Source organism: Lepisosteus platostomus, chromosome 17 (assembly GCF_059453375.1).
Source record: "Lepisosteus platostomus isolate fLepPlt1 chromosome 17, fLepPlt1.hap1, whole genome shotgun sequence".
Lineage (NCBI taxonomy): Eukaryota > Metazoa > Chordata > Actinopteri > Semionotiformes > Lepisosteidae > Lepisosteus > Lepisosteus platostomus.
The window spans coordinates 20,327,000-20,471,178 of record NC_142627.1 but is presented as its reverse complement, the minus strand read 5'-3'; the positions used below and the strand labels follow the sequence as shown (position 1 = coordinate 20,471,178).

The following is a 144,179-nucleotide window of genomic DNA, read 5'->3' as shown; positions in this document are numbered from 1 at the left end:
TATTTGCACTTGCAAGACTGAGTCACATTTCCCCTCGCAGAAAGAATTTGCGTCAAGTCATGGTTCTCTATATTGTTTGACTTTATCTGTTACAAAGAGCACCTAACATTTATTAAAGCATAAATTTTCCTTTGCCCAAAGTGTTAAACAAATGGCCAACAGCTGTTACATCCTATGATTCAGTTAACAGTCAAAAGAAATTTGTTTGAAATTTCTTGCAGATGTGATTGTGCAACACGATGACAGCTTATAAAAGAAGTGAGGGACATGAAGAGCCTTGTGGAGTTTGGGAAGAGGAAGGCCTACAGTACCTTAAAAGGCTGGAACAAAAGACAGTTTTACCATAATTGCAAAAATGCACTTGGCTCAATTGTGCACTGACTACAGAGGTAGAAATAAGAAAGGGACAAGTCAGAAATGATTTACTGTTCTCAGGAAAAATCTGTCAGCAGACAAAATCATTAAAGGAGGCAGAAGACAGCGAGACTGAAAGTAATGCTTGTTTTACAGAAGGGAGCAGGAGAGGCAGAGCCCTGCAGACTGCTCAGCTGAAAAGTACTCCCAGAGCTCCACAGCATTTATGATAGCACAGTTCTTGCGAGGAGTTACATAAAGTTTCTAAAACAGGAAAGTGAACTATGTATTTAAAAAATTGTCAATTCCCTGGTTATGGCAATATACTATTTGATTTATGACAGATCAGTAACACGAGGCTCAGAAACAAGTGTTGCAATAGCTATTCACGAAACGTTCAAATACATTTCATCCCTTTTTCTTACTGAAATAAGTAAGCTTGTGTTGACTTCTTATATTTTTCCTCATCCATCTTTGCTTATGGCAGCTATGGAATTTGAGGAAGGACACATCTAGGTCAGAAATGTCACCCATACTGTGTTTGGCTCATGTATTTCTGTAGATATGTATTCTATTGTGTGGTCAGTGAACCTCAACTCATTTTTCCATAGTTAGAATTCAATCTCGGGCTTTGTCAGAGGGCAGGACATTAATAAATCATTGACCAATATCATCACACAAAAAGAATACCTTAGAAAAGGATCACAATACTAAAAGTAAAGTGGCAAATATTATTTATTTATCTCCTTCTATTTTTAAGCTTTTTAAATTACAGGCAGAAAAGCCCACTTGACATATTTTAAATTTGTGAACACTCCTTTTAGTTTATATTTTAAAGTGACCTTTAGTTTATATTTGAGATGCCCTGTGTTTATAATATTTCTGTACCCTCAGTAAAAATAAGAATGTTTAGCTACAAAGGTAAGGTTTTTGATTCATAATAATTACATTGTTCCAGAAAAGTTCTTTGAATGATTGATTACCACTAGGGCTTGATATGATAAGAAATTCATTCTTTCTAAAATTGAAAAATGAAGCCTTTCATCACAAGAACATTACATTAAAACATTTTAATAATTGGGGCCCAAATCCTGCAGCCAATCATCATTTATTTTTTAAACTTGACATGGTTCATGAAGCAGACCCACAGCCAGATTTGTAATCAAATAATTACATGGTGCACTGTTGCTTTCCAGATATAGTTGTGGTCTCTATGGCAACAAAAGTCAATAGCAATCAACAGATCTGTCTCAGGTATGCGCTGTAGCCAGCCAACCCACCACTCTGCTTATTGTCTTACACTGTCCTCCCAGTGATAAAGTCAGAAGCTTGCTATTAATAAATGTTTCCTTATGACACCAAATTGTACAAATACTTAGTCAGCATGTATATCAACACTGGACATGGAGACGCTTACACTATACATTAAAATAGCACTAATAATAGCATACATTTACACTTCTAATCAGTGAGACAATTTTAAACATCCGTATTGTAGAGTCTAAGATTTGGCAGTGCATCGAAGCTACGGTACAGTATGTTAGTTTAAAGGTAACACAAGCTATTTCTCCAAAGTTTCTGTATTTTATACAGTCAGTTGATTTATTTTAGTACTTTCAACAGAAATCATAAACAACAGCTCTTTAAAAAAATGGCCAAAGTGCATATCTTACATGAAGGGTCAAATGTACTGTAGCAGTTGGTAGTACGCAGCCAAACAAAACAAGAAAAATGGGAAATTAGTTGATTAACAAAAGCCTATATTCATCTAATCATTTTTGTTTGAATATATAATTTGTAGTCAACATACAGATACAGAATTCATGTTATGTGCAAAACTATTTACAGTATATGTCAATACTGGTAGTGTTTGATGAATGCAAGAACTGAACATTTTTGTACTGTATCCTACAAATTAAACCCTCTTGGTTTACTGTGTGTATTTAATATATATCAGTATGTGAATTAGGCACGCTTAATCTCATTAGTCTTCTTTCATTTTGAGGATAATAGTATTCATGTAACAAAAGCTATCCATTCCATATGATTTCCTTCTCACATACAGAAGAATGTTTCCACTCAGCCGTGTAAAGGACAGCGAATGGTTTGAGTTGCACCTTCAGGAGGCACACAACAAAAGAAACTTTTATCATCTGAAAGATGTTTGCATGCCTTTTCGTCGGCCAGCCACAAAGTAGAAACAGAGGTACATGAAAATATTTGATTAATTTTACTGGTTCTAACATAACCTTATACAAACTATGAACTGCGAGTTTAGTATGTTATACCTTAAGCGCAAGACACAGTTTTTATTATTCTTCACCTTTTTTCAGCCCTGGTGGAAAAATTCCACAGTGTGAGTTGTGCTTTCTTTGGCACTAAAGACCTTTTAGGCTGTGCTTATTCATCAAAAACCTGACAGTTTTGCGTTATCCCAGGAAACAGAATCATAGTTCCTTTTACTTTACTGTCCCCATTAGAAACTTTGGGATCCTACGTACTGTAGCAGACACCAGATACAAAGCACACATGACAAGAACTAATTTTTGTACTTTAACAAATCCTTCATAAAATCAATACACTAAATAGTCTTAGAAGAGATCAAAATAGAGCTGTCGCCCTCTGACGCCCACAGTCTTTTCGGTAGTCCAAGAAAATCTAGGATATCTTTAAAATGTTAAAAATATTACATATATAAAATAATTCTGTTTTCAAATTATCATCATAGAAGAATAGTGTGTTTTATGTCTGACTCATTATATGATTTCAGATATATGTGTGTATTTTAATGGTCATTTTCTTCTTGTAGATCTGATTTGAACAAGGACAATATGTCTGCATTCAGTGGGAGACAATAGTACTGTATTTTTTCTTTCCTGATCCTTAATCATTAGAACCCTGGTTTCTTGCATGAAAAGGAAATACCAGCGATGTTTTACTTTGCCGTCTGTTGGTTACATATGTTACACAGATGACAGACACTGCAATTACACATCAGTCTAAATTGAAAAGTTATACATTAAGTTATCATTTTTAGCAAATGAAATGTTAATAGAAAATAAAAAAAAATCATAGCCAAAGAGCAACCAATTGATATTTTTCATGGGGGCAAAGTGACCTTTAAGGTGTTTTTTTTTAAATAATGCCTGTGATATGTGATATCTCACAGCACATTTCACCAATATAATTGTGTCTTTTGAGTCGCAGTAAGAGTGCTGCAGTGGTTGGCATGGCTGCCCGGCAGTGCTGGGACCCTGGGTTCAGTTCTGGACCCAGAGCACTGTCTGCGTGGAGTTTGTATGTTCTCCCATGTTCCTATAGGTCTCCTCAGGCAGTTCTGGCTCTGGCCCCAGTGTGAGTGTGGATGTGTGGCGGTGTCTGGGTGCGCCCTGTGATGGACTGGCTTGCCGGCCAGGATGTAGCCTGCCTTGCGCCTGTTGCTTGCTAGGATAAGGCTCCAGCTCCCCCTCAACCCAGACCTGGAGACAGTGGTTGGAATACGGATGGATGAAATAATAGAGTGATTTGTGTTTACATTGTGAAGGCCTTCAATTCTTCTAACTATTAAATAGTGGAAAATGTTCATCCACTAAAAAAGCTCCAGTAAACTGAACATTAGCACTGTCCCTGTTCTGTCAACTGAAAGAAATTATGATAATTGATGTTACAGCTATTTAGTGAGTCTGGAAAATTGAAGAACCCATGGCAGTAACTGACGCCAATTGCAATGCTGAACATGTATTATTTATCAGGCTTAATCTCACAGGACCTTTTCACTCTAATTTTGACATATAACTGCTTTCTTCACCAGCTAAGAAATATGTTAAAAGGAGAGAGTAGCCCAGTCTTCTGTTACATTAGAAAAAGCATTTAGATTATTAGGCTTTAAAAATCTTTATTTCTGTTATTATTTGTATTGTTATTACTACCATTACTACTAATATTATATGTTTTTGGCAAAGACATTGCAGATATTGAATAATACGCTGACCCCAAAATTTGTCCTTGACAAATATGGTGAATTCATAAAATGTTTAATCAATTAAACTGTGATTCATTGACTTCATGTAATACAACTAAATGTCTCCTTCTCACAAAAAACTGGTAACAAAGGAAAGCATTCGAGACATATCAGCTCCTTCAATTGCATTTTTTTTCTTTTTACAACATGTGAAATCTGCAGAATTTAACAAGAAATGGTGACCATTAATTAAGAAAGTTTATGTCCCATACAGAGAAACACCTAACAAGTTGTTGCAAACAGCTGTGACAGAAATGTCTATAGCATCTGAGATCATAGATTGTCAAATGTAGTGTAAAAGGCTGGGCCTGTACAGGACATCCGTTGGCAGTAACACATGCACAACACAATCAGGTCCACACACCTCTGTGCCTTCAGAAGACAACAACAGGAACATAGGCTACCAGCTAAATCTCTCCAAGACAGATTTACTGTATGTAGAACCTGAAGCCAAGATGATTTTGTATACAAAGGTTTAGAAATGTTTTATATCATTCATCATACATTAAGTTATTTTGGTGTACATCTTATACCTCAACACACTACTTTGCCATTCCATGCAATTTTGTGTGTTATAGGAATAGACCCTAACTTTATCAATAAAAGATTTATCTTTCTGCTCCATCTATAGATATTTTACAACGTGTAGCCTTCAGGGTTACAGTGGCTTTTAAGACTCATGTGCTCACTGTATACATACAGTACTGTACTGTATATGGTATTTTAGTATTACACATAAACACATAAAATATACACAAACTCTACACATAAAGACATAGGTATATATGTGTCTGGTTAATAAGTGGCTATATCATGCTGAGCCATAATAAGGGAGAAACAGCTGTCTGTGGCTGCTGACAGCATATAAGCAATGGGTGGAATTAGCAATGGTAAGATTGTAATGACAATGAAACACTGTGATATGGCAAGAGTTGATTAAGATCCGTAGCTGTAAATGACAGAGAGCGCAATATGGAAGTACACTGTTTTAAACGTGGGTACATTTGTTTGTTTTTTTCCCAATGAGGTGCTACTCTATAGATAAGATCACTTTATTAACCATACACAGTTTCTTGCATTAGGAATTCATCTTTTCACATACCCCAGCTTGCTCTCCATGAGACACAGACACACAGACAGGGAGAGAGGCCTGGGCTCAGAGCACAGTGTCAGCCATTGTACAGCACCCCTGGAGCAGTGGGGGTTAAGGGCCTTACTCAAGGGCCCAATGGAGTAGGATTCCTCTGCCAGCTGCAGAATTTGAACTGGCAATCTTCCAGCCACAACTGCAGATCCTTAGCCACAGAGCCACCACACCGCCCCATATCAAATAGATATTATACGATATGATAGCTGAAATTGTGGTGTCAGTTGACCTTATTGTTTATGCACAAATGCGTTGCTTGATGTGTTTTATGCTCAAAGTATAATTGTGCTATTTTAAGTGTTCACATCTGGGTATGGGGCATGGAAGCCGAAACATCTTGAGCTGAGGTTGCTCCAGGTCGAAAGGCCAGCCTGTTCCCTGCAAGGATCGTAAAATAAAAGTGTTATTTTCTAAAGAGCTATTAAAAGAACTGCTAAAGAAGTTCTTTTTCTTCCTCCAGGCATCTGGGATGAGTCTGTTAGTTTAAACAACATCAACAAAACCTGTAATTATCGGCATTGCAGTCAGAAATGACCATCTCAAATATTTTTTTTAAGCTTTCGATGCTGGAAATATGGCTAAATAACTGAAAAGGGGTCTGGTTGAATTTATTTTCATGATTTGTTTATCTTAAGAATTTAAAGTTAATTTAACAAAACTGGGAAGAATCTAATTCCCCTGTTCTGTGTCTTATAGTTTGTTTTTATATCCCCATGTACAGTGTTGTACAGTATGTGTTGTGAAACATTCCTTCTTATTAACTAAATATGGTATGAATGTTTTCTAAACACTATAATTGATTTATTGTTTTAGTTTAAAAAGTCAGTTCTAATGCATTCCATCAGCAGTTTAATCCTATTTACATAAACTATTAAATCATGAGGCAATTAGATTCCCATATGGCAGCATTTTGCCTCTGATGCTCTTACCAACTGTGAAATAGTTTATTTATTGCTTCATTGACTGCTGAAGTTAGAAATCCATCCCATCTGTTCACTATCAATGTTTCAGACATCTTCCTTTTTTGCACTGACAATCGATTTTAACAGAATCGGTCAGAGAAAATATTTCAATGTGTTTTTACTACAAAAAACTTTCCGTTCTTTTTCTTAACATAAGCCAGCCTTTTGTAAAACTTTCAGTTAATTATAGAACAGGAAAGTTAAGGCTTTGACATTCTTGTTTCAGAAGAGAAAAATCATTCTTGAAAATTAGACTTGAGTTGATAACATTTATTGCACTTACATAGACTTCCACATACAGTATTTGGCTAAGTCCACTGTTGAGTCTTTCACCATGCTGTTGAAACCTGTATTTGTCTGTTTTTGAAAGCCTACAACAAAATCACAGACCTTCAAATCCACCAGATACACAAGTTCTTGTTTTCTTCAATACTTTCGTTGCTCTTCAAAAAGGAGTCATATAAAATGCTGTCGCCTCTGTCTCACAAAAACTTTCATAAAATAAATTTTCTTTTTAATGAATATCACTTCTAGTGAAGTTTGAAATTTTAAACCAGCAAATGGAAGGTTTACATCTTGATTGACAATGTTTTGTGTTCTCAAAGTTGAGAAAGTGACTGTTAACTGTATACTGCTATTTTTAGGTGTTATTTTTCAATAATTTTTCAATAACACCCAAAGTTAACATCTAAGGTGGCTTGCATGCATAACATTCATCACTGTCACCATCACCCACGACTTTAATTCAAGGTAAAGGATCCAAAGAAAGCAAAGCAAGTGCATTCAGTGAAAGAGACTTGTGGAATGTAACTTTCAGGCTACCTGCCAAAAAACATACTGAGTTCCACAGTAAACACTAAGGGAAATAAAAAGAAGATACATACTGTACATGTACCTATCCAAGAAACCAAACATGGGCAGAAGGTAAATTATGTGCTTTGTCGTTTTCATGTGTTATGCCAACAAGCATAATCTAGAAAAAGCTGGTTAACCAGACAGTTAACGTCCGCTTCAATAAAATTGAAAAGATAATCCTGAGGAACTATCCTTAAATGCTCCAGGCGAAGGAGATTATAGGGCAGTATCTGACGAAAGTCCACTTGGATCCAATGAACCACAAAACTTGAGTCCACAGCCTAATTGCAACACCCTGCTCCCAGACTGCATGTTCACATTTTTTGAACCCTTAAAAAAGCCAGTTTCTGTGTTCAGCCACTTCATTCTCATCCTGAGGCTTCTCAGGCTGATAGGCACTGCTGCTGGAAATACATCATGCTATACATCAATCAAAACATTTAGGAATATAGAACATTTAGATCTACGAACAGCAGTAATGTACTATTAACAATGAAAAAAATCCATATTCTTAACTGAAATCAGGGTGAAATCCACTTTTTCATGCCAGCTTTCTTAATACTGTACATCTGTTGTATAAATAGAATACGAACTTTTGACAAACAATAATTGATTAAAATAAAATAATAAAATATGAATAAATATTAAAAATCTATAATTTTGCAAAAAGAGAATATAAGCAGCCAAAACTGTCTGAAAAAAAATTGAAGAAATTACCACTTGTCCTAAAGTTCACATGGGCCCCACAATCCAACACCGAACATCAAAAATGTCTGCGTAGCATGGACATTCTAACCCTACCCCTAGCTGGGGATTCAAATGAGCAATTCTACAATCTGTCTCTCAAGCCCTCGAATCGGCAGATTTGAAAATGTTCCTCAAACCAATAAATATGAGTCTGAAATAATCAAAACCAATGACAAAGCCTCTTAGAAAGTGATTTTCTTCAATAATGTATCTTCTTTAAGCAAATTTTCAATTAGCTGAAATCATTGTAAAAATGGTATTTAAATGATGGTGCATTTCAGGTTAGAGTATGGTTAGGGTTACGAGAAGCATTAAATGTTGACTGCAGTTATACTTCTAGTTGCACTTTAAATCAGAGTAAAGAAAGTTGACACTTGTGCAATATACAGTACAATAAAAGCAGCCAAAAGTCTTAGAAAAAAAATTCAAGATAGGAGCAAATTATCACTCGTCCCAATGTTGACTTGGGCCCCAGAATCCAGAATTGAGCGTAAAAAATGACTAGGTAGTGTGGGAATGTTAACCCTAACCCTAGCTGGGGTTTCAAATGAGCAATTCTGCAATCAGTCTCTGAAGCCCTCAAAACGTGATTTGAAAACATTCCTCAAACCAAAAGATTTGAATCTAAAATAATCAAAACCTTTGAAAAAAACTCTTAGAAATTTATCTTCTTCAATAATGTATCTTCTTAAGGCATTTTAAGATAATGTATCTTCTTAAGGAGAATGACACAGTCACCTTATCAAAAACTGAGTCACTCCGAGTGTTAAATTTATCATGACAATGACTTCAGCTGGAAGACATGGGACATACATATATAGTATATGGGCATATATATAAGACATACATGATGTCTTAAAATTGAGTGGTGGCTCTGTGGCTAAGGATCTGTGCCTGTGGTCGGAAGGTTGCTGGTTCAAATCCCACAGCTGCTAGAGGAATCCTACTCTGTTGGGCTCCTGAGCAAGGCCCTTAACCCCAACTGCTCCAGGGGTGTTGTACAATGGCTGACCTTGTGCTCTGACCCCAGGCTTCTCTCTCTCTCCCTGTCTGTGTATCTCATGGAGAGCAAGCTGGGGTATGTGAAAAAATGAATTCCTAATGCAAGAAATTGTAGAGGGTTAATAAAGTGGTTATTATGTGGAATGCATATGCAAATACTGTACAAAACCATTATTAATTGGATTATTATCATATAATAATTATACATACATATTGAACCCATAACTAGTATATGAGCAATGAGATGGGAACTTCTTCAACCTCCTGCCCTACCTTCAACATGCCCCAGCCCTTCAGCTGATTTATGACCTTACCACTTGAATTTCCAACCCGTCATGTGGGGAAATTGAAGGGCTTCTCCAGTAGGTCTCATGTCAGTGCTACAGGCAAACAAACAGTGACCTGCCTGTTTGAAATAGAAGCTGCATCCCAAACAAGTTCCTGCTGTTGACAGCTGCAGACGGGAATGCAAAGAATGCTGAAGGAGGGAAAAACAGTCTCTGAAAGCAAAGGAATTTGCCCTGTCTTCAGAATCCTTACAGAGAGCAAGGATGCCTTGGTCTTTTTTGTTCATTACTTAGCCATTCTCCAGCTTTTGAAACAGAATCTGGTATTTAATTTTTCTTTGTAGTTATAATTTTCTCAGTGTTACTAGAAGATGACTATAAACTATATAAAAACATCAGATATAATAATATTCAATATCTATATTATAATATATACACAGTATGTCAATATTTTTTCTGCTCAGGATGGTGGTTTGTTTATTAATAGATTAAATACAATTTTGAAATGTTGTGTAAAAACCTAAAAAAAATTAAGAATGTATTAGGCAGGACAGTCAACACCCCAGGAACGCAATGTATTTGACCAATACTTTGGAAAGAAAATGTTTCTACCTGTCCTCACCTGTTTCTGTGGTACAGTAGATCACAGTCCAGTAGATCACTAAATGAGAATACATTTAGTAAGCATACATTTATACGGTATACACTGTACGGCAATATTATACATGTACAGTATATGCAGTAGATGAACATTTGTTTGGTTTTGCTGATGTATCTGCAATACTGTGTACCCTAAATATCTCTGGATATGAACATTATTTCATTGATTCATACTTGCTTGAGGTTTATTGTTTCACTTTTACATCCTCTTAAACCGTTTTGCAAATGAAACAACATTCTGAAAGGGTCAACACTTAACAATCAAAATTAAAGAAGTTAATCAAAGCTGACGGCATGCCTCTTGTGCTGTTGATATATGGCTATTGTCAGAAATGTCCTACATAAAACAATAAATGCATGACTTTTTCACCAATAATGTCTCAGATACAGCACATATTTTGAATTTCCATTGATAATGACACTGTCCTGATAAATAGAAACATGTGTGAGAGTGCTTATTGTAACACATTTTATTTTAAGGGAGAGACAAAAGTAAATAGTCCCTTATAAAAACAATTATTGAGGAGAAAAGTGAATGAGGCTGAAGAACAATCATTACAAAACAACAGTACAACAACAGAGTGGAAGCTAACAGTATGCCCAACTTCAGCACAAAGTGTAGTACAATAGTACAGCAATAGTACAGCATTAGATATACATCTATCACTGGCATAGGCATTGGCACAGGCAATTACACAGAAAACGGAAATGGATAATTTCACCTGCTAAAAATAAAAGGCACTTGTCAAACTGAAAGAAAAAAGTCCACATTATAGTTTTTTGTAAAACGTTTTTGTCAGTTTTTTCAGAATTGGGTGAGGGTGTTGAAAAGCATTTTTTTTTGCAAGCTACGCAAAAAAAGGTACAAAAGACAGACAATAAGGTAAATGTAAAAAAATGTAAATAAATAGTCTTGCCACTCCTGTATTTTTTCAGTCCACATCTCAAGCAGGTGGTGATATGCCTAAGTCTTTGTGCCCATTGCTTTGTTTGTTTTCCTATACTGCAATTAAATCACTGATTGCCTGTCGTCTTTGTTTTATCCATAACATTAAGAACTTCATCCAAAATAGAAGGTCCCAAATCCAGTTCAAGTGACAGGAGGGAGCCGGTGATCTTTGAAATGGAGTCTCCAGAACCACTTTTCCCTTTTGTTAGTTTAAACTCAGAGTCGCACCGGCGACTGTCCTCTGCAGTGCTGTCTTTCAACCAATCGGCATAATATCCAGAAATATCTGAAGAATGAAGAATTGTGCCATTGCCATTAGTGTAACTGCGTGCAGTGTTTTTAAATCCATTATCTCTCAGATGTAATTTATCATTTTCAAGTGGATTTGTTTTTTCCTTTGGCATGTAGGACGAAAGGTTTGGTTTCAGTGCCTTTTCCGTCAAGGGAGTTTGGGTTGAATTAAGAACTTCCATGGAAAGGCGGAGCTCGTTCTCTTCTAATTTCCCCAGTTCTGTTTTGGCTTCGGCTGTGACTGGGAGTCTCTGTACTGGGTCTAAGTGTTCGGGGGTTGAGGTGAATGCCACTGTGGAAAGCAAGGGCAGAGTAAGAGCTTGTGAACCACCAATCGCGGGAAGGGAAATGGCATTTTTTAATACAGGAGAAGGAGTCTCTGCCAATGTGGCATCAGAGGTGCTGTTTGCTCTGAAGAACTCACTGCATGCAACATGCTGTTGAGTAACCGGCTCTTCTTTACCTGGGAGAAGGTCATATTTCCCTTGAAGAAAAGACATGTCTCCAAAGGCGTCCTGCTCCCCTCCTTTCCCAATGTGAATGGTGTGTCGGAAGTCTCCAAGTGGAGGACTAATCATATCAGGAGACAAGATATCCCTCAACCTGTATTTCTTTCCCTTCTTGCTGTTGGCTGCCTTGAGATAAATGGGCGTCTTGGCCGGCATCCTTAATATGAAGACGTTTTTAATAAGAAACAAGTTTGAAATCTTCCCGTGACAGTGCCCTGTGGGTAGATCCTCACATGAAGGTCCTAACTGGCAGCCATGCTGTCACATTCTTATCACACAAGGCCTCTGAAGTCTTGTCAAACCTTTTTGCTGGCCAGTTAATCACTCGCTTAAGGGAATTCAGTGCTACGAATAGCCACTCCTTCCTGGTTCAGTCCCATCCGGCATGGAGCTCAAACACATAGGGCAGGCTGCTAGGAAAAGATAGAAATGTTTCATTAATCACTTTTTGTGATTTGTGCAATCATGCTCAAAAAGAAATTAAACAAAGATGGCATGGTATTGACAGCTCTAGGTTTAGGTTTGAGAAGTTCGTCATTTGTCTACTCCAGGATCTAGAAAACTTTCCAATGCATTAAACCTTAAGCAAAATCTAAACTTTCCTTTTACATCAATACTTTCAATGGGGTGTAGCAAGAGCCACAAAGCATAAGCAACCTAGTGTCTTTTTTTTGTGTTTGCATGTCATGACTTTCGTTACAAGACTTTTGTCCAAAAAAGAGTACTGGTGGTTAGTAAGGAAAGTTAGCGAAAAGTTAAACACTAAGCTCTTCAATGTATCCTAACGTAGAAAAAGCTGCTCTACAGACTGAACTACATTTTTTCAAAGACTGGGCAAGAATCCTTTAAATGTCCTGTTTGAGCAAGAGCATGACCACGAGTTGGAGCAAGACTCCCTCTATTCCTCTATACTACACATTCAGAATAATATTGCATGAACTGAATAAACACGAAGGACCCAACGTTACCAAGTCTTGACTTTCAGCTCCTATTATGGTAAAGGTAAACTTGTTACAGAATTGTTTATTACTGATTTATAACAACCAATTAGAAACTCAAATTTAGTCAATTAAGTTGGTATTGGTTTTCAACATGAATGCACTGTCTTTATGATATGATACTTCTATATACAGTATATAATGAAAATTGCATATATGCTTTTTGGGTTCACATCTAAAAGATAGCAGATTGTGACCTGTTTTATCACTATGGTGCTTCTAATCTCTTTTCGTATATTGCATCAGCTGTGTTATGAAAACTGCACTTCAGTAAACATACAGGGCTAAAACATCCCCATGCAGTTCTCTGATTGCCATGTTTGTGCTCACTTATAGTTGTGTAAAAATGGCTTCTGATTTAAAACTAAATGTTTTATAATTTCTCATCAAACTTGTTCAATATATTGGTGTGAGTTTTAAAGACCGCTATCATGTTTATGACATAAAATAGAACTATGTTTACAGCACTAGCATCTAGAAACCTCAGCTGCTCTTCAGGGCTTTATTGGAGAAAGTCTATAAATTGTCTATGAGGCTCAAACTGCTGTTTTATAAGTTATAATACAAAACAGCTGAATTTAAGATTGGTTGGACCTGGGTGTGTGGCTTATTTGGATAAGTACAATTTCCATGAAATAGGCTGCTGCTCACATCCCAGACACAGAGAAAAGTGGAAGGAGTGCATTGCCCTTATATAGGCATATTTACTTTCAAAGGTCTGTAACCAGTGACCCACAGAGATGAAGCATTGCGCTTTCTGAGGTGACCTGGTGCGGAAATGTATGTGAGGCTAACTCTACCAAATATGTATGACTGTGAAAACATTAACATTCTTTTATTGCTAGGCGAAGAAAATCTGAGGTCTCTGTGTTCACCGTGACAGTCTGAAGTAGTTCAAACTCCACAGCTCTCCCTGAAGAATTCAGCTGGGTTTTGAATGTGCTGGATCATGTTGTAAGGATTATATGTTTCTGGGTTTCATTAACAAGGTTGAACTGGACCTTACAATGAGTAGAAAGTTTCATACTTAGAACACAATGTATTGTAGAAAACAAATGTCTTAAGAAAATGTATTTAATTTTGAAATGTATATAAAAAGTGTAATTACAATGTAGTGGTCAATGTGGTCAAGAATATGGATTGCAACACTCCTACTAGACTGGGTGTTTTCAGGTCAAATGGAGGCAACTGAGATTAAATGCTGAGGTTTGAAGACATTTTTTTTAAAGAAAAGCACCAATGAATACAGTGCAAACATGCATCAGAAACCACTTTTCCCAGTGGAAAAAAGCTATGGAATTCATAAACATCTGACCTTACTTTCACTGTATCCAGTTTATGCAAATGAAAATAGGTGCATATGTGCTGAATTAAATTTGCCTTGAGAAATCATATATATTTATAACAGAGTACATACTTGCAGCTGTAAAAATCTTTCAAAATGCACTAATTTAATTGCCTTGATAAGCCCTTTATAAGCCCTAGGGAAACTGCAAAAGAACTACAAGTGAAATAATAGTCTTGACTGGAATGCTGTATAGAGTTATACCCTAGATCAGAACACACTCTAAAAACAATACCAGAAAGCACATGAGAACATGCGAATGTCCTGAGCTGCTGCTTATAAGAGGTAAATGCAATGTGTTCTTTTAATTTCTTTTTTACCAGTGCTGCAAATATTGTGCTTCTTGTCTCATTAATATAAATGGTACAATAAATATAAAAAATCGCAGAACTACAGTATATTTCACATTATCCATGATACATTTGCAATCCATTGTGTAATGCAGTAAACTCTTATGCTCTGTGTTGTTAGAAAGCAAACTGTGGAACAAAGAGAAAATGCTTTTTACAACGTCTTTTGTTTTGTGTTTCAAAATATTTTTTTTTTTTACTTTTTAATCTGCGGAGTAAAGTTCACCACTGAAAAGGGCTTCATTTTAGACTCCCTGTTCAAATATAACAGCACTCCCACACAATTTGTCTGGGTACCAAGCAACTTGTTTCATCACAATTGTAAAATATTGAGGTCTAGCCATGCAGTTTTCAAGGCTCCAGGGAAGGTTTATTATCTGAACAGACATCAGTGAACTAAAGGCTACAAGGCATCAACAACTCCCTCAACCAAGAAAGAGGGAGAAACAGCATTTGCTGAGAGATACACTCTAGTAAGTTTAGTGACTTTCTAAGACCTTTTTATTGAATTGGACATCTATTTTTGAGGAGGTTAAAAGAAAAAGAAAGCAGCCTATTTAAAAAATATCCTTACACCTAGAACATCCTTTTATTTATTTAGATTTTATTTTTCACAGATGATGCACATTATCATTATCTTTTTTAAATGTGGTTGAGCTACACTCACTATAATAAAGCTGAGTGATGAACCACTTCTGTGTAACATTTTAATTTCTTTTCTCTCCTTTTCTTTGATATTATGGCAGCACATTTCAGACAATGGGTGGTAGGTGTAGGTGGTGTTCAAACAGAACACACTCAATTTTGTATGTTTGCCTTTAAAATTATATTTCATTGCAATAGTGCTGTATTAATAAAATACAGTATTTAAATTCCTGCAGGACATACTGTATAAGTGCAATACATTCTATGTTAAATTTTCTATTAGTTCTATCCTTGAGTGCTCCTTGATTTCAAGGGTGTGGTATCTAGCAGCTTAGCATATTTAAGTCAGCACCTCAGTGTTGAATACACATATTAAATACTTAATTTGTTTAATACTTAAACAGATTTAAACAATTGGCCACAAAAGGGTCCTTTTGTTTTGAATGATGATATGGAAAACAGAACAGAAAACAGGCTCTGGAGATGTAAAACGAGCACCCTGAGACGTCAGTTATAAATAATCATCATCATCTCCATCATAGAAACTCGGGTTTGAATCTGAGCATTGGGTAGAGAGACCTTAGAGCCACTGTTAAAGAGGATGATTAACGAGCTGGGCTGCCCAGAGGTTATGCCAGGTAGCTGTGCTTTTGCAGATCATAGCTCCCCCTTTCTGCTTTTCATTTCCTTTCTCATTTATTTTTTAATGTGGCAGCTGTGATCACCTTGATGTTCCTCAAGCAGAGGGTCACCTTACTGGATGTGTATATATGACACCGAAGGTGCTTTTTGTCTGTCAGCAGAGACATGTGCTGTGGTTTCTGGTGACTGTGATTTTAAAACAGAAACACAATTCCATATCATCATGCCATCCATTCCATGCATTTTTGCTTTTTTTAATTTTAGCTCAAAAGTCGATGCTTAGTGTAAAGAGACGATGCAGTGGCATATTCAGATATGATTATTTTTATGATTCTTTTCATGTTCAGTCCAGGGTAGTCTTTGAAGTACAGCTGCGATATGCAGATGCCAGATAAGCAGAATTGATCAGACATTGAGCAGGGAAACAAGGGAAAAACATGATAGTTGCATACCTTGGAGGCTAAAGTCCAGAACTTAAGTTTTTCTCATCATTACTCACCATCAGAGACATTATCCTGCATGACTGCTACACAGCTTCACTTTCTGAGGGCTTTAGATTCAGTTTTCCTCAGGAACTTAGTGATATTGAAGACTTGTTTTTCTTAGGTGATGGTAGCACATAACAGTATACATTGTGTATGTCTTTAATTTATGTACCTTAAGTTTTTGAATTACAGTCATTGGATGACATAAAGCTTAGAATGTTCTGGAATATGCACTCATTATATGGGGATACTTTAATACTTAATATGATTTTTAAACCAGTGCTGGATTCCTTCAACCTCAAACCTCTTTCAAGCTTTTGCACAGTATTGAACTGTATATGGTTCTCTGCAATTCAGAAATAATGTTAAGGATTACACATTTTTTAGTGTGGACCCAAAATATGCGCCTGTCCACTCCTAGTAAACTATGAGACTTCTGAAGCTAGTACATGCTTGGCCAAGATTAAGGAATTCTGAAATTCACTGAAATGGAAACGTACTCCTGAAGAGGCTGAGCTTTCAGATACTCCCATAACTTTGCAGGAGTTAACAGCCTACAAAATCTATGGCACATCTAACATTTCTTTAGTTGATGTTAGCGTTGTGGGCTCACTTTGACCCTTTAATACTAAATTCAGCAAATCCTTTGCTGCAGATTGGTTATAGTAAAAGGAACCAAAATTAATCTTAAATTGTATTATAAAGAGCAATACCCATTGAAGTGGTCTAACTATGGATATTATCAGTGTTAAAAATAAGCAACTTATTTTCTATTGTCTGTCTCTCCATCTGCCTATGCCCATTGCTTGCTGGAATAGGCCCTAGATCCCCCTCAGCCCTGCATCGGAAGAAGGGCTTAGAGATGGATAGTTAGCAAAGATTCTGTCTAAGCGGTAGGAGCCATGCATATACCATTTAATACATTATAACTAAATGGGCTTTTTGAAATACTGATTTGATCTTCCATATTCCAGAACAAGCCCCTCATCGGCTAGACTGTAGTGCAGTTTTATTTAGATGCTGTAAGGGCATTGGAATGCCTGGAATGAAACTTTGGCTTGTCTATCAATATGAACTGCACCTTCTATAGCAATCCGACTGCTTCTGTTCATACTGGGCCAGTGATATCCCCGGGCAGAATTACTCAACAGGGCAGTGTGTTATCAGTGTTATTGGGTGTTCTTTTGCCAGAATCACTGGCACAATCTGTAGACAGAGTATCAGCATCATTCATTGATCAAATGCCATTTTTATGTGATGATAATATTCTACTGTTTCTGTAAAAAAGGTTACCTTTAGTAAAGTCTCACAAAGTTTAAACTACCTTGATAGTTTTGGAAAACACCCCAGATGGAAAACAAATGGGTCAAAGGCATGCCTTCTGCCTTTGATTTACATTGCTGTGACAACTTCTTTTCCATAAAATATTCTTTTTCAAGTCACAGCTTCTAATTTTCAGGAGATTTGTAAAGAGAGTATGCTTGATGTCCTGGATTATGTTAAAAAAGAGAAATCTGTCTATCTGTCTGTTTTCTTTATATACCCATGAGAACTGTTCACAGAAGTGCTCCTGCTTTTGTGTTGAGCCTTGATGAGTCTCCAAACAGTGCCAGATCTTCTCATTTTAAAGGAAAGTGCATGCCTCTCACACACCACCAGGATGGTGCTCATTAATTGGATTACTCAGATGACTTTGAGCCTCTGTGTGTGCATTCTTCACAGTTAAACGCCAGATTGAGGGTAATTGCCTGTTACTCAATGTGATTTCTTTCCCCTGTGTCCTGTGATGGCCATTTCCATGCAGGTGCACCTCACCATTCAACCACAGTCATATTTGTCTGCTTCACTATGTACACGTATCTTGGGTGTCCTGCAGTAGAGCTCTTTTTGGAACTCTGTGCTCAGTGCAGAGGTATTGACTTCTAAGTAAACATTGTGTAACACATTGCGTTTATGTGGGCTGCACAGTTGTGTAGTGGTGAGCATTACTGCCTCACAGCACTGGGACCCTGGATTCAGTTCCAGACCTGAGGTGCTATCTGTATGGGGTTTGCATGCCCTCCTGTGTTCATGTTTCCTCAGGGTGCACCGGTTTCCTCCCACAGTCTAAAAAAACACATTGGTAGGTAATTTGGCTTCTGCAAAAGTTGGCCCTGGTGTTTGTCTGTGTGTGCCTTGTACTTACTGTTTGCTGGGATTGGCTCTGACTCCCCCACAACTTGTGTTCATCTTTTGAATTTCCTCCCATGCTCAATATATTTTGGAAGCATGTCCTCCTGTTGTGGTTTAATTAAAATAGAGCTAGAATTTATTGTTGAAGTGTAATGTGAACATTTGAAGTGAACTTCAGCATGGTCACATTTCCAAGCTTACATATGTTTCTAAAATATATCATATATTAATCGATGCTATTAAGGTTTTGCTAGATTAATTTTTGATTCACAAATATGTTCATTTAAAAATCTGTCTACCATCATTAATGTCTATATTTGTAACAACATGCATTAAAATCATAATAATTTTTCCTAATTACCAACTATCTTAAGGGAGCTGAATACTATTTACCATATCTAGATATTTAACTCTACAACTAACTACAACAATGTAATCTAGGTAATAATAGGTAAGCATAGGAGCTACTGTATAATGTACAGTAAAAGCAACATTTGGATCTTTTTTAATGAAAATCTTGTCATTGAAGGCTCAGATGTCAACTTTTAAAACTATTTTACCAAAATTATTTTTAATTATAGGATACGTATTATCTAAGTTTGCATGTGAACAAAAACAGCCTCCATACCAGCAGATGACACAGTATTCCTTTTAACAGGGATTTGCTTGACATTGATCTGCCCCTCAATCATTCACCCTTGAGTTTGTTGTCAATACGGAACTTGTTTCAGTCTTATTTTTCAAATGCTATGAACTGGAGTTGAAAATACCATTCTACTGTGTCTTCATTAAAACCGTGCATTCGTACCACTGGGGCAATAGGAAACAGATACTGTTTGTCATTTTCTAACAGCCTTTAAGAAAGACATTAGCCAACCATCCAAGGTCTGGCATGACACAGGAAATTCTTCCAGCAGTGAGGTCATTCTGGCTTCAGTAAAAGTCTCAACTGCTGCAACCATGCAACTGCTTCAAGTGGCCCATGACATTAGGAGCATGTGGCACACACACCCAAAGTGATTTTTAGCTTGGCTAAATGTGAGGAATAGTGATTAGCCAGCTTCCCTCTGATGGACAATAAACTGATCTGACATAAATCGTTTGGGTGTCCTGTGTATTTGAGTGGGGGTGACATGGGTAGGGTGCGTGGTGTGTAGTTGGTCAGCCTTTGCACTCCTGACTGACAGGTTGTGGCTGTTAGTTTGAGAGTCCCGACTGTAGACTATGCCATTGCACCTGTAAACGAGGTACTGTACTCCAGTTGCTCCACTTCACCAAGCTGTACATTGCTAGGGAGTCATGTGCACTCTAGTCTGTTTAACACTACAAAACCCAAGGTGAGCTCTGGTCCTTGTACGAACTTTATTTATTGCATATGTCATTTTTCAATGGATTTAATGTTAGTCTCTCAAAATAATTTACCTGATCCAAAAGATGCAATGGTAGCAGTATAGATGATACAATATGATTAGCCGTGTAACAACAATATTGTGCATCTGAGCAATTATCTACAAATCCTTTTATTACAGAGGAACCCTACAGGGAATAAATTTATGAGCATATCCATGTACAATTCCAGCTCATGTACAGTATTGTAACAACTTTATTTTTGCAGATTCTGTGATCTTATTTTATGTTTCAAAGTACAAGATAGTCATATCCTAATTGTTTTGTCTACTAGGATATATTAAATAGGATGATGTGCTACTTTATCTTTAAATTCATCACAGGATACAGGATGCCTCAAAACCTAGAAATCCTTTTTTCAGCTTTTTGTTAAAGATTAGTCTTTTAACAACATATCTCAGGCACATGCAGCCAAAATAATCTCAGCAGTATGCAGTATGTGTGGATGATTTCCAGACATGGCAGTTGTAAAGACAGTCATGACTCAACCTTTGCCAGTCTTTTGAAACCATTTGTTTCATGCCTGAAATTATTTAGGCGGAGAACACTCTTTGTATGGGGTGTCTGTCAGATAAGCATGCCTCACATATCAACAGAACCAGCTGCTTAAAAATTCAGAATTGAATCATGAGCAGAATATCTGGGTCACAGTATTAATAGGCCTGTTAAAAAATATTCGTTCTCTGTTTCTTACTAACCTCAGATATGCCATTTTTTTGTATTGTATTTATGCAGAACAAAACAAAAACAAATAAACTTTTAAAATTACTTTGTTCTTAAGATTTTGATGTATTTCTTGTCTTATTGTGCAGATAGACAGATCATTTCACTCCCCTGTATTAGCTGTTTATATACTAAATACTCCAGGCTCAAATGCACAGGTTATTTCACAGATGCACAGAAGTCTTTAAATAATTGCAGAACCTTACCGTTTCTCATTGCCTCTGATGTCTGCAGTCTTGTTAAAAAGCAGTATACAAGCCTAGTGGTTCTCCGTCAAGGATTTTGTACTTGTTTCTCCCTAGAGCACAGCATACCTTTTAGTCTGAACCCTTCTCAGGATGATTCAAATATGGTTACAAGACAGCTGGTTTAGGCGTTTTCAGACTCACCCATAAACAGAAGAATTCAACACCTGTGCAAGTCTGTCACCCACTTCCTTCCAAATTCAGCAGGCAGAACAGAGGATTTCAGATTGTCCCCCACTTCAACTTTTCTTCTACTTCATGAGATACTGATCCAGTTTGTTCAAGAGCTCTTCATTCTAATAGAGCAGGGAGGGTGAATTTGTACAGAACTGAAGAATACAGTAATATTTCTCTGTGCACCACAAAGCGCTTCTCTACACCAATGGTGTGGTCCACAAACTGCTTGCATATGCTAGCTGGATTTAATAAAAATGAGCTCTGTAAAGCTAGAGGGCAGACAGCAAACACATCTCAGGCTGTGTGGGGCTGTGGGCTGGCCTCTCTCCCCTCCCCTCCCTCTCTCTCTGCTGTCTCTCTATTTCCCTCCAAGATGGAAAAGAAATAAAGCCGGAAAAAAAACTCCCTGCAGACAGGAGCTGTATTAAACAAGATGTGTGTTCTTATGTGTCTTTTAGTAATTCATCAGGTTCTGTACTTCTTTGTCATATGCAAAAAAGGTAGATGTGAGAAAATAAAAGTCTTGAAAAAGCACCTACTGTGCATGCAGAAAGCTTTTCTGAGAGATTTATTTGAATGATGACAATGTTAATAATGACTATTTTCAAGGTGACAAAACTATCAAGGTTCTCTACCATATTTTCTTCTGGACTCACAAATCTGCAGATATATTACATGTTTGACACATATAAGAATAGTCCCCATGCATACTTCCTACTGCTTTGAAAATGTCTGCCTATGACCTACAAGGTGCTGCAGTTTGAAAAAGAACCATATCCGCTCTTTAACTGTTCATCCTGCTCTGGAAGGGCAGACATACAGTATCAGATCTGAGAAGATTTATACATTACAGGTTCAACAGGGAGGAAAAGCATGGCATTTTCAAAGCAACACGTTTTATTCTATAGAACTTTTATTGAATATATTCTAACACTCACTGCAGTAGCCTGGTTTGGTAGCCCTAATACATGCAATAAAAACAGACTGAGTAGGACAGTGAAGATAGATAGCAAAATCATTGGTGTACAAGAGGTACAGACATTTGTCAGAGATCTACATCAAATAAATAGTGCAGAAGGCCAGTAATCATTGACTGTCATGTTCCCCTCTTGCATAGCAAATACAAGCTCCTGCAGCATGGTGTTGATTTACACTAACCAGATTTAAGTGCAATAGGAATAAGTTATTCTTTATTCCCTTATTAATACAGCTATTAATCTGCTTAATTTTAATAATTGATTGTATATTTTACCATTAGTTGTATATTGTTCGTTATTTATACATTTATTTTTTCATCGTGCATGTTTCTTATTTGTTTATGGGTTCATGTTGTGATACATGTATTGTATTATGTCTTTTACCTGCCTGCAAAGTAAATTTCCCCTCTGGAACAATTAAGGAAGTAAGTGAGAGTTGTTACCTGACAGATGGCTGGTGATTTTCCTGATAAGGAATAAGTAGTGATTATTTCCTATTGAAAGGCAGAAATGCAAGCACGTTTGGCCCGATGAGCCTTCTTGAGGTGTGAGGGAGAGAGAGGATGGTGGTAGGGATGTGAAGCACAGGAGAACAAAGAACAGAGCAGGTGAGAATAGGGACAACGCAGGTGAGAAAGAGTAAAGATCTGAAGGGTGATTTGGGAAAGAGGTGTGAAACACTAAAATCTGTACATGAATTGAGTGATTTTACAAAAGAAATTAGTCTGTTAGTGAGGGAAGCAGGGAGGTGAGATCCAAGGTTATTTATTATTTTGATTTTTATGTTCTTCCCCGAAATCCCTAAAAAAGCACAAAACCATAAACCGTGGCTGCGGGAGGGAACTTTCGGCTTGATGTTTTCTTGATGCTTCATTATAGTTTGGATTCTACACTAGAACGCATATTTCTTCTTGATAACAAATTGCAATTTGTAAAGAATCAGTTTGATTTTTTTTAATTATAGTTTTTATATTTATCATGTTGTAATTTAAAAAAAACTAATAAATAACAACACGCTCAGCATCTGAAGAAAATAGAAGGATTGTCGAAAATAGATAAATAAAGATCTTTGGAAACTATAGGATGCAGAATTTCTGCAGAAGAGGTTTAACTCATTGGTTATTGATTGCTGTATTTTATTTAATTGTACATCAAATAAATCCAGATGTTTGGAGGGGCTATAAGGATGTACAAATGTTTATTTTTGACGGATTTTAAACAATAAAACCCAATTTTTAGAAAAACATTCTTTAAATAGCTTTTGGGTTACCATATATTTCTGCCAGAAAAGCTTAATTAGATCTGTTTTCAGAGTTTAAATATAAGCCCTTTCATGGAAAATTGACTTTCCTACAGAGGTTGTGAGCAAGAAAATGTGGGGAAAAAATACCATTCAGGAAAGAACTTTAGGGTGGAACTGTAGCTATAATTATATATCTGATTCAGGTATTGTTAATCCTTCCCTGTCAGTCAAGATTTACTTGGAAAGTACTCTAACTGGTGTAAAAAAGCTTTAGGGTAGGTGGGTATGCTCCCTCAGGGTGAATTTTTAAGACAAAATTAATTCATAGCTGAGACTATATTCCAAGCACTTTGGCTGGAAAGACACAATTTCAATATTTGGCTGCAATCAAACAGGCCTCTGCATATATTTCACCTAAATGAAAATAGCCCTTACAGGGCAGCAGGAAAATACCTCATCACAGTAAGAGGTACGCAACTTTATCATAAAAGGTCTGTTGTGTATAAAGTAATATAAAGTCAGGCGTTTTGCTTTCATTTCAGTTTGTGGCTACGGGCGAATAATTCATGTCATAAATAAAAAAAAGAAAACTTCTGTACTGAATGGATTTTGCTCTGACAGTAAATCTCGATAGTAAATCTAGTTCTACTCCAGCATGAATTTAAAATCTCTGTTTTTACAATTTATGATTGATTGTACCAGCTTTTTGTAGTATGCTCAAAAACGGAGAAATCACACAGTTAATGCATCATTTAAATTAATATTTTTAAATACCTAAATATCTTCAAAATAACAATCCTTAGATTTTGACAAATCAAACACTGACTCACTTCATCAGTTTTCTTCACACAGACAAGCACATATACACTTAGAAATCCATTCTTAGAACAGCAAGAATAACGTCATTGCACTGACTTACCACTTTAATTCCAGTGAGCTTTGCACATTGACACAGCAGTTAGTTTATATTAGCTTGTTAACATGTTGAGTCTGCTGGAGGAGAGGAGAACAAGAGAATAGGGCCGTTGTAAAAGATGCTTACTGTATATGGATTTCTCACGACAAACAAGCTCGCAGTTTCCACACAGAAACCATTTCTGGACTCTTTACAGTACATGAACCCCTAAAAATGTAAGAACAAATCTCACCTTCGTACACTTCATTGTTCTTGAGACTAATACCAATTCTATGGATTCTATGGAATTTTATTTTGTATTCAGTATCCCTATATTAAGCATTGTTTTAATTTATATTTAATTTTTTTTTAGAAGTTTGATCCTTTCTTTGTATTTACATCTCCTCTATTCATGTTTTTAAGAGAAATTTGTGGTTAGGAGGCAAGGGTGTTACAATATGTTGATATTTTCTGTCTACAATCAACAGTCTTACAGTACTTCCCTGAAGTAAGTGAATGATAGAACCCAGAAAGTATTACAAGTGCATTGCCAAACTACATTTAAAGGTTTCTTCGGGATATGATTTTAACATAACATTTTTTTTTTCAAATTGCTAAAATAGTATTATTTTTTAAAGTCTTTCTGTGGAAAAAGACCTGTATCTTCAAGATCAGTCTGTCCACTGTTCCAACATGCTGACTTTCTTCTAAATATTAATTCGTCATATTACAGCAGTTCATTTATGTTTTCTGATTAAAGAACAGTGTAGTGGAAAAAATTCCAGATGTCTTTATCTTAGATCCTCAGTGCCATACATACATATTGAACCCAATAGTTTCCTTATTAAAATTCTAAATTGGTGAGACAAAAGTCACTTGCATGCCAAATATCATCTAATAGCATCTAAAATCATTTCTGTGAACTACAGACTAGTAATTAAAAATTACAAGAGTGAGATTTCTCATTAATACTTTAACCTGTATTCCATTTGTCAAATACTGTACACATTGCACAATCTCTTAGAAAATGTTGGTATCAAAATCACATTTTGAATTTGGTATCAAAATCCTATTAGTATGAATTAACTTGTGTGTTTTTTCTGAATAATTTTCTGTATCAGACAAAACCTGCAGACAAATATATAACTGTGCTGCATTATTTAAAAGGAAGTGAACTGGGCTCGGCATAATGTACCTGGATGGGAGACCTCCTGGGAAGGTTGCTCCTGGAAGAGGTGTTAGTGGGGCCTGTAGGAGGCTCTCCATGTGGGTCCTAATGCCCCAGTATAGTGACGGGGACACTATACTGTAAAAAGGGATTAAAAATCCCACGGTGTTTCTCGAAAAGAGTAGGGGTGTAACCCCAGCGTGCTGGCCAAACGTGCCATTGGCTCCTACCAATCATGGCCTTCTATTAATCCCCATCTATGAATTGGTTTCATCACTCTGTTCTCCTCCTTCTGTGTGGAGAGCGTTCTGCTGGACTATGGCTGCTGTTGCATCATCCAGGTGGGGCTGCACATTGGTGGTGGTGGAGGGGAGTCCCCATTACCTGTAAAGTGCTTTGAGTAGAGTGTCCAGAAAAGTGCTATATAGGTGTAAGCAATTATTAATTATTATTATTATTATCACCTGTTAGTTGGCACTGTGCTTTTCTTAACTTGTGCCTGTAATATATTTTCAAGTGTCTCACCAGCTGAATTATGTTTTTCCGTTCCAGTGTTTACTGAGGAGGCAGAAACTGCAGTGAATAAGATATGTGTATGATGAAGAACTCAAACATCATATGCCAGTTTATGAATTGTGTTATGATTACAGAGAGAAGTGATTTAATATTAATTTATTTATTCTGAGATACACAATATCTGTGATATAAGTGTGTTGCTAAGTCTTCTCATATCATTTAATGCGTATTCCTTCTTTCAACCTGCAAGAGAATAGTGGGAGATTTTAAAAGCTTTGTTTAATTTTTTGAGGTTGGACAATGTGCTAAAGATATTTCCCATGGAATTAAATCTAAACACTGAAATTCTGTATTTTCAAAGACCTTGAATATACAAACAAATGAAAACACATTGGAGATATTAAGAATTCACAAAGCAAATACTGTGTTTTAGGATCTTTTCTGTGCTCTCATGAAAGGTATGTGGTGCTCTTTGAGCACAACAGAAATCACAGAACCTTTGGAGATTGTTTGGATTGGTGAGGTATTACGTCAGGTAGTGAACATAAAAGAACTAGCCAGGTGGGTCATGAATTGTTTTCATAATTACAAGCAAGTTTGTAACCTCAAATAGCTGTCATGCCACATACAGTATGCTATGCACCACATATGTTTCCCTTTCAGAAATAATGTTGTCTGCCTTTAGGGTGGACTAAACTCAAAGACAATAAGCACTATACTTGGTGAATGTGAACTCTTCTTACGCCATCCCAGGGGACAAAGCAGTGAAGTGGAAATACGGCACATGTACAGTACTCTAGATGGATATAGTTAACCACATCACAAAGGACAGTGTTATTGGTAATTGAAATTAACAACTTATTGTTGGAGTCCTGAAAATGAGTTCATTTTTGAGTTATATGAGTTATGAGTTATAATTGCTTATTATCATGACAGTTTCTAAAATCATATGTTCTCATTAAAAGGGATAACATACCTTCTCCACCTCTTTTTAGAACCTGAGTTTCACTGCTACCAGATTTTCTCCTTTAATCAGAGCTCTGGCATCCTGGTAACCAGCCACAAAACTTCCTAAAAATAACAAACAAGTATGATGAACTGTTTTTCTCTTGGAAGCTGTTAGACTTTATATTACAGAGTGAAGATAAACAAGCGGTTGAATTGTTGCAGCTAGCAGTTTGTGAAGTCAGTGAGGATATCAATACTGAGGATATTATTGAACTTTTTAATTTTTTTTTATCTCTGCTTAAAATATGGGTGGCAGTCTGTGGAACTCTGAGTTTAGTAGTCCACAAACTAGCAAAATGTTCCAATACTTAACTGAGGAATAATTTAGCATTTTAATTATTGTAACTCAGTGATCTGCCTTAAAATACTTTATATAAAAAACCTTATTTATTTGTTGATTAAAAACTGCCACTGCCCAGACAGCAGTGAATTCCACCAGACTAAAAGATCACGTTTTCTGTACTGGGTGACAACTGTTTATAGGTTCCAAGGAGGTGACGTCATTTTCTGCAACCCTGTAACACTAAACCCTGGTACACTAGACTACACTAGAGTTGCAAAATTAAATAACTTGCACATTAATTTGAGGAGGCAGCAGAAATTATGGATGCAGTAGATTATAATAGAAAATAGAATGACTATTTCACAATGACTTCCTTGAAGATGGTGCTGTGGCAGTAATTGTGTTGTTGTGTTCTTATGCCTGTTGATATTTCTCCCAATCTGCCTTCCAGAAGTCCAGTTCTGCTTTGCACAAATTGTTCACAGAAGGCTGAATGCATTGTGGATGAACAGTGGCCTGTGATGGCTATTAAGAATATGGCAATTGGACTTGGCAATTTGCTGATTGTGATTACATTATGCAGCCCTGACATAGATCCAGAGAGTAGTCAGTTAACCAGCTAGCAGTTGGAAAGTTCTTTGTTGTTTACGGTAGCAGATAAGGACAAGATCTTGTCTCAGAACCAAAAATAAAGAAAAATAATGCTAAAAGCTGAATTTTTTTTTTTTAAATCTCCATGAAAAATTAATCATAGTAAATTTTTAGGAAGGATAGTTAACTGATAATACAGCAAGCCTGTTGTGGATATTTTTTAAAGTGTTAATATTTTCCACACACTTTTTTTCCACACATTTTCCACACACTGAGTACCTATAACCCCTTTAGCCTAGTATGTTATTTTCTATAAAAACAACGTCTACATTTAGTGCTTCAAATTTGTTTTTATGGCTAGAATTGGCACGGATAACAAACCAGTGTACTTGATTATTTTTGTATATTTTTAATTGTACAGTCTCTGTTATCTGACTTAAAACAACAAACTACAATTCCACTGGGACTTTATAAGTCAGCCCTGTCTGAAACTCCCCAGATCCACGTTTATCAGTTCAAGGCCAGTAAATAACATTCCAGGGACAGAATAAAATTGTCACAAGGAAATGAAAATGGTCCCAGTGAAACATTTAACTTCAGTAAATACCTTATTTGTGATCTCTTACACAAAATAAATTGCATTTCTCTACTCTGGAACCAGTAGCATACAAAGATACTGTACACTGCATGAAGTGGTCCACCCAAAGGAGATAAAAGTATACTGCTGGCAAACATCTACAAAAATCCACCATGGGTTCTGAGATTTTATTATGTGGTTGCACAGCTTAAATAAAAATTGTGTTTTGTGTGGATTGTGTTTTTGTATACCGTTCCTTCAATTATTTAATAATCCGTATGAAATAACTAGAATAAAGATGAATGTTTTCCTCTGCTTCTTTGGTGCTTCTTCATTTATTAGCATGTGTTTTCAATATGTTCTTTCATGCATAAAACATGTGTTTTTAATATGACAGAGTGATGGCTTTAGAATTCAAAAGGCAATAATGCTTCAGCATAGGATTAATCAGTGACATTCAGAACTTCATAAAAACATCCTCACAAGAGATTTGGAGTCAACAACCCATCTGTTGCAACTTGCTAGGTGTGTGGGGAAAATAGCATATTTTAGGAACACCCGCTATGTGCTTGTGAGTCTGCAGTACCTCCTTGGCCTTCCACACACTAAAAAAAAAATTACAGTCTTCTTCAGAAATCCCAGGTCAAGGCAAAACTAAACAGCACTTGGAACAGAGCACATGCCACAAATGTTTTAATACCGATGGAGTGCAGCAGCCTGTCAGAAGTCTTTTCATGAAAATTAAAACAATTCAGAATGAGAGTAACCAGACCCTTCTGTTCAATGGCTCTTCTGGTCACACACCACATTAAGACTGATTCAGATATTTCCTTTCTCACCACTATTGGACTGTAGCAGCCTATTAGTATGAACAAGACTTGAACAGGCCTTGGCAAAATTAAATATATCTGATTAATTGCTTTAGATGCAGTGTAATCCCTGTATTAGCAATAGATTTAGCCTGATCCTACCCAGATACAGTACAAAAGTAGAAAGACTTCAACGCTGAGATTGCAAAAGAGCTGTTTTTAATACACAGGGGTATATTATTCTAGAGGTATAATCTCTTCCACCCCCATGTAAAAGATTCTTCATTCTTCTTTAGTTTTAACCTGACTGTAAATTAATTAAAGTTCTGATCCAAATTCATATAAAATTGCTTAAAGCACAAGCAAAAAAAGTTAAATCTGATTAGAAACGTGACTATATTGCCCAAAAGACTCAATTAAAAACATCTGTAACAAACACCTACAAAAAACAAAAATAAGTCTATGATTTCATTCAGAACGCCAGTTAGCAGGAAGGCAAAAATGCCTAGTATTATAAACCCGTCTATTTCTACTCATTCTGAGGACATTATTGCTACAGTCATATAAATAAAACTATGTACTCAGGTACAGGGGAAAATATAGGCAACAGCTATATTTAAGGAGAGCAAAAAGTAACTGCTTAAAAATTACTACTTTGTCTAACTAACATAAAACACACTTTTCCATACAATAATTTTCCATGCAATATTCTGCTAGCTAAACTTTTTCTAACTATTTTCTAACTAACTATTTTTTCTAAAAGTCATACAGTATATATATATGATTAATATACTGTAGGTCAGCAATAAAAGCACCATATAAAATATGGTACCACCCAATGCGTAACATCTGCCATGAGGTTATTGCCATACACATCGAGTCTGAAAGCAGTGCACAAGTGAGCTACTGTTTCTGAATAGCTTAATTTTAATTTAGCCAGGCGTTGGAGAGTTTGATTTTGAGCAGTTTACCACTATGATGCGTAACCCTTTGAGCAGGACCATAACTAGAAAGCTGAAGTCTCCAGCAGCATTGCAGATGTACACATGGTATCAGATCAAAGAGCATTTATGCTTCTCTCATGTGGTTTAAATTTGTCCTTGTGGGAGAGGGGGCATGCGGTGGCCTACCCTTTGGGACAGGCACTCCTATCACATCAGCACAATAAATCCTGGCAGCAAACACAGTAACACAGGATGATCAGAGCCTCGTAGGTGTCACAAAACATAGCTTCCATAAGCATTAGTATATACATAAAAAAGGCGGTCAGAAAGTAACATTATTTTACAAAGGGGGTTATTTCAGTGGGGTGTTGTGGTGGCTATGTGGCTGGAAGGATCTGCGCCTGTGGCTGGAAGGTTGCCAGTTCGTATCCCATGGCTGGTAGAGGAATCCTACCCTGTCAGGCCCCTGAGCAAGGCCCTTAACCCCAACTGTTTCAGGGGTGCTCTATAAATGGCTGACCTTGCACTCTGACCCCAGGCTGCTCTCCCTGTCTGTGTGTCTCATGGAGAGCAAGCTGGGGTATGTAAAAAGACAAATTCCTAATACAAGAAATTATATATGGCCAATAAAGTGATCTTATCTTATACATAAAAGGGATTGAAATACTGCATGTGTTATTCTAAATTTGTTTGGTTACACATCTAGATAGCAGGACCATGTTATACCAATAGAAACGATCATTAATTGCAACAAACTCTTTTATGCTCTCTCTGCATGTGCTGCAATTTCTCTATTTATGGATCCAAACGTCTTAATAAGCTCCTACCATATTTATGTTTTGAGTAATTAACCATTATATGTTTGTACTTCACCTATGAGTTATCAATTAAAGCTAAATACGAATAAAATTACTGTGGTGTGTAAGATAATTAAATACTTTTTACATGTCAGAGCACAAGGTAAGCAAAGGCCTTTCACAGATTAGTATTCAGTGCATTGTGTCATTGTGGTGTTTTATTGTCAAATAAATTAACTGTTTTCTGGTTCCTGTATAGTCTTTTAAAGACTTTTTATTTTGGAAGAGAAGCATTCATGCTGAATCTTTTTTTTTTTCCATTTTCCAAAAGCCCAGTCTCCCATACTCTCTGGGAGGATATGTCTTGGTCAGAAATTTTCCACTTTCAAAGCCATTAAGAAGAAGAAACATAGCGTGCAACAAATATAATCAGACAAGATAAATATCTTGTCTCCAGCATTCCTCTTCCGATGATTCAGCCATGGGCAGAACCTTCTGCTTATTCCATATCTCCAAACACAGAAAGGCAGTTTTACACAATGATACAGTGTGTGCAGCTGGAGTTTTAAGAAAACTAAAATAGCAGTGGGTGGGTAGGTTGCCGTTGACCACTGGTATGCAGAAGGCAACTCAGCGACCATTCCACTGGTGAGGATATGGTTTCTAAATACTAAAGAGCACAGTTAACATCCCACATATACAGTAAGTTTCCCATTCCCCACCCTCTGCTATTTCGAGCTGTGCAGGCTAATGTGGTGTTTATCTATGAAACCACAGCGAAGGATGGTTTAAAGGAAACTGCCAATTCATCCCTTAAATGGCACACAATTCCAGATCAATAGATAAACAGAAAAATCCTGGTGAACGAAAAAACAAAACAAGATAGTCATTGCAATTCCCTTTTTGAATAAGAATAATTACAGCAGCCTTATCAGCTAATGACGACAACGGAATACGTCAGTTTTTTGCAATTTGTCTGGCATTCCACTTCTTTTCAAACGGACTGGCTGCACAGAGAGATGAAGCCCTCCAGGAAAAAAAATGAATTTCCATGCACAAGAGAAAAATATAAAATCTTCCCACTTACACCAGTGCTTGTATTTTGAGAGACTGCATTATAACGCATTTATTATTGTGTCTGTTAGTACAAATAAAAAGACCATGAGCTGAAGTCTTATTACCAATTTAGACATTTGAGTTAAGAAATATAGGTTACATTATAGGTTACGGTAAGAAATGAGTCCCAACAGAGACCTGGCTGGGGAATTTAAAATGTGTACAGGTTAATACATACGAAACAGGTATCTCAGCAAACGCTCATCAGTATTTGTTTCTCTAAATGTCTTGCTCTCACATTGCATTTACAATATATTACCTAGACTAAGTAAAACTGTGCCTCAGTCACTCATAGCCAATTACAAACCTGGTATTCACAATGGATTTCTTGTTTCCTGCAGAGGTCTGGTTACTATCTCGCCAATATCTACTATGTACTGTACTTTTTTTGCAATTTGTGATTGCTGAATGGGTCAAAAACGATTTAATCCAGGCACGAGCTATTCCAGGTTTGCTACCATATTACTAACTGAGTTTGTTCTTGTTCTATGACAGAATTAAAGAAGGCGATGCAGTTGAACCAGTGGGAGGTAATCTCTCCTGTGAAACAGAAACTCATGAGTACTCACAACAGTGGTATAGTGCTGTAATAGAGAAAAGGCTTTCTGATGAGACGTGAGAACAGTCCTTTTTTGAATATGGAGCTTATTTTTGGTTGGGGGGCTGGATGGTGAATTAATACTTAGGAACAGAAAGTGCTTGGTCCTAAAATTTGATACTACTTAGAAACATAAGCCCAGTTCTTGCCCAGATGTGGAATTCTACTTGTATTTTGCACATGCGGTTTTCTTTGATCACACATTGTTATGCAGCTAGATAAATCACTGCTCAAAGCCTACTCTGAGTACACAACACATCTGTGGGTGGAGGTGATTTGAAACATGAGAAATGTAAAAATGCCATTTACTTTCTCAGCCATCGGAAATTCCCAATATGGCTAATTTTCTTTTTAACAATTTCCTTTGGAAGGTAGGATTTATATCTGACAGATAAATGAGAGGTAGTATAGAACTTTTCTATAGTCTACAGAACTTACAGCTACAGTATAGAAAATAATACAAGTACTGTATTTACAGTAGGGGTGGAAGATACTCTTAAAAAGACATACCATGGTATTTTATATGTTACAGACAATGTACTGTGCAATATATTACAGAATTTAGTATAGCATTGTAACTCAGTAAAGGTATGGTGGATAGGCAGATCGTTAAGGGTTTCTCTTAGGGAAATATATATGAAAATATTAATTAGGAATTGTGGCCAAATATAACAATGTAATACTGTAACAAGCTATGGATCTCTTTCATCAGACCAGGTCTGGTAGTAACCTGCAGTAACATTATAAAGACAGCTGTATGCAGAAGGATATTTACACACGAAACCAGACCAAGGTGGCACTACATGAGGACAGAATTAGAAAGGTGAGGAATATGTTGGCTTTTGTTTGTTCCAGCGTTTTAGGTTTTATTCTGTCATTTTATTTCTTATTTTATAGAGGCTTTTTGCACAGTTTGATATTGATACAAAAAAAGGAATTATATAGAAACAGAATTTAATGTAATTATAAATCAAAATCATATCATCGTTTTTTTTTTTTAATGGATCGTAGACCAAATACAATTAAAAGCAGAGTGTTTTTAAAAAATAGCAACTGCACCGAACGGATCTTAGGTCATGACACAAGTTGCAATTGGAACATCCAAATAATAAGGTAAAAATTAGTAAAAATAGATTTTAATATTTTAAAATATACAATTCAAAATAGAAATGATCTGATGTAAAAAAAATATTTGTCACAATCGTTTCACAACAGTAATGATTTCCGCTAAAATGATATATATCATACTGCCCAACACTACCAGTATGAATGCAGAGCCATAAGATGTACATTTACCACAACTCAACCTTTTTTTAAAAAGGGAAAACTGTTAAATTACAAAAGAAGTACTTGGACATGGAAGTTTAGAAACTACTGAAGGTTTTATAGCAGGATCCGTGGAGCTCCATCTACTGTCGAAATACATTATTACAGGGACGTATATAAGGTGATTAAGTGCACGTAGTTGAAGCGCAAACGCAGTTTTTGATAACTGGCTGTTGCGAAATATGATTACTGGACCGCTGTCTTACGTTTTCTGTGTACCTCTTTTTTCATAATTATTCGCCGTTTGTTCCCCATTCTTCCACTTTGGGGTGTTCTTGTATTTATATAGTGACTTCATTTGTTACTCAAAAAACATACTGTATAAACAGCAGATATACTGTACAGCTAGCAGAAATGTTGTTAAGAATTTAGAAGATGGTATTTTGGGTAAATTGTAAATTAAGTAACTTTTTGGAACAAATTCTAATCATAACTGATAAATGGCTACATATAAATTAAATGAATGTTCGCTGTCCAGGAGAAAACGCAGGTTTCCTATTACTTCTGGGCTCTGTACCAAAACTGAGTCACAATCTCACACGGACTCTGGAAATATCTATAATGCCGAGGAGCTAAGAGATACAGCAAACAGGCCGTAATCATGTATGTATCCACTCCTTCTGAACGCCCTCTCAGAATTTAAAGGATGTGCAACAGTGACATCTGTTGTCTGTTCCAGTTCACGTGCGCTTTTCCATTGTGGGCGCTTTTCCATCTTCTGTCGAGTCTTTCTATGAACGGACTCCAGTACACCCAAGTATAATTGTCAGAGGGTTTATTTGTGAGAGAAGTGTGTGTGTGTGAATGTATATACCGTATTTGTGTTTTTATCATGGTACAGTTCAATAACAGTGCATGCCTGTCCAGTGATGTTTAGGTGTATAATACATTCAATAAAGAGTGTTCTATTTTATATCAGTCAGTTGAACACTACATTTCAAGAATTTCTTTATTGAATGTAGTTTAGTAATATTCTAATTCATGTTATTTCTATCTGTTTTTCTTTCTAAATTAACCTGTATTGTGGTATTATTCAGAACAAAAGGGATTAACACACAAAACTCATAACTTGTGGGCAGAATCCCTGCATGTAACATGCTCAGCTTCAGAGGTTACTTTAAAAAGTCAAGTTGCTATTTTGTTAGTAAATCTTCATAAAGGACAATTAATTTTTTAAATATAGATGTGTGCTATACTTTGCTATAAAAAGTTGTTATAGTACCAAGTACATTTTAGTTCAATTTTAAATATGACCATCAAGATCAGCAGCAATACACCTGTACGCCCATTATCTACCTGCTGCAATCAATTCAGGGTAACAGCAAGGCACGCACAGACAGAATCATACAGTACACACACTCACACCAGGGCCAGTTTTCCCAGAAGCCAATTCATCTATTAGTATGTCTTTGGACTGGTGAAGGAAACCAGAACACCCAGAGGAAACTCACGCAAATTCAGGGAGAACGTGCGAACTCCACGCAGAGCGCACCCAAGGTACAGAATTGAGCGCAGGGCTGAAGAACCACAAGGCAGCAATGCTGACCACTGCATCACTGTGCCATCCCTAATACAAGGAAACACAAATGGATATTATGCTTAGAATTACTAAGGAGAACAAGTGACTCTTTTTTACTGAGGGAGTTGTGGGAATTTGGATAAAGCTTCCCTTGCTACTGTACATCACTGATGCTGAACCAGAGGATCCTTAAAGACATGAATGAAGATTGAGTGACCTCTTCTCATTCGTCATGTTCAGAACTCTGCTATAAGAACCATAACAGATAATTGCATCAGAATCTGAGAATTGTACTATTTTATAGTGAACCATGAGGTTTCCTTATAAAAATTAAATCAAGGAATAATTATGTTTCTTTTACTCTGAAGTTCTTTTTAGCATCAATAAAGAATCAGTACTGTATGTGATAGAGCTTGCTGTGTGAGACAGAAGAGAGGAAAACTGGGCAAATACACTTGAAACATCATTATTATGTTACATAGAAAAGAAAACAGACTTCCTGTCACAAATGAGTACATTCGGTTGGTCTGGATATTGTATGACGTCACTTGATAACAGATCGAGGCCAGTTTTTTATACAGCTCAAACACCCAGTTAGCAGTCTGTCACACTGTGTGTCATGAACAAGGTTTCCATTGTGCATTAATCTTCTGTTGTCATCAGTCAACCTCTGGATCAGAACGAGCTCCTCCTTTCGTTATGGTTAATTGAGTGGTCAAGGTCAAGGGTCAACACCATTTTCAGTAATAACAGGCATAACAATAGCTCTGCCACAGACCAAGCCAAAGCATAGGTGGGGATGTCACCTTTTCAAGTGGAATGCTTTTGTTTTCTACTGGCAACTGGTAATTGATCAAAAAAATAATTGGACTTCCACGTTCGTATTCTCAATCATCAGCATTGGTTGACAAGCATGGTCCATGCACAGACAAGTTGCAGATCCCTGGTCAGAGTAGTTATACTTTCTTTGTCTGAAGCAGTAAATGATCTTTGTTTGGAATATGAGCCAAGTTTATAACACCAGAGTTTTTCTTTGGCTCTGAGTTTAACTTGTATGTAAACAGATAAAAGGATTATATAATCTTTTCCTCTGAATACCATCCTGTTTGCACGTTATACAATGTAGGCTGTATCATTTTACATGAACTTAGCTGAACTGCCTTACTGCCTGAGGCAATTCTTGTTCTGGCACACCTGCTTTAAAAAAAAGTATGATCCAGAAATCTGCTTCAACAGTAAAGGAAGGCTTCGCTTTTAACCAACGAACCGGGATGAACTTCTCTGGGGTTAGGTGGTGTGAGTGATTTTTACCCACAGACATGCTGAAGGTATTATTTACAGAAACCACAGTCCTGGAGGCACACTGTGTCTGCTGTTTTTCATTCAAACTGAGCTCTACATCTCCAGTACTAATTGATGACTTAACTGATCTGCTTGCTTGTTTAGACTTCTATGAAACTTGTTTCTTCCGTCAATCATGAGTTTGAAAAATACCCTTCTTAAAGAGTACTGCTTCAAACAACGTATATATAAGTTATATACTCATAACAACTTATAAGAATTATATGCATCCTCTCCTCAGCTTGCTTGCTGTTTTTATCTGACTAAACAACTCTTCCTAGTTATCAATCGATAGTGAACACACAGAGGTGGAAATGACACTGTATCAGACACTCACACTCAAAGTGTTTTTCCCTTCTTCAGATGCCCAGCTGGTTACATTACAGGCAACACACATGAGTGAGAGCTGCTCTGAAACGGAATAATTGGTACAGGGTTAATACCAATTACAAATCCATTTGACCTTTTAAGAGCCGAAACCAAATGTATAACTATGCCCCAAAATAGAAAACTAAAATAATCTCTGTGATTAAGATTTCAGCTGGAGAAAGCCCAGAAGACACAGTGTTCCTCCAGGACCAGGGTTGGGAACCACTAATTTACAGTAGGTTTTCAAAGTAGATTCAAAGGTTTTCAGAAAAGTGGTAATAGCAAAATGGGGAGGAGAATATTTAATGTGCTATTCATCAGAGCAGTCCGCTACAGTGTCTGTAGTACATAAACACGGCATTGATACATAATTGTGAGATTGTGTGAATTGATTTTTTCTTGCACTTTAAACAAAACCATACTTTGTTTTAAAAAGTGTAAGTTGAAAGGGCAGAGAGCCATTAAACATGGATGAAAAGAATGAAGAAAGTAAAAAGGAATATCATGGAACACCAAAATCTTAGAAATACCTTCTCTGGCCAGACCGGAAGACTAGCAATGTTTCCTGCTGATTTGGCTGCTATAAAAAAAACGTTTATTTAAACAGGTTTTTATCTACACTTAAATCAAATTCTTTCTCCTTTGCTTTCAAAAATTGCAGAGATGGAGAAGTACTGCGCAGTGGAGCTTGAGTTGTAGAGGTCTCTGTAATACCAAAATTATACCATGCAATGCTGTAAGTGTGACTCACTGTTTTGCACTCTGTGAAATGGTGAAATGTCATTTTCTTTATTTTGTGGTCCTTTTGCCTTAATCCTAGGGGAGGGTTTTACCTCTGAGGAGAATAGATCCCTCCATAGAAACTAAATGACAAAAGGAATTGAAGGTATACAGTAAGTTATGATATTTAGTGAGTTTACAGCAGGGCATGGGACTTTAACCTCATAGCTAAAAGAACATTATGAAAAGATTACTGTATCTACACTGTAGACATTTACAGTAATTTATACTACTGCTGTTTCTCTGAGTTTATCAGCCTTTTTCGAAGTTCATTGTTCCTGTGTGTTTTGAAAACTTTGCTTCTTCTTTAATCAAGACTGTTCCCTGTGGTTTTGGCATGCCAGACATTACTTTGGTTTGGAAATGTGACCCTAGGCTGATAGACAACCCTCCACTTACATACCATATCAGCAAAGGCTGACGTTACAAGAAATCACCTGGAATGTTCCCTGGAGTACGGCCCAAAAACCTTCATTCAGCATGAGAAAACTGAAGCATAGGAACTGAATCTGTTTTCATTATTAATTGCCTTACTGTCTGTTTTCAAATATAACCATGTGGGATCCCTGTCCAGAAAAACAAGCAAAGAAGATTCAATCAGCTTTTACTGGGTCATTTTTTTAGAAAATTATCCTCAATGTTTGGCTTCTATAAAGAGCTGTCCACAGTTCATGTCCACTGACATTTATCAGAGTCTCCTTGAGACACTCTTCTGTCTACATGAAACATCTTAACTGAATAAGACCAACAGTAGACCTGTTCCCATTACCTGGGGAGCCCATTTATTATTTCCAAGATGACTACATTTAATGCCAAACTTCTACCACAAACTTCCACAGATGGTTTAATGTAAAAAGATTTTTACCAATTTCTTTAAGGACATTGAAATATTGCATTGCTTTGACATAAAAATATTAGACTAATAGATAGTACGGATTGTTTTGTATTCTTTGATCAGTATTATATTACTGTATTTTTGTCACCCTAGAAAATTTGACGATTATCTAAAAATGATCAAAGTTTAAAGCACCATTTAAAAAGCTGAATGATCCTAAATGTTTTAGTATGGTGATCCAAAATTCTGGACAAAATTTATCTTTTGTTAAATATTTTTTAGTACTGTTAAACATTGAGGTGGATCATAGACAGCTCTCTTTGCTCAATAATGATCATAGAGAGGCTGGTTAAGATGCCAAGAATATTTGGATGATGGGTTATAGTGAAAATTGAGCTTTCTAAATACAGGAAATCAATTTAATTTAGTTACTTAATAAATTGAGACGAGCAAAATGTATTCTATTTTCTTTTTCTGTAAATCTATCTACATGTATGTACGGGTACGTTATTCAATAGTTGCAAATGATAATAAGCCTGTGATGAAAATAATGAAAACCACACCTAAGGAAGTGAAGGTCACTTTTAAATCTTTCCTTTCAGCAGTGTTATTGTCCCCCTACTCAAGGTCTTCATCACAGTTCTGATTTCTAATTTAGTTTGTTTTTGTGAAGGAAGTGTATTGTTGGCAGCCAGTCATCCTCCTAGTTGTTGTAGTCTAACCACACAGGGCAATAATTGTCATAGTGTATATAATATTTCCTCTGTTCTTTGTTACAACACATATGGTACATGTGGTATAAAACATTTGTTTATATATTTATTTATGTTTTATAAAATTCTAACACAGCCCTTTTATGCAACATAACTGTGAGCTGTGTCTATCATTGGATGTCCTATTCTTGTTTTTTCCGAGATGCATAACAGACAACTGACTTTGTACTCTGTTTCTGTATCAGCAGATGGATATTTTGTCAGAAGCAGCTGTACAGGCTGCTTAGAAGTTTAGCCAGTTCTTCTTCGATGCCTATTGAGCCATGATAAGCTGCCAGCACTGCAGGGTGTCTTGGTTGTTCAAAGGAAAAGGATTTTTAAAAGTCTTTGCAAATTAAGGAGAACAAAGCATATTGTTATGTAATCCTGTGTCTACAGTAAGTACAGGGTTTTCTCTTGCTCCTCGAAAGATAAAAAATAAATTTAGTTACCTTGTTTCTATATTGTTTACTTTAAAATTTAAATATAATCTTAAAAGAAAGAATAGGGTAATCAAAATGTGTTGCACTAGTAAGCAATTAGTGCTGGTGTAAGAAGCTTTTTAAACAGAAAAGGAGGATTTAATAAACATTGCATCGATGTAGTTCAGGTGGGCAGCTGTGTCAGCATGCTTATGCTGCAAAGGAACAAGTAATAGGTTTATTCCATGCTGAAAAGAGGAGAAAGAAAACACAATGTTTCAGCTGTGGAGAAGAAGGCTCCACAGCCGAAAGAGTTCTTACACCCGAAGAAGGCTCCGTAGTCAAAATGTGTTTTCTTTCTTTTCTTTTCAGTATCGCATAAACCTATTACTTGTTCCATTGCATCGATGTGTCACATACAAAGGAGCCAGCATTTATTTTATCAGGGTATATCTTAAGATAAAGAATGAGATTTCAGGTATTTACACCATTTTGAAAATAAATATTTCCTTATATGTAATTTTGAGGTTGGGTGTATTGTGACAGAAATGATTTAAATCAGGAAATGGATTATTTATTTTCTTAAATCTTCCCTCCATACAGGAACCTCCTCTGAAGATAAGATCTGAGGGCATCTAAGCAAACTGCCTAAAAATCTACAGGGATGGTCCTCATTTACCTCTTCATTAGAACAGAATATTCTGTACACATTATATGTCAAAAGAAGTGTTTTTCAGAACTGCAGGTGGAAACTAATTTCAAAATCCCAATAAATTATAATTGTAATTGTTTGGAATAATAACTCACTATTTCTTGAATACATGCCTATTGCTGACAGATTTATCATATTTTAAAATATAATAAGAATTCGTTTGCAAGAAAAAAATATTTAACTGGAAGGCAAGATTCAAACCTATTCCAAAAAGTAACTAGAAGTCCAAATATGTATCAATGAAGCAATTATAAATTAAATTTTAACAAGCTTAACTATTTTAAATTTGACATTTTTTCAACAGTTATAATAATACACAACAAATTGGAGGAACATCTGTCAAACCCTAAATTATTTTGTTTTATTATGTATAATTGCATGTCTGTGTTTCCTTTTTATTAACGTTTCTATGACTACCCATAAAAATAATCAACGAATTATACATACAGTGCATTTATTGCTTGCGGTCCATTACATTTTCAAGTACACTGAAGGTTATGGCCTTAAACTAACTTAAAACTCTAAAGGGTCCATAATTTTGCTCCACATTATACTTACTATTGGTATATTTTTGTTCATTCGTTAGGAAACTAAGATCAAGTGACTTCAGAGCAAATCAAGATTAACAGTTGCTGGAAAAAATAAAACAGTGAATGTTGCATTTAAAGGGATAACAAAGCAGTAAAACTTATTTGAATAAAATAAAAATAGATTCTTCCCCCAAAAAGGCATCTCTGTATAACAAAAACATTGTTTCTAAATACATTTTCAAACACATTTTTGAAAGGAAACCTTTCAAGTAAGCACTGTCACAAATTCCTTGAATTCCTCAAAGCATTGACACAATTCGCTGAGCAGAATGCACATGGTATCTGTGAAGCATTTAACAAGATTTTGAGAAACCATAACAAAAACTTGTCTGTCCTTTGCATAGTGGGGCCATGATTAAAGTACCTCTCTGGCCTGAATATGTCATTAATCCTCTCTATGTATCCCTCCTCCACCACCGTCACACAGCTCCAGTAGTCTCTAATCTTGCTTTATGTGTGGGTTCTGGATAACCCATTTTAATGGCCAGAGTGTCACCCCCTCAGCAAAGCTGGGTCACACCACATGTCTAGGAAGGCCTTTCCTGCTGGATACTGTATGACTAGACATGGGTTCAACCAAAAAAGGTGCTTACTCATAGTGCAGGTTGAGCTCTATGAGCCGATTCTGAAGACTGGGTTTCCTTAATGAACAATAGCATTTCCTGGGACATGCTAGAAACCTGTATGAGCTTGCAGTGGTATCAACGAGAGAGGTAACCCTTCTGTAACTTCTCCATAAGGGAGACCTGGTCCTAGTGGGACCAATGCTACTGATTGTTGTTTTACAGCAAATCTCTTAATCACAGGCTAAATGGTTTCGGTTTTCCTGCTTGGGGCATATTTGTAAATTTGCTTTCAGCACATAAAAGGTCAAATGGGATTTGGAATTTATATCTACCTTCTACTCTGCAAAGTCTGACTTGCAGCCAGAGTACCAGTTTGTACTCTCCCTCCTGTGTCTGTCCATCAAAAACTGATCGCCAAAGCTTTTACTGAGAAGTAACAGCAAGCAAGCTGAGGAGAGGCTGCTTTGGGTTCTGTATGCTGAAGTTGTTGGAAATCATACATTTTAAGAAGAGTGCTTTTGGAAGTCAGCACTGAATGCAGAAACAAGTCAAAGAAGCAGATAGATCAATTAAAGAGATTAATTAACACTGGAGATTTAGAGCTTAACTGGAATGAAAACTAGCATATAGATGGGTCCCCTAAGATTGGGGTAGGTAACCTCTGCATTAAGGGACTTGCTCTCACATGCAAAAATGTGTTTAGAAGGATCTCTTTGTAAGAGTGCATTACTAATCTGATGATGGTGAGGAAGAGTGTCAGCTGAAGAACCTACAGGTATTCCATATCCCAAAACAGCACCTACAGTTACAGGACCGTGATCAGGTTGTCAGGAAGTGTAAAATTCAAGAAACGTGGAAATACATACAGTACAGTACAGATTTCTTTTAAAATCATTTACCTAGAAACAAGTGCACCAGGTAGGCAGGGTTACCGAAACCCTAAACCCTAATGCTTTAAACTATTCTCGGTGAAGTGGTTTTTGTTACCTGTATTATTTAGATGATTACTAGGTGCAGGTCTATTTAATTTGAATAATGTGAGCCCAGGAGGCCATGGGGATACCCTCTCCTCCTACTGACAAGATATCTAAAAGTTGGGTTATTGCACGTAGCCCACCTGCTCTAAACATAATGAACATTTATTATATAAACCTGTTTAGCTCAGAACTTTTCATTGGGAATTCAGAAGGCTGTACTTTCGTATGAAGCCACAACAGCTGTGCAGGTGGCTATACAGTGTTCACTTAATGTTAGCTGATATACAGTACGCACTAATGCAGCTGCTTCATACAAAGCCCTACTTCCACAGTATGTCTGCACTGTATTCAGGGACATCTACCCTCAGAGTGCATTTCTACAGCTCTAGTCTCAGTACAGCACAAACCCTAGGGATTAATTATGAGATAGACACACTGGATTATAATCACGATTAATCTGTGTATTTGGCCTATTAAATTATGACATTTATTTGACTGTGCTGCAATGTGGCATGTTTGCACAGAACTGTTAATAAAGGACACAACAAATGCCTTTGTTTCACACCTGTTTTACTTTAAAGACTACAATTTTAGATGAAAAGCAATATACAATATTTACATTTTCAGCAGCCAGTTGAAGCTTGTGACAAATCTGAATCGAGCTCACTACACTAAAATAGTCACCTGATGTGATGTTGCACTCATGCTCTTCCCCCTAGAGAAGAATTTCAAAATGTTAAAAAAAAGAATTTTACACACACATGCTTTTGACATATATATATATATAATGCAACATCTAAGAAGAAGATGTCCTAGAGTAAATAGTAAATCTAGAAATTCCTGGACATTTTTAATATATGAACATATATGAGACTAACTCACTGACAATTCCTAATATCCCCACTAGGTGTCTAATGATTCCTGTGCACAAAACACAGGCTTCACAGCAGAAAATTCATGCAGTTAAAATACTGTATATTATGAATTACAAATGTGGACCCATTTACTGAACAATACTCACTTCAATAAACATTTAAAAACATTTCAGATAGCAGTTATAAAACTGCTATGCATAAACAATTGGAAAAAAAACTAATCATTTTCATCTTCCACATGCGAGGAAACAATAAGAAAGGCATTCAGACTGTTAGAAAATATAGTTACAAGTTTAGAATTTAAATCATATGATGTAATTTCAGAATTTTACTGTGGGACTGCGAGATCATTTACAAAATTGTGTACAATTTGGGTCCTCATATTACAAAAAAGATTCCAGCTCAGAGTGACCACATAGTGGACATTCCCTGGTTTAAGAGTTCTGTTCTTGTACATTCAATACAAATTCTCATTATTTTTAGGAACCTTTGTACCTGTACTTTTTCAAAATCCTGTATAAGGTTGTGTCATTTGTTCTTTTTAATATTTAAAAATAAATTAAAAAAAACAGAAAACCTCCTGTTGATCACAGCACCCACAGGTTCAGCTCAGCTGTTAAAAGGACATTTACAAAGCAAAGCCTGTTCACCTTAATGTGTTGCAGGAGCAGATACAGTACATGACAGAGTTTTCATGCACTCCTTTGGTCACTGTGGTTTCTTTCACTGCATGACTTCAGTCCTTTGTAGTGGTGTAACATTTACGTAGCATTCAAGAGGGTACAGTTCATGTAAACAAATAACTGTTAATTCACATTTTACAACTGTGATAGATGGGTTGAGATTATTTTTAAGAAATAAAGCTTTAGGCTTAATTTTGATTGTCTCATGGCAAATATGAGCTACAGTATATGGGCTGAATTCTTACTGATGTTCTGATATTCCTACACTGCATGTATGTTATTAATACTTTTTTTCTTCCTGTTAGTATGGTGCCTATGCAGAACAAAGTCAAACCAATGTATTTGACAGTCTTCCCAGGCTTTTCACTCTTATTTTGGGCAGAGACAGGAAGAAGGAAGAAGATTCACTGGTATAGTCTGGGTGATTATGATGTCCAGTCTTATTTAAATATAGAAAGAGTTTATATTGTTTTGCTAAAACACTTTCTAAATTTGCAGAAACAGTTTCAGGCTAATCCCATTTCTAAGGCCCAGAGAAAACTGTTTTGCAACTCTAGCAGTCAGCACAGCTGCAGTGGGATATACAGTACAGTATTTGCATCATGAAGTGTCTTATCACTCGGCATTGACCCAGTGAGAGTAAGGACATGGCTGGCTGCCCTTCTTTTATCACTTCATCTCCTGCTGCCAAAGGAAGTCAAGGCAGTTGCTGAGGTGTTACGGAAATTATTTCTTTGAGGTACATATCCATTTTTTCCTAGCGTTAAGGGAATGGTGGCTGGGGGCTAGAAACAATAACCCATATTCTAAAAGTCAAGTGCACCAAGCTGTCGAGCGAAGAAACTGCACGTACTGTACCGAGCCATCACGCTCCTGTGGGAATACTTCCTTGCTCCCAGCACTGTTCATATGCTACATTGAATTTCACAGACATTGGTGGCACAAGTTTGCTATTTTTGTGAGATGTGTTGACAAAATAAATGTGGTAGGTAGAATGTTCTGAAGGTTTAAGTGTTCGCGTGACAGGCTGGTGTGAATCAGGTGCAGAGTAAAAACTGGAAGAAGCACTTTTGTGCATCCCATCCAATTTAAGGGAACTGCTGATTATTTTGAGAGCAGTAATGTATTTTTTTATTCTCCTGTAATTGCACTTAATAATGCTACAGCTGAATGTGGCCTTAGTTTGAATGAAATTGAAAATACACTTATTTTAAAAACAATTCTTCTCCAAACAACATGCTGTTAACAATTTAACAGGGACCTTATCCAAAGCTTTGTTAAAATGTATGTCATATGGGGCCAGCAGGGTGACACAGGGGATAACATTGTAGCTTCACAGTGGCACCCTGGTTTCAATTCCTTGGGTTCTGTCTGTGTGGAGTTTGTATGTTCTTCTTGTGTTTGTGTGGATTTCCTCTATGTGCTCCAGTTTCCTCCCACGGTCCAAAGACATACTGGTAAGCTAATTGGTTCTGTAAAATTGGCCCCAGTGTGAGTGTGCGTGTCTATATTCTGTCTGTCTGTGCCCTGTGATGGAGAGGCATCCCATCTAGGGTGTATCATCCCACCTTTGGCACAGTGCATCCCAGGATATGCTCAAGGACACAGTGATTCAGAATTGGAGAAGCATTTGTTGAAAGTGAAGATGATGACATGTCATATGCTTTAATTGTATCAACAGTTCTTATCTTATTGATTGTTCCAATTTAACAAGAACTTCCTTCTTATTTTGGCTTTCTCATGATATAAATATCCTAGTTAAAGATCTATGAATTACATCTCTTACTTATATGTAAGACAATGCTTTGTTGAAGTGACCCACAGATCTGGATGTTCTTAGTGCATGTGTGTAGTTGAAAATGTATTTTAATTTCCACTTGAACAAAGGTGTTCCATCCATGCACCTTGTAACTGCTTCATCCACTTCAGGGTCAACAGGAAGCCAGAGCTTCGACAAGCAACAGGCACAAGGCAGGATACACCCTGGACAGGATGCCAGTCCATCACGGGGCACACAAAGACACAAACTGAGACACAAAAACTCATACCAGGGGCAATTAACCTACAAATATGTCTTTGGACTGTTAGACACTGTTTGGACTGTTAGGCTACTCAGATAGCACCCCACGTCTGGAATTAACCCAGGGCCCCTGTGCTACGAGGTGGCAAGGGTAACCACTGTGCCAGTGTGCCACCCCTGAGGTGTTCCACTCAAACATATTTTTCGTTTTCAGCATCTGTTTCTGTGTGGGTTAAAATGTACTCTCCTTTGGCCTGGTTAATGTGGGAATGCAGACATACTCTGCCCAGGGGGCAAAGTACTTGCAGCTACACCTCCAACATGCTGGCCAGTCTGCGCATGGGGAGGGTGATCTTTGCAACTAAAAAAACAACTAAAATGATCAAAGAAAAGCATGACCACAGGAGAGAAAAAAACATTTTACAGGTGAAAAACATAAAGCATTAAACCATATTTCTTCTAAGACTACCTTTTGGTAATTAAAATGCTTTATGTGGTTTTACCAAAATATCCTCTTATTAAAGTATTTGTTTTGAAATTAAAATGTAAGACTATTTTTGTAAAAGACAACCAAGAGGTCCCAACACCCAGTGACGAACTATTAATAATAAGTGAGGATCTTTTCTATCTGTATTGTATGTGTGTTCAGAGGGCTCTCTGCCCTTTGTCACAGCAGTAACACCACTGCCAGCAGAAAAGCCTTGAAAGCAGACGACCATGTGGATGAAGGTTGATCAGATTATTTATTTATGATCTGTGTGAGTACGAGATAAAAACAGGTTGCTTTTGGACAGAAACTTCCAAACACAGCTCAGCAGCTGGATGTACAGCTGGAGATGGTGTAGAAATCCAGGTATGTTACAGTATGTATCTGTTTTTGATGTATTTCAGCTTTGATGAGGGGAAAACTGTTTTTTGTGTTATTTAACATACCAGATAAAAAAAAAGTACTACACCTAAGTACAAAGAGAATAAACAAGGGGAAGCTTTTCTGATACTACTGTACATGCTGAATTATTGGGAAAGGAGGTCAAATATAAATAATCTAATAGATTCCCCAATGCATCTGAACAGTCTGTAATGCATACTGTTATTAGAATAGTAAGTAGTACAGTACATAATAGTATATTATACTATTCACACAATATATCTTTACTGTAAGCAATTTTTAATTTAAAAATCCATTTAAGATTTACACACCATGCTACATAGGTTCATTAGGCTAGTGTTTCTAGAAAAATTGTTTGAAATATAATGTCAATATAGTGGAACAAAAGTAACATTCTCACAATTAAGAGGTTTTTTCCATGCTGAAGAAAACACAACTTTTCGGAGCCTTCTTCAGGTGTGATACACCTACTCGAGGTACTATACTTCTATGTAGTAACCCTTTCTCAATCTTGAAATGTTCTGATTTGCTCTTCGGTTTGTCATTATTGGAATTCTTAATCTAAAGAGCATTTTTCATCTTAAGGACCTTCCAGGAGTTAGTTTGTATTCATCCCTTAAGATCTTTTGTTGGAAATAAGGAAAGAGACAGGCCCAGAACTCACCTTATTTACACACGTGGGTGGGTCTAAACTGAAGTAGGTCTCAGGATCTTCTGGAAGCTGGCTCAGGTGTATAAAATGGCAGAGATGCAGGCTACTGTGTGGGCAAAATCGTTGGCGTTTGCAATTGCTTTATACTTTTGTGACATTAAAACAGGCTTGAGAGGAAGAAAAAAGAAAAACTGCACTACAGTGCCCCTGGTGGCAAGAGAAAAAAATTGCATAGGACTGAAAATGAGAATTTAAAGAGATTATTTCAAGATTATTCGCTTTTTATTTATTTGTAGGTCATAAAGACAGCTTTTTTAAGTTAATAAATTTTTTTAAATATCTGATTTACTTTCATATGACTTCGTCTCCTGTTAGCTCCTTGAGCCAATCCTTATTATGCCCCAAAATGTCTGTGTAACTATATAAAAACGCACTGCCGCAACACAATGGTGTGTTTAATCAAAGCGATCCACTCTTTTCAAAGGAAGGAGGATAGCCCAGCATAAAGTATGTCCCATATCCCAGCAAGTAGATGAACAGAAATGTTCAAATATCAGGTTTCTGATGCACAGACCACAGTAAATAATGGAACTGTCACTGCCTAACAATCAAGCAGGTGTGCATCCACCACTAACAGTTTACAATTTGCTGATGGGAATTTAATTCATCCTGCGGCTCCTGTGAATGTGGATGTGGAAGACAGAGAATCTCATCCAACCTCAGCAGACTCACGAATCAAATGGCGCTTCCTTAAGTCCTCCAGGGGTGTGCATATTTAGCAGACATTGTGTTGTATGCTTTTTAATATTGCAGTTATCTTATTCTCATATTTAAGCCGAACAAAATATGTCTTGTAGTCTTGTATTGACAGATGTAGTTAAATTGTTTATTTCAAATTGTTACGTTAAACAGATTAGATTAGACAGCCCTAGGATAAAAGATGACCTTAATTCAAATATCTCGATGAAGCTAAGAATGCTCAGTAGAACACAAACTTGGTTCAAGCTTACAGAACAGTTAAAATGTAATTATATAAACAAATAATAAAGAAGAGCTGGCATCCTGTGAGTTATTTTTTATACCTCAAATTGAGAAATCTATTGCAAAAACCTGACTGGTTATGAAGCTTGGAACCCTAACCTGGGCCTGGTATGTCATTGTAATTGTCTGGGACTGGGCTCAGCAGTTCAAGACAGAACGTGTCTGGTTCTTCGTGGTTTTCTTTCTCCTTCATTTTCTATTGGTTGCTTTTGTAGTCTTGGTCATGCCTCAGGTCTGTTAGGTTAGATTCCTGGCTTCAGTAAGGAAAATAAAGAGAAAACGGTACACCCCCAGGGCACTGTGAATTCATGTAAACAGTGTGGAATCTGCACAGTATTTTTTTTTTGCCGGAGTATATACAGACAATGCCAAGAAAATGATTATATGCTAGAGTACTACTCACCTTTAAATAAAATACAACATTGTCCACAGAACAAAGATGAAGAGAGAGGAAACATGAAGTACATACTGTAGTAAACCAACAGCAGAATTTTGTCACTGAATAACAGTGAACTAAAAGAACTTTAGCATATACATTTATAAATGTGTGTTGAAAGGTTTTTCTCTCATTAAAAATGCCATGAAAGCACAGTCCTCAGTGGTCTTTGTGCACAGGACAGGTTATACTGTAGATGAGGAAGACAGTATGTAAATGGAACACCAGTGGACTCTGGTGTCTCCTGTTGCAGTAAAGCTGGCTGCTGGACCACCCTCGTACCACCTGACGTACAAACAGTCAAGATCATCACTGCTCGTAGTGCTTAAGCCTCCTCTGTGGGATAGCAGGAACAGGAAGCTACTGGCAGGCAAGCAAGACTTTAGCATATGAACGGCCAGCAGAGCTTCCTCTCACTTGTAACTAACTGTTGCTCTTAAAAAGAAAGCTCATTCTAGGAGTCAGAAGAAGAATGCATTTTAATCAAGCTAAAATGATGCATTTAGTAGGAGCTGCAATATAGAAACACTAATCAATTTAGAAAAACAAAACCATCAAAATGACAACCGACTAAAACAGATGCTTAAAAATCAAACATATATCACACAGATTTAACAATCATGATGCATGATCCAGAGTCTCTATAGCCTGAATTTCACAGAGGTAAATCAGCCTGTTATTCAGAGTAGTCAGGCACAGGTTGATATTGCATGTCCTTCTGTTCTAAATCACTGAAGCACTGAAATCCCTTCAAAGATAATGTTCTTTGCTCAGGCCCACAATATCTGTGTAAGATATTATCAGTATTAGTATTGAAATGATCAATTTCCATAGAGTTGGTAACTGGTATCTCCTTTTTTTTTAAATAGATTTTTCAAAAATAGATTAGCAGGTTATGTTTTATAAATATACTCCATAAACAGTTCTGCGTTTTAACCATTGTTGAACTGTACTGTAAATAGGTTTTATATTAAGTAAGAAATCCAAGGTTACTTTGAGTATATTCAAAACTAGATGGCCACATTACCTGCAGGGCAGGTTGGGTTTCTTGGGTTTTATGAATGGGTGCACTGAACTATTCTACCCGTAGGGGCGGAGCAAAACGGTGACGTGAGAGATTAACTACTTACGATGATTGCCCTGTGCTGGAGTTCGGAACCTTGCTCCGGTTACTCAACATAGAGTTTCAGCGGAACCCTTTTTCACCGCTCCTATAGGATGGCAGGAAATATTACGGTGCAACAAAGCGAAGTGTCACACACAGGGAGTGCTGCTCTGCGAAAGGACGAGCATTGCCGTATCACCTTAACATCTTTTGGAAAAAAAACTGTAAGTTTCATTTTCAAGCAAAGTAGATTTTTTTTTGTAGTTCCTCTGTAGTGTTTTAGAGCTTGAGACTCTTGACAGAGTCTGTTTTAACTGAAGTGCTGCCCCAGTATGAGATATGACAGTACTTACCTGTTAAGATAATAAAATATCACCTGGTGGAACCAAACGATCCTGAGCGGCAGTCATGGGGCAACTCACGGACACAAACCCTGAAAGATACATTGTACTGTGCGTGTCTCTATTCGTGTCTTATGCAGCTTTGCCTCGTCTTTCAATGTATTATTTATTCTTCGTCTAGGCGTTCTTAACCTTTTATTAAACTGAAACAGATCTAATTGTTAGTGCCCACGTTTGAGTTAAGCGAAAAATAAAGAACGCATCCTCTGCCCTTAGGATCGGCATCATATCAAAGGATTCGCTCATTTCTAGGGCTTTCAGTGTGCTTGTCGTTAGGTTTGACTATTAAACTAATGGCAATTGACTACTGTAAGAAGGGATGTGTGTGTGACAGTGGGGTTAATCCCCTCGTCTGCTCTATATTAGTATGCTAATCGTGTTAAATATCCACGTGGTCTGACCTGTGATTCAAAAGGAAGAGTTGCCTTAAGCTACAGGTAGGAGCATTAGTTTGTGTCATTACATAACAAACCCCAAAACCCAAATGAAGTGCTTTGACGTTTCTAAAAAATCCTTTTGTATTTGGAGCGGCAGTTTTATTCCTGAACCCTTACTAGTTCTTTTGGTTTTAATGTTTCTCTTTCCTGTCCATGTACTTTAACAAGCAGCCCTATGTTCAAGTTTCATTACTGCTTCTTCACAGGGTCTAGATGAAGAAAATGATCACCACATAAACATCTTAGACTTCCAAATAAGTGTCCTCTTCAAGGTTGGTATTTTTCCTTTTATGTTAATAGATTTTATTTCCTGCATGTGACCACCTGCACTCGTCTACACTCAGTGTCACTCATGTCCTAATTTTAATAATGATCCTAATAATCCCCATTTACAAACTGGCTTCATAACTCTGCCATCCTCCCCAGTGATAGCTTATCTGAGGTGAGTGGAACTGGTGCGCTTTGGTTCCCATCGCAGGGGGGGTTGGTGAATGCCAACTAACACTTGAAATGTAATTCAGGTGTTGTAATACTAAATAACACTCCTCCAAAATAGAAAAGCATATACTTTTACTACCATATTTTATGTCCAACCAGTCTATCTCATGATCCACCACTGAATGTGACTGTAAAAATTTTCTACCTGAGACGATGTGTCTTTGGCAGAAGGAAACAAGAACCTCACACCTCAGTAAAACTTCATCGTGTTGTACAGTAGGTCTGTTTTACTGACAACATAGAGCAGCAGTGCAAGACCAAAGATCACTGTCCCTAGAAACACAGAGCCCTAGAGCAACAATCACTCTAATAATTTATTTACACCATAATGTGGTTTTGGAGATGTATGCTGGGGCACTTTTAGCACTAGTTGTAGCATCAGCAGTCGGTGTGAGATTTTGATGAGAGTACCTGAGCTGGAACTGGTTAGTCTAGTTTCAGGGCAGGTGGGTGTTCAGACCTTTGGAATAGTCAGATTGCATCAGCATAAAAGGAAAAATGAATCCTTGCTAATTACGATCCCCAATTGCAATTTTGTTTAAAGAACTGACTTTTATTTGCATTTTTTTTTACAAACTAAAAATTAATAACAAACTGAATTTGAAAATATATTTTATTTACAAAATGTTTGATTAAAGACAACTCATTTCACCCTTTCTTTCAGTGCCTGGGTTAGACCAGGGACAGAGAGGGATTTCAAAAGCCAAAGGTACAGTGATAGAATTATTTAAAGACTACCCATAGTCAAGTCTGTCAGGACCAATTAAAGGGATGGCGTGTTTGTCTAGTCTTTTCATACCACAAAGACCAGAGGAAGAGAGTTAAGAGAACCTTTAGGAAATTGCAACCACAGCATGCTGTTTTGTAGTATTTATAAAAAGATAACAAGCAGGCTAAAGTAATGAAACCAGTAGATTCTGTGCACACGAACCAAGAGAGATTAGGAAAAGGAGCCACTTTAAAATGACTGAATTCAAGTGCAGGCTGACCTCTTAAATGTCAGTGTTTTTAATTCAAACCTGGGCCAAGTCACTAGCTGTGACTTTCCCAGCAGTTCCGTACAATTCATTTGTTATTTTTATTACGTGCTAAAAGAGGCTATTTGCTGGTTTGGTTGCTTGTAGTTGATTGATCTGAGGCTCTTGTCCAGCCGTTTCATGAAGAACCCTTGTTTTTTTCCTTTAGCGGCAGGATTGGCCGGCTTGTTCCATACTTCCACATCTCCCTGAGTAAAGAAGTGCTGTTTTCAGCACTAAATTCATGCCTGCTTAGTTTCCATTGAGTTTCCAAACCCACATCTCGCGCAACAGTGTTACAAGGTTACAAAAGTGGGTGCTTTGTTCCTCTGCTTCCTTTAACATTGAAGTCCCAGCACAGCCCCATCTGTGGCTGTTTATTGGAGCAGTGCAGAACCCATAAGCCATGCAACAGAGGCTGAACACAGATAAGCATGATACTGACATGGAGCCTTTGTTGTGCTTGCAGAGCAGCGGGATGTCCCAGCCGGACAGTAAGACGCTGGTGCTCGGCGTGTTGGCAGGCGCGGCAGGGATGAGCCTGGCCATGGTCTGGTACAGGACCAGGAAGGCCCAGGGAGGCGCGAGCTTCCCCCCCTTCTGCCTGAGCAGTAACAACGGGCGGCACGCGCGGATAAGCCTGGAGGACGGGACCGGCGGGGCTGTGCGCGCCTTCCAGGGGAGGCAGGCGGAGACGCTGGACAAGCTGAACGCCCTCATCCTGTGCGTCTCCGAGCTGAAGGAGGAGGTGAGGAGCCTGAAGGAGGCCATCCCCAGGCTGCAGGAGCAGGTGAGGGAGGAGCTGCGCGGGAAGGCGGGGGGCCGGCGGGGGAGCCCCCTGCACAGAGCGGCCCGCAAGAAGAGAGCAGGCCCCGCCAGGGAGGAGGGCCAGAGCTCGGAGGAGGCGGAGAGCGAGGGAGGGTGAGTTCTCTTCTCCCACGCGTTTACCGCAGCACACGCCCGCTTTTATCCCGTGAAAATGCACCCGTGGCTCCATGCGGTTTGTCTTCGGGAGGTCTGCCACAAGGTCATTTGTTGAGCCAAGCAAGAACCAACCCATGGAGCTCCAGCCTTAAGCCTCTGGTACTGGCACAGGAAGGGTGCCGAGGGGCAGGGTTAAATTTCATGATTGCTGCTGCTGCTTTGCTCCGTGTATAAGAGAAAAGGAAGGTAGTGAAGGAACCTATGCCCGCTAGGAGTTAACAATTAGGCCCCCTAAAACCTTTCTTCTGTTTAGTGTGAATTCCCAGCTGGCCTAGGTTTCTTCAAGGTCTCTTGAGTGGAGGTGTAGCTCATGTATCCTACACGTGGTTTAGCAACAAGAAAGAGAACAGGGGTCTTGGCTAATTAGGGCTCAGTAAACTGCCCAAGGATGATCTATCTGCCTAACTTTCTGACCTTGTTTACAACTTGTATGGTAACAAACTGTTGCTGACCGATTATAAAAATCTATGTTTTTGGATATGGATATTTTGCTCTTCTTCAAGAATAAAAGCCTGTTGCAATCCCGTTTTATTGTAAATTGGGAAAAGGTCAGACCTAGTCTGCTAAAAAATTGCAGGCTTTTGTTGTAAGCTAGTTTGTTAGTGTAGATTCCAGTTTTCACCCAAAGAGTTTCTCAGACCTGCAGAGCATTGAAGATGGAGACTAATTAGATCCCCAGGCAGAAGGATCTCAAGCCTTAAAAGTGTCATAGCTAATGAGAAAAGGGTTCACAACACAACATCATTATCTTCACACAGCTTTGTAAGACGGAATATGAAAAAAGAATTAACAACAGCATCAAGCATATTAAGCATTTCCAGTTTTACTGTTTAATTCATCGTTATGGCTCTGTTATTGTTTGCTTTATGTACAGTATATATAGCATGTTATGAATTTTGTATAATCCATAGTGCTCAAATCCATGTTTGTATATACTTCTAAAAGTTAATGATTTATTTGATTTTGTTTAGTGTGTTTTCAGTAGCATTACATTAAGTTGTTTTTTTCTGTAACATTAAATATGGGGCTTTCAAGGTTATTTAATGTGTCTAAAGTGCTCAAAATATAAACAGTTATATGCAAGATTATGCAGTGAAAAGAAGTCAGGTCATCTGAAGGATGGCCCTTCCTACAGCAAAGTCTCCTCAGACTCGCCGTAGTAGGGCACTGGTTTGGAAATTCTGCAGTAGAGGAAGGAATGCCAGTTTACATGTATGGCATCTGTTTCCAAAACTTTAACAAAACTATCTTTGAAGGTGACTGGTTCAAAAATAGTCATAAATGAAAATAATGTTTTTTCAACTCCATTTTGAAGACTCTGAATCCCTGGAATTTAATCATTGTGGCACAGTTTTGAACTTATCGGAATGTCTTTCACAAGCCCTCTTAAACAAGACACATTGTATTCATTTGCCAAAGAAGAAATATGTAAATGTGCCTCAACATATTCTAAAACAACTGTGTTTTGTAGTGCCGACGAGGCAGCGTTTCGCACAGAATACCAAAGAGTTTTTGCAGGTAGAAACCAAATATTTTGGATGCACGCCAGACTAGAGTACTGGAAAAAAATAATGTTTTGAAATGGTGACTTTTATCATTTACTCTAGAAATACTGAGGTATTATACATTTTTATGTAATAATGTCTTCTCCATGCTTCAGTCTGGTAGTATTACAGTAAGCTACAATTGTGTATTGATGCTTACTTAGGAGTTTTTTTCTGTTCAGTTTGTTCTCTGCAAACATCATTTCTGTCATTGTCAGCAGTACCTCTGGAGCGAAATGTACTCATGTTCTTGACAGAAAGACAGCAGCATCTATACACTCAAGTGATATGAATATGTTAAGGTGAAAGGACACAAGTATGATTTAATTTGGGGTGTTTATGATGTATGGACAAGTAATGTAATTCACAATGAAATTGCTTCACCTTCATAGTACCCATTAACTGACTGTGATAATATTTCACTTAGCTTCCTGGTGTCACAAGCATGGTTCTTTAGTGCATTTTCAAAAAGAGCATTACAATACTTTTGACAGTAGGGGACCCACTCCCTCTTTCAGAAAGGTGCTGTAAACATCTTCACATTTACAATGGCTTGGATATTTATTGTTTAGGATGATCAGAATGAAGAAGAGTACAGTACATAAATTAACATTACTGTGGCCAGGACAGTGTATGGACATGCGAAATGAGACAAACAAGAGGAGGCTATCCAGCCTTCACCTGGCTCAGGTGTTTAGTTCTTCATTCTAACAAACTGGTTAGGAACATTCTGAATTTTTTAAATGTAAATCTTTCTTAAAAAAAGTTAAATGTGGCCAGGGTGATCCCAGCTTTCGAAGGACTGGGACAGGAACTGAATCTTGTCTTGGTGAAAGGCAATAACAGTAGGATTTGATTCTAACTTTTCAGATCTGTCCCTCCACAATTTTTTAAAATAGACTTACAAAGAAGAAATTAAATGGATTGTGTTATAAAAATGACTATTTCAACTGAAAAATGTTTTTTACCTTTACCAAATTCTTTTGACTTTTAACATTAAACAAGATCATGCAAAATTAATATTGTATTATTTCCCAGTTCGTCATCAGGTGCTTTAATTTGAAGTGATTACTGTACAGGCTGAGGCATTGGGAGATTAGCGGCCTCGAAGACGCCTCACATTTTAAAAACACTGTGGTTTCTGACTTTCCCTGCGGATGAAAAGTTCCCTTTTTTGCCAGTCATTAGACAGATGAACAGAGCATTAATTCTTTCTTTGGACTAGTCTCCACCTATAGTATTATCAGACTTTAAGGTGAAAGTGCCACTAGACAGGGCTGGGAAAATTGATCAGGTTCAGAATACTTTTGTTGGCTTATGACTCATTGTGTTGTATTGCATAGTGAGTTTGGACCAAACTTGTAATGTAAATTTACAAGTGGATTGTTTGATTCTTGTAAGAAGGGGGTGTTTAATATAGGATTTTGTCCCAGTGCACTTGATCACTATATGTAGTTGATTTATATAATTAGTAATTAATGCAGTAGAGTGCACTGTATTCATCTTGGCAAAGTCAAAGTCTATAATACAACACAATTTCAGCAATGAAACAAGAATTTCAGCATCAAAAGTGAAAAGTTAGGAGATGATTTTAAGAAACAAAAAACTGGACTCATGCTTTTTTGTAAATAGTAACATTTCTGGGACTAACTATCCAGCCATGGTATTGATGCTGATCGTCTGTAATTTTCTGTAACCTACTGTGTAAGCAGCCAAAGGAGTATGAGGGTCTGAATACAGTAGCTCCCTCATGTTTTTGTTATTCTTAATGTTTTTTTGTTCCATATGAATCAATTTCCTGTTGGTCTCACCCCATTTGTTATGAAAATTTCCAGAAATGTTTGCCCAGGAGAATAATGGTTAGACTGTGATTTCTGGACCTGAGTGACCCTCCATGACCACGGAATAATGGTTTTGATCTTGTCCTAAATCTTAGAAATGTAACAAACATTCATGTGAATTTTTATTAAAATCCGATAGGATAAGCTTTGTGATCGGTTCCATGCAGTATAACCCTAAGACAGCTTATTACAGGAGAAATGCCCTGGGAATCTTCATATCCCTTTCCTTAGTACTTCAATAGCATCCATAGAAACTAATCAATGCATTTGATGTGACATTAAAAAAAATAACTAGGCAGAATCTGGGATCTTGATTTAAGTCTGCATTCCTATGCAATAAATTCTAAAGCAGCTGCTATGACCTCATAAAAACAATACTAGAGGTTCTTTAAGTTTTAAAGAAGACAAGGAAGTGCACTGCAGAACAATGGTGTGAAATTCCCTCTGCAATAAATGTTGCACCAGCTTGTTCTTTTGCATGTTTTATAGAGATTGGATTTCTTTCAGACACTTTTGAGATTTACCTTGATTGACTTAGGTCTCTCATGGGCTCTATGTACATGCAGAACTGGATGAGTGCTGAAACATTAAAACTAAAAAGGAATATCAAAGCTTTAGTCCTAAATCTTTTGGCTGGACTCAATGGAGATATCAACAGTTGCCTCAGAGCATTATTAAGAAAGAAGCAGACTAAAAGATTTGGAAGGTTTAAGCCTGGAAGCACACCTGCTGTTTTGCAATTCACCACCTAAATAGCTTTGACAGGTAAATATACAGATCTAAGCAGAAATGCCGTGTCTGGGTCAAATAAGTGTTTTTCTTTAATAACTATATTTCAGATGAAACTCCTTCTGTATGTAATTTGTGAAGGGGGATAAGTATGAAAGATATAAAAAATCTACAAGTTATTTGAATATTTTTTATGTTTTATACATTTCTTTATATTTTTTCATAATATAATTTCTGATAATCTCATATGTTCTTGGTAGTTTGTGCCCAAAGTCAGCTACTGAATTGGTTGCTCAGTAGAAAATTAGTAATACAGTTGATTTCCAAAACTTTTTTAGCACCGTTTTCAACAGAGACTGAAACACCATTTGTAAAAAGAGAACTTGAAATACACAGCCAGACTCTTGGTCAGATTTATAGTCTTATGTTGCAGTTATAATGTTATGTGGTTAGTTCCAGTTTTAATATATGTCCATTATGTTCCAGTGGTGAGAATTGTATTTTTTACAGGTGAAACCTACAGTTTATGGATTGGTTCACAAACCTAGAGTTTAGCTAGGGAAAGGAGAACAGTGCGACTTGTGCTGTAAGATAATTATGTTGTACAAGTCCTGCTCTGAGTTTGGCTTTCATAGTACTGTCCACTAACCCAGCCTCAAAGAGTGGAATAGGTGGTGTGAGTGAGTGGTCATGAGATGGACATACTTCACCAGCCCCAGCCAGACGAATTCCAGGTCTGAATCCATTTGAAAACTGATAAGAGCAGTGGGACAGTTCAGTCCCTCATACCGTTACACTAATCACAACCTCAGCCAAGGAGGATGTAACTAGAAGAATGAGATTGGACTGGGCTGCACCAGGTGTTTCAGAACTTATCCTTTATTTTGGTTTCCCCAGTTTGAACACCCCCTTAATAGTGAAATAGGTACTTTTTACATAGTTTCTGTGGCTTTACCATATGCTCCCTGGTTATCTACCAAGATCTGCTTGTTTATTCCCATCATTTCTAATTGCACTTTTAAAATGGTCCCTGTTGAACATGCAAAAGCTTTTTTATATACACTTCCTTGCTGTTTCTAGTTCCACCTTGTTTCAGTCTTCCTTCAGTGTAGCTAATCTGATCCTTAATCGTTTCCTCTCTTCCTGTTGTGATTTAATTATTGTTAATACCCACAATACCTGGTATATCACCTTTAGCTCCACAAAGCACAGCTTAGGCTTTCATGAAGGTCAGTTCTGTGCCATTGCATATAGATGTCTGTAGCTTCTTCTTATAGCTATAAATCTGTCTGCTTTAACATTACTCCTGAAAGCAGAGTCCTTGTAAAGCATGTTGAATAAATTCAAATAACAGGTTTATGACAGCGCTTCTGCAGAATAACTGATACAGACGAAGCCCCAGTACAAATCTAATCCTTTTGAATATCATTGACCTTAAAACCAACTTGAATTATTTCTCAAGAGATGTATTTGTCAGGCTCAATCCTTGTTAAGCTTTAACAGTCCTGTCACTCGACAGTGTGACATTTGGTTTTGGTTATTATAGCAGAATTCTACATATTTTGTGTGGCGTAGTATTCGCTGTTTGAATCAACATTTATAGCGGGGAGGTGCAATGTTTGCAAATAATTTTGCATTTTGTCTCTCTGCACAAATCTTAGATCTATGGATATTCTATACAATATTCACTGAGAATCAATGACCAGCTTCACTGGTAAGCTTTTCCATATGTTTCAAGTCCTGTTGTTTGGTGTTGTACTGTTTGTGATCATCCTAGCACAGTGGATACTCCAGTCCAGTACATCCAATTTAATCACATACAGTATATGGAGAGGAGCTCTTTAACATACTTGTCTGTTTTGTCAAATAAATGGGATACAGCATTTCTGAGAGTGCTGCTGTAATTCTAATCATAGTGTTTTGTTGATCTCAGGTCTCTTTTAGGCTTAACTGATTTAGAAACCTGTTTCTTCTAATGAAGGTATAGACATCACTTTTTTTAGTTCATTGAACTGGCAATATAAAAGATAAGCCAAGATAACAGGAATGTTTCTATCATGTTGGCTGTGGTTAGCCCGAAGCGTGAGAGTAAGAGATGAACTGCTGTTCTTGATGTCTGCTGCATAAAATAGTCATGTTGGTGCTGTGATCTTATAAATGAAACCTTGAGGAAATATGTTTATATTTTGTGCATTCTTTTGAAAGGACTTTTATAAATTGTCATGCAACTCTCTTATTTCTTGATTCTTCAGTGTTCCAGCTATTTTGAAGAAATATAGACTCTAAATTAGATTTTTCTGCTTTATTGTATATTGAAAATGAGTGAAAGCTTTTGATTTATAAAAATAAAAAAGGACCTGTATTTTACCAGACTGCTATTTAGACAATGCAAATTATTATTATTATTATTATTATTATTATTATTATTATTATTATTATTAAGCATTCAGAATATTGGCACTGTTTTACATTCAATACTTTCAGATTGTCAGTAATCTCCATTGATTGCTTAATCTGTGTTTATGCTTAGAATTAATGTTAACAATTAGCATTTCTTGCTAGTAAGTTAACTTAAAATGAGCCTGTTGTATTTATAAAAAATGTAGACTTCAGCAGTCAGTTGCTTGCTTTTGTGAAATGTAAAAGATAATATTTAACCATGAAAGAACTTTGTAGATTTCAATAAACCTTGACTTTTGAGTAAACATCTTTCATGTTTTTCAGGTCTTCACAGATTGTGGTGTTTGTTTGTCTTCCACTGGTGTTCCTATTTTTTCAAACCAGCGGTAATTAGTGTCTGCAGATCCATTCTTTGTATATAATTTTAACAATTTGGGATTATTTTCTGTTAATCTGTCAAAAAGCACATGCAGCTCCATTTAACTGAATTGAAAAATTGAAAATGGCTGAAATGTTTACTGGATGTTTGCTTTTCATGCAAAAATAAAATGCCTCCTCATGTCTTGGAGCATAGAGCTGGGATTCTTATTTGTCTCAAAGACTTTGCCGAGAGTGTGGCTTCTGAGCCTTTCAGACGATAAAGACACTTGTCCAGAAGACGGCAATTGAACACTGGCAGATTGCCGGGGGACCATGTCGTTAACTGATCTCCCAACCTTTTCCTAGATTCTCGGTTTCTTACACAGTTTTCTCCTTGGTTGTTCTCATTATTCTGCACAACAGTGTGACCTGTAGCTTACTCGGTGCCTGTGATGCCTGTCACATACTGTATGGAGGCATATCTGTTAAGTGTAGAAATCTGCAAAATTGCCCAACGGTTCTGAAAAACAAGTATTCATTTTTGCATGACATTTTAAAATATTTTTGTAGTTTTGCAAAAGTTCTCTGTAAAGTAAAAATAGAAAACTTTAAACAGTGATTTAAATTTTTAACAGCTGATTAACCATCAGTCAGTATAGATTGGAGGGGAGTAAAAAAAACTGTCAATTGCAAATTTCAAATGTTCTCATTAGGAACTCCATAATATTGTCAGACAGAATCTCAAGGGTTTTTTTATTTAGTTTTTTCTTTAACACCTAATCACATTAGAAAACTTTGAAAACTTATTTCCTAAAGGTGTGATGTGCTTAGAAAAACCATGGAGCTCAACACCTTAAGTTACCACCATCTCTCCACCCTCTTTTTCTTGGGGAAGAACATGCTAATTCCAGTCCACTGCATAATAGCAACAAAGTAAGCTTTTGATACGAACCTCTAATTGGGAGAAAATGACATTAAGACATTCTTTCATCATTAATATTACTATCGGCTTTCTGACCCTGATCTTTAAGCTGTTGCAGAGAACTATTTTGACATGTTACTGTTGTATTATGCAGCTCGGGTGTCAGTGTAATAAGCAACTTGGATGCCCTTTTCTAAATTGCACAGTAGACCATTATAGTGAGCAGACTTGGAGTGAATAAATAAGACTTTCTGAGGAGCTGCAGAATACCCAGACATCACAAAGAGGACAAGTGCAATAAAACTGAACTCATGAAGATCCCTGACAGAAATGCTTATCTAGACCATTTTGGCCAGTCAGGTGCCTGTAGTTAAGAATAGATTCTTGTGTTCTGAGGCTTTCAGATTAAACTGGGGGTAAGACTGATGTTGAGATGGATGTTTAGTGAGTTTAATCTTGTTGGGATGGTAACTATTGTTTCTTTGTCTGCAGGAATTGCTCAGTGACAGCTACTTTAAAACCCTCTGAAAGACTTTATTATTAACAAGGCTCTTATTTAGGCCATTGAAATGCTAAATCTTTTTAACCTGCATTTGAAAGCAGGTCTTTTATTTCCCTATAGCGTTACTAACATGGTAGTCTTAGTAACCAATAAATAAGCACTTTTTTTGTTGTTGTTTCACTAACCCTGCTGACAGTCTAATGGAATTCCCACCTTAAATTCAGTGTAAGGAAAGGGCTGGTTTCTATGTTTTCCTTTTAATTTTTCATTGCAAAGTTAAATGCATGTGAGTTTATCTAGCAACATATTTTAAATGACGTGGTCATTTAACTATTAAAATATTTGTTTTTGCTTTAAGATTCTATAGCATGCTGTCAGAAATGTTTCATGTTTTCTGCTTTGCTATAGAGCTGGTAATATCCATATATTTGTGTGCCTTCACCTGCCTGTAAACTTGGAACTAAGCAAAGGATTTTTTTTTTTAATCCCATTTTTGTTTTGAAGTGCCAGAAAAGTGTATTTTTCACTTGTAAAGGAGATAAATTCAGCCATATCTGTCACAACTACTTGCCAATGAATGTATGATATGATCCCTGTCTTGTTAGGAAACAAGTCTTGGGGAAAGATCTCAGTAATATGAACACTCTTCAAGAATGTTTGGTTTGACTTTTTGGTTACATAAACCAAAAAAGGTTACATTCTGCTAGTCTAGTATGATAATGAGCAACTAATTCTGGATCTCATCCAGCAGAGAAAAGCCAGGGTATCAGCTTAAAGAACACGACTGGGTAGCTTTTACCTTACTCTCACAACCCTTTGTAAAGAAACCCTTTGTGTTTCTTGATTGTAGATGTATTTCCATTTGTCCTCTGGGTTATGTTCCACTGTTTATTCTGAAGTCCACTGGGCTTACTTCCTTAATGCCTTTAGGACTTTTGCAAACTTGGATCAGTTATTCTTAGTCTTTTCTTTTGAAGACTAAAAGAGTTCATTTCTTTTAGGCTGTCAGTGTAGGTGGGGTATTTCTCTGAGCCTGGGAATGTTTCTTCTTTCTCTCCTTTGGACCGATCAATAGTATAACATGGTGAACAAAAATTAATGCATTGTTCTGAGTCTTGTTTCTTACAGTATAAAAATTCTAAACTTAAGCTTTGTTTCAGCTGTTGCCATCATTCTCCACATGATCCATGTCTGTCCTGTCCCATTTTACTTTTCTTGGGCTCTCATTCCGTCAATGTTGTGAACTTTGGATTTGGACTCAACCTCTACAGTTTCACAGTTCACCTCGCAATGCATACATATTATGATTGCAGTTCCTTAATAGTTCTCATGTGTATTTTTGATTTTTTGAAAATCTGAGATGTTAATACACCTGATTAGTACAACCAAGTCCAACATTAAAAGGTTTACCTCTGGCCAATTGTGGGTCTATTTTTGTGAAAATTTGTGTTCTTTTTAATATATACTGTATGAGCATTCTTTGCTAATCACTTAGTGGCAACTTCCTTTTTTGTAAGCTTCTAGAACTGTCAAAACAATGACTGCACCATGCTCAGTAAAGATAAAAAAAAGCACTGAAGATGGAAAGCTAAAAACATGTTTAAGAAATATTTGGCCATTTTAACTGATAGGCAACTATCAGTTAAACTATCAAAATGTGTTTTGAATCAGACAAAGTTAATTCACAGATTTCAAGTCTCATGCAATCCAATTCACACAATTACAGTGCCTTGCGAAAGTATTCGGCCCCCTTGAACTTTTCAACCTTTTGCCACATTTCAGGCTTCAAACATAAAGATATAAATTTTTTATTTTATGTGAAGAATCACCAACAAGTGGGACACAATTGTGAAGTGGAACGAAATCTATTGGATTTTTGAAACTTTTTTAACTAATAAAAAAATGAAAAGTGGGGAGTGCAAAATTATTCGGCCCCTTTACTTTCAGTGCAGCAAACTCACTCCAGAAGTTCAGCGAGGATCTCTGAATGATCCAATGTTGTCCTAAATGACTGATGGTGATAAATAGAATCCACCTGTGTGTAATCAAGTCTCTGTATAAATGCACCTGCTCTGTGATAGTCTCAAGGTTCTGTTGAAAGCGCAGAGAGCATCATGAAGACCAAGGAACACACCAGGCAGGTCCGTAATACTGTTGTGGAGAAGTTTAAAGCCGGATTTGGATACAAAAAGATTTCCCAAGCTTCAAACATCCCAAGGAGCACTGTGCAAGCGATCATCTTGAAATGGAAGGAGTATCAGACCACTGCAAATCTACCAAGACCTGGCCGTCCCTCTAAACCTTCAGCTCAGACAAGGAGAAGACTGATCAGAGATGCAGCCAAGAGGCCCATGATCACTCTGGATGAACTGCAGAGAACTACAGCTGAGGTGGGAGAGTCTGTCCATAGGACAACAATCAGTCTTACACTGCACAAATCTGGCCTTTATGGAAGAGTGGCAAGAAGAAAGCCATTTCTCAAAGATATCCATAAAAAGTCTCGTCTAAAGTTTGCCACAAGCCACCTGGGAGACACCCCAAACATGTGGAAGAAGGTGCTCTGGTCAGATGAAACCAAAATCGAACTTTTTGGCCACAATGCAAAACGATATGTTTGGCGTAAAAGCAACACAGCTCATCACCCTCAACACACCATCCCCACTGTCAAACATGGTGGTGGCAGCATCATGGTTTGGGCCTGCTTTTCTTCAGCAGGGACAGGGAAGATGGTTAAAATTGAGGGGAAGATGGATGCAGCCAAATACAGGACCATTCTGGATGAAAACCTGTTGGAGTCTGCAAAAGACCTGAAACTGGGACGGAGATTTATCTTCCAACAAGACAATGATCCCAAACATACAGCAAAATCTACAAAGGAATGGTTCACAAATAAACGTATCCAGGTGTTTGAATGGCCAAGTCAAAGTCCAGACCTGAATCCAATCGAGAATCTGTGGAAAGAGCTGAAAACTGCTGTTCACAAACGCTCTCCATCCAACCTCACTGAGCTCGAGCTGTTTTGCAAGGAAGAATGGGCAAGAATTTCAGTCTCTCGATGTGCAAAACTGATAGAGACATACCCCAAGCGACTTGCAGCTGTAATCGCAGCAAAAGGTGGCTCTACAAAGTATTAACGCAAGGGGGCCGAATAATTTTGCACGCCCCACTTTTCATTTTTTTATTAGTTAAAAAAGTTTCAAAAATCCAATAGATTTCGTTCCACTTCACAATTGTGTCCCACTTGTTGGTGATTCTTCACATAAAATAAAAAATTTATATCTTTATGTTTGAAGCCTGAAATGTGGCAAAAGGTTGAAAAGTTCAAGGGGGCCGAATACTTTCGCAAGGCACTGTAACTACAAAGCTCATGTATTACAGTCACACAGACCCCACCTTCCCATAATACCACATGCAAACAATTATTAAAGGAATTAACTCATGAAATTGTCCTGTCAAATTGTATGATTCTAGGAACACAATGGGAATTAATGTTTTAGCAGTTCTTATGTTTGAATTATCTGCAGTATTTAACGGGGAGAATAATCTCAATCTCTTAGATAAAGGGCTATGGTTTATGAGGCAGGGCTGGGAAAGGAAACATGAATAATTTGCACACTCATGTAAATCTCAGTACTTAGTACTGGAATCTATATACAAATAATATTTTTACTTCTAGTGTTTGCATAGAATTTTTATATAAATTTCCCCTATAATCTATATCATTTACACCCTAGAATAAATATTTATATCTTCTCCCTATGAGGCGTAAAAGCTGACTCCATGAACATGAGAAACTCATGTTCTAGCAGTGTAAGCCTGAAGCATTTCCTGCGTTGGTCATTGTGCACATCTGCATCTCTCTAAAAATCTGTGATATGCAAGAGAAGAAAAATGCAGGTGTTACAAACCCTGGAAATCTAGTGTAGACCAATATTGCTGAAGCTTGATAGATGCATACCACCTCTGTAGCCAGTCCTAGTAAATAGGACTCCTGAGTAAGGCCTTCTTGAATGGAAGCAGTGCAGTAATTTCCTTTTATAAACACTTAATTCTTGGGTACTGTTTTGAATTTGTTCTTTTAATATAACTGTTTTGACAATTCAGTCCAGATGGCTGGAGTAATTTATAAACGTAAGATGTGTCTTCCAGCCAAAATCCTATTCTTCTCCAAAGCCAGCTCTGGTGCAGAGAGTTTGAAAGGTGTGTTTAAACATGTGTCTGTATCCACTTGGCAAGGAGCTATGTTGTAAAGCTGGCAGGGGTTTGTCCTAATTCGTGCAGCATTGTGTCCAGAAAGCTGTGGAACAGAGTCTGCACAGGACATATTTGTCAATAAGTTGATTTTGTTAACTTTCATTTCTTTAGCTTTTATTAAACAGTCTGAAAAGAATACAGAAATCAAGTTTGGATTGGCTGATTTCCATGGTAATTTATTTCATTAAATGAATATGATAGCAATATATCTGCAGTGGCATATTGGTGAAGTATATGTCAAGTGCCCTGTACCATGTATATATTGGTTAAAAATTAAATAATTGTATTGAAAATGTTAAAAAAACATGTTAATCTCAAAACAGACTTTAATGCCTTTGTGAATGAAAGATTTATGAATTTACCTCTGGCAAAGAAGGTAGGTTTTAAACTTGGAATGTGCTGAGCTTTCAGTCTTTATAGCTCAATGTACAAAAAAAATGTAACATACTGAACAAAATAAAAAAAACGAACAAGTTCACATAGGCTAAGGATTCCCACATTGCTAACTCTGAAGCCATTTGTAGAGCTCTGTGAAAATGATTTACATGGTTCCTGCAACTCACAACTGGCAACCCACTGAAGCTAAGCAGGTGTGAGCCTGGTCAGTACCTGGATGGGAGACCTCCTGGGAAAAACTAAGGTTGCTGCTGGAAGAGGTGTTAGTGGGGCCAGCAGGGGGCGCTCACCCTGTGGTCCATGTGGGTCCTAATGCCCCAGTATAGTGATGGGGACACTATACTGTAAACAGGCGCCGTCCTTCGGATGAGACGTAAAACCGAGGTCCTGACTCTCTGTGGTCATTAAAAATCCCAGGGTGCTTCTCGAAAAGAGTAGGGGTGTAACCCCGGTTTCCTGGCCGAATTTCCAATTGGCCCTTACCAATCATGGCCTCCTAATAATCCCCTTCTATGAATTGGCTACATTACTCTGCTCTCCTCCCCACTGATAGCTGATGTGTGGTGAGCGTTCTGGCGCACTATGGCTGCCGTCGCATCATCCAGGTGGATGCTGCACATTGGTGGTGGTGGAGGGGAGTCCCCATTACCTGTAAAGCGCTTTGAGGGGAGTGTCCAGAAAAGCGCTATATAAGTGTAAGCAATTATTATTATTATTATTATTATTATTATTCTCTAACTCTAATATCTTATTTGCCTTAGGTGCTTTAAAGTATGATATACAGTATACAACTGAAGTGATTGTCTTCTGTGGCACCCTGCATATTATCAATGGGAAGGGTGTTTTTTGAATAACAGACAATGCAGGTCACACCCAAATGTAAAGAACTCTAAACAGCTTAGAGTTGCACTAATGTATCTCTACAGACTACTGGCAATGCAGTGGCCTTTGAATGAAGACAAACAACAGTTTGAGCTCAGCATAAAGTAAAGTAGATCACGTATATTGGGTTACTGTGTTACAAATATGCTTAATGTGCTTTTACTGTGATAATTCAAAGTTTGGACCGATGATCAAAGGACAACTGCAAAAAATCCTGTTGCATTTTCTTTTGATATAATAAAGAAAGGTGCTTCATGTAAAAGCATTTGCTATATGTGCTGTCATGTTATTTGGCATTATTGACTATGTAGGGATTAGCTATGCTTATTAAAAAGGGTATCATTTTCTATAAAACCTTTTCTTACAAAAATACTTTTTTTGTAAAGTTAGAAACCTTCTGTGCAATTGAATGTAAACATGGCATCTTACAATTTTTAATGCTCTTTCTGTTTGAGCTTTGTGAATGCAAGCGTAGTTCATACATGCCCAGTGTGTGAAAGCTGTGTTTTAAATAACTGAGCTGTGAACGTAAAACATGTAGCGTGTCCCAACTCTGCATTTTGTTTCACCAGAAAACATTGAGAAACCAGGGTGCAGACAGATAAAAACCAAATATGCACATCAAAGTAACATCAGAAACATTTAAGTAGCAGCTGTTGACAACAAGAGCACAAGCTATACAAACATGGATCCAGTTGAATAAAACCCATTTGTCTTTTTTTTTACTGTCCATATTTGTGATCAGTAATAAATTTGGCTCTAAAGTGTTTTTTTGCCTTTCTTTTTGCAACTTTTCAGATTAAAAAACTTGCCTCTTATTCTACTGATTAATGTATTGCTTAGAGTTAAAGTTGTAATAGGATGTATATTATTTTTTTCAGGTACTTATGTTTTATATGCAGTGGTGGGTTGATGTATTTGGTTCTCAAAAATTATTCTTTTGAAAGTGTCGAACACTCAGCGGTGGGACCACAGCATAAAGTGCTGTTCATTGTGGGTGTTGTAATGTATAGTCATGAGTTAGTGGCATATGACTGTGCTGAAGGTGAAAGAAAAAATATCAATCTGAAACGTTTGCATCTTCAAACAGTATAAAGAGGGTACATTTGAAGACTCTGTCCTTCAGAAAAAAGTACTTCAAACTCTTCTGCACACCAGACGTTTTGATGTGTAGTACAAAGAATTGCTGGTGGTTGGAAATGTTAGATTCCAGATTCAAAATGTACTTTCATGCACATACTGTACAGTAATATAATGGATTCCTTTCACATCCAGCTTGTAAGATAATTTTTTAGCTGACTACCTTTTATGCATTTTTCCATGCGTAACATGACCTCCATTATTTACATCTTTAATGTAATGTGACACACCATTTGTGGCTGTTTGCTTTAATGTGGATCCTGTTCTGTGTTGCTCATAAACCATAATTCTGTCCTCTATATAGATAGTTTATAGGAAACTGCCTAGCTTTTCGAGTTATGTATCCGAAGCGTTAATAAATCCTTGCATAAAGCAAGTCATTGCAGTGTGTTCTGAATAACGAAACTGTGTGTCTTTATTTCAGATATGTCACTGCTCACACCGACACGGAAGAGGAGCTGGATGAGGAGCATAAGGCCTGTAAAGTGAGGCGCCTGATCATAGAGGATGCTGAGGAAGAGAAGGATGAGTTCACAGTCCTCATAAAGAAGGCTGACTCTTTGCATAGAGGTCCAGAGTCGGAGAAGAAGGAAGGATTTATGATGCTGCTGGAGAGGAAGGATGAGGTGCAGTCTTAGCACTGACATTGCTTTTTAACCTCTTGACCTACTTTGACCTACTTACCGAGGAGCAATTTTATAGTCACTGTAAACTCCCTTGAAATAAAAGAAAAACACCCTGAACGTAAGCTACATGGGTTACTTTGGTAACCATTCCCATTCTTTCCACATTTTCCTTCGTGGACAAACTTCATTTTAATGAATTAAATTGTCTGTTTCTTCGGTTTATTAAAAACGGACAAACTTTGTTGACAAAAAAGACTGCTTTGACATAATGAATTCTGAAATGATACCAGTCTCAAATACACCAGTGTTAGCAGGTTTTTGTCGGCTCCAGGGCCTGTATGTAACCTGCAACCCCAGGTACCTAGTGATGCCTACTTGAGGGACTGAACTGAGACCTTGGAGGCAGGCATTTTTGTCTGTCATCTGAAGCAGACAAGGCTGATCTTTATTCTTGATCTGCCTAGCTTTGATATAAAATACATTATGTTAAACAACAGATCTATATTTTGTGGTCCTGTGAACCTGTTAAATAATTGTAGATAGCTGTTTAATGGGGTTCATTGTAAAGGTTAAGTAGAAAGTTAAGCTGCAGATCTTTCCACTGAAGGTGCAAATGCAGGACATCCCACTGTCCTTTCCAGCCTCCCCCCACCAATGCAGGAGCCCTTTGACTCATTTTACCTGCCTTGTCCACATGGCCAGACTCTTATAGGTCAAATACCAAGTGTCTTATTATTTAAATAATGCAAACACTTCCTACTGGGGGCATGTTTGTATCTCCTGAACTTTTAATAAATGAATTATCTTGAAGAAGGTTAGTTTCATAAATTTGGCAAAAAGACCCAGACTGTTTTTTTTTTTCATTTCAGTTACAATTAAAGCCCGAAACTGTGTGTAGTGCTCAAATTTGTCATAACCCTCTTTGATCTGCATCCCACTCTCAATAGTGACGTGATCATATCTTGTCTCCTGTGTGCTTAGTATGGTCAGAGAGCTCCATTTCTCTGGCGCCTGGCTCGTGCGTATGGGGATGTGTATGATATGACTTCAGACACTGAGGACAAGAAAAGCTATGCAGAGGCAGGTAGGCCATAGCCCTGATATTTCCTTTAAAGCATTTTTTTTGTCAATGATGCATGACATAATACCTACTGGAACGTGTTTTGCATAAGAATGATCCAGACTCGTATCGCTTTTATTTTTGAGGGGGAAGTGTACACACCTATTAACTTGATTAATTGGGTATTAGCATAAAGCAGTGCTATTTAAAGTATCTGAGATATTTCCTAACACATTATTTCTTTTGAGATGAGTTGAACGTGGAAGTGTTGAAATAGCCTAAAAAATAATCACCTCCAATAAATGTTCAGTAAGAGTTGAGAAAGTTCTTTTAAAGTGGATTAAATTTGAATGCATAGAGAACTGTTATTAGTTAAGCAGCAAAACAGTGATTTGTTGGTCCTACAATCCCAAGTCTGAAGCTGTGAATGCTGTATAGGTACTTCTGTTATTCTGGCCATGAAGTCAAAGCGGAGCTGTTTTAGATCTTTTATGTTTCAGGGTTCATTTATATTACAACAATATCATCTGTTCTGCACGTGTCTCCATTGCACATCATGTTAAAATAAGTGGCCATATGCCACAGTGGTTAGAAATATCCCCATTCTTACTATACTGTACATAACCCTTTTAAAAATCACACATTTTAACAATTTTGCAGGAGATTTTTAAAATTGTATACATTTTAAAAAGTTTATGTACAGATGTGTCTTTGTGTTTAAGATCTGTCTTTCTCCTGTGAAATGTCCTGATGAGCACATTTCATAGAAGTTATGTTTTCAAGTTGCTTCTAGCACCTCTGCAGATAGATGGCTTATCCTAAATGACCTTAAGGTTGAGTTTAAACCTCTGAATGTATATTTATTTTTTTAATCTGTGAACAAACTTTATTGTAAATGTTTATTTCATGCATTGTGTTTTCCAGGGAAGATATATGGAGAACAAGCTATTACTTCTGATCCCATGTGTCCTGATAGCCATCAATGGTAAGGCCTTTTTGTAATCATCAGTTGCATTATATACTGTACAAGCAGATTTTCTCAAGTCCATAATTTTAAATGTCATGTTCAATGAACAAGGGTAGACAATCTTATTGCTTAAAATAGCTAAATATTTAAGACCCATTTTCCCTTTCTGCTATTAAAAGCCTAGATCAGAAAGGCCGTGACACCTAGAGGTCTTTTTTGACAGTTTGCATCTTGCAAAACCAAAAAGAAATTGAAGATCAGTTCCCCTCAGCAGTCATGCCTCTCAGTGCCCACTCAAAAAGCTGCTGTCTGAAACCACAACTGAGAGGTTCAACCGTTCAACTGTACATATTGCACACACTAGAATCAAAACCGTTTGTGTGGTAAATTGAAAGTTACAGTAATCAGTTCAGTGAAAATTGAAGCGGAAAATCTTGGTGTATTAAATGCTCTTTATGCTAAACCTAGCAGGGGTTTTCTGGTGGAACTGTTGTAGATATGCATTAAACCGTGAGAAAGCTGCATGCTGTGCCCAAGTACTGTCTGAAATTTCAAATAAAGGAACGTACCAACAAAGGCAACATCTCTTCCTATTTGCTTTAAAAACCCAAATGTAAGCATTTACAAGCAAACCATGGTTTTGCAGAAAAAAACAACACTTTAAAGGTACATTCTCTGTGGTTTACTTCATTGGTCAATTTTAATCATCATAAGAATCAGTCTTTTCTCTAATTCCAAATACAGGTTTGTTTTGTAAATCTCTTTCCGAAAATGTATCTAGGGAGATATGTAAGAGAAATCATTATTACATTACAGACACTTGAAGGGCTTTGCCCAAAAAAAAACTTGTTACAAGCAGGTAATCAGATTTCCAGATCTATGATGTTCTTGAAATAGCTCTCAGAAAGCTACCAGTCTACAGCATTGGCAAGGTCTTTAGCCTGACAAAGGGCATATGTTTCCTCATCAGAATGGAATTTATTTTTAATTCACCTAGAAATATGGAGAATCCAGACACATGCAGGCCACAGAGATGTGATTTGTGGATCCATAAAATTGAATCAGATTGTTCTGCTGCAGAAATTCTTAACATGACAAATAATACTAAAGATTTCATCCGTACATAATTTTAGACAAAGCATTTAAATTGCAGATATGCTGCATTGTTAAAGATTGGGAGAATTATTATCATAGAATTAATTGCCTCATTCAAAACAAATACTGAAGCATGAGTGCATGACGATTATAAATGTATAATCTTATAAGTTCAGTATTACTAGTGTGTGTAGTACTAGGAAATATCTGTGGGTTATAACATTTGACAGATCACCAAAAACAGTGTTTCTTGTGACAGAGAAGCATTGTGACAACATGAAACTGTTGTGTTCCTCTTTGTTGTTACCTGGTTTTAAAAGCTGCCAGTGTGATTTTTGAGATTGTTGGGTATCATGAAAACATGGGATAAGTGTTAATTTGTAAATTGATTTCTCTCAGTGTATCACATTTTCACATTAATATTGCTGCATTCAAAATGTTCTGTGCTTGGCAACTATGTGCACAATGTTTCAGAGTAATGTGATTTGTCTCCTGGAATACACATGCAAGCAGATATCCAAAACCATACAAAAGAAGCACTGACTAACATTCCAGAAGACACCAGACAGTCTCAGCCCCCATAATAAAGGGTGATGAATCTCATATTCTACTCACTATAAAAAAATTATCAGTTTTTATTATTTGAGTGTAAGTGATGCATTTTCAAGGTTAATGATCTGGATAAATATTTTCAGTTGTGGCAGTTTGTTCTTTCAAATCTTGATTTTATAAGACATTGTCTGCAAAGGTAATGAAACACTAGTTAGGCTTAGTTTAGTGCAGTCTTTTAAAGCTTGTGAGTAAGGTTAGTAGCTAAACACTGGAAATCAACCTCACGGAAACTGGTTTTGAGAGAGAATGTATATACTGTTTCAATGCAGTATTGGTTCCAGTTTCATTATTACTTACCTCTATGTGTTAAAGCTATGAAGTAGCACAAATTTAACTGGTTTGCAAATTAGACAACACTTAAAAGAATGTTTTCCCTTTGTGATTTATGTCACAGTAAATTCTGGCATAGTACTGGATCGAACAATTCACATGAGGATTGTTAGTGCATTCAATTTAAATAAGTTGGAAAAAAGTACATATGTCTTTCTTCTAAATAATAGTGTATGATGTCATACCGATTATACACTAGCTTGTTTTTTGGTAGGTTAGTGGTTCATCCATTTTTGTCCTCAACTTGTTTGTACAGGCATTGGCATTCACTCATTTTCCTCTTTGCCAGGTGAGAAAGTGAACAAATGAAATATGATTAGAAAGCTTCGTTCTCATCATAAAAATATCTGTCATTAACGTTTGTGTTCTAATGAAAGAACAAATTTATTGTTTTGAGAATGAGGCAGTTGAAGTCCTGCCAAAGACGTTTCCTTGTCGCTGTCAAAAATGTGCTTTCTTATTTCCTGATAAACTAATTGATAAGATGTACTGTTAAGACTCCTGTTTGAAGTGCAATTATTTTAATACAAACGTAATTTTCCTCCTGTGTGTCAGTTACACAGTTGCAAGTGGCTGGACACATAGGACAAGAGAACTGTCTCTCTCAAACCAATGCAGGCTGCCCTGTTTATCCTGTCATAGTCATCATTTTTTTGCAAGTCAGCTTCTTTTGTTTGCTTGAGCCCCATGCTGCAGTAAACAAATTAATTTTATAGGCGTATGCAAACGTTATCTAGCATCGTCTTCATTCTGGTGAGTTGCAGGCTTCTTATGAATGGGGGGAAAGACAATGCTTCTGCTCTCACTGAAGACATGCAAGTTGATAAATCACTTCCTTATCATTCATGTGGTTGCCTTAAAATAGTGTACTTTAATAAAATAAAAAGATAGATTTAAAAAATATTAAGTGTTTTGTTTTGTTCAAACTATTGTCTTTGGTTATATACAGGGTTATATAATCATGGTGAACTCTCCATGACTCCACCCCTGACTGCACTGCAGATAAGCTAGTTTGAGATGGCTTATTTGAATTGTGCAATCTCAAACTTGTACTCCCTCTGTCATTTGTACAAACGTTTGATCATAAATTCCTGTTCATTCCTCTGTTCTTAAACAATATAGCCTAGTTTCAAATAGATTAATCAATACATCAAATGGTGAATAATTAAAAAAAACATCAATGATATGACTTTGAATGCTGAGGACAAGAATTTGACTTGAGATGTCCTAATCTAACAATTGTCCACAGAACTAAGTCTTCAGCAGTCTGTTTTACTCAAACATACAGTCTATTCACTGGTCACTGTTTGCTGTTCACTATAAATGTGTGAAAGTCTTCATCATTAAATAGTGAATGTACACTTTCAGAATGTACTCTTCTTTATGTGTGCAATATTAGCTTGATTTGTTTGTTTCGTATAGAAGTGGGAGGGCTAGGGAGCCAAGGTTGTGAAACCACTTTATCAGTAGAGCCTGGGCAGTGTTTTGCAGTATTGAATATACGTTACACTGCCATGCAGGCATTTCAGATTGATATCTTAAGTGCAGAAAACATTGACAAGAGCTTAACGGCATTTTGATATAGTTTTACTGCACATGATGAGCTTGCATGAAAGAAGAAAAAACTGTTTTCAGAAATACAAGAAGTGTGCTTATAAATGTGTTTTATACTGTATACTGTATATTTGTATGCCTTTTTGATATATACAGTGTAATGCATAACTGCAAGTCTCTGTGGTCTTGATTTATGATGCTTTAGAGGTTGTTTACACATAACTTGAAATGCTCATCACAACTGATAGTTGGAAAACTATAAGAACAAAAGACTTCAATATAATAATTAAAGTGTTTTGATTTCAGTATTAGAATTGCTGCTTAACTTATTTGTCTACCTGTGCTGTTATACTGTTGGCTCAAGAAGCAACGCTACTTGTGCATTAGAACCACAAAATAGCAGAGTAGCAGAATTACTTCAGTGGTCATAAGCCAAGACCAGACTAGTTATTTCAGAATGTAATTAGCATGGATTGGGATTGTGAAGATTCTCTTCAACCTGCTCATGCAAGCTGCCACCACACACCTCTATGAATGTTTGGTATCCAAAAAGATTTTGCTTCTGATAAAACTACCGATTAAACTAAATTTCTGTTAGCTAATGGAATTTTCTTAGTGCTCACTGTAATTCATTTTGATCTTTTGGGAAGGGAAAAGGGGGCAGCACAGAGGTGCAGTGGTTAGTATTTCTGTCTAGCTGTACTGGGGCCCTCAGTTTCTGTCCAGACGTGAGGTGCTATCTGTGTGGAGCTTGTGTGTTCTCAATGTGTTCACGGGAGTTTCCTCCCACAGCCCAGAAACATACTGGAAGGTTAACTGGCCCCTGGTACCATTGACCCAGATGTGAGAGTGTGCAGGTCTGTGTTTGTCTGAGTGCCCTGCGAAGGGCCGGCCTCGCGTCTAGGATGTGCCCTGCCTTGCCTCTGTTGCTTTTAGGAATAGGCTCCAGCTCCCCTTCGACCCTGAATTGATTAAAATTAGTCCAACTAAATTAGTATTTAGCTCTCCACATTTTTAATACTAGTATAGTGTCTCCCACAATAACAGAGCATCTTTTAAACATGCCTTTTATTACAGAAAGAATTAATACATAAATTACAAGAGTATCTGATAAAAAGTTAACAACTACCAATAGTATAGACCTCAGATTTTATCTCATGGGCTAGATTAATCTTTTTTACTCTTGCTCTTTGCATGTCATGTTTTTTTTTTCTTTTGAAAAGTTTTTGCCTTGAGTTTTGTTTTGTGACTTGCTGTTATGAAACAGATACTTGTTAGCTGTCTAGTTCCACTGGGTGGTTGACCTCTTCTTGTCAGGCTATTGATTTTTTTGTTAGAGACCTTGACAATGAGTTATATGAGTTTGCAAGTTATAGTTTGGCATTTAGCCATAAACATTAAGCAAATTTTAAAATGGTTCTGCTTCTTTGTGAATTACGTTATGTGTTTTATAGAAAGCTGGAACAAATTAAGAAGTGTCTGTGTGTGACCCCTCCCCCCGTGACCTCCTTTCCTGATGGAATGGATTTGTTGTGACATTTTCTGTGCAAAATTTTGTTTATTATACAGGGTGAACCGGATCTTCATGTACAATTGCAAAATATTGCTCAAAATAGACGTTTATCTTTCAACTTGATATCTGTAAGTCTTCTTTGAAGGGTGTTTTCATTTTTTTGAGTTTTGAAAAGCAGCCTAATGTCTAAAACATTCTGGATGCTTTGCTTGTATTAGTACTTAAAAGACTTAACGTGAAAACACTTCTAGGGACGGTAAATTTAAAACTATGGTTTTGGCACATGTAAATTGTTAGAAATGAATTATAGAGCTTGTCTTGAAGGAGGGAAAAACAGCTTTCCAGCTATTAGCAGGTAATATTGCGTGCCTGTGGTGTACCAGGTTAAGCGTGAGAGTGAAGCCTCAAATGTGACTATGGCTGAGGGTTTGTTTTGCAAGTGATACTGAGCTTTCTAACCACATAAGCTGGAGCCGTACTTGTGGTATTGAACCTGCATGAGAGCCTTCGCTTAAGAAGCCTGCACAGCAAATGTGGGTTAACCCTGCCTTCCATTAGTCATGAGAGAAAACATTCCGTCCCATCACAGGCCACGGCAAGGCAATTGCTTTTTCATAAGAAGGCTTCACAGCAGAATCTCTTGGGCAACAACACATTTTACTGGCTGAATGGCATCTGGCATTGTTAGGTGGCATGGTGCTGTGATGCTGGCTGCCCTCTGTGAATTGTGCTTTTAATTCCCAAGATGTGGGGGGAAAGGGACTTTCTAAGCTGTGTAACCAAATCTTAAGTAGAGCTGCATTCCTGATTAGAACAGATAAAATAATATATGGCTCCTACTAAAAAGCGAATGATGTAAGTGGATGTTATAAGTAGCACTGTTATCGGCGATGTTTTTGTCATTCCTACAAGCATTTTCAAACAGATGTTTCCGTGGATGAAACTTTAGGAGCCTGCGGCCTGCTTTGAGTTTTACAGCTGATGCTCCTGATAAAGTTGGCGTTTTCTCTCTTAATTTTCCTATTTTCTCTCTTAATGCTAGCACATTATAATGCCGGACCCCTAAATGAGTAGCTTTTCCAAGCTCATACATGCAGTGGGATATGCAGATCCATGCTAGTTAAGGTCTTTGGTAGCAAATTACTACACATGAAAATTATGGAAGAATTTGCTTTGCATCTTACTTCAGTACTCTGGGGAAAAAAAGATTGAATAAAGTTATGATGTAAATGTGAGTAATATTTAAATATAATGTAAAAAATACTCGGGGCTACATACAGTAGGAGCAGGTGGAGGTCACAAAACACCTTACTTGTCAGACAACTGTTGTACCTCACTGTTGTACTCCTGGCATTATAGAACATCCTTCAGAAAATAAAAATGCCTTTTCTTTAGCGGAAATGTCTTTCATGCTGATTTTAGGCTTTCTTGGCAATAGATGATGTAATGAAAAGGCAAGAAAGCAAGAAACACCTCATGATTTATAGCTTCTGAGAAACAATGACTAAATGAAGCAAAGCTGTTTATTTACCTCTGACATCACCTGTCCTTTTTCAGTATGGTCCTGGAAAATTGCTGGAGGTCGAGTGGCAAACATTGCATAGTGTTATTAAATTTCCAGTGGATATTGTCTCATGTCTTGAAAGATTAATTCACATCGGCATTGATCAAGTTATTTGGCTGGCTTGGTGAGGGTAAAATGATTATATTAAATAAGCGCCTAGAGGACTTAACCTTGTTCAAGTAAAACTTTCCAGACCTGTTGTTTTTTTAATTATATATATATATTCCCCAAACCTTTTCATAATTAACACTGTTATGGCCTTGTTGACTGAGCAGTTTAAATTTAGCCACTTTTCTATGAACCATGGCTCTTAACATGCTCCAGTTTTATTTCCATACTGCAGACCGTCTTTATGAACAGATAAAACCCCGGGATTAAATGAAAAGTAAAATAAGCATGTTTGTTTTAGCCAGCTGAACATTGACCTTTTACTGGAATGAATAGGGTTGCTGAGCTGGGGTGCATGCACTTAGTTTCTCATGTTAATATATTAGATAAAAAAAAGATTCAAGTTTTACAGGGAGAAAATCTTTTTTAATGGCTGGGAATCTCAAACGGGAATTAGTGATATCCATATTTTCTCCCAAGTTTTTGCTAATGAACATAAAAGGGAATTCTTAGGCTTATGTAAATAAAATACCCAGAGACCTATTATGTTTTACCATTTAATATAATTTTTCTCTTACTATCCACACTATTTAATGCCTAAGGTATAAGACATGAAGCAGTGCCTGCCTTATGATATGATTGTCATAAGGATATATCAAAAGTTACAAAGAAGATTGGTTGGAGGATCTTTCAAGACTGTCCCATGGTATTAGCTTCAACAAAAGAATGGGTAGTTTGTTCCAGACTCCTGTATGATTGTGTAATTATTTAAAAATGATTTGACGATTTGACGTGTGCCCTACACTGAAATTTAAATTGCAAGATTCATTTTAATTTTCTGTTCAGTTTTTTCTGTTATCCAAAATATATATAAAAGATGAAATATTGTGCTTCAGCCAAACATTTGATTCTTAACTCCTCTTTGTGTTTTGTTAATCAAGCGGGGAGTTCTGTATCAAGGAGCAGTTGCCCATAAGAAAAACTGAATCTGGTTTATAGAGAAAAATATTGCTCAACAGCTTAGTGTTGCCACCTTTCTTTGTAAATGAATTCATTGAAACTAGAGGAAAAGAATGATCTAAGAGACAGCCTCGGGTGCCGTTTCTTTTTTGTCATAACATTGTTTTTGAAAATAATGAGTATTATCAGACACTGCTAAAATAAACACTATGTAAAAAAAACTGCTGCCTCAAGTAATTTCTCTTATAAAGAATTTCATTCAAAATTAGTCACTAACTTTTTTTTTCCAAGAGGCTTTGTGTTATGCTTTATGAAATGCTAAGAGAAGCAGTGATATGTTATTCCTTTCAAATTCACTTCTTAAAACAAAAAATTATGAAAGCTGTCCGATAACAGACATTACTCACATTTGGCTGTTTTAAAACATATGTTTCATTTCCCTGTGTGATTTGTCAAGGAATAGGGTAGTGTGTGTAAAAAAAGAAGAGGTAGTAGGTCTTATTAATGGTACATGTGCTGGTGTTCTGCTTACCTAGGGCAAATGGGGATAGACCCTTTTTAATTCACTCAGCCACAGCAAAGAAGACTTAAGTCGGATTTTTTTTTGATCGCCCTGTGATCATGTCTTGTTGTCTGTAGTTTGATTACAAACCCTCTGATGTTAGATCAGCTTGTTATGGTATCAAGCAGTATGTTCCATAATCCTTGGCTGCATGTTATCTTTTCTTGAAATCAGCTGGAGAAGGATGTCAAAGGTCTTTCTGTTCCGTTCAAGACCAGCGCACTAAGCTGAAAGGAATTGTCAATCAAGACTCATTATCTGAAGCACTATGCACCTTTAACCTCAGGTCATATCCTTAATATCCACTCACAGTCCTTCTCTCTCTGACTTAAATTAAGATGTCTGGGTCAGTGAAGATCTGATATTTATCTTAGTACATTTGTTACAGTACAGTTATTAAACGTGTTACTAGATTGGTTGTTTTGGACCTTATATTTTGAAGCACACTGTATGTATTAATATCATTCCCCAAAGCGCAATGCAGACTAATCCCGACCGATGTCCATATTGTGTAATTTTAATTGCCTATGATTTATTCAACACAAGATTAAACATCTTTTTGTCTGACCGAGATATCAAAGCTTTCAGTTATCAAGTCTGTGTTAGTTTGGATATATACCTATTGTAGGTATACCTAAACTAATCTCATTTCTGCAGAAGTGGCGTTCATTTCTCATCTTTATATTTTTAATTTTCCTCTAGGAAGTGTTGCCTTGAATGTCTTAAGTGTTTTCTACCTTAGTTTTTTTTTTAACTAGAGTGCAAAGCTCTTATCGTAGTTGGCATCTGTTCCAGCTTCATGGTGACCAAAGGCCTTCCCACTCTTGTTAATCTTGTCAGAGTCTGCTTCAGAAACACCTAGCGTGCCTGGGAGGAGTATGACGAGTGTGTTCCATGTGAAGTGTTGGGAGTAGCTTTGCTATTGTGCAAGCAGCTTAGAAGTCACATATTTAGAGTGAAACGCTGCCAAAACGCCCCAATCCCAAGGTTGTTAGAAAAGGAATTAGACATTTTTATTAGCAGTAAACATCTTTGACAGTATTTTTGCCATTTTTGAAGATGGAGCATGCTAGAGTTATCAGCTAAGACTGAGTGTTAAGAGTGTTTAATTTTTCTCAGCGTAAAAGCAGATTTTTTTTTTCTTTGGTAGATATAATCACATTCTATTAAAATAAGAATATTATTAACCAAGTGTTGCTGTACTATAAAATTTAATCTTAAGTTGACTCATAAATTGATAGAGAGAAGAATGTTCAGTGTTAGTCTGGGAGATTTACAGTGCCGGCACATGATTGTGGGAGTATGGGTGCTTAACAAAAACAACACCTGGTACACCAGTTTTATTCGCACAGAGTTGCAACCCATAGATTGGATATAATAATCTCTGATGTTTAAAGGGAATATTACTGGAAAGTCCTAACGGTCCTTGTTGATTTTGCCTAGGATTGAATCCTCGCTTTTCACCGTGTTCATGTTCTACACAGCTTCAGATGCTCTCTACTTGTTCACCTGACTAAAGCACGCTTCCTGCAACTGCTGTACACCTTCATTTGAGTAACCTGAGAATCCTTGCCATTTGACATTCCCAAGTTCATACCCAATTCTAAACTCCACAGTGGAAAAGGGAAGTTATGGGAGAGCTTTCCCTAATGTTCACTGTGTGCAAGTTCTGAAAACTGCCCCTTGTACTTTTGAAATGATCCCCAGTAAGACTGTAAAACAATGTGTTATGTTTTTCTAGAACCCTTTGGATATTAGGAAGCTTCAATTGAAAAAGGACCCACAAATGCACCTACAATTGGAAATATGAATAACTTTCCACTTATAATAGTATCTTATAGATATAGTAGATCTTATAGATAACTTATAGTATCCACTTATAATATGAGTGAGTCTCCATGGAAATTGACATTTTGTTTGCACACTTTCAGTCAGGAGGCTAAATCTGTTAACAAAGATAACTTCCTTCAGTATTCTACCATTCGTAAAAAAGGAAATAACATACTGTCACTGTCTAACAATTCAAGATTCAACCAGATAACCAGCAGTCCTTCATAGTGTTTTGGACTGGACCTATGATAAGTTAACAACTCTTTGGATATGAATATAGATGTGCATGGTTTACATTACATTAATGAAATAACCATGTAACATATATTTTAAATGTAGTTTCTTTATACTAGGAGCTTACTTGTTGGTTTTTTTCCTGTTAGACCACATTGGGGTCCCCTCTTGACACAGAGCTGATGGCATAAATTGCCCTGCAAGGGAACTTTAAGCAGCAGATTTCACATCCAATTTTCCATTTGCACAAATCCAGAAGTGGACACAGGAATGTGCTTTCACAGTGGCAGATTTTTGGTCTGTCTTTTTTTGGTCACGCACAGAGGAGAAATTTAACAAGACACGGGATAAGTCAGTTCATTTTTCATTGTTTTCTTTTCCAGGAGCAATCCGTTTAGCAATGGTATGCTGTGTTTATCTGATTAGAGCCCACAGTGTGGAAGGAGAACGGTTCTTGACAGTTTATGAACATGTACTGCCAAATACGGGTTTAACTGCCTGGCCCCCCTTCCTGGCAGCTGAACTTCTGTGACCCCTTAAACCTCCTGCTCCTTCACAGAAAAGTAGCTTGTACCCTGTTGGTGCATTTGACAAGAGTACCAGCAGGATTAGTTTCATTATATTCACACTGCTTTGATCAGGCCATACAACCTGCTCAACCATGTTTGACAAACCCCTCTCAGGTTCTCAAAAAAAGCAAGAGGGCTGCTGTCTCCTTTACAAATTCAATGAAGGAAAATAAGTTTTTCCTCACGGTTTAATCAGGGTTTCGGTTTGGGAAAACCTGAATGAAATTGCGTATTGTTTCTCTGCCTCCACTTTTTGAGTTTGTAAAGATAGAGAATCAGCACCACATGCACCACTGGGCATACAGACGTGTGCTGTCCTGGGCCAGAGGTGCCAGGAACCAGCGCAGACTGTTAGTCTTGAGTCACTAGGAACAGACAGGAGCAGTGAAGGCTTTGAAAGAAATCTAAGAATCGGAACAAAGTTTGGAATTTCATTTTCTTAAGTTTGTCACATGCCTAAATTACACTGCGCACCTCAGTGACCTGGCAAAAGATGTAACTGTAAAGTGCATTACCACTGGTGTCCCTTATCGTACAGTACTGCAGTATACTGTAGTACTCAAAATGAACATTAAGTGTACTTTCCACGTCCTAGAACAAGGCAGATGTTAAAGCAGGAACGATGCATCATGCTTCGCGAAAGAAGTGATTTTGGAGATGGGAAGAGATGCGCGTTAAGCAGTTGCAGAAAAAGGTCTAGCACCTTTTACTTGAAATCGTGTTCCATGATTTTTAATTCACACTCTATACTGTATCCTTGACACTTTTCAAAGTTTATTTAGCACCTATCCTGTTGTGCAGTATTACTGTGTCACTACTTAGTATCTGTATGTCAGAAGATGTTTATTTTTACTTAACAAAGCAAAGTATTGCTTTTAGTTTGACAGGCACCTTTATAGTTATGGTGTATGTGTGTGCATTTTATATGGGAAAGTAAGGACGCTGGGATGTAGGTAATACTGTTGCTTTAGGGAAGCCAGAAGACTAACAGTGACATCCGAGTATAACAGAGTTATGCAGTATCTTCATATAAAAAGTCATTCATGCTTTTCTGAGAACCATATACACATGAATGAAGCTTGAAATTGAAAGCATACTTCTTAACCTTTTTATTTTTTTCAGGTTTGCCATTATGTGTGGCTACTTGTCAGAATACGAGAGTGTTCAGAACAAAATCAAAAATGGCTATCTCTTCAAGGTATGTTTTGGCAGTTCTGCTAAGCAGCTGCACTGTTTAATTTACTTCTTTCTGACAGTGAGTAAACCCGGGTTTTCCGAACAGCAGAATGCCCAGAGGAGTGTTCTCATTTGAGTGCCAATGTCTCTGCTAGCAGATTATCTCTACATGTCCATACAGCATCACCTGTAGAGTGTTTTAAGCTTCAAGAGTTTAAGATGAGGATAGACACAGTGATATCAGTTGTTCCATATGCAGCTGTGATTATTTTACTAACATGGAGATCACTGCATGTTCATTCTTACTGGAAAAAAACATGTTACTGTTTTTTTGTTTGCCTTTCGCTCAAATAACCATCCAGTTCATCACTTAACAGACACTATATTGATAAGAGAGTGGGGTTAAGGGAACATAGTGGTTTAAGGGATTTAACATTTTATTGGCTGCATATACTGACCAAAGTATTACGAATGACCAGTCAATTGAATAACCTGTTTTAATAGATGGCAGTGTGTGGCTGTCAACTACAATGAAGTAATACCACATCCATTGATTTTAATTTAAATACATTTTCAAAGGTCTGACTTAGTGCTATTCACCTTTTATTCCACTTTAACTCACTTCAGCTTGTCTATTATTCTCCTTAATAGATTAATAGCCAATTTTCTTAAAAGACTTCCATCACCTTCCTTGTGCTGGACAATTCTCAGATATCACTCCCTGGAAACTGGGTTCCACGTGTTTCAAAACCTATGCAATAGGGGCCACATGAACAGCAAGAGTTTCTCTTGCTGTTTGCAGTGGTTGTTCAATGTAAGCTCCTAATATTGTAAGATTAGTGAGTCTGTTACCAAATAAAGACCATATTCAATTGTGTGTTTTGGCAAATGTGCAAAAGGGTTCAGCACTCATATTAATAAGGTCAGAAAAGAAATATATTAATTTGTAAAAAGTGCAAATGGCACCTTCACAAACTTCAGAAACATCTTTTGGAAGGTCTTCAATTTTAAGTTTAATGTTCTGAAATTTATTAAAATAGATTTATTTAATTTACTTTACGTGTTCAATAAGATAAATAAATTCATATTAGGTATCCTCTAATATTAACACATGCTGAAAATTCTCCAGGGGGTGTTAGAAAACAAACTTTAATTCATAGGAACAAATTGGTAGCAGGTGTAATCCTACTACCATATTCTTGCACTAAACATAAACATGCTAAAGTACTGTCTTGCCGATTGTATCAGTCCGCTTTTATAGGTTACAATGATTGAAATATTACTACAGATTACCTAAGTACCTTTTTATATAAGAAAGTCAGAACCAAGACTATGGCCAAGGGTTTAATTAATTCTTCTGATTTCAGTCTCCTCAGGCTGTGTTGAGCATGGAGAAGAGTTCAGAACTTGGAACACCCAAGTTATCATGGAAGACATTCAAAGAATGCACACAGCCAAAGCCAAACACTGAATGCCATAGCCAGGAGCTAAAGGATTACAATATTAATGAACAAAGGAGAAAATTTCCTATTTCCACATTGTTTTCCAGCTTTGTCAAGTTCTATCTGTAAACTGACACCGATGGTATTTAAGTGTAAATAAGGCACTCAGTCTGACCCCTTGACTTTATTGTAAACTCAGAACAGGTTGTTTCAAGACCAGAGCACCTTACGTTAGCAGTATCAAACACAACATACAGTTTAGAGACATAGCCTGGATTTGTGTATAAAACAGTTACCTTATCAGTTTCCAAGGTGATGTAAAAAACATTCTCTGCGTAAGAAAACAGGAAAAATAGTTTTCCATAAAAAGAGTGAAGCTTTTTTAGTAATTAAAATCCTATTTTTCTGAATATGTCTGGATTGCAAAAATAGCTTAAATCTTTCTGAATATCAGAAACTGTTTTGAATCCATGACATTCTTCCTGTTTCCTCAGTATGTATAAAGATAGTAAAACTTATTCAGGACATGTAGGGGCATTGTTTCTGCATTTTGCAGCAAATGGGAGACAGAAATATTTCAAAAAAGAAAAAGAAAATTTGCTTCTGTATGTTAATTCTTGGAATCTGAGAAATACTAAATGTTTCTATAATGAATTTCAGTAATATCCAATAACTGCCTATGCTGTTCTTTCTTACTAATCGTTCATAGAAGTATGGTCAATGTACTGTACATGAGAAACTGTTTGCTTTTCAGTGGATGATGCATAACCACAGAAGCTAGAGTTGTGAATGTGGCACGTAACATTTATCACACTTGTCAGCTACTTCTAAAAACTGTTTACCTTTTATGGCTCCTGTTATAGAGGTTTCTGACAGTTAAAATATCTTAGAAGATATCAACAGGAGACTGCAAAAGAAACAGAGAGATTGCATGACAGCCAGGGGTGTGTGGTTTATGTGCGTGCGTCTGAAATGTTTGTGGGTATTGTTATGCATGATAGAACTAGTCCAAGAGACCAGCTTTGGTATAGGCAGGGCAATGACATTTGCTTTTTTATTTTTCTCTGTTCAGGATCATCTTGATAAAGCAATTGAACTAAAACCTCAGGATCCACTGTCTTATTACCTGCTGGGAAGATGGTGCTATGCAGTAAGTTCTCATGAACATAAACACATTGTAAAGGCACAACCAATAATCTTGCCCTATTTTAGTGTGCAGTGTTTGTTTTGCCTTATTAGTGAAGGTGGTTCTAAATGTAAGTTTTAAAAAATGCTTTTAGAAATGCAATTCTTTATAATGCCAGTATTCATAAAATAGCATGTGCATTCATTTTTAGCTATCCTTTCCCAACATTATTTTAAGAGCTAAAAGATGCATTTGATTTTATGGGCATTGAATAATATTTTAATATTTTCTAAAGTCTTTGAATACCCACAGTATTTTAGAGACTTCCTAAAATGTAGTCCCTCAGTTAGTTTTAACTTCAGAAATAATGCATCATTATTTTTTAATTGAAAATAGTAATAATAAATTGAATGGTTTCCATGTAAGTGATCAGATTATTCCAGTGTTCCAATTTTAGATAAACATGCTGAAATGTAAGGCAAGTGTGTGGTATTTGAATCCAGCTGCTTTCTTCCTGACCTCCATCTGAATTCCGTTTTGGATTTAGTAAAAGATCACGGTCTCATTATGAAGGAACTTAACACAAAGTCACACCAAAAGACATAACTGATATTTGTTTTGTTTCATTATAATTGTCTATTTTGCATGCAGACACACAGGGACAAAAATATTACCCTTGCCAGTACATTGCTATGAAAGGACAGTGTGGGTATACTGTAGGTAATCATAGGTCCTTTATTCCAGTCTTCCCACAATTTACCAGCAAAAGCGCATCGGTGAAAATAATTTACATTTTTATGAGGAAAAGCTGATTAACTGTGTAAACGCTTTATGTAACTTAAAATAAAACAAAACACTTCTTAAGCCATCTGTCTCACGAAATGCACCAAAGTTGTACTCTGAAACAGCAGAGAGCATTACCTTCACACAAACAACATTAATAATGTGTTACATCAAGCTTGTGAAACAAAGTGTGAAAGAAGAGCTTGTAAACAATAATCTACATGTTTATAAGCAACCAAGGGCCTTCTTTGAAACCTTTTTATATCGTCAGAGCAATGATAAACCTGCAATTACACGTTTAAGAATTAATGGAGTGCAGAGAAACACTATATAGACCCTCCACAAACATGACCTGAATTCCCTTGGCAAATTGTGTTATTCCTGGTATAAACACCTTGGAAAAATGAGCACTTTGCCAAGTCCCAGTGCCAAGAAGGAAGGCTTTTTGTAATACAGTGTCACTGATAAGGAACTTTTTACTTGTACTTGCCCACCTTTAAATGAAATCAAGTCGTATATACCCTCAAACTCCTCTCAGTATGTTGCATTGCTTCTTTGCTTTTCTAAACCTCCTATTTTCCATATAGATGTGCTGTTAAACATTTTATCCTGTTATTAACCCAAATCTATTAAACAAGGCCCAAACCAAAGGATTCTTCTATTCAAACTGCAAGGATTTTCTATTAATGTGTTGTAAGGATAGCTGTGTTGCATTGAATAGGTAGAACACTCTGTCATGTCTTTCCAAAAAGAAGCTGGATGATATTGAATGCTCTTTCAACAGAATACTTTCCAGATGGTGTGAAAAAATTGCACAAGTAGTTTCTGAAAGTTAAATGAAAATCTAATGACATTAACAGCAGTGTGTTGTTTGAAGTAAATTAAATTATATGATGTTTCAGAAATAATAATATTTTTCTTTCACGCATTCACTAACTGCCTTGACTAACAGGAGTGTTGTGTTAGTGGTACACAGCGGCAGCAGGAGTCCTAATGAATATTCATTAATTCCTAATGAGTATGCCTTTGAGTATTGCATCCCAATGACTAAAGCAGTATTAAAAAAAGAATATCCTATTCAAGCAAACCAAGTTGTGTTCTTATTGAGAGCCACAACCTTGTAAGTTTCTTGATAGTATAAATGTCACTCCTAGTTTTATATTACAACATTTTTCATTATTTTCTTTACGCACAAAGCATTCTTTTAAAGAAACTTTTTAAAAATTTCTGTATTGCAGTGATGAAGGAATAATAAGTGACTTAGTAGACATTGAACTGAGGTTTCGTTTAAAAAGAGATTTTAAAATCATTAGATCACCTGTCTCAAAGTATAAAACAAATAATTGAATTCCTTTTTTTGGAATGCAGGTCTCTCGACTATCCTGGATTGAGAGGAAGGTGGCTGCTACCCTTTTTGGAAACCCACCAACTGCAACAATACAGGATGCTCTGAAATATTTCCTCAAGGTAAATATTCACTGTTAGCTTTGCCTGTTGTGTTGCAGTTGTGATCTGCCTTACTCGCAAAACTATGTAAAAAAAACGTTAAATATTATATAAAATATTATATTTTAAACACAGTTCTAGTGTTTGTACTTCCATAGTGTTTGTGTGTGGATCTGACCCCTTTGTGGTATGATTTATTGCTTGGAGAAGACCACATGCTATGATGTTGATGGTTAAAAGACCACTGTCCTTTACAAATTTTCCATTTTACCTTAGACATGTATTTCATATTTGACAAATATATTATATTTGACATATATTATTTTATGATAGATATTGATTCCAATTTCTTATTCAAGACTTAAGTTTGTGCTGTAACGTTAATGTAGTTGTGGGTTTCTAAGGCAGATTGTGAAAAGAAAAGCTTTAATCAGTCTTCATACTTGTTTTAGGGTGTGTTGGGTTTATGGCTACCATTAAAATGTTTTCTGTATTTGTAATTTTAACACGTGAACCCTTCCCCCTCTTAATAGTAAAAATGCTTTGTTCTTAAATCTTCTATGTTTATATAAAGTAATTAAATAGCTCCTGGCTAGTTCTTGTACGTAATATTTTTCGTCATGTCTTGTGTATTTTAACTATCAATTTTATTTGAGTGGTTTTTGTTGTAACTTGCTACTCTTTGCCTCAGGACTCTAAAAAAGATTGTCTAATTTCTGTAAAAGTACCCTGTTAACTTGCATTGTATAGACAGGTACTATTAGGTTTAAAAAGCACAAATGAATATGGTTTACGTGTCCATATTTCTTCCTGTACCCATAAATTGTTTGGGTCACTTTCATCTGTTTATATTTTGTCACCTCAGTCGAGTCCTGTAAGTGCCTGTGACATACTTATTTACAGCTTGTAGCACAAATCTAACTCTTAAACAATGTAACCGGCCCTTGCTGTACATTATCAGTAGTCAGTCCATTATACAGTAGTCAAAGTTTGCAAGCCTAATTCCCTACAAAATGTGATGTGCAGACATACAGTATATTAGCAGTAGTGGTATTTTCTTGCCAGGCCCTCTAGCCTTTCACAATGGATTATTGATGGACTGCCATAAAACCTCTGACCCTGTAGCTGCTGGAAAATGCACAGGTTGTTTTACATTAGAAATTGTTTCAGCTTTTCATATTTTGTCATGTACCACTTCTGAACTTCTGCCCTTCTTAGGGGGGGGTCACGTGGGTCAGTGTTTTACTTCTCCATAGCAACTCCAAATGACGCAGATGAAATATAGATGCATGTCACAATTTACTTCTTTAAAAGCATGACATGCAATTAAGTTTGAGTTTAAAAATAGTTTGTGAGAAAAGCGGAAATTCTTGAACTTGACATTTCCCAGACTAATTGTAATGAGTGAAAAGTATGCACCAATGTAATAATCCTTAAATTACTCAAAAGCACATGGTATAAATGTAGTAGAATGTGATAGTAACTCTGCATGTAGGATTTAACAGTGATATTACTCTATAACGGGAATACAACGGGAATTTATCCAAATGTAATGCAATTACATTCATTCTGCCAGCTCCAAGAAAAGCAGCTTTCTTGTAGTGAATGGATGAATACATTCTGACTTTACTAACCCTATGAGCAGATAGTTTTATTCCCTGCTGAAAAGAAAAGAGATGCGATGTTTTGGCTGTGGAGCCTTCTTCAGGCCTTCCTCTCCACATCTACTAAAGCTGTGTGTAATCACATCATTTGGGCTTTGCTATGTGAAAATGTGTCCATAATTTCTCACATGATCCCTCTTTTTCCCTTTAGGTAGAAGAAATCCGCCCAAAGTATTCCAAATTTAATTATGTCTTCTTAGCAAAGGTAAGTGGAATCATCATCAAGTCTCTTTTGTTAATGTCTCTCTTAGAAAAAAAGCAGTTGTAGAATATATGTTGTACATGCAAAAGTTGTTAGAGATTCATGTTACTGGTTTCCATTATATTCTAGAGATTTTTGTGTTGTGTTCTAAAACATTTATTACACATTCATATTGTGGACATGAAGAGATTATAACTGCCTTCTATTGAATTCTAGAAGTTTGTTTATAATCTCGACAAGCAAATAAATTATATCTGTGGCATTAATGTGATGGGAATTTAATCAGAATATTGTACACCTACCTTGAAAGTTCATGACAGTTTTATTTTCCTTAGTGTTACAGAGATCTAGGTCAAAGAGCCCACGCACTGCAGTGGTGTAATGCAGCATCGTCAATGGCAGTAGTTTCTAATGAGGTAAGTACACTATCATTCACTACAGCTTTGAAGTAAGTAGAAGCTCTTGGAAAAGACCAAATGAATCTACTGTCGTGGTCTAAACAGCAGTTATTGAAAACCAAACCTGTAGAAACCTATAGAGTGAATTGAGGCTTTTTTGTAGCTTTTAAAAATGGGGCTACAGATAGGATGTTAAAAGTAAAAATACTTTGAAGTAAGAGCATGTTAAACACTTTTCTTAAAACAGTTTCTTTCCATAACTTTAATTTTGTAACTTGTCAAGCATTGGGAACCTGTGGCTTCAGTATGAAAGCTAAAAGGCATCATTAGTTAGTAATATGGAGGTGAATATTGTTTGTGGTTTCTTTTATATTGCTGATATTTTCATCCTTGAATGTGTAATTGTTATTACATCTTTTTAGGACACTGTTTTTGTGATATTTCTTAGTTTCACGAGGTCTTCAACCTGTTTTGGGCATTCCAAATACCCATACTTCAGAAAATACTGATCTTTGTTTTCATTTTCTTACTCAAAACAAAACTTATCTCAGCTTGTGACCATGACACAGCTTTTAAAGAAAAAAGTGGAACTCTATAGTTACTTCATTCATAAAATATAATATTTATGACTGTAAAGACTTGGATTAAGGGGAGGATCAATTTAATCAAAATGGCCTTTCTGAGATCTATAATCTGGTGTCAGTTAGTGAAGCTCTACTTCAAGGAATCCTTTTTACACAGCGGTCGTGTGCTTTATTTGTTTGAAAAAAAAAGTCATGTGGTATAGGTCTGTTTTGTGAGACCAGGTTTCAGAAGTTGTAAAAATCTGAAACATCCTTCATCACTTCCCCGTATTTTCTGGATTGACTGCACTATGATGCATCTGACCACAGCTGTACAGTATGGCTGTGGGAGAGCAAAGAGCCGAGTCACATTTTCCAAGAAGATGTCAAAGGGTTTTCACAACTCAGAGTGAATTCATCGATGGTAATGGAATCATCTGGGCGTTTCACAAAATACCTGTGACATCACCATCACTGTTCATAGAGGGAAACTCACTGACACATTATAAGCTAAGGAGTAAAACTACTGTATTAACACAATTACCGTTGATCTTTATTGAGTTTGAGTGTTCAGCAGCAGTGAACATCTTTCTTTTCTGAGAATTTCACCTTTGTTTGTTCTTTGTTTCAGCATGTTTAAAGGTGTTATACTTTAACCCTGTTTATAACCCTGTTTTATAAATGAGAATATACTGAATTTATGGTAATTGGTCAGGGGTGCCCAAACTACAGCTCCAGGAACCTTTTAGCAGAGATTGACTTCATGGCGTTCAATTATAATCATACAGATGGTAGCTTCACACCATTGGCTCCTCAGACAATCCCATCAAATGTCCAAACCTGCAGTTGTTCTCGAGTCAGGATGACCACTGCAACATCATATCATCAGTAGGGTCAAACTAACCTGTGTCACGATGGTCAAATCCCAGTCATCAGTCCCTAATAGTGGGTGAAAGGATCAAGACGTGATGTCACTGTGAATACATTTCCAAAGCCAGCACTTTGTGACCTGGGAAGACATTACTGCCAAACACAGTCCATCAACGACAGGCCTCAATCTGGGAAAATAAAAGTCATGACGCTTCGCCGAGATCAACACATCATCACACTGCATCATGCTCTTCATGATCTTTTCACATCACCAGTTATACTGCATCAGGAACACCAGGTCATAAGATGACTAGAAGCAAGACAAATATAGTACGTAACTTCATTGCATCTGTCTTGCTTCTAGTCATCTATGGTGCTTCATGCAGATCTGAGTTTTGGAGGAGTGGGTTTGGAAGGTTCTATAAAATGGGCTTAACGTTTTCCTCTTGTTTATAACTTGTCTTCTGTTCATGGCGCAAGCTCTAAAAGAAAAAAATTTAGTCAGATCAGTTTGTCTGGTGTACAGTTCTTTTTTTCCATTCAAAAGTCATTTTATGACTGCTAACAGTTTCTAAGTATTAATCTTTGTCAGAAGAATACCTTGGAATGACTGTGATAAAGATTGGTAATCCTGATAATTGTTCTTTCCTCTGTATGTTTTGTCATGCTTCAGTTCTGATTCATCTCTAATTGAAATCCAATTCTCATAAAATCTGAACAGCTCACTCAAATAAATGATCAAATTTTAATTTTGTATAGATATTAAAAAATAGAAAACTAAATATTACCTCATTTTCTTTCAGGACAAAGAAGCCCAGAAGGAACTGGATTCCATTATATCTTCTATAGGTTTATAAGCTCTTACCAATTGCCTCTTCTTCTGCAGAGCAAAGTTAACACTGATTTGGAGTTGGGGTGACATGTACAGACTTTTGTGGATTAGTCTCTTAGATTATGTTAGGAAATTTCTTTTATGGCTTAATGGAACATGCTCAACTAATTTTAGGGCAATCAAAGTACATTTAGCAGCACTGATTTATCACTGAATTTTGTTTATACAAGATTATACTACAATGCACCTGAAAAGCTAAAGTCAGTTTGATAAATTGTCACAGGTTTCTGTGTGGATGGCATTAAGCTCTTTAAAAAGAAATGTGCTTCCTCATTTGTATTTCTCTGTGATCCTTTGCCAAGACAAAGTGACTGTAATTATCTCAAACTGACAACAAATGACAGACACCCTTGCACAACGGGTTATGTGGTTTGAAGAAGACTGCTTGTATAATATACTCAAAGAAATGCTTAAATGCTGCAGAGCACTCACCTCTGAGACCTCATGCCCAAGAAACATAGCACAGTTTCCTAAGAAGATAGTGTCCTTGCACTGGAAATATCATGTTCAGATTTCTCTATGTTGTTCCTATATCTCTACTTTTTTAAATTATCTGGTGGAAGTTTCTAACAAAACACAAACAAGCATCTTCAATAATTGTGGTCTCCAAAATACCTTCAGTTAATAGTAAGAAACATTTTTATATTTTCTTCATTTATTCTTCAGCTTTGTTCCAGTCACAGGCAGAAAATAAATTGATATTGGGTCATGATTTTGTCTATCATGTAATATTTGTGCTCAAGTGAAAATGTTTTAGATGGAAATTTTATTTCATTGGACAGAATTGTATTTTTCTTTTAAAAGTGAATTTGAAGTTGGTATTAGGAGAATATTGTCTCATTTATGTCTTAAATACAATCCCATCTAAATATACATACTGTATCTTAAATGAAGTATTTTAGATAAGCAAACCTCTAGACAGCAGTTAAAGTATAGGTTAGTCTGCTTTCATGGTTGGGTTTAGTTTCGCAATACCAGAGGGTGATTGCTGGGTTATTCTGTAGACAATCACTGACCAGCTGTTAACTTTCCAATATGTGAATTAAAAGGCAGTTACATTATTCTCCATTAATAGGAAGAGTTCAATAAAATGTGTTATGTAGAAAACGTCTCCTTAAGCAGTTATAAAATAAACTGCTTGGAAAGCACCCAGTTGGTTAGATTTGAATGTTTAAGCTCTTGAATAGCTGTACCTGGCTAGGCTCTGAAATTTGCAGTATATGAACCTTGCAAAACTAGATGAATGTCACTCCAGATGGAAGAGATTCTGAAATCAAAACTAAGGTGTAATGGAGAGAAATGTTTCTTGTAAAAAAAAACCTTTCAGCGCCCAAGTTTGATTTTACAGAGTGTCAAGGCAGAAGTAGCTCATCTGGATGTTTAACTGCGTTTTCACACCAAGCTTCCACCAGCAACTACAAAATCATACAACTTGCAATAACAAGCAAGCAAATCTTTTCACTACATATATATGGCACTATCAGGGATGGTTTTCTTTTTCCAAAACGATGGTCAGTAAATGACACAAAACTGTGAGCTTTTGTATTTAACACTAGTTATATTACCAGTGTTTAAGGATATCTTGAATATTGATACTTTGGCATTTAATTCTGGAGGCATTATTGTGTTGGAGACTTAGTGATTCTAGAAGACGTATTTCTCCTTTGTTAATTGTGTTGGTTGGTTTGTTTCTGTGAAAACTTTATACTACGTTATAGAATTAAATATGAATTCAAATATGGGAACATTGCAATGAATTAACATATTGAATGTATTCTTTTTAAATGATGTAAATAAAAAAAATACATTTTATTAGATTATACAATTTAATATATAAAAGGGCTTTTAGATACTTTAAAGGTATTTTTACTGTATTATGCAATAAATCACATTTATTAAAATGACCAGTTTTGAAGTGTGGCTGATTTCTATGTTGTGGATGTGGGTAAGTTAATCCATTTTAATGTTTTTTTTCCAGGTTGTTTCCTATATAACCTTCCTTTTTTATATTTTCAAAAATGTTGCTTGGTTGGGTGAGCAAGTTTCCTGGGTTTGCCACCGATTCCTGTTTTTTAATTTCCTCATTTTCAACACAGCAGAACAAAATCTAAAAACACTAAGAATTTTAATAAAATATAGATGACACACTAGAAAATCGTAGATTTAGAACTGCAGGACGTTGCGTTGATTTTTCAGTACACATCTAAAAGTGCTTGAGCTGTACTGTAATCCTCTTTAAAAAGACAATGAAATTTGGGAAGGTTATTAGAAAAGGTCTAACTTCTGTACAACATGTTATTTCTTCTTTTGCTTTGGCATTTTATTTCTTCAAAATGTGCTCATGATATGCCAGGTGTTGATCAGCTACTTGATGGGAAGTGAAATTAAAGAGTGTGACTTTGAGATGCGTGTATCGCTTGATGATGATGATGATTATTAATAATAATGATATCCGTTTGGTTCATTTAGCTCGCATTCTCTTGTAAGCTGTTTTTTACATACCTCTGCCTGTCCATGCCATCTTGCCTGAAGTGTGGAGGTTTATTGCGGATTTCAAATATTTACTATTTCACTGCTTTTATTTTCTAGTTCTCCGCAAATGTTCGTCTCCCTAGACAGTTTCAGTAATGCTTCACATCCTCTGCTTCCTTCGCTGTGAAAGCTGTGCGCACTGACAGGAGGGCTCTGATACCTGTCATGCAGTACTTGACATTTCAGCTTTCCTCTGATTAAAAGCTTGTGTTAGACAAACAGCTAGATGCCTGCAGCATGTTTCACTTTGAAGGTTATCTTGGTATTCTTTTATACAAACAGTAGACATTAATGGAAATGAAAACTTCCTCTCGGAACTATCGCTGCACAAATGACAGAAAAAAGAATGGACTAATCTCATCATTGTGCTGTGTAAATATGCTCTTTACCGAGACTTACTCCCTTCACATTTCATTGCTCTAGCCAAATTTAAGGGATTCGAGCTGTTAATGTTTTTCCTTCGTTTTCTTTTTGGTGTGGTTGAAGTTGACTTTGTCTTTGGAGTTGCACGGTAGATCACACAGACAGAAACAGGTGCATGTGACATTTATGAATTGCAGGAATGAAGTGGTAAACTTTGAAAGCTATTTCTTCCCCAAGGTCTCTGCACACTGTCCACAGAACGTTACTGTTTCATTTCGTGTTTCTGTACCTAGTGCGCCTTAGGTAATGTACCCTCCAAATCTGGCTTGCTGTTGTGAGGGAGAGATGTTTAATCAGTGCAGGGTGTTTTCCTTTTAATTCTGTGAGATCTTTCCTAAACCCTTCAGGCAGTAATTAGCTTCTGTGTGAAATTCAATCTTTTTTTATTTTTCTCACTGGTAAGGCTGTAGTTTGACTAATGGATTTCATAATATTGTATTTCTGTTTGTTTCATAGCAGTCCAGCACTGAGAGTGGAACAGTCACTCTTGTTTTTAGACTGAGGTAAATATTCTGGAGAGAATTATGCTTTTAAATGTGCACCAAGAGTTTTTTTATATCCATGTTGTTTATATAGTGCAAGCCAGCCTTGTGTTACCTAACAAGGAAAACACAGGCAAGTACTGTGCTGTTCATACCCTCAGGGTTGCATTGTCAGTTACAGTAGACGCTTATTCTCAATAAATCACTCAATACGTTTTGAAGATGTATAGTTCAGCCTCAGTAGTTTACTTAGCTCAATTCTTAAGCTCGATCTATTGCGATAATCGGTCAAAATGAATATTTACTCCTGGAGTCAGTGACGTACTTGCTGAATACATTTGTACAACAGATTAAACTTTTACTGCATTTTTGGTCTTATTTTTATTTAGGGTTCTCACAATATTAGCATGTACAGCAATTATCAGTGTTGCATGTCCTTTGCAGTCTGTGCTTTCTTTTCAGATGATTCTTTTATTCTTTATTATTATTCCTCATCATTCTGCCTTTATTAATGAAACACGTTTTAGTCTAGCACATTACAATAACTAAATATGGATAAATAGAATCTTTAAAAAAATGTGTGAAATATTGACAGTTGAACATGACGGATTCTCCTGAACTGGATCTGTGTTAACATTGTTTTCTGGGGTTTACTTTTACTACTCACTTGAAGTAGCTGTTGATCCAAAGGTTGGGAATATTTTTCCTTTTCTGTACTTATCAGCAATCAACGTTCTTTATCTAAACTTGTGACGCACCAGCTTGCTGGTTGGTTGTGAGTGCCTTGCTGATAAAGTACAGGATGTTCTAAGAGACAAAGATAAAGCATCACACAGGGAAAGGTTATCTCAAACACTTCCCTTTTGTTCTTGTGCTGCATGGAAAAGCTACCCATAATGCATTCCAGGGGAGCACAATTTTCTGCAATTGTGCAATTATGTTGTAACAGCTGCCGCTAAGACAAACCCGGATAGATGGGTATGTTTTTCATGAATTATTGCAAACCCCCTTTTAGTAGAGGTGTTTGGTTTCAAGACATTTACGAAAAGCTGAATGGTACTGCTAAAATTGGTATCCACACAAAACGAGACCAAGATTCAGCAAAGATTGGAGCCGTAAGCTTCTGTCAGTGTATGGATTTGTTCTAGTGACTTTCTGCTCAATTCTGATCCATTGTTACATATATTTCAGTATCAATACCCATACTAAACAGTATATTTACTTCTTGGAGATTCACATTGGTCAGTCATTTTTCATTTGGATTAGAACACCAATCATTTTTATCACTATCATTTACTGATATAAAATCAAAGTGCAGTCTGAGTCGTCTATCTTCCCATTTAAAGAAATCAAACAGCCAAAAAGATGCACCTCCTAGAGGGATGCTCTATAAGACAGGAAAAAGTTCCTGCAGAACTGGAATAAAATTTCCACAAAGAAAACAGATACGCTCGTATGTTCCAGAGATTGGAATTTCCTTCATCATCTTTATTTAATGCCTTAGACAAGTAGCATGATAAGTGAATACGACTATGAACATCATGCATATTTAAAAAAAAACACTTAAAAAATACAAAAATATACAAAACAATAAAAAAATCCAAAACTAAATCCTGTTGATTTAAAAGGTTAAAAACTGTGCTGTTCCATGATATAGTCTAATGACCTTAAGCAACTCTTTAGTTTCTCTAAATATATTATATATTTTAAGTATATGATATGATCAAACCCTAGAACTGTGCTGTGCTATTTAAATTAAAGATCTTAACAGTAGGATTTGGATAAAGAGATTCAGAATAGCAGCCTTCTAAATGTTTAAGCTTTTAAGAAAAAATAAAAATAACATAATTAATAAACATATCTGTGTACTTTTACTAGATGAACTGTATAATTTGATTCTATAACACATTTCACAAAATTCTATAACACATTTGATAATAAAACAGATCAAATACAGATCTACAGCAAGAAAATAATTCATAAAGTATCTTTATACAGCAGTTCACAGAAACAGGCTAAGTTCAAGAATTATGTACAGTTGATTCATCCCTGAGGTTTTGTTTATTGAACCTGAAAGGCATTTATCCAGTGAAGACTGGTGAAGCATACCTTGCAAGATAATTTAACAATGAAAGGAGAAGATACCATATGTATTGTATCTAATGGTTGCCAGCTAATTAAGAGTTACCTTAATGGATTTTAGAGATTTAAGCAATTCCACAGATGTATATAAAAACTCAAATCTAACGCAGCCTGGTATTTATTGGATGCTTATTGGCATTTTTTACAAATTTTAGTTTTCGGGAATATTCTAATATTGCAATAAGATGAAAACACAAATACATTTCTTAACAACCAAGACATTTGAACAATGGTTTAGGGTGTTGTCCAGTTTCATAAACAACTTATAACAAGATAGTATATAGAAATATAAACTATTTTTAAATAGATGCATATGTGCATAGTACATAATTCATTTTCAAATTCTGAGAGTCTTTCAATGCCCAAAATGACATACAAATACAGGCTAACATTTTATTTTGGCTAACTGGGATAAAGAGCAATAATAAGGTTAATTATTAGGTTTTGAAGTCAAAATCACTTTAGATGACTGCAGTGCCAAATGTGAACTTACTGTTCTATAATCCAAATGAATTGTGTATCTTCTGTATACATATTGGCTCATAACAGAGATCAAGCAAGAGTGAATCAATATGTCTTGCAAAGATGCTCTGCTTTTCCACATTTTTCAAATCAACATTATTAGAATAGCTTTCAGGCTTTTTCATACTCTTTTGTTTTTTTAACAAAGTTCCTGACTTGCTTCCCTGTACATATTATCTTAGCTTAGTTTAAAATGTTATAAAAGTGTTATAAAAAAGAACAAACTGTAGAAGTTTTCTAATTTCACTTGAGTAGTCGTACAATACAGCATGCAAATCTCTTGTTGCTGCATCTAACACTAGAGACCTGAAACTTCATCTGCTGGTAATGCACAAAAAAGCACAAGAATAAATGAAAATACTGTGAAAGGCAATACGCTGCACTGAATTTAAACATTCTGTATAATGTGCAAAACTTAATTCAGTTCTTCTAGCATCTTTATTCTTTTAGTATGGAATGTACCTTAATATGTTGTTGCTATGAGTAAAAGAAGAGTTAAAATGAGGTCGTTTTTATCCATGAGGATAAACTAATGTGCAAAGTAAAGCAAATCAGCGCATTGTCTTGGCAAGTGAATACAAAAAAAAAATCAAAAGACGGTATTTTTCTCACCAGAACTGCATGGTACTTTCATGTGTGTGGTGTCAACATCACCAAACCCATTCTTTAAAATCATCTGCTCTCAGCATGAATCACAGCTAGATAGTTAACTGGTCAATTTTATCCCTTTTCTGCTCTTTGCTCACTATTGAAACCTGTATATTCGCTCACATCAGAACATTGTTTAGCTGACAAAAAATAAAAGATATTAAATTGCTATAGCTCTAGAGCCCTGTATAATTAAAAGGCAAGATAATTCAGTTTCACCTGAGTCTACAGATTCATTGATGAAACGCTGGTGGCACAAATGTACAAAGCAAGATCTACTTCAGTATTTTTCTGAACCTTCATCATTAAAAATTGCATTTACTGTACATTTTTTAGTTCTGTCATTTATGCGCTGCTTTCTGATTCCTGCAACTCCTTGACATAGGAATCTAGTAACTCCATAGTGTCCCTGTGCGTCACGTGGATGGAGAAAGGTGTCGGCTTAAGGGTTAAGCCGTAAGTGTAATCCAGTTTCTCTGGTTCATTTGGATTTGCCTTAAAGTTGCACTGATGTGCCAGGAGTGAAGTGTAGAGGAAGAGATGCATTTTGGAGAGATCTTCCCCAATGCACCTCCTTTTGCCCAGAGAAAAGACCAAAACACTACTTGTCTTGTCTTTATTTAGGGCTCCAGTTTCATCCAGGAACCTCAGGGGATCAAAAGCCTCAGGGTCAGGCCACTTCTGCGGATCGTGGTTGACCGACCACTGACTGACAAAGATCACTGTGTCTTTGGGAATGTGGTACCCCATTATGGAGGTGTCGGTGGTTGTGGAATGAGGGATAGTGACTGGCACAAAACTGCTAAACCGCATCGCTTCGTAAATAAACGCCATGACGTAGGGCAAACTGGCCTGGTCCTCGATGGAAGGCAGGCGGCTCCTGCCAATGATGCTGTCCACTTCCTGCTGCAGGCGCGTCTGTATCCCCTGGAACCTAGGGAACAGGAAGGTGCAAACGACCAGTGAAACACCGACCAGGACCGAGAAATGACATCAGCCTCCCTTTGGGAAGCTGTCTCTAACTGACCTGTTCACGTCGTAATGAATGTAGTCGTGTTCGCTGGGAAATGGGGAAAGCCTGCCAGAAGAAGAAGTGATTGTGCAATTTATAAGAGTGGGCCGCCAGAAAGGAAAGAGGCATCAGGAACTCATGACAGTGCGAAAATCGAAGAATCCAATTCAAAATACTTTATTCATCCTCAGGGAGGCAAGCTTAGAGTAGGGATAGCTGTGCCATGTCACCAGTTCTTCTGCAATGAGTATTGAGGTAAGGTAGCTGCTGGCGACAGTTAAAGGAAAGAGTGTGCATTCCCAAGACAGCAGACCCCTAAAAGGAAAAAAAAGTCTTTTTTAGGGGAAAACGAGATTATTTTGCACATTTCGATTTGTTTTATTTTCTGATGTGGATAATCCAAGTCTGGTTCTGATTTGGAATTCCTTCTTTTCTAGTCTGTAGTCCCAAGTAAAGTAGGTTTAGTTTGTTTGTAATGAGTACTGATGCCCTCTGCTGGAAACACTGCACTTGGTATGGTTTACACACCGTAATTGATATATTAATTACATATACTGCATATGCATGAATCATCTGAACTGTGTGCTCCTCCTTTAGGTCATTGTTTTCAACTCTGTGTTTTGTTTTAAATGAAAGATTTAAGAAAAAACTTTCTAAAAAAAAACGTCGCTGCTCAAGCAAAATCCATGCTGAGCAAGGGGAGTCATGTGACGCACAATGTGAGATCATAAGATATCTTGTGCTACTTATACAATTGCCTTGGAGTTTAGAACAATTATTTAATGCAACCATTCTCAGAAAGATGCTTAGAGCCAACTAGCAAGGGTCACAACCAGCCGGAGCACTTTCCAGAAGCACAGAGTGCGAAGAGCGACTGACGACACACAGGTGGTCTTCCCCTTTTCCCCAGGATGGAACAGTGTAACTAATGTTCTGTAGGAAGGGCACGTGCTTCCTCATCGTCCATGCGGAGTCTACGAATGGCCATTAGCCCAGGGGTAGGGTTACGGTTGGATTTAAGGATGGGATTAAGATTATGGTTAGGGAAAGGGGTAGAGTTAAATTTACAGTGAGGGGAGAAAGAATCCTGTGCTTTTTTGGGGGGGGGGGCATTTTGCATTTTGTTCTGTGTTTTGGATACACTCTGATGTACATATGGGGGACTGACTGATCAAAGTCTACATAGTCTGTACCCCAGTCCTGAAATGGAGTGTAGGACCCAGGAGGCATGAGGCAGCAGTGCTAACCAGGACTGCACTGTGCTACCCAATACACGTAATATTCTAAAAGAAACTTGGTAAATACTCCAGCTATTTTTTTTGTGTGTGTGCCAGCTACTGTATTAGATAGCTATCCTGCTTAAGATCTCGGTGACTTTCCTCTCTCCCTCACACCTGAAGAAGGCTTAACAGCTGAATTGTGACCTCTTTGCTACTTTTCAGCGTGGAATTAGCCTTTAATTGTTTCTCTGTTGCCTTTTATACCAGTGTTCCGGGTCTTTAGTCAACAACTAAAACTAGATGGTATCAATATCTGTCCTCATCTAATTCACTATAATTCCATACACCCACACACCTGCTGGCACGCGTAACCTCCACCCGGGATACAGCAATGCAATTTACAGCGTATAATGAACAAGCCTCACAACTTAGTAAGTAAACTCTTGGAAAATTATGAGTGAATAGTCTCCTCCTCCGTCTCCTCCCACAAAACACACCCACAACAAACAGACTCTTGCTTGTCGCGTTTGTGAATGAGTGCGGAGCACAAATGGATCTGCTCGTGGGATCTTACCTCTGTATGGTTATATTTAATGTGATGTGCTCTCAAACCTCCCTTCCCTCCCCTAAGACAAAGGAGGCTTATTCTTTTGATGTACAGTATAAATTACGCAGCAGAAAACGTTAGGGTGAAAATAACTTTAACTTATTTTGCCAGTATGTCCAGAGAACAGAAGCAAGTCCATCTAGAGTGATACAGAGGTTTTTAACACGGATTGTGTAACATTCTTAGAAAAGTCAGCAAATGAAAGAATGCGTTCCTTGGTAGAAAAATTAAAAAAAAATTCTGTTTCTTAGGTATGTGTTGTGAAATTGCTACCACAAAACTTAATAATAAGCTTAATAGGCCTATTAGTAAACCTAATAGGAACTAATCCCAGACGATCTTTCGAAGCTAGATTGTCCCCATCACGTACAGTACTGTATATTGCTTCTTTTCTAAACCACATGTTGACATCTGTTGTATCTAAAACGGTCTGTTTTATCCGGAGTTCGTAATAATAAAAACGGGCGAGCGTTTCTCGGTGCAAATGAAGATCGCACTCAGTGAAACCGTGACTTGTTGAAAATGTTCAATTTCTCTAAAAATTAGGTATTTCCCTGCAACCTGCTACGTTTTGTATTATACATAAAAGTCTTAATTCTGATAACATTAAGGATTTGCGCCTGTACGGCTTTAGAATGTAAGACCAGTAGTGTCGCGTCTGAATGTCGACACTGAAAGGTAGGGCAGTGAAGCTTTACCGTGTGAGCAGCAGGACGATCCACTGCAGGGCTGTGGAGAGTGTGTCTTGGCTAGCGCCGAAGATGTCCGTTACAGTAGATGGCACATATTCTTTCCCCAGGTGAACACCGTTCGAACCCGTCAGACCTTTGTCAAGAGCCAATATGAAAGCATCGGTCATGTCTCGGATGGTACCAGGCTTCATAGTACTTCGGTGCTGAATGACCTTGTCTTGGATAAACGCGTAAAAGTCTTCATTAAGTCTCTTAAAGTTACCAAACATCGTCCTAATGGGGTTTGGGAAATACTGGAGCCAAGGCATAACGTCGACGATGCTCCCAGCTCCTACCGTTTGGGTGAACTGGTCGTTTCTGCCAACTACTGCCATGAACTCGGCGTCGTCATAGCTGTACCTTTTTCCAAAACACACTGCGCTCATTACATTGGCGGTGGCCACGGTCAAAAATCTTCCTGGCTGGAAATACTTTTCCTCCTTGCTTTTTCTCAGAAAGTAGTGTAGCATTTCCCTGATCTCCACGATGACGTGCTGTTTGAACGCTGTTTTGGTTTGAGGATTGCTGGTGGAGAACGCCCTGATGGTGGATTGGGCGATCTTTCTGTGAACTTTCCACCCGTCCCCATAGCGGCCGAAAGCCAGGCTCTTGCCGTTCGACACTATTTTGAAAGACGTGAAGTCGGGTCTGCCGGCGAAATCTGCACCTTGCTTGATGAGCGCCTGCTTGATAGCCTCTTCTCCGTTCAGAACGACAACGGTGCGTGAGCCAAGCTTGATCTGAAAAACGTGCCCGTATTTCTTTACCATTCGTGCGAAATAGAGATGAGGGGCGTCCCCAACCTGAGCGGCGTTCCCGATGACTGGCCACGGAAAAGGGCCCGGTGGACCTGACCGCCCAGGCCGGTGTGCGTATTTCCAGCGCTGGAACCTTTTTGAAAAGTGCAGGACCGCCAGCAACGTCAAGGACGCCAGCAGGACGTTTTGCAAAGACGGCCGGGACTGGGAGATCTCCTCAAATACTCCTCTAATATTCATCTTCGTGTCTGAGAAGATATCAGCGCAAGGAAAAAATAAAAGATACTGCACAAAAAATCATCAATTTTTCAGTGTGCTTCTTTACTGGCATTAACATTTGAAATTAATATGCGATTTTATACAGTGACATTAATTCATCGTTTAACTTTAGCGTACAATGATTGGGAAAACGTGTTATTGCGTGAGTCGTATTTCTAAAAAAAAACGTTTCAAGGGACATAAACGCTTTACTTATCTAAATCATGAATAGGCTATAGAGAGATAAGTTTGTTAATAAATCCTACGGGAAGATTAAAAGTTGTTCAGACTCTTGGCAGCCTAGATTATAATTAAGGGCATATAAAGTCTGATACGTGTGCCAAGAAATGATAGAAGTTTTTGCTAGTGTTTATTTGTAAAATGTATTCAGGTGGGACTTAATAAATAAGTACCTGGTGTTTGGACTGCTCCGAGTTTCTCAGTCATGTTCAGGTTCTCCGTTGCTACGGCTCAGAAGACTTGTTCAGAAAAGGCGACTGGAAATAATAAGCCAGGTGAAACGAACGGAGGTTCACTGATCCAATTTTTTCTTGGCAGCGAAGAACAGTCGGTGCAGGTTTTTCACTCTCTTGCTCAGAAGTGCCGACTTTGATTACACTCGCGCTTCGGAGTGTTCTCACCTTCTCTTGAAAAAAGAAACAAGTTTCATACACTGTATATGCAGTCGACTGGGTCTGATTTCGCGAAATTGCAGGTAATATTAAAACGAAAAAAAAAATCTCTTTACTTAAAGCCTACAATTTGTTCACGTAAGAACCTGTAAGTTAAGGTGCCTTGCAAATAATTTCAGAGCCCTTTAAATCCAACGCACATCCACCGCTGCTTCACTCTGGTGGTTTAAAACCCTCCGTATTCATAGTCTTGTCATAAAGTCCCAGGTCAAATGATTTCTCATGAACAGTACAATGACAGAAGCATAGCTCTTCACACTCGAACTCGTAGTTTGCTGCACACGGTGATCTTTTTCCTTCTCTCTTGAAGTGTGATCTCTCTCTTTTATCATTTTCTCGCTTGCTCTCTCACTCACTCTCCCTCCGATTCTCTCTCTCTCTCATACACACACCCACACACTCACAGTCATCCATACGCGCTACGTATTTCAGTAAATCCACGGTTTTTAAAAAGTTTGCCTCTGTCGCCTCCCGTGTACTGCGTGCAGGGTCAGCACTGCGTGAGCTGATGGTTGGGGACTAACCATTCTTTCAGCCGCTCGTAACAACACAATACCTTAGAGCCGCTAACATAGGTGGCAGGAGGAAACAGCATTGCTACAGTAAAACAGCTGGCGTCACGGTAGGCAATAAAAACCAATGCTGTTCCTTGTGTTAGTGTGCTGTGATGCGCAAGTAGTTCTTATTAATTCGGATATTCGGAAGAAGTTTATTTAGTTTGATTGTATTTGTCACACAGGTCTCAACTCATAAGTTTATAATACATTCGTTTATTTTTGAATGTGCGCAATGCAATTAAAAATACGTACTTTACACGAAGGCGATTTATTCCTGTTGTAAAAATGTAGCCCAAGAAACACGCTGATAAAATTAAAGGGTTGGAGACGGAGTGTGTTTAGCTTAGCTCACTGAAAAATGTGTTTTTATTTTCTACATCGACAAATCAATCATAAACTCATACGGGAATCTGGCAATGCGCGAAATACTGGGGTCTCCAAATTCCCGAGATTGTGTGCCTGCTGTCCTAAAACGTGATTAGTGTATTTACACACTATCGACTTGTAATAATTTAATTAGAAATAGAAAGAACCGCTAAATTATTGTTTTTAAGAACTAGCACAACCATTTGTTTTTTTGTTTCTTTCTGGTCGAGTGTTTGGTATGTGAAGCCTGACTTTAGCTGTGTTGCCTTTCTTCCCTTGTGTTGTGTCCTGTATTAATCTTATATTTTAGGTTGTTTTCTATTTGTTGTCCTATGACAAACTATGATTTATTATCAAAACTGACTGGCACTTGTATACAATTATTGTTCACTTTCCGCTTTATTGTTTTACACATCTCGATAGCAATTTTCATTCTTTCACTACAAGAAACTATTATGGAATAAAACTAGTATTTGTGTGACATATAACATTAATGTATCTTTAGATTAACTTGAATTCACTATCCAAATGTATCTACTGTTTACCACTTATTTAAAAAATAAAAACGTCCAAATTTATGTTACTGTCACTCTGTTTCTTCTTTTATGTGTTAGACTTTAGAGGAAAGTACTGTGCTTCATCACAGAAGGATTCAAATTGAAATTGAGTACAAGGTTTTACAGCAAATCGTATAAACAGAATAACAAAAACAGATGATATATGAACTGTACTGTATATGTTGGTTAAATATCCAAGATTAAAGTACTAATTAAGAAGAAAAGTTTTAAAATCCTTGAACTCTTACACAGTGGGAAAAATGATTATGAAAACAAAACTAAAAACGTATGGGAAGCATTACGAAGGAGTTGTGAGCTTCATCGCAGTTCTTTTCTTTGTTCTTCACACGTAATTTTATGTTTTTAACATGTACTTTCATGTGCCTTTTATTTCTGTTTTTACAGACAATGAAAACCTCGACAGTCCCGTTCAACAATGTTCTTTGAATTGTTACAAAATATTGACTGTTCCCTTACCATGTATTTCTTGGAGTTAGGTTTATTTTCATCATTGTAACTCATTTAGAAATGTAATATTTTAAGGGCCTACTAACACACCCCTTCACTACATACTATGAGAGGAGTTATCTATATCCGTCTAATTTTATATCACAGGAATTTTAAAGAATAGTTAGAATATTTATTTAGAAGATTTAGAAGAATATTTAAATGCATTCAAATGAAAGCTGAAAAATAGTTTCACAGAATGACCCCCTTCTTTATTTAATTAGGCTATATTTAAAGTTTGCTTCTGTGGTGGCGCATTTGGATCAGATAATTAAATGTTTTATATTTACTGCTATTTTCTTTATATATAGAAACGTGAATAGACATTTTTCTGAATTTGTCATTTTTAGTAATACAGGTTCCTTCAGTGTTGCTCCCATGACTCATTTAGCCCTTTCCTTATCTGTGAACCTACCGCAGTCATATGTGAAAGAAATGCACACATTTCTATTTCACAAGTATATATGACATGTTTTGTTCTATGTTATCATCCATCCTTGTACAAAATGAATTAATAATAAACAAGAGAATTATATACGAAAAAGATAAAATGGATTCAAATGTCTGAGCTGAAGTAATACTTACATAATGAAGTAATATTAAAAACAAATGATATTCTGATGGACACTAGATAGCATTGAAGTCGCGATAAAATGGTTAAGAAATTACTATAATTAATAATTATGTGAAAGTTAATATTGAAAACTTCCAAATGCATGCTTTGTGTGTAGACTAGAAAATATGAATTGTAAAATTTATAACACTTGCATTTCTTACATTTTCACTTTTCTAAAGGTAATAAATGCTATAGGTGTATTGTTGGGGAAAATATTTTCTGTTTATTGTGGAATGTCTTTTAAATGTAGCTTTTTATCATCATTTTGATAAACTAAAGTGAAATGTTTCAAACTATAACCTTTACTCCGAATATGATTTTTTGTTCCCGTATTTGTGTGAATATTCGTTATTTATGTTTACAACAAAATATGTTTATTATCTATAAAAGTCATATTAATGCACTGAATATTATTAATACTTAATATTTATTTTTAAGTAAGGTCTCCGGCACGTACAAAACTTGAAAGAAATGATCCTGCTTTAAGAAACAGCTGTTTTTAGGACTGTGGAACTGAGCCTAGGAGGGCAACAATTTCATTTTAACGCTAATTAACAACAACACGAACTATATTACACAATATTACACGTCTTTAAAACTGCATTGAATCGGGTGCGGCTCCAAACACCTGCTGCTGTTGATTTAAACAGACTGAAATTTCCGGCGTGTGGACCTTGCGGATATGTGACGATTTCATTGAAGAACTGACATAGTAGAAACCCTTGTGTAAGCTAAGTCTTACACACTCCTCTGCCAAAGACACTCGGGAGAGTGACATTCAAACGGAAGTGTCTTTTTGTAGAGTACTGAATGAATAACCTGTGATTCGTTTGTATAATAAAAAGAAGGGTGAGGGTGGAGTATTTTAAAAAAGTTAATGGTTGCTTTATGACTTAATAGAAGTCAGGTCACTGGCCGCAGCAGCTGTCTAATGCAATGACAGCATTCTGTGTCTTGTTCTTGCATACGTTTACACACGTCTTTGCAGCTCAAGTTGCAGACTTTCCAATACCTCGCTTTTCTGTTTCTGTTTGTTTTTATTTCGCTGTAAAGATCTACTGAGGTTCTGAAATTTGCATTTAATAAATAGGATTCGTTTTTTTTTATCAGTGTTGTCTGTAATTTCGTGGTGTGAGGTGCGAATGGCTTTGCAGTGTTTCGTGCCAAGGAAAGCCCCGCTAATGTAGTTCTGTGATTGATGTCTGTATTTGGTTATTTCTCCCTTCAGGAGTAAGATCTCTTGCAGTGATTAGGGAAATCCTAAATTTTCAGCAGGGAGACATTACTGTTACTTTTTATGTGCTTTCAATTTGAGAACAGGAGCGAAGCACTAATGAAAGAAACAAAACCGGATATACCTGTTATTTATGTCCCATTGAGCTCAAAGTTTAGTTTCTGTAAAGCTTACAGTTATGGTTACGTTTGCACGCGATGCCTCAGAAGATCAGCTTCAGGCATTCAGAGCCAGATAAACACCGGGCAACTTAATATCCCTTGGTGCTAAAGAGCTATGCACTCGTCTGCAAGGGATAAGGTATTTTTCCTCGAATACAGCTTTATGACTTTTGGATGCATGTCAGTGGTATAAAAACGACACCTGAAGGACTATTGTATGAAAGCCTTTTCTGGGATATACACAATAGTCAATTAACTAGATTGCCTCTTATTTTTGCCTTTAATGCATATGTTTGAAGAACTTAATGGTAGTGTGAAATATTTCTTCAGAAGTGTACTGAATACTGTACATTTGTCAGTATCCTAGTACTGAATAATGCATCGGTTGTAGTTTTCTTGTTATCAGTTGTAAATACTGCAACGGTAATAAGTACAGTAGGAATGTAAAAATCCCCTTATCAGGGAGAGAATAGCTGCTGAAACTAATATTATTTAAATCACTCGTATATCTACATCAGTCGCAACACATTTATCAATCCCAAATATAATTAAGCTATGCTGTTGTAGAAAAATACACATTATTAAATTATCTAAATTGTTTTATGATACTTTTAAACCATTAAATTGGACCGTTTTATCTAAAAGAGAAGGGTCTTCCTGTTTCAGTATAGCCCACTGCATCGGTTTTTGTTTTTCTGAATAATATGTAGACAGCGGATTTACTCTCACCGCACTTTCTAAACGATGTGATTTGTGATCGCAGTTTCGAGGTCGTGGTCTGTCTGTTTTTTTCATAGATGACAAGGTATTATTGAAAACAGAAATTCGTTGCGTATCAGTATAACCGGCCACTAGGCGGAGATAACACGTATGATTTTCTTCACAAGCTTTTAAACTGCACTCATTCAGGAATTTAACAATTATTGCTCTGAATTTCTTTTAACGTCATTTAGGGAGATTTGTATCTGTTAATAATGAGTGGTTAAAGAAACAGGGTAACCGCGGAGATGTAAATTCTCACTCCGCTCAGACGTGTAGACAAGCAGCCTCTTCAGTAAACGATGGCCTCACCACGATCTTTTTTTTGCGAGTTTTGCTCCTTGTTAAATATTGTGATAAATGGTTACGTTATTTTCCGATTCGAGAGACTATAAGATGTCACCTGTTCTCTTCTGAGGTCTTTTACATCAATCTTTAAGTTAGCGATGGCAATGTAAAGCTTTAGCTTCTATTTTAGTCCAGCTCTTAATACCTCAGTTGAACCTGTTATTGGTTTATTTCGTTAAGACTGGTGTGACCTTTAACCACTGAAAATGAAGATCTTCGGTTTCCAGGATCATGCTGAGAGACCATTTCTTTATAGGACACATGTCCTGTTTTTAATCCTTAACGAGGACCTTTTTTTAATTTCTGCTTTTATATTGAATACAACACTTAATCATTTTTATGTTCACACATTTCCTATTCCGCTGGAATTTTTAAGGTAAGAAATAAAACTAGATTCTTTTTCATTTTTCCTGGTTAGATCCAAACGAAAATAATATAAACATCTATGGTAAAAAAAAGTATAACCATTAAATTTTAATTTACATTTATTTTGTATTTTCTTTCCATGCGAAATAGCTCCATCCAAGTCCTAGGATGCGATAGAATTGCCATTTACAGTATTACCAAGTTCCAAGCGAGCCAAGTCAGACTTCAGGACCACGGACAGCTCAGGAGAGGTATTCTGCTGTAAACCCCACCCTCCTCTCTGTTTTGCTGGGACCGATGAAACACCCCTTTGCGTGGACAAGTCCCAGTTTGGTTGATCGAAACATGTTAGGGCATTTTTCTGTAACAAATCACCTTTCTTGTGACTCATTAAATCATATGCAACTTCCCATAGTAATTATGTGGTTAACCCTGCACGACGTCCGCTCACAACGCACAAAATTAATCATTCTTTCGTGTTGGGTCCAAGAGGTCTCTAGATAGAGGGGCTAAATAAGAAATCTTAGATTTCTATTGCGGGCTGTTTATGTTGCGACCATGTACAGTAGCACAAACTTCGCCAGTCCATCTGGTGTTGTCGGTGACTCCACTTATAAACAGTACAATTAAGAAATCGATTCGTTTGATTTCTTAAAACTGCTGTTCAAAGTAACAAAGCAACGAGTTCGTAGCCCTTAAAGAAGCCAATTTTTTGTCCATGAAACAGAAGAACGTCTTCCCTCTAGGAGCAATCGGTGAAACTTTTTAAAAAAGGCAAAGGTTCGCTTTTCTTTATATTCTCCATTCAGAAACTGACATGATTAAAAGTAAGGTGATTTTCTCCAATCACTCGGCCTTCATTTCTTTCGATTCGTAAGAAATAGAAAAGACTCAGGGAAATGTCATAATGTACAACCCGTTAAAACTGTGATTAGTTTCAGATATCGTCGCTGTTCATTTATTAGTTGTTCCGTATAATTCTTTAGTGTCCTATTATTCTTAGGTTAGTTTATTTGCAGTGTCCTCCGATATTCATGGAGGCCTAAAATATTTAGGAGACAAAGTGTCTTCGTATGGAGGCCGTGCTAGGGAAGAGCCTGCGCTATTAAAGAGTAACTAGTAAATGATGATATTGTGAAATGACGCGAAGAAATAGTTTATTCGAGTCTTAATTTAGACTGTTTAGTGATTCTGAATTAGTAAAAAAAAACGTGTTAAACATCGAAAACTAAAATCAAAATCATGAGCCACAAATATTGTCATATAGATACTACTACTACTACTAATAATAATAAAAAACAGAATGTGAGAAAATACGGAAGGCAGTTGTATACATGACTAGCGCTAATTGTGTAGTTCTCTTAAGTACCCGCGTTGTCACGCAAAGTCATCAGGAGAACCATAAATCAGCGCGGAATGCGGTTTGTTTGTATAATTAATGTTTCCCCGGAGAGGGGCTTCAGGAGGCGGTGGACAAGTACAATACCCGTCTGCTTCACCAGTCACAGACGCGGTCAAGAGGGCTTCGCTGAGCTCTACAGTTCAGCGCATCGTCCAGAAACTATAGAGCGAGAAAGAAATGCAGTCACGACCGAAGGAACGCCGACTTCTGAAGTGGAAAGCACTTTGAATATTGTTACATTGACGTTATTGGTATTATTTCTGTTTAATTAGTATCAGGTGTTTCGCCATTAAGTTTAGGGCGTTTTGTCTGCCGTTCATTAGTATCCCAGAGAAATCCAATTGATCCAAATCCAATTTCCTACTATATATAGTGCAATAATAATAATGTATAATGTTGTTTTCTTTATTAGCCCTATACAATTTCTTGCATTAGGAATTCGTCTTTTCGCATACTTTTCTCCATGGAGACAGAGACACACGGACAGGGAGAGAAGCTTGGGGTCAGAGCACAGGGTCTGCCATTGTACGGCGCCCCTGGAGCAGTTGGGGCCTTGCTTAGGGGCCCAACGGAGTAGGATTTCTCTGCCGGCCGCGGGATTTGAACCGGCAACCTTCCAGTCACAGCCGCAGATCCTTAGCCACAGAGCCGCCGCTCCAATATATCTTATTGTGGAATTGGTCTGACAGTGCTAACTGAATGTATTGGTAGTATAACCGCATTTGCATGTTGACTTCAGTTTGGATGGTTTTATGATCCTTAATGATATATACAGTAATTCTTGAAAAGGAGTAATGCTTCCACAGTGCTCAAAAAGCAAAGTTTAAGCGAACCCTGAGAGATGTAAGTAGCTGGACATGTGTAAAATACGTGTTGCTGGAAGTGGATCTCAGTTTAGCGCGGTATAATTGAATATGATGCCAAGACATGCAGTGCGTGATAAAACCAGTTTGACTGTTGGATTATTCCATAATCTACAGGATGGTCCTTATATTTTGTAAGACTTGTTAAATCATACTGTGTTGTAACCCTCCAGCCAGTATGAAGAGGATGGGAAGGACTGCACTAACAGAATCTCAATTTGTGTTTAAAGCATTAACATTGGCAGAAGTAGATAACATGCTAGACAGTTGCCTTCAAATACGCATTGTTCACTTTTACAAACAGTACAAGGTATATTTTTTATACCAAGGTCATTGAAAATGGTTATAACTATGTCGCGTTCAGAATCAGTTCGTGAGAACCGAAGAATAATGTATTTTCATTAAATGTTTTAATTAGAGGTCGTGACACACAGCATATACCTGCTGTTTGTAATATTTTCAACTCCCATCTCGTAAAATTAATCGTCGCACTTTGAATCATAAATAGAGCACCTTAGATTCAAATCGTGGATCGGGCAGTACTAATATAACCTTGAGCAAGTTACTTGATTTTAATCGCTCCAGTAAAATTTCTTGGATAGTGTGAATAGACACACGTGTGCCAAATCAATAACAAATGGAATACGCAAAACTAAGTATTGCTTACTGATGCCCATAGTTTAATATATAGAGATGTACCATTCTGTATACGGTAACGGCAACTGTATATTTAATTAAATCTGTTATTTTTTCAGAAGTTAATTGGCACGTATTTGTTTTTATTTAGACCTGAGCGTGCTTTAAATCTCCGGCACTAGGACCGCTCGACTGTCTGCGGCGAGGGCTCGGTGGAGCGAATGTGATCGCGTGCGAGCGCTGTCAGATCCTGAGGTAATGAGAGCCCAGCCTGCGCGGTGAGGGGACTGCGCGCTGGCCGACCCCCCAACCTGTCTCAACTCACGCTCCCACAACCTGCACGCAACTTTATGTATTAGTCTTCTCCAGCACCTATGTCTCACTCGTGTTTGCTGTTCACGGCTTGAATGGACTCGCCCCTCCCCAAATCTAAACATTAACCCCCACTCTGAGAGTCTGTCGACAAGAGGGAAAGATAATTGTTAGTTTCTTGTAAAGCAGGGAATGCTTCTGGGATTTCCTCGTGTTTTACCCGAAACTTGATAAACAAAAATCACAAACAATTGAAATGTAGGGCTTTGTCTTGTTCGATAGATTGATTGATTGATTTGGCCTGAACATCAGTACAAAACAGACCTCTACATCATCGATTTAAATGTAGTTATTTTATACACTATAATTGCATAACAGCTTTGAATTAATTGAAAAACGTACCCATTCGATTTGGCAATTATGTGAAATCTTTCAATAGATTTTTTTAAAAACATGCATGTACTCTACTAAATGCTTTTGATTAAATCTAGTTTTAGCTTTTTGAATCTGTGTAGTTGTTTTTCACTCCAGCATTACAAAAATGCAATTATCTGTGACAGCTTCCAAAAATATAATTTAGCCAGTGAGGAAGGGACTAGAGTTAGGTGGTCTTACCTGCATAGTTTCATTGTTAATATTGCCTCTTGACACAATGCCACCTAACCATGAGGTATCTGCAATCCAGGACATGCTAAAAGAGAAATATTTACCATACTTTGAAAAATAGCCCAGTTTTGTTTTGCTCTTGGTTTTGAGCACTCATTTCTGAACTGCTTGCCCTTCTTTCTAACAGCTTCTGTCTTACATACAGCCCTTCTTCTTGTCTGCAAACCCTAATCACGAAAAAAAAAACATTTTTTCTCTTTAAGGGTAATAAAACATTCATAAAATTCTACCACTGGTTATTCTTAGTATGTCCAATTAATTAGTAAATGGCATTTTAAAGTTTTGAAATATGCTGAAATAATTGTCAATGTTTATGAGATACTAGTTGCCATTATTTACCAAAGTGTGACTCATTATGGGTGGTTACATCATGGCATATGGAATAACCTATATTATTAAGTTATTAGTGTACAGCACAGTTATATTTGGCAATATGTAGAGAAAGCAAATTCAACAAGATTTGCAACAGAATTCATCACGACAACAACGGGCGAGGTAACAAGCCTGAGATTACAGGCAAAATTTATTTTGCAAAATGCAATCCAGGATTTTCACATACAAGATAGCTCAGCCAAAGCTATATGAGAAGCTGTTGAGCAATTTTAAAGCTGAAAGGTTGTGTTTCTTTCAAAACTTCTTGGCTCCCAGAAGAGGTTTTGATGTGCACCAAAAAGACAACTATCCCATGAATTTGTCACTGTGCTTTCCGTGGCTCAAGCTTTTATTTTTAATTTCAAGAGCAGAAAAGTAATTTGATATTGTTGCTGCAGTCACCATATTATCAAATAATGGCAAGGTTTGTTACAACCTACCTTACATCATATTGTCTGGACCCATGCACTTCATTTAGCTAAATTCCAGGAAATCATTTTTTTCTCAAACATCCATTATCAGAATGCTTATCTGTCAGGGTCGAGACATCTCCCTGCCTGGATGGAACACCAGTTAAATGTGGGGTACACGCACAAGCAATTTAGAGACAATTTAACTTAAATATTTCTTCTTAAGGTGAGTGGAAACTGGAGAACAACATGTAAACTCCACACTCAAGGCAACCCAGGCTAGAACTAAATCTAAAAGCTGCAAGGCAGATGTGCTAACTACTTAGATACTATTATTTGAACATTTTTGCAAAATATTCTCTGGTCTTAAATATGGAAATACCCTAAAAATATACTTACAGAAGCTGGATCACAAAAGTTTATTAAAAGGGTCCGTTTTGCTTACGCTTTATGATTAACAATGAATCTGTACATCCTGGTTGTGAGAAGCATGGGTTACCTTTTAGAGAGCTGTATTCTCTGTAGATTATGCACATAAACCTCATGCAATATGCATGTAGATCAAAAGGCAACTACATTAATTCTTAGCATATTTGCAAGAAAGTATGAATTAATTATGAAAAAAATATCATGAAAGTGCATGAGATGGAACTAAAATGGATTGCAAAACACTGTAGGTCATACATAATTAACAGCATAATGTATAGTGCTATTTCAGTATCTGTAGGACTGGCTTTTGGAAGCTAACATCCCAGCCTTAACATTAACCATCAAAAAGTAACTGTTCTCAGCAAATCTCATTTTAAAATATTTAAAATACTTTCTGCTTTATGCATAGATTTGAATTTATGTGTAAGCTGTGTGCATCATTTTCATATTCCTCCACAATGTATTCAACAGAATAACTGGTGTTTTATTTTCTATTCTAAAACAATAATAGAGGAGCAGTAATATGTTGGATATTTCTTCTACTACTGTGCTTAGTTTCAGCAATACTATATGCAAATTGTCAGTAGAATATATTCCACTCATTTCAGCAAAATGAAAATTTAATTGAATGATGACATAATATTGAAAGTTTGATGCTTCCTAACTAGGTCTAGTTTAATTCATGCTAAATAGTGACAAAACCAGAATGTATATATTGCATAAACCTCTTGGAGTGGTGGGTGGCACGCACAGAAACTCTTCTTAGTGAGATGTACACAGAACTGCACTCTTTTTCAGATCCCTCATTTCATTGACTATCATCCTCCATGTAGCTCACAAGGTCTCACCATGTTGAGACAGTTTCATATGATTTATGAATTACCAGGTGCAATAAAAAGAGACAATGTGAAAATGGCTTTGAAGTATCTTCAGGAGCTAGAGGAGGAAAGCTGAGATTTAGTTGCTTTCTGTAAAAGAATATCTCTTTTGATCATGCCACTTGCTGGCCTTACTGAATTGTATTCCTCTTGGGTGGTAAACCACTGACGTATTTAAAGAACAAGTATGATGAACTCATCATAAAAAAGACAGTTGACAGAAGAATGAATAATTTCCAGCAGGACCTGATTATTTCTCAAATTTGAGCAGCCACAAAAAATCTACACATTTCTTTGAAATTAACTGTTTAAATGTTTTATAAAAAAGTATTTCCTAAGTTTCCAAACTGCTAGAAAATGTTTATGCATGACTATAAAACTGGGAATTGAAAATGTCACCTCAACTCCTTCTAGTCCTTGATAATGTTGGGATATTTGTTCAGAAGAAAATACTTTATATAAGTTGTCTGGGCACCAGCACATCAATATAGTCCCCCTGTGGTATATTTAACTATTTTAGCAGAAACATCTTTAAAGAGAGATAATAATAATAATTGCTTAGACTTTTATAGCACTTTTCTGGACACTCCACTCAAAGAGCTTTACAGGTAATGGGGATCCCCTCCACCACCACCAGTGTGCAGCCCCACCTGGATGATGCGACGGCAGCCACAGTGCGCCAGAACGTTCACGTTCACAGTGGGGAGGAGAACAGAGTAATGAAGCCAGTTTAGAGATGGGGGTTATTAGGAGGACATGAGTGGTAAGGGCCAATGGGAAATTTGCCCAGGACACTGGAGTTACACCCCAACTCTTTTCGAGAAATGCCCTGGGATTTTTAATGACCACAGAAGTCAGGACCTCGGTTTTACATCTCATCCCGGAGGACGGTGCCTTTTTACAGTATAGTGTCCCCGTCACTATGCTGGGGCATTAGGATCCATACAAACCACAGGGTGAGCGCCCCCTGCTGGCCCCACTAACACCTCTTCCAGCAGCAGCTTTAGTTTTTCCCAGGAGGTCTCCCATCCAGGTACTGACCAGGCTCACACCTGCTGAGTTTCCGTGGGTTGCCAGTTGTAATTTGCAGGATGATGGCATGGGAAATACCTACTCCTTCCTTATACGTATGCAATTAGTATGATGTAGCAAAGCAGCGGTCGGAGACACGGGTGAATTCCCCAGGAGCGGGGTCATCTCATTTAGGAGACTCACCTCACATTCTTCTGATTCTCACGGGGAAATCACTAAATTGGCTGCACCTGGAGACTCTAGGTCCCTTTAAAAGCAGTTCGTAGTACAATCGGGGGTTGTCTTTTCACGCATTCTCGCGTTTTAGTAAGACAGTGAGTATTAAAAGAAAGGGGGGGGGGACAACAGACAATTTAGAAATAAAGATGTTCGTTAAGCGCTACAAATCAGAGAGGACTTGTAGCGGGTTAAGATTGGTAGCAGCCTGGGTCGTTTTCCGGGTCGGGACGCTGGTAAATAAGAAGACGGTTAATGAGCGTGCCTGGCCAACCGGAATCGACCGAGAGAGGTTATTGCCACTGCTATCTGGGGAGGTAAAATTTGGTTCATGGGGAGACCTCTTGCTACGCTGTCAAAAAGGGGGATCTTTCACATACAGTATGACTAAGGTTTTTTTTTTACTACATTCCTTACTGGAAGACATTCTGACATGTTCACTAAAAAAAAAAAAATACACTGGCATCCCCTAATGTACAATTAACTTTGTTTACCGTTCTTTCCAAGTATGATGTCTGAGTGTTATTAGAAATGTGAGTCGAGCATTAGTCACCATACTACCTGAACGAAGCAGTGCTTGAGCATGTTTTCTGAGCTGACTGAGGTAGGAATCATACTTTTACTATAATGAATGAAAGGTACATGTGCATTTCTTTTGAATTACCTCGCATTTCATAAAAATTCCTAAAGAACTGAACTTATTCTGAGCTTGTGCAATAACTATTACTTCATTACTATATATATACGCAGTCTTAGCCTGTTTTGTATAGATTCTAATGCCATCCCTTTCAATGTTTTGTAATAGTTCTTTTGAGTTAATTGCAATATTCACAACTTCATGCATATGAAAGGTTTAGGAGTAAGAGGCTGAGGTAACACAACTGATCTTAAGATCAACTTATCTGTTTTCTGGTATTGAGACCAATGAACTGCTTTTTAAACTGAAAACCTACAATTTGAGGCTTACAGTATATCAACCAATTGTAGCCGTCTAGAAAAACATCATTACATGTGAAGTTACTTCTTTGCACACTGAAACAAGGTACTAGAACATTCGTCTTTTCATTTCAAAGGACTGTGTGCATGATAATGATGCATATCTCAGAAATATGAATCATCACTTTTGTTGGGTAATGCTATCATTACCTGGAGTTGGAGCTCATCACAGAAATGATCTGACTCATTTCATGTGATAACCTCAAGGAGAGGGCCAGTGCATGCTTCCAGCTAAGAGATTCCAAATATGTTTTTACACATTCAGATAATCACATGAAACAGAATTGTTTAACTTTAATTTTAGATATTGTGTATTTTATTGGCTGTGCTCAACTGTCTGTGCATACACGTATGTATTTTGGTACAGTATGTAATAGCTGATCTCTATTGCATTTAAAAGAGTAATTTTACAGCTGTTCCAATACGCCTAACTGTGATATCACCTCCTGTGCAGGTGCTCATTTTCTTTGTCAAAGTGATTGAAAATGACAGGTCTGTTCTAGGAAGCAGATTGGTTCACTCTTGATCTTAAGCAACAAGCATAATTACTGAACAGTGTGCAGGATAAACATTGTCTAGTCGGTTATGAGCTGTAAAACCTAAAGGCAAATTACAGTGATGTCATGCAATTTGATAAACATCTGTTGTGTCTGAGGAGCTATCGAAGTTGGATCAGGTTAATAGAATGTTATACATGCATCCCTAGGGGACAAGGTGCAAAATATTTTAATTAGTAAAATACTACCGTCACCATAGCAACAGGACATGATACCATAGTTCAGTGTTTAATTATGTTTTAGATTCCATCATAATAGAGTCTTGCACAGTATCCCAAGTCAATTTAATAAATCAAAGTTAACCGACATGATCATTAGGAGCATACATAGCAAGGATCAAGAAATGTAATGCATCAAAATGTTTTTACTATAGCCGCCTATAAAAATATCAGGACCAGAGTTTTATCAGCTCATTTCTAAACTGAGAATGGTGCAGATTTATCTTTTATTACTTTACACATTACCTATTTTAACCTGTGGCTTATGTCTTAATGAGATTGTACTTAACTTTTCTATTCCTTTTAATGAAGCCATTATGACAGGCAATTGAATATTGTACATAGAAAACAGTTCTCTTCCTGGTACATAGCTCACCATAATACATTTACACAGCAATTTATGTAGGTTATCCCTATTTATCAAATCACTAATTTTCACACGCTTTTCCTTTGTTTTGGCGATGTTTCCTACTTTATCACACCTACCTGTGCTTAACTATGCTTTACAATGATTCACAAAACAGGCAATCTGCTTTTACTACGACATGCAAAGGATCCCAGATGACCAAACAGAACTCAGAATCTCCTGTTTTTCTCAGAACCCCGTTTATTTAAAATGGTGTTCTCCCAAGGCAGTGCCTGTTTGCAACGTGAATCAAGTGTATGTTTTGTCACAAAATCCATATTTCTTAACTAAATAAGATTTTATTGTGTATCTACTGTGTATTGTATTAGACATCACTGTTATCTATCAGAGCCACCGCACCCATCTACAGTGTAGAATACTGTTTACAGGGGTTTACCAGACAAGCATGGATTTCATGATTGGGGAGTTTAAATATATAGATTCTTCCATAAAACCTAACTAGAGTCATAGGGCTGTATGCTCTGCTTACAGGGTTTCCTGCTGCCATGCCTAGTTGTCAAACCCCCACTAAGCTGTCTGTCATTACTTGTGTATCTGAATGGACTGTTTACAATAGACATATTTCCAGGGCTCTGAAATATCTTACATTACTCATGGAGTTGAAATGGTAGTAAGTTATTATTTCGGCTAGTGTTGATTGATAGCAATACTCTGAACCATTTAAAAGCCTTTGGAAACACGACACTGAGCTAAACTCTTGCAAATAAATTGTACGTCATTTTGAAATGCTTTATTATACCACTCTATGTGATGCACTATGTGACTGCAATTGTTTGAAATGGTTTTATCTTGATGAATATGATTTTGTAAGTTACCTTGAATAAATGTACTGTATCTGTTACATTAAAAAAAAACATTGAACTGAGAATTTACTTTCAGACCTTAATCAAGAAAATGTTTCTTTAAATATTTTATTTCAATTCATTTCCTAAAAAATGTTTTTACCCTTTTCTATTTACAACTAATGCCTTAACCTTTGAATTATAGGTCAGGTATTGTTTCGGTTATATTCCTTATGTAAGTGAAGTGACTTTGCATGCAGTCTTTCAGTTTTTGACAGTTTAATGACAGCTCTGGTAGAACAGAGATGAGGTTAACCCTTATAACCACAGAATAATAAAAAACAGTCTGATAGGATCTGGAAAGTAGAAACACATGACACGTTGGCTTCTTATTCATGCACAGCATGGGGAAAGTTCTAATTATTTGTGGTCATAAAGTTAAAAATTTTCATGCACTTCATTTGGGTCACTAGCTTTTGAGCTTTTATGTGTGTAGAACTCCTACTTATACTTTCTTGAATAAAGAATATTGCTATTTAACTGCTTCAAGAGGCAAAAAGCCTCTTATTTTGTTAACCTTATTTTTTTGTTTCTTTCTCTTTGAGTGGGTTTAGTTTCTTTTTAGCTTTCTCCAAATATGTTGTGGATGACTAAAATCCTGTAAGAGATTTACTGTTATAGCATTCCTTTAGAACTTTATCATACCATTATAAAACCCTATGAAGTCGCGCATAACTGGTGTTTCAAAATTATACAACACTTGTGAAACAACTGTGAAACACAATAATGTGAATAATTGGTATGGCATTTTAACTTTGTCATTAGGCTTTGAAGCAGGGGAACAATTTAGGGATTGTTAGAATTTTTATACCAATGTAAAAACATGTTCAAAGACTGTAGCTAACTTCATACTAGTGATGTAGTGTATGGTACTGTATATAGGGACTGTTAACAGCCATTATATTTGTGACACTTGAATTGATCCTGAGTCAATCAAGGTGTGGCCCCATAATCAAATTCAAAATGTCTGAAATCACTACACCAAATGGACCTATTTCAACAGTAACATCAACTGCTTGAAAAAAAAAACTTGTTACACAAAGTGTAACTGCTAAAATACTTCACATTTAGTAGATATCACTACTACTAGATATCACTACTTTAGTAGTAAGTTGGGGTATGCGAAAAGACAAATACCTAATAAAAGAAATTGTATATGGCCAATAAAGTGATCTTAGCTTTGCTTTACTACAGTATTTCTTCACAATGGAATATACCTGGAAGCACAAAATCACCTCACAGTTTTCAAGTAATTGTTTACAAGTGTTCTTATTCAGGAACAGTTCTGTTTTTAATAATCTTACTGTATTTCTAAAATGAAGAGGAGAGTTCTCACACATCACCAGAACAATTATCACAGCAGAGCATAACACCGTTTGGAAAATAATAGTACTGAAGAGGTAAAACCAGGCATCAGTTAAAGAGGTTCATTTTAATTCATAGCTTATTCTGAAAGTTACATCAGAGGGAATGTTTCAATGTTAGTGATAAAATGTATACTGTAGTGACAAGGCAAAACAATGTATATATATTTGCAAGAGTATTACTCAAAGTTTTTCCATAAATCAAAATACTGTTTTTATATAGACTTAACATAGCTATTTTTGCTTTAAAGTAAAGAGGGCAAAATCAGTTTCTCCTTCTATGTTTATTCCAGTATCTGTTGTAAAACCTCCCCTCCTGGCAACATTTCTTGTGTAGAAATGGCATTCATATTGATCCTTCATTGTGCCTGCCACGCATGGTCTATTTCACCGCTCATGACTGCAGAGCTCACTGGCAACAAGTCAACTCGCCCTCACAGGCCAACGGATTACTCAGCTTCCAAACAGCAGAGCAGGAAAAGGTTGCCCTGGGGCTGCGTGACTGGCGTTTCCCACTCTGACACCAGTCAACCATCCACTTCAAAGGCATACAACTGCAATTCAGTCAATGCGTGTGTCCCAGCAGATTGTCTTAATCAGATGGTGCCCACAGCGGTATAAAATTGTGTTGACAAGACTTAAGTTCCCTTAAAGTCATTGGCAACCACAAATCAAGATGATATATGATAATTACCTAACCAGCTTGAACTGTAATTGAACCAATGACCTTGTGTACAGTATGTTCGATAGGTTTCTTTTCATTTGTTTGACTCTGGGGGGGAAAAAAGCGTATTTTTTACCCATTCTAAACATCTCTATGTAACCTACATACTGTATGCAGTACTTTATCCTGCTATTACCTAAGCTCCATGGAGTGTAAACCCAAAAATGGGGTCCTGCTTCAACCATTATGGCAACTTGGCCAACGGTGTTCAACATTTTGTTTCAAACCTTATGAATTGTTTCACCAATTGATTTGACGATTTGCAGGTTTCATCAACAAAAGCTGTCTCAAATTTGTCCTTGAAGGTTTTCTGAAATGCATTTTGTAGGGAAACACCTGTCATGCAAAATGTGCTCCATCTGGGCCTGATTCAAAACCTGTCTGGGACAATTAACTCCAACCATTGTAGCTCTGATTCGAATACCAATAACAAGAAAATGGATAAATAAGTTTGCTACATTACCCCATAAGGCTGCCTGACCAACATTTCCGTCTTTGATACACAGCCAGTAACACTAACTCATGCTGTTTAAAAATGGCCAATGAACTCTAAACTTTGTATCATTGTGACTAGCATAAAATTGACATCTGATGCTTTGGATTTTTCTCCTCACAACCCAAACTGCCTCTGTCGTAAGAACCACTGAAAACATTTTATGAACAGGCAGCCAAAGCTGTTTCTGATCTGCATCTCACAAGTTGCTGTGATAATTTCCCTTCCCACAAGCAGTCATCAACTGCTTGGCAAAAGAGCCCTCTTAAACAAGTTGCTTCTGTTCAAGGACTGCTTAGCCAAGTAACTCCAAACTTGGTAGGTATCATTAGCAGGGCTACTGAGATTTAGACTCTTTCCATTTACTCCATAGTTTTAATACAACAAGCTCTTTGATGACACCTTGCAGCATTAACAGCTGTTCAGCTACAGAAGAACATGAACTTACAGTAGTAAGTGTCATTATAATGTCTCCTTAGCTTCACCTGTAGTCACTGCTTGCAGTTTTTTTTACTTTCAATTATAATTCTAGTTGTAGTGAATCCTGTTTTCCATTGCTTTTTTTGGTTTGCAAACCGAGTAGTTTATCGCTTCTCACTTGTATAAAGTCAAAATGGAAATTAATTGTTGGCAGAGCTAATGTTAGTTCTGTTGACCTTGATGCATGTTTACATCTTAAAAATGTTTCATTGCTATATTGCTTAAGTGCATTGAATGTTACAACTGATGAGCATTCGACAAGACACAAGAACAGACAGTGCTGTTAGCTGTGAGGCAAACCACAAAGCATGCTTGTCAGTATTTTAGCTCAATTGACGTAGGTAAGTATGATTGTGGGACAAGATGTTTCTGGCAATTAAACAGTACTTTGCAGTGTAGTTAATCATCAAAGGACTGCCCTATGATAATTTATTTCAGAATTTTGCAGAGTGTTGCTCCATACCAGTTTATATCACATTGCTCATTTTTCTCTGTACCCATTTTATTATTGTGAGGAAGTTTCTTCTGAGTAAAGTGACAGTGAACACAATGCATTAAGAGTTGATGGGAACTGCCCTGTTACACAATAGCCTTAAGTCTATAGCTGCCATAATGATATACTGTAGGATCATTTAATAGACTAGATTAACCATAACTGTGATGCTGAGGATTGAAAAACACCACACATCTCAGAAACAAACAAGAGCAGCATATTAACTGGTAAAATGAAGGCAAGAAGAGTTCAAATTCCCAAAATAAAAAAAACCTACAAAGGCATCCAAAAACAGAACATTAAGTCTCAGGGCAGGAAAAGTGCAAAACAAAGGGAAATGCCACCAAAAACAATCATTTCACTTTACCTGATATAAAAACTTCCTAGGTTTCAGCACCACACTGGACGTCACAATCTCTCACAATAACTTCCAAACTGCCCCCACTTTTACCACAGGACACATTTAAACACAGTGCTCCTCCCTCTCGCTGAGGCACAGCCAATGACACAGGTGCTTCTAGTTAAACCTAAACCAAGACTGCACAATAATGCTGACGACACAAAGATCATGTTCGCCAAAACTCCTGAGCCGGGACTTTCAACACTACAGCTACAAGAGAATACAAATAAGACTTCCAATATTCACTTTCTATTTTGTGTGCGTGTCTGTGTGCATTGTTTGATTATAATTTTCAGTGATTGACTTCCCTTTGCAGTGTTCGTGTGTTTGGAGTCCGTTATCTCTCATGCCTAATGAACTGAGTACCATAAGCTCTCATTAGTAAATGTTGAGCTCTCTTGTACAGCTGCCTCAGAATTCAGCTCAGTAAGACCTCCACAGATGAAAGAAAGGAATGCGTTATAGAATGATCCAATCCAATTTGTTTTGACACCTCTTTAGCATAGCTTTAAGAAAACCTTAGAGGAAGCTATCACTGACATATTTATGTTCAGAAGAACTGGAGTTAATCAACTTAGATGTCAGCAAAAGCTCACTTCTAAAGCAACCCCTCTTGCACTTTAAGGGTCAATAAAAGAGATAGGAACTGGACAGAAGGATTTTCAGCCTACCATTTTAGAAAGGTTTCTGTTTTTTGCAAAGTGATCTCTTTAAAATCACCTTGCATCAAAAGTAAGTCAGCCACTTTAGTGTTAATTGATTAATAAGTAAGTCAAATAGATACAAACATTCCTTTGTTCCACTATCCATTAAAGCTGTCAACACAAATGTCAAGGATAAACATGATTTTGACTCTGACAACCCACTTGAGTGCAATATGTTTTGTGATGTGTTAGAAATGTTACATGTTGTTATGTGTTATACATGTGCAATAGAGTGGTGTGCAAGTTTTTAATTATTTTCTGTAATAGAATTATGTGCAATGTTTTTCTTTTCTTTTTTTTGTTTGCTTTCTTTTAAATGTACAGGAGTGCTGTGTGTCCATAAAAAAATTCCCTCAGAGGACAATAAAAATCGTATCTATCTTAATATTGGAATACATTGTGTGAGACAAGTTACATTGCTATTACTGGCTGTATAGCTCTTTATGAATGTTTTTTACAATTTCATTATAAAGTGCACTCATAAGGAGTGCAAATGCTGATAGGAAAAATTATAAAGAATTTGATAGAACAAAAATACACTGATTAAGGATCTGCATGAACAGTTTTCAAACCTTAATATACAGCTCACTATTTTTGTTGCTGCAATTAAATGTATTATATTCAAGAAGAAATGTACAGTTAAAGGAGGGGGAGAATGTGACTGTATCACAAATAGGAGGTTCATAAGTATAATCAAATGTAGCAACATGGGTTAAGCCTGCTGCATTTTCCGAGCCATCACATTGATTTATGTAGGTAATTAGGGGAAGAGCTACCCAATCTCTTAACCAACAAGGTGTGCTCTTTTTTCAGGTTATCTTGTTTTCAAAATTATCACAAAGTTCCCCAAAAGAACGGTAAAGAAACCGCTCCCTCAGGGTGTTCTTGACATGTGGAGGAGTCACGAACATGCACTTAATCATGGTTTGACTTCTAAGGGAAATACCTTTATAAATTTGTATTCTGTATGCTGTTATTTGTACATCCGTAAACAGGAGCTTTTCATTTTCTCACCCATAGAACATCAAGTGACATAATTGCACTGTAAGAGAACTTTAAGTAAAAAGGCCCGTTTAAAAGAGAAATCTTTCAGCAATTTAAGTTATAATTTTCTGGTTTTTGCTGAAACAAAAGGGCAATCTTTTCATTTCCCTTGTGAATGCATGACATCTGGTTCAATATTTGAACCAACTTTCTTTCTGTCCATCTCTTTAAAGTCATAGAATTATCACTTTGCATTCTACATCAGTTAGTAGATCTTAGTACTTTAAGATCCATCGGATTGGTAACACAGCTGCAAACCCAAAGGTGGAAGAGAAAACCTTAACACAGCCAAACGTGATCTAGTACATACGATACTACTGTATAATTCACAGTGGCTAATATTGATCAAGTTCCATTTGTTCTTTAAGGTATTTTTTCTTACTGGTGTAACGGTATAGACAACATTTTAAAATGTGGTCTTTAAAAAAATCCAACATATATCAATTGTTTCTACTCACTACTCTTCTCTCCTACTCATTTTTAAAATATGTACTTACAGTAGGCAGGTGTGTAACTTCAAACACAGGCCAAATGAGTTGGTGGTATTGATAAACCCAGCAGAAAACCTGAAACAAACAGTCTATTCAACTGTAGTAATACTTTTATACCTGTCATACCTGTTATATTTTGTCTGTGGTCTGTAACCTATTTAATAGAGCAAACAAAAGAACAGTTAATAAAAACATATACGATCTACAATCTCAATGTTCTCTTGCTTGGAACACTAGACATGCCTTAATTTCCAAATAAAGGGACGTACTTACGGAAATGAGAGAGTTCACGTTGGAGGAGTCCCACTGATCCTTCTAGGCTGTTTTGTGGCGTCTAACTAAGTCACATGAGGATCTCATTCAGCTTCTTCTTGCCAGAGTATCATCTTGTACAACACAGCAGAGTAGTATGTCCCAAATTCTTGCAACCTGGAAAGCAAACAAGAAGAAGTTTATCAAACTATGTACAATTATTGAAAGACGTAGGAGGACTTTGTTAGAATAAAATGGTCATTACTTTAGGTATAGAGAACTTTGGCTCAACCTACAGTATGTGGTTGTACTGTATGTTAATCACCTGGCTGTAGGATGAGGAGGATAAGACCCCTGTTCTGAGTGAGAGTTAGCCAAGGGGTGTCTGCAAAAGGGATGACTGGGTGGAGAAGGGATGCATGAAAAAAATATGAAAACAGGGAGTTGTGTCTGATTCATAGATTTGAGAAATGATATTAGGAATGATTATCATTTAGAACAGCTGGGCCAAAAGGCGTGGTCGCCATCATTGCTCCCGTTAGGATAGAAGCATTTGAACTTCAGTTAAGACCCTCCATTTACTGAATAAAGCATGTTTCAGTTCAATTGCTCAATCAGTCCACTGGCAAGTGCTTCTGTTTAATCCATAATCAGATCTCAGAATGTGAATAAAAGTGACTCCATGTTGGATTTTACTTCAGTCTGTGGGGAAGTAATGTTTTCTTTGGTTTTAAACAGGTGCTAATCTCACATTCTATTTGTCCATGTGTTCCAACTTTCGTGCTAATGCTTTATTATATGAGCAAAGTGGGATCACTGTGCTGGGGGATAAAGAAAATTAAACCTAACGTCATTCAGGCATGAGTGGAGTGGAAGGTGTAACCAAAGTTTATCTTAATTTCACGTAATCTAATACTTCATAAGTTCTACCTCACTGCTACAAGGTAATTAAAAAAGTGACACCATAATTGCTTGTCAGAAATGAGAATTGTGTGCTTTTAGTTCTAATGGTTATACTAGATGATCTCATCACAGATCTCTTTAAACAATATTATATTTCTCAAATCTCTGCACCAGTTGTGTTTTCGTTCTTTTCTCAAGACTTTCTCAAGGTAATGTGTTAATATACTACAGGAACTACACTGTTTTCCTGGACAGTACTTCATAGGTTCTGTTGGAAAATATAGGTTCTTCTGTTTCAGTGTACTGTAATGAAGAACCATCTCAGGAATTACAAATAGCCTGGTTAATCTGGACAGACAGTTCCAGACCAGTTTACAGTTTATGCTCCTTCTAATGAAATGGTGTAGCATGTACAGCAAGGTTCTATGAAACACAAACATGAATTATTTCCATTGCAAGTGGAGTCCTCTGAACCTTCAGATTGATCCTCTTTGTTTGCTTTTGAAAGCGGCTCTTGTCTTGAGATCTTGGCTTGCTGGAGTTTCTCAGCAGCTGAGAAAGGGCCACTATATTCAGTGCCTGCTGGCGTGCGGTTTTTTCTGCAACAATATTCATCGTAATTGTTAATGATGTGAACACACATTTTATGAAAAAAAGTGACTAAAACAGGATTTGTCCTGTCCTTCCCCTGCACACTAATTGCTTCCCATTAGAACTGACGAAACCTACAGAGTTGAAGGTTGCCGACTGCAACCAGCGGACGACATTGGATTGGTTGCGAAGCGTTAGAAAAAAAATGAACTATAAAAGTGTCCTGTTGGTGTGTATGGTGAGCCCACAAATTGGCACCTCATTATTGCGGAATGACCCATGGCTTCAAAATGTCATCTAGCTCCCCACGTTTCCCAGGAGACGTTAAACCAGGTTTTACAAAAGGTCGAAAACATTAAGAAAAAAAAGTCATGCTAATGAGCGCAGCACACATTGGATGGAAATATCCTAATGACCTCCCAGATTAGCTGCCAATTGAGGGAGCGCCATCAGGCCCCCTTTTATTTTGTCTGGCCAAGTGTTGCAAAGCGCTTTGCCGAACCGTAGTCAGCAGTCCGTGAAGGCGTCGTCCTTCCTTCCTGACACTACAAGGGCATTTTCCGATGGGATTCTGAATTAGCATACATATAGAATTTTTGTTTGCGGCCACATTTGTCACAGGATGGAAGCCCCATAATCAGGCTGCAGTGGATTGTCCACAGCCATTTGGTACGTGACCAGTCGCTTGACTGCGCTTCTGTCACGCAAAGTGAAATCTCCTTTCGCAACATTCTCTCCCACTTCTGTTTTGTGTCTTTTTTGACCTACTTTTTAAACCCTGTCAAGATTTCTTTTTTATGAAAGCTAAACTTTAACTAATTGTACCAAGACTTAAACTATTTTAGCAATGCAAGACAACAGAAAATTGGAAACAGATTTCTGGGAAACAGGACCGTATTATTAAGACTTAGCTTCTGATCCTTCACACTGTCATATATGATGTTGCTTTAATAGATATCCACAATTGTTACTTGCATGGTAACATTGTAGCATTCTTCAAAGTTGTATTTAGAGAAATATTTAACACGTTTGTTTAACGGAACATGAAAATAGATACAGCTTGCCTACCTGAGTTTTGACTTTTTTTTACCTAAAATACATCTTTTGGTATCCAAACTTAAGTCCAGACACTGTAAGATGTTTCTTTCGAAACAACCCTGATTAGTTTGATGTTGTAAAAAAATGAATTCCAGCAGGAACTAGACAGATGAAAGCTGCTAAATTAGGCATTTTATTGGCAGAATCTCCTACCAGGAATGTGCTCTCCACCTGAGTCTTGTTCTTTAATTTTCCATTGCCATTCCCAGAATTTAGCAGGTCTGTAAATGTTCGGGTACATTGAATGTATCCAAAAACATTAGACTCCAGCTTTCCTGTTACAAAAAGCAGGTTCACATCTTTACAAACCACTCAAAAACAAAGCTTATGGTCTTGAACTCAAGAATGAATAACTTTAGGCAGAAATAAAGCCTTGTAATAAGGCAGCCCGTCATCGCTGTGTCTGATGGATCTTAATCTGATCTAAGCACTGCGTGATGACTGTGTTGCTATTTTAACCTCTACAAAATCTGTCATTAAAAGTTACTGAAGCTTGGCTTTTTTCTTCTGTTGATGGGTAACCCCTGCCTAAGGTTAGGGGTCACAATGTATTTGAAGGCAGCCTAGCCTCTGTTCTGTCTCTGTTTTTACAAGAAGATAATGATGATGGACAGTCACGCAAGCTTGTCTACTGAGTGTTTGATGGACATCATGCAGAGCTCTGTTTGCTTAGTTTGGATTTTATTTGCCGTGTTAGTTCCAGGTTAAGGAAGCAGTTATGGTGTTCACTTAGAAGAAATATTAAAGTATGTTTATTTAAAATAATCTAAAAAGTCACCAGTGCCTACTGTTTGTCAAATAAACTAGTGCATTTCATGCATGGATACATCAAGTAGGTTATTGAATAACAAAATACTGAACACTAGGATCTCATATACATAGTATAAATATCATATGATTTTTATAGGTTGGTATAAAAAACATTATTTTAATTTAGATTTTTACTTTAATCAATATTACTTTATTTTCCCTCATTGTACGTGGATGAGTGTATGTGTTAGTGTATGTAAACTTACACTAACACAAACGTTGCATATTGCGAGATATCCTGGAAAGGAGTCTCCTAAGCAAATAAAGTTAATTAAGAAGTATTTAATGGAGCAAAGCCATTGAATTCACTTCTATCGCTGACCTGTCTCACTGCAGTTCTGAATGTGCTATTTCCACTAGATCCTCTCATGATGACTGTCATTTTCATCTATGATCATAAGCTCATCAATGTATACTGTAAAAACATAACAGGAAACAAGCTCTATATTTTGGGTATCTGAGAAGTTAATTGTGCCATTTAACCACCATGAAAATGGTGTGCCATTAATTTTATTTAAAAGGAAACATTGAAATCATTCTTTTCATTGGTCCTTGATACAACCAATCATGTGGGAACAAGTACAGTATAAATGATCAAGAGCACCAACATCCCTGATGCCAATAATATTGTGAAAAGAAAGTGCCTCTGAGCTTCTGAAAGAAGGAAAGAGATGTCCTTTTGTGGAGCTAAGCACCTGGAGAATCCATACTTGTATGATATACAGTATGTCATACATTGCACAGCTGGATTTAAATCACCACTGCTCAGGACATATTTTTTGGGAAAAAATGTACTTAATGGAATTTCTAAAACCAAAGAATAACTTTCCATGTGCTGACACTTGATGGTGAGGATACTACAAATGATTGATTACAATGGGAATTGAATTAAACTTTACAAGTGTTGCTAAATCTGTGGAGAGCTGGAAATAAATACTCCTGGAAAGTTGAAAATACCTCTAGTCTCAAAAGTGTCACTTCAAATGTTTCATGAAATTGATGATGTTTTGTGGAAATGTTTCAGACGGTCATCTACACGAAACAACAGGTAACAGGAACAGGGAATATTACATTTCTCTTGACCTGCATAATTTCTTGTTCCACAATAGTTTTTCAGCTCTGAATAAGAAACTGAACTCTACAGGTGTTAAGATACCAGAGATAGTGATGAAATGTGGGTTGCCAGAGAGATTTTTGTATCTGGTTTTTATTATAACCTTTATACAACCAGGAATGTTTATAAATTATAAACATCTGATATTCTTTAAGGTATTCTGTGGGTTTTTTTTTAATTTCCTTTAACAAGCATCATTTAAGAAATATCATGAACAAACTGGAAACTGAGCACCTGACATGCAGTACATTTATCATCTCTCTTAACCTGTAAAACATGGCAGTCTTTTGTATAGACACCTGGTTTGCTTCCTGGAAACCAAAGTGCTTAGGGAGTTGATTTTTAAAAATTGGCTCGGGTTTAAATTTATCTGCTTATGTACGTGATCACGACGGATTTAGTTACTTTAAAATCTTATGTACGTATACTGTATTTATTTTGTTAGCCTGATCAATGGATAGTGGAGGCTTGAGATCTTCTTGTAAATGCATGAATGAGGTACATTCAGTCCTGGATAGAACTCTCTTTATCACAGCCCATTCAGGCATTCTGAGACTGACAATGCCCACTGGGAGCTTCACTGAGACTCTAGTCTCCAAGCCGTTACAATAATGCATACACTCTGGGAACTGGATTTCTCCAGTAAATTCTCTGTTGACATGGAAACACATGTATTTCAACACTAGGCTTCACAAACACCTGTATAATTAGAATCATTTGAGTATGAAGTATTCAGAGAAAGGCTGTGGAACTCGCGTCACTGTCGATTGGATTGATTGTTCTCCCTGTGTCGGACATTTTTCTAATGAACAGATGAAAAATTCAGGTTTACAATGTGTATTGCAAAGTTGTTTTCAGTGAGACATATCTTTCCTGACATGATGTTGTGCTCCTTTTCTTTCATGCCCTTCTCTTCCATTGTGATGGCATGAGGTGTCATCCGGTCTACCATGTTGTGTTTTCACTGGGGGCTGTAAAATACACAAAACACGGATCAGGTGTTAGAAAGCAAACTATCACTGTGCACATTCTCCTGGACAAAACATTGGATCAGAAGATTGTAGATGATTATTATATTATAGCGGCAAAAATTCATTCCCAAACAAGGATTTAATTCTTGTCTGTTAGTGCCTCTCTTTTTGTCATGTCAATATATTAATTTGTAAGTTTACCTCATCAGCACTGTGCCTTTTATAATTCTGTTGTGTTCATCACCTCATCTGCAGAAACTCAGAATCGTGTAAGTTTACTTGGAATAAATAACTGCTGGGCAAACAGTTTAAGAATAGTTACAGTTTGTAGAAACGGTTTAGATAGTTCTTGTGGTTGTGGGTTCAGAAAGCCCTGTTATTGATTTTGTCATTTTCAACAAAGTCCTTTGTGCAAGCCTTTTCACTTTAGTAGCAGATCTTTAAGCAGTTGTTCAGTTTTAGACTAATGGCCCATTTCTTTCAGAATTGGACTTTATTATGATTCAAAAGTGCTCGTGTCTCTGGTGCAGGTGTAGAAATCATACTGCAGCTGGCACTTTCTTCCCCCCCCCATCTGTGTCTTGCTGGTCTATTAAGAATTTCTAAACTACTTGATAACGTGAACCTGTGAGTAATGTGCTAATTCCCAAACAAGGATTGAATCCTTGGGAATTAATTAATTAGCCCTAAAGGGAAGGGCTACAGATGTTATGTTCTGGAGAACTGAGATTAAACAGGACTTCAATCCATTACTTTCACACTGCAATATACCACTCTGGGCTGAACCCTGCTTGTGTCACGGGGAAACACACAATAACCCAGAGGAAGCATTTAGTACGTTCACAGATGTGCCTGTTTTTGCACATTGTTGTCTGCACATTTCTTCAAGTCTCTCCTTTAATTTTCTCCCCTCACGGGACAATCCTGTTTTGGCAAACCTTTATACTGTCGAAATATTTTGGAAGACATCTTTGTTACATACTCTTCACTCCAAACTCCCCTATGCTGAATTGTTGCTCCAGCACTAATGAGAATAGACATTTCTGCAGCATACTATGCCACTTGTGCAGCAATTACTTGTTTCATCCATATGATTAACAAACTGGGAAGAAGAAAAACGCGCTTTCTTCGCAGAACTGAAACCGTCAGTGTTCATTGGCTGTTTGCCACCGTGATGCATACAAGGATTTTGTGACACTCAGTTGCTGAAGCAGGGTGACCTACATCCTGAGGTGGATTTCTGCCAACACAGGTACACGCTTTCGCACTGAAGCAGGAATTGTGACTAGGGTAGGCAAAATCTGGGTCATGACTGGGGTCAGAATGGGAGTGAGAAAGCCTTTTAAAAAGACTGTCAGCAAAGACAAATTTGTAAAAGCATGCTGTAATTTGTAATACCATTATTTAAGACCTGTTGTTGAAAATTAAGCCAAGTCAGTTTTCTAGGCAAGCTCAGTGCACTCATTGAAGCACTGACCAAATACATTATTTTTTTATGACAATTATATATAGACACTTACTATATTCAGTGTTGGCTCACACTTCAAATATACAGGTATGTATCTTGATTTAAAGTATCAAGGACGATGATGCCTGTTCATGACGGGGTGAGAAGCAGGTGATTTCTCTGACTGGAGTTTGGGTGTTTACTGATTCCTCGTATAGCAGGGCTGTTTTCGCATTTATGCAAGCATGTTTCTTTTCTCTAGCCAGGCTAATGCTCAAAGATATTGCAATCAATGACGCTCACATCACAAGTGATGTTCATCTCTAAATCATTATACCGTAGATTTGCAGTTGCAAAGCAAGTAGGACCAGGCATGCCAAATATACACTAAAATACTGATAAACTTATATATGCTGTATGCCAACATTCAGTTGGCAATATTTATTCATTCAAAAAGATGCCAAACAAGTTTTTTGTAGAATTATGGTTTTCAGTGTGAAAAATCTTTTGCTTTTATGCTTTGAAAACATCATCAGTGTTGAAGGGTGTACATGCTATGTGACCTGAATCAATTTAACCACCTTTTAAGTTTTTTCTTTTTGTATTCTACACATAATTTAACTATTTCAATTTTTGAATACGTATTAGACTACGGTAACTACCCTATCTGTGTATACTGTTTCTGAGAAAAAATCTCTTTTGACTTTTGAAAGGGATCAGAAATTAACATGTATTTGTTTGATCATAATGCCTGATCCCTTTCACTGACAGACAACCTTAACCTTTGAAAAGATTTTAAATAAAGTTGCATAATAAAGTTTTGTTTTTTGGAAGGCAGATATATTTTTGGGATTCAAATTCACTTGAATTTTAAATTGATTCTGGACACTGTTACGTAATTGGTATTGCAGCTGTGTAAATGGGTGTACATGTAAGTCATTTTATTTATTTTAAGGATGTATTTAAATTGGTTTATAGTGAAACTGAAATAATTATTTTGTTGGTAATAATATGACAATTTTTGTAGTTTTCTTTTTAGCATCTCTTAATTTCATAGTATGCAGAGTTTTATAAGTCTAAGATGTCAGGGCTGAGCTTGCAGTATTCCCCTTGACTTTGCATTGATATAGTGAGTAGAAAACTGATGAGACTACATTTTTATTGTCATTTATTGCTATTGTGCTCATTGTTCATATTAGTCATGGTGGTGGGGAAGTGGGGGGTTTCTTTTGTTACCTTTGCTGATTCGGCTTATTTAATGTTAATGTCAAATCTCACGTCCTGGGAAGGAATGCTTGTAACTTCTCTTGCATAATAATGCCAAGCAGGCATTGAGAGGCATAAAGTAAAACAACTTTTAAACTCTGTAGCTTTTAAAACATGCACATTCCTAACTTGACCATTAGACATGTAAGCACATATTGAAATTCCCACCATTCAGTAGCAAAAATAAAAGGCTTCCTCGCTACCAAGATCCCACATACTGTATGGATATGCTAAGGTTTAGTGTTGCATCTGCAGCTGTATTTTCAACTAAATTAAACACCTTTGTCTGTAATTGGGCAGTAACTTGAAACATCAGAGTAAACCAGCTTTAAGTGTTAATTTCTCTCTTTTGTCTATGAATAAATGCATGTTACAATCTGTGAACATCTGGAAGCAATTGGTAGAGCTAATAGTCTTCATCCCTTAAGCAACTGTCTATAAACATCCATGCCCTTAGAGCACTTGGTTTCAGAAATGCCTTAAAGTAATGCAGGTGTTTGCTTATGTAGCGAATATTCCCCTGCATATAACCATGTACTTCATAACGTTCATAACTTTCCTCTCTGTTACTCTTGTATTGATCCCCTATTTATTTATTTCAAGGAGCTAATAAAGTACATTAACCTCAATCGTTCTGTTACTGACTGGCACAAATCAGATGGGGGTCCTTTCAGCAAACTCTTAAATCTATACAATGCTTGTATCTTATTTTTTATACCCCTGCAAAACATATGAATGTAGTCTTTAATTCCTTTACTTTTTTCTGTGATTAACTCTTGTAAGAAACCGTAAGTGGCAGTTTCAGCTTAACAGTCATAGTTAAGGCTAATGAAATGAATACCACTTTCATTTATGTATAAAAACATTTAACTGAAAGCCCTCATAAACATTATCACAATCCATGTCATGTCATACCACAAAATTGTGTAGCTTAAATACTTCCAGTGGGGCTCCAGGCTCATGAAATAAAGATACTTGCTGGAGGTGATACAGTATAGTCCATACATTGCCTGGGCTGTGATGTGGGAGCCTGGACTCTGTCATTAGCTGACTGATCTGGATTCCCCCAGCAGCAGCACATGATTAGTCAAGATTTGCAGGGGGCAGATAGAGTATAGTAGGTCAGTGCATTACCAGGAACTGCTTTGAGCTTGTATTGACACCATTGATTATGCCACAGGCACTACAATTAAAGAATGAAACCCCTGTATTTTATACAGGCATACTGTCTTTAAGAAAGCTGGTGTGGATTAGTCTCCTTGGCCCAGGTTTAAGTACTGCTACCATCCAACATGGTTCATAAATAAGTGCGAATTTGAAAAAAGTGAATCACTTATTTAAAAAAAGTTATCACTTGCACAAGCTAAGCTGGTGTCACACTACAGGACTCAATGTGACTTCTAGTCAGAGAGCGTGTCAAATTTAACGACTGCAGTGGTTGAATCTCGCTGCCTTTTCTGTCCTAGAGGGTGCCAAATTATATGACTAGGAATCGCAGGGAGGTGACTAATTGCACGATTCCCTCATAACTTTTCATCACTGTTCCACATCTCGTATTGCACTGCGAACGTACCGCGAGGTCGCCTCATTTTGGCAGCCAATCAACGTGGAGCACACCTGAATAAGAGGAGGAGCACCCCAGAGAAGTAAACAAACAACAAACAGGAAACATCAAACGGACATCTGTGCTGGCTCCAAAACTTGACGAGCCTCTCCTCCATTTGCACAGTTCAAAACACTCGCTTTCCTCCTTTCCTTGCAGCTGCATTGTACTGTATGCATTGTACTTCCGGGTGAGCGCTCATTGGCTGTTGACTATAACTGAGACGCTGGCGGTGTCATACTACACAACTGATGGTAACGGGCGCGCGCTGCGACTCGCTACACCTCGCTGTGATATTCTTACGATTATGTTAATGAAGGCTACGACTGAAAATCCTAGGAAAAGTCGTGTAGTGTGACCCCAGCTTTACCCAGCCATGTAGCTGAAAGAAGCCAGGGTATCAGCTTCAAGAAATGGCTTATTGAAATCATTGGACCAATTAGCTATTAACTACCAAGTGGGCTGAATTGACCAAAGGCCTCCTCTGGTTTGCAATTGTTCTTATTCTGTTAAGTGGGAGGAGAGTATCAAACATTTTTTCTGACACCAGCTTAAGTACGAAGTTAAATATTAACCCCCTAGTTATAGACCTACTATAACTTTCTGTGAACAATTTGATGATGAAGAAGTAATTGGAAGCATTTTATTAACAAAACTACAAATGCTCATAAATATTTCTATTGAAGTGCATCCTAGAGCTGGAAACTACAACCAGTTCTGCAGATAAGATTATTAAGAGTAACTGTCCTGTTACTCTCAGAAGTAAAGAAGAATCTTTATCTGGTTGTTTCCATAAAATAAATATTCACGCGCCCTAACATGATGTTGTATAAAAGAAGACAACCTTTAGTCCCTAGTCAAGATTCATCCAAATACAGTACAAACAAGACTGAAAAACTGCTTTAAAAAAGGAATCTAAAATAGTTCTGTGAATAGGAAATGCACAGCTCCATTCCCTAAGTTTAATGAGTCCCTTGAGTACTTGGTAGACTGTTCATTAGTAAGGAATTCCATTGCTGAAGGCTTTTTTGTACTTTTTGTCTTGCTTCTTCTCTACTGCAGTATTGCCCTCTGTCTCTTTTCAAAGACCCTGTGAGTGACATGGACTGGCTGAGAAACTGTCCAGCTACCCACTTGTCTGATTAGATGAACTCTGTAACAACACTCTGCAAGATATTCTCTCCCTCTAGCTATCAATTCCAAATATCAAAAATGAAGGACTGTTGTGCAAATATATGGTTAATGCTGATTGTGGGGGAGTAGATATGCAGGTTCTGGTGAGCTGTGTGGATTACTGTAGGAGTGGTGTGTAATGACTATGTACTGTATGGGATAATGCCTCTTATGTAATGTTATAATTATTTTAATGTTTATTTTATATTTTATTATTTAATGTGACCATTGCACTTGGTTACAATATTTAAATTGATTTAATCTGATCAATGATTCATATGTATGTGTTGCAAAGTATACAACTTTAATTTTATGATGCTGAAACTCAAAATTTTTGTAGATAAAAGCCAGTTTTAGACATGATTTTAAAGTCATTGCAGATATATTTGCTGTATAACAGAAGGGTACTTCCGTCCTTCATCTCTTTCGAAAGTGGTGTACATTATATAGTAGAAAAATCTACACTACCTTTGACAGGGAATATCTGTTTCTCATTGAAATGCCCATATTTCCTAGAATATACAGTTATCCTTTCTATGGGGTGGATGCATTTTTCCTAGTTTACCTTTCTAATTCAGTTTACATTCTAATTCAGCCTGTTGCACGCTGCCTTGAACATGTTAAACTGGATTGGGAGGGTTTGCACAGTTTCATTCTGGTTTTAATCTCTTCACACTCACACGCGAACATGCACACAACAGTTCTCTTCATGTTTTTTCTCACCACTGCCTTATTATGAGAGTCAACATCTCAGTTGTGCCTGCCATGCTCCTTTGTTTGTGAGACAGTACTGGCAGTCAAGCTCAGAAAGCCACGCTATTAAACTGGTAGTGGTGGTTGGGTTCTCTGTACATTCAAGCACAAATGTCAGGATGTTTGCCAGAAGAAAATTGTTATAACAAAGCCATACAACTTGGATAATTGTAAAGCTTGTGAGAAACTGTGGTGTAGGAAATGCACAGTATTACATGTGCCCAGGAACGTTGTAGGTAATCCAATGCTATTTTCCGAAACGCGATATTTATTTTATTAAGGAAGGTTTTGGAAACAATGTTTTCTGAAGAGGTGTAATAGTTTTGTTTTACTAGCAGGTCGCCTAGAAATTATGTTGCAAAACCTGCGCGATATTTCGGCATATCACCACCTAATCTGAGAATTTGTAAAGGCTGTTTGAAATTGCTGGATATCAACGACTATCGCGCTCTCTGCAGACTCAAGAATGCTAAGTGAACCCTGAAAAAAATGTGCTCAGGCAAATGGCGCAATATTGGAATGTAATGCGTGTGTATTTTGTAGGATTGTACAGCGGTTTGCCGTGTTAGGGCAGCATTTTTCCCTGTCTGTCAGTCACTGGGAGGAGCATGTGAAAAACGAGCTGGCGAAGAGTTATTGTTACAATAAAGCCATCGCGTGCAGAAGCTCCACCTCAATTCCTGCCCTCTCGCCTTCCTCTCACGGAAACCAGCGAGAGAGGCAGAGGAGAAATGTGCATTCAGGGCTGTAAAGTCATTCTGCAGGAAGATTTAGATTAGTACTTTTGTTCTCGGATGTCCTTTGAAGTTCGTCTACCTTCAGCGCCATGACACGCAACTGTGGCTTTTGTTCTGTAGCAGAGTGGAAACATAGTTTAATGATTAGCTCACTTTTATTGTGTAAACAAGGACACATTTTAGTGATAATTAATCCTACTCTCCCAAGCGGTAAAGTAGCGTTATTTGCATTTCCAAATTAATTCCTGAAATCCTGAAAAAGTAGTGCATATTCCACAATGACCCATGTTTATTCGATACTTAGTAGTTCTGTCAAGTCGCGGTTTCTGTTTCAAACATTTACTTTAGATGAAGCATTTGTACGTTTATTTGCTTTGTATTTGTAAGAAAGAATTTGCTGCATGCGTTTGGAAAGGTTTGCTATCATATATTCATGTTGTGGTCAGATTCATTTTTAGTACAAAGGCGTAATTCTAATTTATGTTTATGCGTATCTATATATGATTTAATGTTAATTATAGTGCATGTGTCTAAGTCCTAAATAATGTTGCGTTACATAGCTTATCTCATGGTCAAATATCTGTCTCTAAGATCTATTATCTTTGGTCTAATATCTCAATTTATTGTCTGATATTAGCTTTTACCCGCTCGTTATTAAAAGGGTTTATTTACCATTGTTTTTTTTATTTGCAAATTATGCTCTTTACAGCATTGTCAAAGTTATACAAAGTTTCCACGAAAAATCAATTACATTAAATCACCACACCGAATGTAATCTGTGACGCTGGTTTTAAATGACAACACTGCAACAATCTAGAAATATGCGTGAGAAACGTGGATAAGGACTTGCTAGTTGCTAGACGAAGTTATACATCTCAATTTTTAAAATGGCTTATAATAAAGATAATTAGCCTGTATTAATTAACAGAAACTGTTATTTGGTGCTTTTAATGATCCATTGCTAACGTTTATTACTGATCTGCATTTGTTGTTGCATTACAAAGGTAGGAGCCTGCTTCTACATTCGCCTTTGTGCAGTTTAAAGACTGCCGTGAACTTGTGAGACCAACGCGCATTTTGAAACAGAGCAGCAAGCAAGAAATGACAGGTAGTAAAGTTATTGCGCTTAAACTGAAAGTAAGTCTTTCGTGTGTGGGGTTTACTTTGGCGAGTTGCATTAATTATTTTAAGATAACATACATTTTCCCGCACGTATTCCTTACATTTCAAGATTAACATATTGTGGTAACTAGCAAGGTTAAGAGAAAAGTAATATAAATGTTATACCGAAGGTATTAAGTGCGTAGAGCTTTGTCCAACCAGGACCTGTATTCTCTTCGGGTGGGTACCCACAGGTGTACTGGACTCCCACCTGTCTGTGAAAGTATTCCCTGGGCCCACTAAGACTGTTTCCACATTCAGCACAGAAGATTTTGTGACAACCCTGTTTGTCTTTTGGGATCTTGCCCAGGGTGCTTGTTGTCTGGTTTCATTTCTCATGGGGAGTTTTTTTTTCCTCCTGCAGCCCCGAGATTCTTTCAATTCTTTCATTCAATCTTTCTGAATGACAGAACTCACACATCAGTTTCAGGATGTTCATTCAAAACTAAACTCCCTGCGAAATTTGCCCAGAAGGAAGATTACGACCTGGCACGCACATGTGACTTCTGGGTTCTCCGAGGGTAGTGTAGTTAATCTCCCTGCAGTGCAGGAACCTCCGCTGACTGCTCGACATTGCCCTCCAGCGACACAGGTAGAATGTACATCCTATCTCCTGGAAATCATTTTCTCCATGTGTAAGTTCTCAGAGGCCAAAACTATGAGTGAAAGGAAAGTAACACAGATAAATTAGACCATTTAACCCCTCATAGTGCATTTAAAAATACAAATTTAAAATTTAAACTAAAGCTGCACCTATACATTCCAAAATGAGATTTTTTTCCCATTATTTTCAAATAAATCTAGCAAATTAAATTCAATCATTTTTTTCTCATTCAAGTCTACTTGAGTGGTATAGTAATAATAAATAAGCAAGACTTTATCGAGAAAAAAATGAAATATAGCACTTATAACTGCAACAAAATTCACAATTATCAGGAAACGTGGTAATCTTGTTGTTATAGCTAGGGCACTGATATTTTATTGAACAGACACAACATGGATCCACTCAAAATTGTAAAGGAATTACATTTTGTTTATTTGGTGCAAAGGGGAATTCACTTCCTTAGCAATTTAATGCATTGTAACCATTTATTAATGATAAAGAAAAAACTGAAGAAACATCAAATGTATTTGATGTTTTGCATTCTTCATAATTAAGGCAAAGTAATTTCCTGCCTGATAGACCCAGTTTCTAACAGACCTAACCTCAGTCTGTCTGAGGTTTTTTGTTCTTTTCCAGGTCTATTAACTAACCTTGTGTTGCTTCTATAGAAAATATTAACTTTCTTTAAAAGAAACAGGCCATTAAAATTACATACTTAGTGAACCAGCAGGTTCCCATTTTTATGGTGTAAATGTTTAACTCTCGCTGAGAAACCTTCTTTAAATAAATATCTTTATACTGTATATCTCAGTGACGTTTTAAACACTTAACATTTTAGACTACTGTTTGAAGCATGGTGGAAGCATGGATGTTACATGTTAATCTTAATTTAATTTATTCCAGCTTTTAATTATTTGCAATTTATTATCAGTAGTAACTGGAACAGCAATAATAGAAATCTTAGTACAGTATTGTAGTCGTGCAGTACTGAAATTATCACCTGTTTAATGATAGTCATGTAATTTGTTGGTAATCACAAAGCTGAAAATAGACCTACTTTTTTACTGATTTGTCTCTATGTATCAGAGCACTGCATAGTGTGCCTTTGATGATAGCACTTTACAGCATATAGCCTGCATACCTTGTTTTTATTATTCTTGCTTAGACCATAATGGCATTATAAATGCTGTACATATGAATCAATGGTAGTGTTCTCCACTGATAAATGATCTCTTTACAAGTCAACAGACCGACATTGAAGGGGCTTTATTGTCTGTGATGTGTGCCAGTAAATGTTTAAACCTTTACAATATTTATTGACACAATAACCCTGCATGAATACCTCCCAACGTATGATAAAAACAGATTTATGGTGCTCTGCATTCATTTACCTTTTAAATCTAAACCCTTGTAAGATTAACCAGTATGAGGTCACAACTACATGAGAACAATTCATGTACTGTAGAATGAAAAATTTGCAATTGAGCACGCTTTGCACTCTTCCAAAATACATCATCCAGTCTGGAGTATTTCAGTCAGCTGCGAGCTCTCAGGTCATAGGCAGATAGTCTCAGACAAATGTGGATACCTGCCAAAGGTCCTTTCATGCATATAGTTCAGTCAAGCAGATATTTCAATATTGTAGTCATGGGTAATAAGTTGCAAATTGACATATGGCAGCCAGCATTCTGACTTATACTGTACTGTACATGCTTTCTCCTGATTTTTCATTAGTGATGTCTGTTTTTTTTTCCCTTCTAATTCCTTCTAAATCAATTGGGAGGTGTTTTACAGGCACTTTATTTTAAACTGCAGTATGGAATCACCTATTGGTCACATCACAAATATTTTGCCTCATCATGGAAGTCACTGCACCAGTGCTTCCTGTGCTGCTGCCTACTCTGCTACCTAAATACTTGAAAGTACTGTGCGACTTTTGCAGAAACTCAAAGTCAAGGATCACTCTACGAGGAATGAGGGCAACCGAAGATTGTGTGAAAGTAGAATTGTTTATTGAGTTTGGGCGGGCTAACTTGGGTGGGGGGGCTGGGACCCCCATGCTTGGTGAAAAGGTGAACCATGAGGTGGCTGCAAAGGTGGAGACAAGGGTGGAGGAGGGATGCAAAACAAGCAAGGAAGAGAAGAGAGTGACGTGTTTGTCACTCTTAATTTGAGCAATTACGCCAGGATTAGTTGTGGGCTGTGGCAGCTCAGTTTAATTAATCTGGCTGCATTCGTTCCTCCTGATCTTTCATGACGTCTTCACTTAATGGGAAATGTGTATTTTTATATAGTATATCTTATATATTCAATAATTACATTTCATTTAATGGGACACGGATCTTTAATAGAGGATCACACATGAAGGATAGCTGAAGGTTCCTTGTCTGTGAGACCAGACCATGTGAATGATCCATCACATGTACTGGTACTGTATCAAATGCTTGTGTAGCTTGTGAAGCAGAGAGTAAACAAGTTGTTACGGAGGTACAGTAGGCATGCAGTGTATCATTTTTCAAACGCTTAAATAGATTAGAAGGGCCTGGTGTGAGACTATGGAAGCCTTATGTGTCCCAGGCTATTTTGTTTTCTGCCTAATGCGTGCTTCATGGATTCCATTAGAAAATTAGAAAGGTCCAAACAAGAGGCAGCTATTTGGCATGCCTTGTTGGCTCATTGATCCATGGATCTCTTCCAGCCCTGACAACATGGATGGTCCTGACAAAAGTGATGTTCCAGATTGACAGGGTCTTGGAGGATTTAGAATACAGTACTGATATCGGGACTCCTCATAATCATCTCTGTTCAAGAATCAAAAGATCAGGTTCTTGTCACTGTGTAAATCGTCCCTTTAAGTCCCTCAGTGCTATCTGGATGTTGTTTTCTGGACTGATTCCAGAGCTTCAATATAT

General features: G+C 37.0%; 3 protein-coding genes across 18 annotated transcripts; 1 reads left to right on the top strand and 2 right to left on the bottom strand.

Moving 5' to 3' along the window:
- Nucleotides 1-10,490: 10,490 nt before the first annotated feature.
- Nucleotides 10,491-21,266, bottom strand: cdc42ep3 (CDC42 effector protein (Rho GTPase binding) 3). Of its 8 annotated transcripts, none has more exons than XM_088609857.1 (4): nucleotides 20,941-21,266; nucleotides 20,758-20,849; nucleotides 18,435-18,525; nucleotides 10,491-12,197 (listed from the first exon to the last, which is right to left on the bottom strand). In XM_088609857.1, exon 4 carries the CDS (start codon nucleotides 11,938-11,940, stop codon nucleotides 11,050-11,052), a length of 891 nt encoding a protein of 296 aa, XP_088465983.1. In that variant the 5' UTR covers nucleotides 11,941-12,197; nucleotides 18,435-18,525; nucleotides 20,758-20,849; nucleotides 20,941-21,266; the 3' UTR covers nucleotides 10,491-11,049. The 8 variants fall into 8 exon arrangements, with proteins under 8 accessions (XP_088465983.1, XP_088465987.1, XP_088465986.1 ...); XM_088609861.1 differs by having other exon boundaries at nucleotides 10,491-12,194; XM_088609860.1 differs by lacking the exon at nucleotides 18,435-18,525.
- A 25,710-nt stretch (nucleotides 21,267-46,976) lies between these two features.
- Nucleotides 46,977-94,741, top strand: rmdn2 (regulator of microtubule dynamics 2). 8 transcript variants are annotated; one of them, XM_088609612.1, is made up of 13 exons: nucleotides 46,977-47,115; nucleotides 51,430-51,495; nucleotides 52,386-52,430; nucleotides 53,207-53,658; nucleotides 69,116-69,317; nucleotides 70,299-70,401; nucleotides 71,302-71,362; nucleotides 83,398-83,473; nucleotides 85,966-86,043; nucleotides 88,171-88,269; nucleotides 90,064-90,117; nucleotides 90,450-90,530; nucleotides 92,749-94,741. In XM_088609612.1, the coding sequence occupies exons 4-13, from the start codon at nucleotides 53,216-53,218 to the stop codon at nucleotides 92,800-92,802; spliced, it is 1,251 nt and encodes a 416-aa protein (XP_088465738.1). In that variant the 5' UTR covers nucleotides 46,977-47,115; nucleotides 51,430-51,495; nucleotides 52,386-52,430; nucleotides 53,207-53,215; the 3' UTR covers nucleotides 92,803-94,741. The 8 variants fall into 8 exon arrangements, with proteins under 8 accessions (XP_088465738.1, XP_088465735.1, XP_088465739.1 ...); XM_088609613.1 differs by having other exon boundaries at nucleotides 47,039-47,125; XM_088609608.1 differs by lacking the exon at nucleotides 52,386-52,430 and adding an exon at nucleotides 50,498-50,609 and having other exon boundaries at nucleotides 47,098-47,115.
- A 2,989-nt stretch (nucleotides 94,742-97,730) lies between these two features.
- On the bottom strand, nucleotides 97,731-105,355 carry cyp1b1 (cytochrome P450, family 1, subfamily B, polypeptide 1). 2 transcript variants are annotated; one of them, XM_088609773.1, is made up of 4 exons: nucleotides 105,005-105,355; nucleotides 104,586-104,813; nucleotides 103,124-104,162; nucleotides 97,731-100,520 (listed from the first exon to the last, which is right to left on the bottom strand). In XM_088609773.1, exons 2-4 carry the CDS (start codon nucleotides 104,617-104,619, stop codon nucleotides 99,932-99,934), a joined length of 1,662 nt encoding a protein of 553 aa, XP_088465899.1. In that variant the 5' UTR covers nucleotides 104,620-104,813; nucleotides 105,005-105,355; the 3' UTR covers nucleotides 97,731-99,931. The 2 variants fall into 2 exon arrangements, with proteins under 2 accessions (XP_088465899.1, XP_088465898.1); XM_088609772.1 differs by having other exon boundaries at nucleotides 104,586-105,355.
- Nucleotides 105,356-144,179: the final 38,824 nt, after the last annotated feature.

Bases quoted from the DNA above. Each gene is read 5' to 3' on its own strand.
- cyp1b1 (XM_088609772.1), bottom strand. From the start codon at position 104,619: ATGACTGAGAAACTCGGAGCAGTCCAAACACCAG. The intron at 104,163-104,585 runs GTACTTATTTAT...ATATCTTCTCAG, and splicing joins CGGAGCAGTCCAAACACCAG to ACACGAAGATGAATATTAGA. The intron at 100,521-103,123 runs GTAAAGCTTCAC...CCTGTTCCCTAG, and splicing joins ATCGTCCTGCTGCTCACACG to GTTCCAGGGGATACAGACGC.
- cdc42ep3 (XM_088609857.1), bottom strand. From the start codon at position 11,940: ATGCCGGCCAAGACGCCCATTTATCTCAAGGCAGCCAACAGCAAGAAG.
- rmdn2 (XM_088609608.1), top strand. From the start codon at position 50,499: ATGGCAGGAAATATTACGGTGCAACAAAGCGAAGTGTCACACACAGGG. The intron at 69,318-70,298 runs GTGCAGTCTTAG...CTGTGTGCTTAG, and splicing joins TGCTGGAGAGGAAGGATGAG to TATGGTCAGAGAGCTCCATT. The intron at 86,044-88,170 runs GTAAGTTCTCAT...TTTGGAATGCAG, and splicing joins TGGGAAGATGGTGCTATGCA to GTCTCTCGACTATCCTGGAT.